Source organism: Osmerus mordax, chromosome 20, assembly GCF_038355195.1.
Source record: "Osmerus mordax isolate fOsmMor3 chromosome 20, fOsmMor3.pri, whole genome shotgun sequence".
NCBI classification, from domain to species: Eukaryota; Metazoa; Chordata; class Actinopteri; order Osmeriformes; family Osmeridae; genus Osmerus; species Osmerus mordax.
Genome location: NC_090069.1, coordinates 379582 through 487319, shown reverse-complemented (window position 1 = coordinate 487319; position 107738 = coordinate 379582). Strand labels below are relative to the sequence as shown.

Sequence of the window (107738 nt, the reverse complement as noted above, 5' to 3'; positions counted from 1 at the left end):
TGGTTGGGCCTGGTAATCCTGTTGATTCAGAGACGTGATTGGGCAGTGATCACCAAACTCTGCCTAGTGGCCACTCGATTGGTCGAATGGACCGAGATAGCTCAGCAGAGTATCCACCCTCATCCAATCACCAACCAGCCACACACACCCACCCACAGACACACACACTCACCCACAGACACATTCATACACACACACACATACACACACCTACACTCACATAAACACACCCACACACAGACCTCAGTGTTGGCGCCACGGCAACAGGCAGTTGCGTTTCCAGGCCTGTTGTTGACACAGTCACTGAGGTAGCCTAGACGACGGTGTCCGTGACAATGGCAGGTTCATGTTCCAGAGAGAGGGAGAGGGGGGGTTGGCGAGAGAGGGAGGGAGAGAGGGAGGGGAGAGAGAGGGGGATGGAGAGAGAGAAAGAGAGAGCTTTGCATTTATGTATCCCAATTAACAAGACTGGAAAAAGCTATTAAAACGCAAAGCTAGCATACATGTTTAGAGTGAATGCTCCCTCACTGTGAACATGCTCTGCTCCAGATGGTGTCCAGAAGGGATCATGTGACCACAAGATCCGCAGCTCAGGATGGTGATCAAGTGACCACAAGATGGTGCACTATCGGTCCTATGCTGCATCGGTCACATTTTACACTTGTGTCGTGTTGTGTGTAAAAAGAAAGTTGTGAAAAAAACGTTTCAAAAGGTTTCACAAAATATTTTTAAGAACGTTTTGAAAAAAGGTTTTGAAACGTTGAAAGTTTTTTCCAACAATTATGTCCCACCTTTCTTAACCCCCCTGCTAACTCTGACTAGGAAGGTGCCACATGCATGAAACTTACTCTGGTTACTCATACTAGTCCCCTCAGTGTACAGTAAGAATCATTTGATGCTGGGATATACAGAAACAGAAAATACATGGGGGGTGCATTTCAGGGCAGGGCTGTAGAAATGTAGCAACAGCAACAAAGAAATCACACTCAATCAAATTCCAGAACCCTGCTTTCTTGAGTTTTTCTAGATCTGTTTGTTTTATCACTAAAGGTTTAAAGCTATTTTTCTATGAGTGTGGGTTAGGGTTAGGGTTATGAGAGTGGGTTAGGGTTATGAGTGTACTAACCCTAACTCTATGAGTGTGTGTTAGGGTTATGTTAGGGTTATGAGTGTGAATGTGTTTCACATGCATCTGTGCCAGCGTTTCATATGTATGTAAATGTTCAGTAGTATGAATGTGTGTAAACATTTTACATGTGAATGCATTGCATATGTGTCTATGGTAGCATTTCACATAAGTGGATGTGAGTTTAGTAGTATGAATGCATGCAAATGTGAGTAGCCTATGTATTTCATATGTGTTTGTGTAAGGTCAGTCTGAATTATTCCTAAACGGCCCCTCATACCGGTCGGTGTGTCGCTCAACACTCAGGGATGTGCAGCGTGACCTTGTTTTGATGAGCGGTGAGTGTCTGCAAGAAATACAATTAAAAAGTCTAAATATACGAAGGTGTTTGCCGCCATGTTGAGCGCTGTGGAGACGAGGACCTCGCGACCTGGGTCCCTGCAACGGGGGGACATCCTGGGCTCTGTGGCACGGGCTGGATCCTCAGCGTGAACGACCTCTGGAAGAGATGTGGAATTTAAGTTTCTTTTAAGTCATGTTTGTATAACTCTGCCGGACAGACATAATTCGCAGTCAAATAAAGCCACATTGGTCATCAGATTCACATTGTCATTCTGGTATGGGGTTAAAATATCACCGGTGTAATATATTTATATTTGCATGTTATTATAATATATTATTACAAGTGGAATCTGAAGCACATGACACAACTCAGCTCACGCGAGCGGTTTGGCTGCTCCTCTCGCACTCTTTAATTAAACTCAGCAGTCTGTCCGTCTCGTGACACCGAAACAGTTGACAGACGCTGTTTGCTTTTTCAAACCGGGAGATTTGGCACCCATTGTTGTAGTTTTCTGGCATGTGGGCTGTCAACGCGGGAAGATGATGAAGACGGAATGGCAAAACAGTCAACAAACAAACAGACTGGTGTCTTTAATTCTGTCCTTGTCATTCAAGTGTTGTGATACAAGCGGATTGAATTAATCAATCTAATGTCCCGTCAGACCGAAGTAAATGGATCCACTGTTTAATTAGGCTAGGCTACTTAGGTACAACAACTCTTAATTCCCTCTGTCTCCCCATATTTGTCACAGAGTTTTGGATCATAATAGCCTACCGTCTCAGTCACATAGAACTGTTGAATAAAAACGTTATTTTTATGAAATGGACTTTAACAACTCAAGTATGTGAATAGTTTTCCTGCATATTAAAATGTTTTATAATATCGGGGGCCTTTCTTTAAAATGTTCTTCATAAGAATTTGATATTTTACATGTCAATTTCAGACCCTTTATTTGTTACACTTTTTGTGCACACTGCAAGATAGAATCGTAGCCTATACCCACTCCCCATCTGTAATAGCCGATAACCCGACCTGGATACCTTTTAAAATTAATGTGCCGTTTTAAAAGCTCTGTTTGACACTTACAACGGTGCGATGTCTTCCATCTCCGCGCGAGTCCACACTCATGGCCTCCTTGTATCCGAGGCTTTTTATTCAAGTACATTTCAAGTGCATTAGCATTAATACGGCTCGCGTGAGTTAACCCTCCAGCTTCACGCGGAGCCCAGCTGCGGCCAGACTATGCCGTCTCGTGCTGGGCCTGCCTCGTGCTTTCTTTCACGTATGGAACAGTTGCACAACATAATACTGGCCTAAAATACAGCTACACAAAATGATCTGACAGATGTCATGTGAAAGCTGGAAAGAGAAAGTCCCTCTCGCGCGTCCGCGCGCTGCACCTCAGTGTGACTCCGAGAAACGACAGATGAAGATGGATCGGTACTTCTGTGTGACGGTTCAGCTCCACGGAAAGATAACCAGGCAAGGCCTGGACATCCATCACTATCATACAGTCTGACCAGGGAGAGAGAGAGAGAGAGAGGGAGGGAGGGAGGGAGGGGGGGAGAGGGAGAGTTACATTTGTATTCATTTAGCAGACGCTTTTATCCAAACCGACATAAAAATAGAGTAGAAAGTCCGGCAGAAAATGAAGGATGAGAACCTCAGTTCGAACAGTGTTTCAGTGGTCAAGTGGTGGTCAAGGAACGGTCTGTATTTACCAGGAACAGAGTAACCACATCTCAGCTACCAGAGCAGAGTGACATCATCCCAGTGTAGGATGAGCGGTGACCAGAGACCAGGCAACACAGTTACACCTGTCTGAATACAGGGGTGTGTGTGTATGAGAGAGATATAGAGTGTGTGTGTGTTCATGTGTGTGTGGGTGTGTGTGTGTGTGTATTATCTCAAAACCGTTTCAGTGAGAGACTGGGGATCTTTGTAATCCTTGAAAATCCCAACATCATCAGTCTCTCTCAGTCTCCCTCAGACTCCCTCCCTCCTCCCTCTCCTGCAAAGACAAGAAGAGAAAAATGAATATTGTTGTTATCTGTGCTACAGTTGTGTTTGATGTGGCTGGGTTTGGTCCTGTCAGAGTGGAGAGAGGGAGGAGGAGTGGAGGGAGGAAGAGGGAATGTATTGGCAGTGGTGCCTGGTCAGTGTCACCTATCATTTAGACCCCCAGTAGCCCTTCATCCCTCTCCCTTCCTCCTCTCCAGGGAGCGACGGGTCTCTTGGCCCTGGCTGGAGCCGTCCAGCACACAGCTAACTCACAACAGACTCAGACCCCCCTTCCTCTCGCTCCCTGCTCTCTCTCTCCCCTCTCCCTGCTCTCTCCCTCCATCCCTCTCTCTCCCTGCTCCCCCCTCTCCCTGCTCTCCCCCTCCCTCTCTCTCCCTGCTCTAACCCCCCTCTCTCTTCATTCTCTGTCTTTGTTCTCTCTGCGGTCCACAGGCCCTAACTCATCTTGCCTCTCCAAACACACACACACAATCTCCCACACACACACGCACACTCTCCCACACACACGCCACTTGCATGATAGACAGTACTACATTGAATACATACATCAGACATGAAACAGAACTGATACATCTCTGGATAGAAGGTCCTCATGCTGCAGTCTGTCTCACTGGCTGACAGGAGCTTATATCAGTAGGCCAGGCTGTGTTCAGATCTACACACACACGCACACACACAGGCATGCAGTCACACACACATGTACAGGCAGGCCTCCTGCTGGTGTGTGGGTCATGTCCTACGACGTGTAGCAGGACGTCTAGAGGAGAATGTTCCTCACACACTCACCTCCTCATGAATAACTCAGGACTATCACCTGGAGCTGCCGGCCTTCTAGAAACACCACCAGCCCAGACAGCAGGGGGGGGAGGGGAGGAGGGGGGGAGGGAGGGGGGAGGGGAGAGGAGGAGGGGGGGAAGGTAGGGGAGGAGGAGGGGAGGAGGAGGGAGGGGGGAAGGAGGAGGGGGGGAAGGTAGGGGAGGAGGGGAGGAGGAGGGAGGGGAGGAGAGGAGGGGGGAGGAGAGGGCAGGAGGGGGGGGAGTAGTTTAAGTACTATTTAATGTATAATGTATGTATTCATACATTTAGTATTTATTTATGAATATGTATTATTCAATTAGCATGTGTGTGTTGTCACGGTGTTACCTGATCAGCTGTTGTCCTGAGAGCTGCACTCTTCTCCAACACACACATCAACTGCTCCTGGAAGGCTGCCCTGGGTATCTATCACTTTGCATTGTATTCATTTAGCAGACGCTTTTATCCAAATCGACATACAAACAGTGCATGTAGATAGTACAGCAGAAGATCAAGGATCAGAAGAGCAGAGTTATAACAGAGTTTTTCCAGGATCACAATGACTCTTATTGAGAGACTGGTTGCTCTTGTTGGTTAGTTGTAACTGTCTTAAAACTATTGTACTCGCTGTGAAATATATTTTTGTTGCTTGCTTTTTTCCACAGGTACACCCTTGCACTTTTGAGGTTGTTGTAGTTTAATTGTAACTTGTTTAACTACATGCTCTTATGGTTCTTCCCTTTGGGACTTATTTGGTTTTCACAATGTATGCTTCATGTTTTGGCTTCCTGCAATGTTTGGGGCTATCTCGTTTGTTATGATCAGTGACCTATGCACTTTTGTAAAGCTCTCTCTTGGAAGTCGCTTTGGATAAAAGCGTCTGCTAAATGCATAAATGTAATGTAATGTAACAGTATTTTGGTGTTCAGAGTCCAGGAACGTCTGTATTTAGCAGACTGTGATAATCTCAGCATGCAGAGAACCAAGATTCAACCAGATATTTGTGCCCAAAGCAGCAACAAACATGTTCCTTTATGAAGCAGCCTGACAGCAGCCTCGTGGAAGTCACTCCTGGCTGGACTGCCATGTCTGTATGGGTGTATTTATGTGTGTATACCAGACCTGAGTAGATGTCTGGATATAAACGGTATATTTCCCTCCTGTTACCCCCCTCCTGTCCCCTCCGCTTATCTCCAGCTCCACTTCACTTCAAGGGAGCTCTGACAGAGATGTTCATTAGCACCTCCAGCAACTTCCCAGACTGAGGTTGGAGTGGGAGTGAGGGAGAGAGAGAGAGAGAGGGAGAGAGAGAGAAAAAGAGAGAGAGAGAGAGAGAGAGAGAGAGAGAAAAAGAGAGAGAGAGAGAGAGAGAGAGAGAGAGAGAGAGAGAGAGAGAGAGAGAGAGAGAGAGAGAGAGAGAGAGAGAGAGAAAGAGAGAGACAGAGAGATGGGGAGAGAGAGACAGAGAGGGAGAGAGAGAGGGGAGGGAAAGAGAGGGAGGGAGAGAGAGGGAGAGAGAGTATCCATGTATGTTATCTCTCTCTCACTGCCTCGGTTTGTTGCCAGGCCGTGGTATCTTGCAGGGCTGAGCGGAGTTTTTGTTGGAGTGTCTGAAGGCTGGTCAGCTCGGCTGATCTCTGGAGAAGTGAGGCCCAGACCTGGAGATCACAGACGAGAACGTTTCAGATTGGTGCTGAAAGGCTTTTCTAAGGAGTGTTGAAAGCATTTAGGGGAGAAAAACAACTTCATAGAAAATGGAAGAAATAAAATGACTTGGTTTGAACCAGATAAGATGGAAACCTTCCCTGCGATGCTTCCTTCTAAGAAAAGCCTTCCACTTCACCCATCAAGAGGAACAGCAACATCACCACCACCAGCACAACAACAACACAACACAACAACACAACAGCAGCAGTCTGTCCAGGGTCGTACATCACAGGACCACAGAGGATGTCGTTAGAGCTTGACCTCCAACCCCTCACCGGAACCCACATCCTGACCTCATGGTCATCTGTCCAGCACCCTGCCAGCCTCACAACAGACCCCTGCCCTCCCCCCTCCCCCCCGCCCTTCCCTGTCCTCCCCCCGCCCTCTCCTCTGGACCTCCATTGAGAACAAGCTTCATTCTGAGCATCTGCTAGCAGAGCAGACTGAGTCATGTGACAACTCATATTTCCTCATAACAAGGCCACGCCCCCAGCTCTAATCTGGCTGTTTGAGGTGGTGGCTGGTGGGCGTGGCCGGGGGTGTTGATTGATGGCTCCTCCTCCTATAGGGGCGGCTGGACTTCCTCCTAACGGGTCATATCCTGTCTGGCCCCTCGTCCACTACACACTTCTACACCACGTCTGGGTCACTGGCCTCCACCCTCAGATACACCCCCCCCCACACACACACACACACCCCAGCCCCTGAGTACCATGCTGGGCTGGTGGTCAGGGAGCTGAGAGCCATCTGAGGAGAGGGGAAGCTACACCTCAGATATATCCTGGAGGTGGAGAATCCAAAAGCATACAACTTTATTGTCCATCCAGAACCTTCTCCATCAACTAAATACATTGTGCATTCATCCTAGACTCCAACCTTTAAATACATCCTAGACTGTAATGAACATGCACACACACACACACAAGCCTGCAAAGTGCTTGCAGAGCAGGGTAGTTGATGTTGACCAGCCGATGCTGAACAGCGTGTCTCTACAACCTTGACATCACGGGACCGTCCACTCTCTAACACACTGAAATGAACACAACGGACATGAGAGGGAAAGGTCATCACCAATCAACTTTCTCCAGACAGGAGAAGAGCATGGCTGTAGTGCCACCCTGTGGAGGCGAGGGGAACTGCAGGGCTGATCTGAGGGGGGCTGGGACTCTCACAGTGGGGGCTGATCTGATGGGGGCTGGGCTCCACAGTGGGGCTGATCTGAGGGGGGCTGGGCCTCCACAGTGGGGCTGATCTGAGGGGGGCTGATCTGAGGGGGGCTCCTCTGTGAGGTTCTGGTGTCCAGGCTCCTCTGATCCTGCTGGAGAAAGATGTAGTGAGAGGGGAGAGATAGAGGGGGGAGGGAGAGGGGGGACGGAGGGAGAGGGGGGGGATAGAGAGGGAAGAGGGAGAGGGGGGGAGGGAGAGGAGGGGGGGAGAGGGGGGGAGGAGGGAGAGGGGGAGAGCGGGGAGGGAGAGGGGGAGAGGGGGGGAGAGGTGGGGGAGGGAGAGGAGGGGGGAGAGGTGGGAGGGAGAGGGGGAGGGAGAGAGGAGGGGAGAGGAGGGGGAAGAGGGGGGGGGAGAGGAGGGGGGAAGAGGGGGGGAGGGAGAGAGAGGGGGGGAGGAGAGGGGGGAGGGAGAGGGAGAGGAGGGGGGGGGAGAGGGGGGAGGGAGAGGAGAGGGGGGGAGGGAGGGAGGAGGGGGAGAGGGGGGAGGGAGGGAGGGAGAGGGGGGAGGAAGGGAGAGGAGTACTTTCCCAGAGCGCTTGCTCCATCTGGGAAACGCTCCTCAGATCAACACGAGACAAGAGGAGAGGAAGGAGAAAGCCGTCATTATTTTAGTTTGATTGAAGTTTCAAGTTTTCTAGTTTTATTTGAAGTAAACTGTGCATTGAATGTAACTGTAACAGCCTGCTAGCCCCAGGGCAGAGCTCTGCTCTTCAGCCTGCTAGAGCGAGCCCCAGGGCAGACAGCTCTGCTCCACTTCAGCTGGAAACAACTAAGTCCAGTCAGCCTCGCATCAGCCTGCTACCAGCCCCCACCCCAGCCTCACCCTCCCATCCCCGCTTCACCCTCCCAGCCTCACATTACGCCTGCTACCAGCCCCCACCCCAGCCTCACCCTCCCATCCCCGCTTCACCTTCCCAGCCTCACATTACGCCTGCTACCAGCCCCCACCCCAGCCTCACCCTCCCAGCCTCACATTACGCCTGCTACCAGCCCCCACCCCAGCCTCACCCTCCCATCCCCGCTTCAACTTCCCAGCCTCACATTACGCCTGCTACCAGCCCCCACCCCAGCCTCACCCTCCCAGCCCAGCCTCACCCTCCCAGCCTCACATTACGCCTGCTACCAGCCCCCACCCCAGCCTCACCCTCCCAGCCCTTCAGAGGTACCCACCAGACACTCTCCCACCCCCTCCTGGCTCCCGGGACCAGAACTGGAAGACACAAATCTTCATGGAGTCAGAGAGGTACGACAGATAAGTCTGCCCAACGATAGCCTGTGATACACACACACACACACATCATCAAGCAGTCGGCCAGCAGTAACAAGCTCCAGATGCAGTCTGGACCTCAGAAGTGGCTCTTCTCTGGAGCCACCCACTAGGAACCTCTCCCTCCCGCTAGGAACCTCACGCTCCCACTAAGAACCTCTCGCTCCCTCTAGGAACCTCTCGCTCCCTCTAGGAACCTCACGCTTTCTTGCACAGCAACACGGATACGACTCCCTCTTCTGTTCTGAGGGACGAACCACAGACCGTCACAGGAGAAAGATGACTTGGATATTTACATGAGCAAGAGGTGAGTCATTGTGACTTTATGGAGTCTTTGTTGACAGAAATGTTCAGTGAAAACACCAACCAACTCCCATAACAATGTTGGTCCTGATTGAATCTTTTAACACCCTCTAATGAATTGTTGCATCGCACAGCACACTGGTACAAATATGTCGTCTTTAAAACCAGAGGAGCTGTAGAGAACAGAAGCGGTCTGGCTGAACACTGTCGAGGTGATAGCGCCCTCCTCTGGTCTGGCTGAACACTGTCGAGGTGATAGCGCCATCATCTGGGCAACTTCTGAATTAATTGATGTCAACTGATAAATTATATTTTAACCCTTGTGTTATCTTCGGGTCATTCTGACCCATCAGTCATTGTGACCCACCGTCGTATTGCGACAAATTTACCTCATACAAAAACAAAGTGAAGCATTTTCTTTTAACTGTCGGGCTGTCTCAGACCCCCCACATTGGAATGGTTAAAAGATAATTATTTTTATTTGTTTTTGTATTGGGTAAAATTGGGTAAACACAACGATGGTTCGTTATGAACCTTTGGGTCATGTGACCCGAAGGCAGCACGAGGGTTAAAAGGAGTGAAAAACTGTAGAAGATAATAACTCCTAAGGGTGTAACGATACACTAAGCTCACGATTCGATACGTATCACGATACTGGGTGTACGATACAATACGTATCAGGACATTTTTAACAACATTTTAAATTAAACTGAAATTCACTTAACAGATTTATTTCCAAAACATTAAACATTTTCAATCATTTTCTTTGTTGTACGTACCAAGTGATTTCTGTGAATGCAGTGAATGCACGCATGACGCAGGTGCAGAGTAGGTCGCGTGCTGGTAGCTCAACCAATAGGATCAAACGGACGTCATATTGTAAAAATATTGCCATAACTCTACGATACATATTGTAAACATTATGTATTGCGATATATAATTCCACCCCTAATAAATCCACATGCTTCCAAATTATTATTACGAAGAAGCCTTTTCTAAAGTGACTCTGGGGAGATTCCAACCTGAGATTGCTTGACCTCCACCAGACCAAGACTATACCCCCAAGCTACACGCATGTTCAAGCTACACGCATGTTCAAGCTACACGCATGTTCAAGCTACACGCATGTTCAAGCTACACGCATGTTCAAGCTACACGCATGTTCATGTTTTCATGTTGCATAAACACTGACCAGGACACAGTTGGTAGCACAATAACGTGTATTAATCATGACTTTAGAATATACAAACACACGGTTTGTTTTGAAGGAGTCTGTAAGTTCCAGCTTCAATGCTGCTCACGACGTCCACGATGACCATCTTCACCCTCCTCCTCTCACCCTCCTCCTCTCACCCTCTCCTCCTGCGTTTAAGCCCCCCTCCCCTCTCCTTCCCCCTTACATCTTCTTCTTCATCTTGCCCTTCTTGTGAACGCCTCGTCCGAAGCCTGATGACTTGACGTCGTTGAGCCTCTGCAGGCCACGCCCCTTGATCTTCTTCATCCCGCCGCTCTGCAGGAAGTTCTGCTTCTCCTTCCTCTTCCTCTCCTTCAGGATCTGGTCACGGCTCCGCAGCTCAGAGCGTGCCCGCTGGGGGGGGCCGGAGGAATCGGCGCCGCGCCTGCCTCGACCTGGAGGGCGAGAGGTGGATGAAAAAATAGTAGAAGGAGGGGTGAAGGGGTCATCGCTCTAAAGGATCTCTGAATAATACCATCATACTAAACACACTTCTGATTGGTTAGAGGAGCTAGAGGAAGAATAGACACATCTCTGAATTTCACTCTGGTTACAAGACAAGAATCACTTATTTTCATGATGCACAAGATGAAGTGAATTCCTACCTCCTCCTCTTCCTCCTCCTCCACTCCACTCTTCTCGTCCTCCACCCCATCCACCTCTTCCTCTTCCTCGTCCTCTTCCTCCTCCACTCCACTCTTCTCTTCCTCCACCCCATCCTCCTCCTCCTCTCCCTCCTCCTCCTCCTCTCCCTCTCCCTCCCCCTCGTCCTCTTCCCCCTCCTCTCCTCCCTCTTCCTCCAGTCTCTCCTCCTGAGTCAGCATCCTCGTCATCCACCTTGTACTTCTTCTTCCAGTCCTCATAGCTGAGACACATCGTCAAGGAAACACCACACACACAGACACACCTTCAAGGAAACACCACACACACAGACACACCTTCAAGGAAACACCACACACACACCTTCAAGGAAACACCACACACACAGACACACCTTCAAGGAAACACCACACACACAGACACACCTTCAAGGAAACACCACACACACAGACACACCTTCAAGGAAACACACACAGCTTCTGCTTTGACAGACGAGTAAGAGGATACAAGTTCTTTTTGTGGATCTTGCTGACCATCTGTCCCGTCTCCAGCTTCACCCTCTTCTTGGAGTCCTCCTTCCCTGTCTCCCTGACGAAACGCTTCCTCTTACGGTCCCTACGGAGGGAGGGAGAGGAGGAGGAGAGGGAGGAGGAGGAGAGAGAGGAGGGAGAGGAGGAGAGAGAGGAGGAGAGAGAGAGAGAGGAGGAGAGAGAGGAGATTTTGATGTTGCACACGGTGAACCTTGATGTGCTGTAAGTGTGTGTGTAGGTGTGTGTGTGTGTGTGCAAGTGTAGGTGTGTGTGTGTGTGTCTTTACCACTTCATCATGTGTTTGTGTTGGTTGAGGCGTCCCTCCTCATCTCCCATCAGGTCCAGCACTGCTGTGGAAGCCTGCTGCTCAAACGTGGTTCCTTCTCCTGTCATGCTGAGCCTGCGCGCACACACACACACAATAACTACTATATACTCCAACTACACCCTCACACCCTAATAGCATAGCTATGTTGTATCCATTGATAATATATAACATGATGTATCCATTGATAAGTGATGTCGTGGTATAGCCATTGCTAGCTGCTAGCATGCCCAGGCCTACCCTCGCTCTGTGTGCAGGTCCTGGGCTCTATAGGGGACGTAGTGCTCCTCGTCTCTCACAGCCTGTTTGCTTTTTTTGCTTTTTGGCCTCTCTGTGTCTCCGTCATCCTGCTTCCTCCTCTTCCCCCCCAGCACCTGGGAGAACACCCCCTGGTGGACACACAGTGCAGGCACACCTTCAGTACCTCACACTCCATTCAATACACCTCAAATATCTGCCCATTTAGAAAGCAAAAATTATGTGATGCACATGGCAGAATTCTAACCGGCAAACTCTTTATTTGCAAGATTATGCTCTACCACTAAGCTATACCTATCCCCAAAAGTAATATTACTATACATCGATATTAGTTTTTCACACACAGTACATATCTGTATTAACCAATTATTACTTACTATCGATGAACACATTTTTCACTGTAAACAAACTATAGTAAACATCTATTTTCAGAAGCCTGTCAGAGAGCATGCTGGGACCTGTAGTTCCTGGTCGTCTTCTCCCTGGGTGTCGTCCTGCTGCAGGCGGGGGGCGGGCGGGGCGGAGGGGTGCAGCTCGCTCTCGGCCGCCCGCTCCTGTCTCTTCCTGGAGAACTTGTCCACCAGGACAGCGTCTCTGCTGCGCTTCGCCCGCATCACCTCGCTGCCCTGGCAACGGCTGCTACAGTTGATCTCAAAGATCGTCTGAGGAGGGGGGGCAGGAGAGAGAGAGGGAGAGAGAGAGGGAGAGAGAGGCGTGTTGGGGTTAGAGGCAACTCTACACTATGGTAGTATTGAGTGTAGGGCTAGTTAGGGCAGTATTGAGACTTACAGCTTTCGATCTGTAGCTCTTGATGGAATCGACCATCTGTAGACGATCCAGCTCCAGTCTGTCCAGCCCGGATCCTGAAACAACCACACGTCATCTAGACACTCAGGACCGCAGGAAACAGGATCGGACGGTTCCACAGTATTTGGGCAGTCAGAGTCTGTGGTTACCAGGCGTCTGAGCTGCCAGGCACGGTGTACATGAAGAACACCTCCCAACACGCTGCCCCCCTCCCCCCCAGGCGTGTGTGGGGTACTAACCCAGCAGGGGGTGCACCGCCAGGCTGAAGAGGTCTGTGTTCTTCACCCTCTTGATGGACTCGGGCGAGGGCAGCGGCCGCGAGCGCAGGTATCCCTGGTAGGCGTTGGACGAGATTTGCTGGAGGTTCTGGAGATCCAGAGAGCTCTGGAGGGCAGAGGTCAGCAGGGACTCCTCGTCGTCAAGGATACTCTGGGGGACGCGGCCGAACGCCCCGTCAGTGTCTGGGGGGGGGGGACGGGGGACGGGACCAAAAGAGGTTAGCCTATCGAGCTGAAAGAAGAAAAAGTCCCTGTCAACGCCTCCTCCCTCCCTCCCTCCCTCCTCCTCCCCCTCCCTCCTCCCCCTCCCCCCCCCCCTCTCCGGTACCTTGAGGCATGTCAGCGGAGGCCAGGGTCACAGGTCGTCCCAGGAACAGGTGGAGGTCGTACACGTAGGGAACCTCGTCTGAACACACCAGGCTGTAGGCCACGCCCCCCCGGCCCGCACGCGCCACGCGACCTGGGACGCACACCAGGAGATCATGAGTTCATTTAACAGATGCTTTTTAGATATACCCATCCCCACGCTCTACCCATCCCCACGCTCTCTCCCCGAGCTATGACCCAGTGACCAAAGGAACTTGTGGTCCACCAACCGACTCTGTGCAGGAACAGCTTGGGCTTGGAGGGGAAGTTGTAATTGATGACGTTGTCGAGCAGGGGGATGTCTATGCCGCGAGCAGCCACATCGGTGACCAACAGCACCATGGCTTTGCGGTGGACAAACTTCCCGATGTTGATCTTCCTGGCCGTCTGGTCCAGAGCACTGTAGATGTACGCACACTCCACCCCCTCCGCACTCAGCAGCTGGGGGGCAGGAAAGGTTGGGGGACACACAGGAAGGGGGGACAGAGAGAAGATAACATTATCAGACCATCACATTGCATCACCTGTCAGAATGACAGAAACAGCAGCTGAACCTTTCACACACGTCCCACAGTTGAGGAAGGGTGTGTGTGTGTGTGTGTGTGTGTGTGTGTGTGTGTGTGTGTGTGTGTGTGCGCACCTCTCTCAGGAACTCGACGTGGTGCTTGGTGGCCACGAACACGACTGTCTGCTCCTGTGGTCGGGCCACGTTCCTGAGCAGGTGCAGCAGCAAGGCCGGCTTGTCCTCCAGACGCAGGTGGAAGAAGGACAGCTGGGGGAGAGGTCAGGGGTCAGACCAACAGAAACACCCATCCTCTAACACAGTCCAGAAAGAGTGTTTTGGTGTTTTACCTTCAGCTGCTCACTCAGCTTGCTGTCCACGTCCAGACGTATCAACACCGGCTCTGTCAACCCTACACACACACACACACACACACACACACACACACACACCCACACACACAGAAACACACTTTCAGAGAACAACTCACAACAGCCTTTCATAATGATCCAACCAAGAGGCCTGGTGTCCCAGCTCCGCTGCTCCGGGCCAGCCAGGCTGGGTTAGGGTTAGGGTTGTGCAGCCGGGCTGGGTTAGGGTTGTGCAGCCGGGCTGGGGTCACAGCTACCTGCTCGGGCGAACTCCACCAGCATCTTGGGCAGGGTGGCGGAGAACAGCAGCGTCTGCCTGGTGTCTGGGAGCCTGCGGATCACCTCCTGCAGCTGCTCCGCAAAGCCCATCTCAAACAGCCTGCAGGAAATGCTAGCCGTTAGCACAGGCTAGCAGCTAGCTTGATAGCACAGGCTAATGTACTAGCACAGGTATATGCTAGCTTTTTTAAACAGGCTAGCAGCTAGCTTGATAGCACAGGCTAACTATTGGCACAGGCATACAGATAGCCTACTAGCACATACAATTCATATTTATATACCCACACACACACTACAGGAAAATCTAAATGTATCTTTGAATAAAAACTGAGTGAGGATATAATCAGCCTGTCTCTGTGTGAGTGACTTGACTCACCTGTCTGCCTCGTCAAACACCACATACTCCACATTCTGGAGCTTCAGGTTCATCTCCACGACAACGTGCATCAAGCGACCAGGGGTTCCGATGATTCTGGAGAGCGAGGCGGAGGAGAGTTAGCACACAGAGACGTGCTGCTTGTCCTAGCTAACGAGGTTCAGCCCCAGGTGTGCGCTGCTCAGACAGGTGATCTTACATGTCTGGATTTTCATGAAGGGCAGCAAACTGGTCGTCCATCCGGTCTCCTCCCAGAATCAGAGCCGTCTTCAGCCCCGTGAACTTCCCCAACTGAAACACAGATCAACACGACTACTGCAACAGCCGCAACACCTAAAACATCTTTAAACATTCACAACAAAAATAATTCCCAGCCGTGTGTGTCTAGGCTGACCTCCTTGGTGAACTTCATGGTCTGCAGAGCCAGCTCCCTGGTGGGGGACAGGATGAGGGCACGGGCGCCGGTCTGGGCGCCGGTCTGGGCGCCGGTCTGGGCGCTGGGGGCCTTCAGCTTCTCAAACATGGGGATCAGGAACGCTGCGGTCTTCCCACTGCCCGTCCGCGCCATGGCAACCATGTCCTTGCCATCCAGGACGACTGGGATGGTCTGGAGGACAAGGGAAGGGCAACAAGCTCACGTGAAACCAGGTGAAAGCTTCTTCCACTAGTCTTCTGTTCATAGACTAGTTCTGCTTTCTAGACAGGGAACAGCAGCAGCAGCATACAGCAGCCAAATGCTGGTAAAATATGCAAGAGGCTGGTAGAATCACTTCACACACCAGTCCCCCCAAAAAACTATAATCATTCAATTAGTGGCTGATGTATTTATATAAAAAAAATAATAATAATATAGTTTTGGATAAAAGTGTCAGACAGACATTATTGTACATGACGTTGTTAAAAGGAACCAGGTGTTCATCAGTTGGAGGAGACTCACCCGGCGCTGGATGGGCGTAGGAACCTTGTAGCCCTTCCTCATGACTCCTTTGTAGACCGGGTAACTGAGACCTGAACACAGGGAGGACAGGAGCCTATTACTGGACTTTCCATATTCTTGCTGCCAGTGTTTTGAATTCACATGTAAATGCTAACCCTAACCCTAAATGCAGTCCATTCACATGCATTTCCTTTTCATGCCAGTATGTAGTCGTAGCTTGCCACGTCACAAAAATGTTGTTGTCCAGAAAGAGCTTGAGTTATACTGTGCACGCGATTATAAATCTCTGACTTTCACAGACAACATGGGAGCTAGTATACAGGCGCGAGGCCCCCTTCACAAACTCTTTATCACCAACCGTCATCTCGACCCATCCATCACATGACGTTGTTCTCACCCATGGACTGAAACCCTCCAGATTTCTTCTTCTTCTTGTTCTGCGCTCTGACCAGCTCCCTTGTGTCTGGCTCCACATCAGACAGGCACTCGGAGGAGGCGGGGAAGCGAGGTAACTTCCTCACGGTCTGAAACAGCAACAACAACATCTTATGAGAAGCACAGAATCAGAAAGGGGTTTAATCGCCATGAAAGTTTGCACAGACAAGGAATTTACTTTGGCAGGTAGGTGCATACATTCAACATATAGGGATCATAAATATTGAATAGTGATGTACAAGTCTAACTAGTACTAAGGGGCTGTAATAATTTAGGATAAAATATAAAAAATGAAGTAGCTATGTAATACAATATAAAAGATACAAACTCGTGTGCTCCCTAATGTTAGCTTTGTATCAATGTATTCAGCTTGCAAAATCGACTGATATTAATTTTCAGGACACTTTTTGTACAGTTTTGCAAGACATTACGATGAACTGCTTTGCCTAGTTAGCTGAGTTAGCCTAGGTAATCGCTAACACCCCTTGCTAGCTGTTAACAGTAAGTAAGCAGCGAATACAAAGACAACAGGAAAAGAAAGTCAGATTCCACAAATAAGTATATGTTGTACACTGATACATGAACTGGACAAGGACCAAGCACCATAAATGAATTATAGGATCTTCTTACGGTATCATCGTCCTTAATTTCAGTAGCGAGCTCCAAGTCCGAGTCCACTTCGGGATCTTTATGGCCAACATGTCTCTTTTTCTTCGTAAATTTCTTCTTTCTTTGGGCCATTGTCTCAAATCACCCTGAACTTTTAACACAAGGCTTGATTTTGTATTAATGAAAAAAGGCAGTGTTCAAAAATAAACCGAGACAGTTCAGCACACGATAATAACACAGTAGGCAGACATCTTGAAACACACGAGGCTCTAGTAGTACTCGTAGAATTTACGCGACGGCGCGTAGTGTGATGTCATACAGAAAATTGTAAGCCACGCCTTGTTGACGAGTCAGTAACAGTTACAGTTTTTCTCAATTGTTTACACACAAATACTGGTACTTGAGACACAATGACCACAACATGTAACTCATGCACCAACCCCATGAACCAATTCTGCTAAACTACAAGCACAATTCCTGCTTTACACTCAAATTGCAGTTCTAAAACACACTTTTTTCAAAACACTACACACAATTCTCTGCATTTGGAACAATTTTCATGAAGAAAATCTTTTGTTTTCACAAGGAACACACTGCCATTCAAATACGCACTCTGACTCATCGCAAGGACAAACACCTGTCACACAGTTTTACAATTAGCAATCAGAGCTTTAGCATAAAAGGGCAACAAGTGACCTCTTCTGTTTTTGAGCAATGGATGCCAACATTGGAAACAGAGGCAGAGGAGTGAGAGTAAGAGGAGGAGGACGGGGAGGACGAGGATGAGGAAGGCCAAGGACCATAATCTCTGATGAGATCCGAGCCGCTTTGGTTGACCATGTAGTCAACCATGGTCTAACAATGAAGGAGGTTGGGCAAAGAGTACAGCCAAATTTGAGCAGGTACACTGTAGCATCCATCATCCGGACTTTCCGAAATGAGAATAGGTAAGAAATCTACTCTCACTACAAAATTGCAGTAGGCCTACTGCATATCAATACAGTACTCAATGAGTACAGTAGTACAGTATTGCCTGTGGACTGTTCTGTAGGACTGTACAAATAAAGTATGTTTCAAGTATTTGGGAAATGTATTCCTACTTTGTATTCCTACACAGTATTTACAGTATTTTACTATTTGTTTGGCAGAACTGAAAGATTACCAACACAAGGTGGTCGGGAACATCTTCTGTCTCCTGAACAGAAAACTGAAATCATGAACATGGTCCTAGAAAATAACGCCATAACATTGCGGCAAATACAAAGAAAAATAATAATAATGTAACTGTGTACACTATACAGTAAATGATTATGTTGTTTTGTATGTAGAGCACTGTATGTGCAACTTTGTGTTGGTTGGGATGTACACTGCTTACATTGTTTTTCTGGGAAAAATACGTAAAATATATTTGTTACCGTGTATTTCTGTGATCTGAGTATAAAAACAATATTCTCAATATTTTATAACACACTGAACAAAAAAAGGCCTAAATCACTATGATGATAGTGTTTTACATTGAGCACATCAGTGTTCAAATGGTTCTTATAAATGTCGATTCATATGATGGGTTGTGTGTGTCATTTGAAGACAAAATACCATTTTGAGAAGAAATAACATTGTTTTGAATGTAAAGTTTAATTTTGCAGGAGAAGTGAGGGGTTTTGCCCATTGTGTGTGTGTTTTCTTGATTTGTGTGTAGAGTTCTGAGAGTATGAGATATGCATTCAGAAAATGTGTGTAACCAATCGAGAAAAACTGTAATACGTAGGCTACTCTATGAGGCTACTTCACAATTTAATGTAAATAAATAAATACAAATAATATTGTCTTTGTAAATTTAAACCATAAAGCCATGTTGGAAACGATGTAAGGGTTAGTGTGTCTGGATTTCAAGACTGTCATCCACATGTCTTAATAGTTTCAAATTCCCTGATTCAGAATTCCTGCCCACAGCACAGGACTAGACCCACATACATAAACAAGGTTATGTATGCCTTTTCTGGGAAAATGTTTTTTCAACCTTTCAAAACCTGTTTTTTGAAACTTTTAGGGGAAATATATATGTTTTAATATATACATACTTTCCCTGTTACGCATCCTCTGACCAGAAAGGCCTAGTAGCCTGTATCAGGGGGAAGTTGTGGCTAGTCGTAGTAGGTCCTATTCCTGTTCCTTTATTCCCCAGTAGATAAGCCTCCGTTATGATGACTCATATCGGATCAGCGGCAACCAAAGGGAGCAGTTTGAACAGACATATTTAGGTCATTCAATATTATACTCCGATATAATCTCACCGCTTTCTTGCAGCCGAGGAAAGATTATGAAACGGAATGTGCTCAGTGTGTCAGGGACCACGCTGACCCACAGCCCTCATCTGGACCACATTGACCCACAGCCCTCATCTGGACCACACTGACCCTCAGCCCTCATCTGGACCACACTGACCCACAGCCCTCATCTGGACCACACTGACCCACAGTCCTCATCTGGACCACACTGACCCACAGCCCTCATCTGGACCACACTGACCCTCAGCCCTCATCTGGACCACACTGACCCACAGCCCTCATCTGGACCACACTGACCCACAGCCCTCATCTGGACCACACTGACCCACAGCCCTCATCTGGACCACACTGACCCTCAGCCCTCATCTGGACCACACTGACCCTCAGCCCTCATCTGGACCACACTGACCCACAGCCCTCATCTGGACCACACTGACCCACAGCCCTCATCTGGACCACACTGACCCACAGCCCTCATCTGGACCACACTGACCCACAGCCCTCATCTGGACCACACTGACCCACAGCCCTCATCTGGACCACGCTGACCCACAGCCCTCATCTGGACCACGCTGACCCACAGCCCTCATCTGGACCACGCTGACCCACAGCCCTCATCTGGACCACACTGACCCTCAGGCCTCATCTGTAACTCCCGCTCTTTATCACAGGACATTAGATTACATTCAGATGTTATTACTCTTTCATATCCGCTCGAGAAAACCTCGGCGTGGATCCTTTGGTGCCCCGTGGCATCAGCGGAGACGATAACCCTAACCCTTTGGTGCCCCGTGGCATCAGCGGAGACGATAACCCTAACCCTTTGGTGCCCTGTGGCATCAGCGGAGACGATAACCCTAACCCTTTGGTGCCCCGTGGCATCAGCGGAGACGATAACCCTAACCCTTTGGTGCCCCGTGGCATCAGCGGAGACGATAACCCTAACCCTTTGGTGCCCCGTGGCATCAGCGGAGACGATAACCCTAACCCTTTGGTGCCCCGTGGCATCAGCGGAGACGATAACCCTAACCCTTTGGTGCCCCGTGGCATCAGCGGAGACGATAACCCTAACCCTTTGGTGCCCCGTGGCATCAGCGGAGACGATAACCCTAACCCTTTGGTGCCCCGTGGCATCAGCGGAGACGATAACCCTAACCCTTTGGTGCCCTGTGGCATCAGCGGAGACGATGACTGACCTGGACTGAGTGGTGCGTCTTTCTAAAACAACATTTACATTTGAGTCATTAAGCAGGTGCATTTATCCAGACCAATTGGCGATGTACGAAGCACAGCAAAGGATCTAAGATAGGAAATGAACAGCTCTAATAGTAGCCTCAGTAGTCAGAGTTTAGAGACGTCTGGACCTTCAGTATAAAGTAACAACGTCACAGCTAGGCCCAATAGGCACAGTGTATAGTAACCACATCTCAGCTACCAGACACGGTGCCATAAAAATATCTCAAGTGAGAGCTTTAGTTGGTAGTTTAGCATTAATATTTGAAGAGGGATTGTGAGGGTCCACTAGCTGGGTGCCACAAGCGGAAGCTAGAGGTCACTGCAAGCTCGTGGGTGTTTTTAGCCTGCGATGTTGCCATGGCGTCACGCGGCCTCTGCCGCTCAAGCAGAGGCCTCCTGAATACATATTTTCAAAGCCTCTAATCAAATTCTACCGACTGAAACATCACATATTTCCTGAGATTCATAGAGCCTATGCAGTGAGCTACCGCTGGCTTATCTTTCGCAATCTTATACTGAGGAGAAATTCATATCCTCCTCTCATGATTCACAGATAATAGCCTACATCTCTTCCGCCTCCAAAGAAAATGAATCTGAAATAGAAATCAATTCAAGCAGTACATGAATACTTGTTTAGTTGGAGCCATTTGAATAATAATCAGGGATTGAAATCTAACAACACACACTTCACTCTGGTGCATTTCATTCCTTTTCCACACTCAGCGACGAACCATTTTTTCTGTTTAATTTGAGGGATTAATCTGAAATTATCCATAAATTGTCTATGTCTTGCAGAAAACAGCGAGGTGTACAGCAGGAGTATTAGCTCAGGGGACATCAGAGCCTCCTCCCAGGGACCCTCACCAGAGCCCCCCTCCTCCCAGGGACCCTCACCAGAGCCCCTTGCCTCCCAGGGACCGTGACCAGGACAGGAAGAAGAGGTGGCCATGACAACCCCTCCATCTGCTGCTTCGTGTTTCCTCTGCTGAGGAGCAGCACTGATCTGAGCAACATGGAGTCTGTCAATCCACGGCGTCTCCACCAACCAGACAATCAGAGCGAAGCTGGGGGGTGTTTGAAGTCAACAGACAGATGTAAACACTAAATAAGTCATCACCATGGCAACAGCAGAGTAGATCTTGTTAATGTGGTGTTGAAGATCACCAGAAGGTGGGCGGGGCTAGCAGCTGTGTGTGGGAGGGGTGTTTACCTACTGATGTGTGTTGTGGATATAGTGAGGTGTGTGTTGTGGGTATAGTGAGGTGTGTGTTGTGGGTATAGTGAGGTGTGTGTTGTGGGTATAGTGAGGTGTGTGTTGTGGGTATAGTGAGGTGTGTGTTGTGGGTATAGTGAGGTGTGTGTTGTGGATATAGTGAGGTGTGTGTTGTGGGTATAGTGAGCTGTGTGTTGTGGGTATAGTGAGGTGTGTGTTGTGGGGCAGGTGAGGTGTGTTGTGGGGCAGGTGAGGTGTGTTGTGTGGGGCTGGTGAGAAGGTTTAGCTATTTTCCACCTCTATTGGATCAGCTTTAGTTCTTAGCGGTGGTTTAGGAGGTCAATCCTGAAGGGATTAGCACATGCAAGTGACAGAAGGACCAGGGGGGCCCTGCACACTGACACTGGCTGGGGGAGGGAGAGGGGGGGAGGGAGAGGGGGGGGGTGGTAACCAATGCTCCAGGTAATGTGGGAACCCAGAAGATCCATGTTCCTGGACCTCCAAACATGTTGTCCATCTCGCTGCCTCTGTGTTGCCAATCTTATTATGAAACTTATTTATAATTCATGATTGTTTTGATGTCCTTGTTTCAAAGAGGTCCCGTGTGTTTAATGTCACCTCGTTTCTGTGGGCGACAAGGCTGGTTTGCTAGCATCACTTACATTAACTACCACGTAACTAAGCACCTACAGGAACAACATAAGACATGTAATAGTAGTAATTACACTTTACATTTAGGTTATATTAACTACCATGTAACCAAATAGCAATACTCAAAGTCACAACATAGTGGGTGCATTGCAAGTGCTATGTGTTTACATGGTATAACATGTTTGCATGGGAGTTAATATAGCCTATCCCTAATATGAAATGATTGCCACAGTGCCTTGAAGACCAGATGATTAGGATGATTGACTTAACTTGATGGTGAGGAAGAAGAATAGGAGGAGAGAGGATGATGGTGATGATGAGGATGGGATAAATGACATGAACTATAGCTATATGAACAGAATTATCAGCGATTTCTGCTAATGATGCCGGAGGGGACTAGCGAGAGAGCTTTAAAACAGCAGTGATAATGAACGTGTCCTTTAAATCCCCCTTTAAGAAGCATTTTTTTTTACATTAGGGAGTTAGATGACTAAATATTGTGTAGGTTGTTGCTTCTGAAGCATTAGCGCAGCCACATGACATGAGCAGTCACTCAGAAATATCCGTTTAATGAAAGTCATTAAGACAGATCTGTCTTATGACATGTTTGTCGGTGGTCAGATTCCCGTAATGGTTCCGCACTGTGACAGTGGTGTATCTAGACGAGAGAGTTAAGCTGCAGAGATGGGCAGTGGAGGTTAAAAATAACAGATTATTTAACCAGTGGTACAACGAAGCTCTTAAATAGTGAACGGGTTAGACGTTCTTCGTCCGTATCTGTGTCAATTAAATTATTTATCTGCCGCTCTTGAAAGCCTGGCCTTGTGCCCAGCTAACCTTTCAAAAATAGGCTCCAACGCTGCGGGGTGCGCGTTGGAGCCTGGGGGACGGGCTCTGGCGCGTTTTCAGAGGCGGACTGTCATGGGCCTTCCAAGACAGGGGCTAGCCACCAAGGAGCACCACTTCCCAGACAACCTCTAGCGCCTTTACAGCTAATCCGAGATCGGTGTTCTCCTCAGAAGTGGTACATGTAAGAGTGAAATCCCGACCCAAGACACTGACAGACAACTTGTATTCCCATCCTGAAGTCAGGGTCAGGGTTCTGGAACGGTCTTTTCCTGGTTGAACTAGCGGTCCTATGAAACAGGAGACACATCCACTGAATACGTGTTTGTACTGATTTAGGACACCCTCAGGAGAAGGAGCAGGGGAGCAGGGGGTAAGATCCTCATCTTATCAGCATGTGAACCCCCCCCCACGACCCCCTCCCCCCTGACCCCCACAAGCAGCATCAACAGATGGTGTGAAGTCACCCCCCCCCCCCCCTTCCGGACAGCAAAATTGGCCATTTCGTCCCATGAGCCAGTAAAACGCTGGAAGGAGGCCTGATGGTCTGCTTCACAAGAAATGAATTATCTTTCCCCCCTCCAGACCCCCCCCCCCTTCAGCCTCGATGCAACTTGTCTCATTGTTTGACGGCAACTGAGCAAGTTTGATCTGCGTGATGTGCATGTTTCATTGGCTTAATCCATTCTTATTCCCCACGCTGTGAATCATTCAGAGTGCTTTAATGCAAACAGGAGAAGTGCTTGCGTCCCCACAAGAAGAGCTCAGCTCTCTGACAAGGCTGGTCTGCTGCATAAGGAGACTTTGGCTTTGCTGTCCCCTCAGAGCAAAACTGCAGAGGCACATGCACATACGGTCAAACTTTCAATTACTTGATATTCGTCCATTAAAAGGCAGTTTCCCTTCCAGCCCCAGGCTGTAATCCCACAGCCGGCGTTAAGACGATCATCGAGGCTCGTGTGACAGAAGCACTAAAAGCTCAACCCCTGGAGGAGCAGGGGGAGGGAGGGTCTCACCAGCCTGGAACAGCCCTACATCTACAGCATGTACTGTATATGGACACTGTAGTGTGGTGTACTGTATATGGACACTGGACTGTGGTGTACTGTATATGGACACTGTAGTGTGGTGTACTGTATATGGACACTGTAGTGTGGTGTACTGTATATGGACACTGGACTGTGGTGTACTGTATATGGACACTGTAGTGTGGTGTACTGTATATGGACACTGGAATGTGGTGTACTGGATATGGTGTATATGGTGTATATGGTGTATATGGTGTATATGGACGCTGGAGGATTACCAGTGATTAACACTGTGGATGTGCTCGACTAGGTTTAATACACGAGACTTAACGACCATTTCCTGTTCCTCTCCACTCTCTTCGCATCTCTCCGTTATGTGAGATGACAGATGACCAGAATTAAAGCCTTGGAGCAGAATTAACTTTTCATGCATTATGTTTTCCTCATCAACGCTCTTCTTTTTTCTTTTACATTTGTCTTTTTTTGGGTCGATGCTGCCGGCCCCTCTTCTTCTTCTTCTTCTTCTTCTTCTTGTCCTTAATTGCAGTTTCATCAGAAAGTCTCCATGGCCGCGCTGCTCTTTCTCTCCTCTCTCTCTCTCTCTCTCTCTCTCTCTCTCTCTGTCTCTCTCTCTCTGTTGTGTGTTCTGTGGAAATGAACACGCTGATCCACACCACTAGGACTGTGCTGACTCTGCACACTGGAGTGTTTTAGTGCCATGATCGTTCACATCCTTACTGGGTTGTTCCTGGTTAACGACAAACAGACAAGCCTCTGTTTCGGTGTACATACACACACATGCACACAGACACACACACATACAAATAGATATTTACACACACAGACACACAAATACAGTACATAAACACACACACACGCACACACTCAGCACCAAAACTAACAGATCAATATACACACACTCAGCACCAAAACTAACAGATCAATACACACACACACATCTGTCACACAGGAGAAATCTCTGGAAGCCCAGGTTTCATCTGATGGACTACACTCCCCTCACTAAAGTTATAACTTCCTTTTCCTGGGAGAATCTGTCGCCCACACTGTAGATTTGTGTCCTGTGAGGGACAGACATCCATCCAGCTGCACCATATGCTGCTCTGGGTGGAGGAGAGGCAGGCTAAGCCACAAAGCTGCCTCATCCCGAGGCATTAAAGCCTCTAAGAAAGGATTTCATCGTTAATTCTTGATTATAGAATTTCTCTCCAGAGCTAGCTGGGAAACACTGAACAGAGATAACCTGGATAAACACACACACACACCCACCCACACACACACACACACACACACACACACCCACACACACACACACACACACACACACACACACACACACCCTGATCACCTTCAGTGTGATGCCACCACGTGGTAACAATGTGTTGGACTATTATTAGAAAACAGGGATTATCAATCAGGAATTAATTCTGATTATTGTGTCTGGGTTAGGGTTACTGGCCCACTGAAGAGCCACCAGCGCCTGTCCCTCCCCCCTCCCCCTGCTCCTCCCCCCTCCGCTCCCCTCCCTCCCACTCTCCCCCTATCCCCCTCTCCCCTCCCTCCACTCCTCCCCCCTCCCCTCCCTCCCTCCCTCCCCTCCCTCCCCTCTCCCCCCCTCCAGTCCCTCCCCCCTCCTCCTTACCCCTCCACTCCCTCCCCCTCTCTCCCTCCTCCTCCCCCCTACCCCTCCACTCCCCCCTCCCCCTCTCTCCCTCCGTTAGTGAAATTGCGGAGGAAGCTGTCGTCTCTTCTGGAGGAAAGAGAGGAGGAGAAGGAGGAGTGTAGAGGATGGGAAGGAGCAACAAGCAGCTCACACAGTTATTGCCAGCCTGCCTGCCAGCCAGCCAGCCAGCCAGCCTGCCTGCCTTCCTGGCTGCCTGGGTAACTGGCTGACTTGCTGCCACTCCTCACAATAGACGCTTGCTCGTAGTGTGTGAGCGTGGCGTGTAAGTGTGGCATGTGAGCGTGGTGTGTGTGTGTGTGTGTGTGTGTGGAGCTCAGAGGGGATCACAGTGCAGACAAGAGAAGGCTGTGTCTGTGAGGACTGCTGGATGTTACCAGGGGTGTCCTGCCCTCTTCCCAGCCCCACCTGCGGACGTCTCACCTGGGCTGCACCCATGACTGGACATACCTGGCTGGCGCATGCGGTCGGATTTACCCTGCTGTCCACCCTCTGCATCCCACAAGGTGAGTGTGTGTGAACACTGTTTGTGTGTGCGTGCGGGTGCGTGCGGGTGGAGAGGGGGGGGAGATGTGTGTTTGTGAGGATGGGTATGTGTGTACTTGTGTATATGTGTTTACTAGTACGTATACACCTGTGTATGTGAGGCAGAGGATGGGGGGATATGTGTGTTTGTGTAGACCAGTCTCGTGAAGTGTCAACAGACTTCAATAAACAAAAAAACACTTACAAATAATGAACAAGCATGATTATGATCTTCAGGTATCGATAATGCTTCCTTTGTTTGGTAAACTACCGCCCTGGGATTAATGACCCACATGGGTGTACACCAGACATCAACCAAATGTGAAAAAACAAATTTCCCTGAGGTACGATCTCAATTGATTCCTCTACAACCTCTAACCTCTTTATGCACAAAGCTAAAGATGAAAAAACAGGGTCACCACACAGTCTGTGCTTTGCTCTGTCTTATGAAATCTCAAATTTCTACTGATGTTCGTCCTCATTTGTGATCTCATTGAGGCTCATACAGAGTGTGCGATAATCTCAGATTATTCATCAATACACACATGTCATGTCAGATGCTTAGAGATGGGGTGAATATGCTGAGCATGAATTTAATCTCAAAACATGATACGTTTATTCACGAAGGTTTTATTCTCAGAATAATGTTCTAGCGTGTGGTGTAATGTAATATGTACCCAGATGTAATATAAAGGCATCCCTGACGCCTTTATATTACATCTGTCTGTTTAGACGCCTTTATATTACATCTGTCTGTTTAGACGCCTTTATATTACATCTGTCTGTTTAGACGCCTTTATATAACATTTATATAACAATTGACATTTATTATTGTAATGTATCGTATTCATTTAGCAGACACCTTTATGTACAAGTATGTATGTATGCATGTGATGTACAAGTAGTGCCTATGTGAAGGACAGCAGATGTTCTAGGGTGAGAAGTGAATTTTTCTAACTGTATCTAACTGTGATCAGTCAAGGAACAGTCTGTATTTACCAGTACCCACATCTCAGGTATCATGCACAGAACAACATCTGAGGAACAGAGCAAAAACAACATCTCAAGTAGAATATTACAAAGTAACATTGTTAATTGTCGGTTGGACCAGAACACAGAAACCACCTTGTCAGAAATGATGCAAGTGAACGCTGCTCTTCCTAGCGTTGAACATTAATGAGATCGGACAGAGGGGGGAGTGGTGGGTCCATGAATAAAAAACAACTCTGTATCTGCCTGTCTGTCTGCCTGCTGGCTGCCTGTCTGCCTATCTGCCTGTGTGCCTGTCTGTCAGCCTGTGTGCCTGTCTGCCTATCTGCCTGCTGGCTGCCTGTCTGCCTATCTGCCTGTCAGCCTGTGTGCTTGTCTGTCTGCCTGTGTGCCTGTCTGTCTGCCTGTGTCTGATGTCCTCAGAGAGAAGGCTCCTTAATGTTTCATGAATCTGGTCAAAACAACAACACCATCTCAGCTCTCGGCTGCACATCAAGTCAGCTGCACCTCGGAAGCAAACTGCATTCTTTATCTACCCCCTCTCTTCCCCTCTCTCCCCCTTTCTATCTGTATCTCTCTCTCTTCCCCTCTCTCTCCCTTTCTATCTGTATCTCTCTCTCTGTGGAGATGTGTAGACTATACTTAATGCCCCTCTGTGTGTTTGTCTGATATGACACCCTTCCTGTCATCATGCCGGCCATCCTGGTTCTACCAGACTTGATTCCAGCAGATTTTCGAAATTATTTTTGTAAGAGCATTTGGCAGGATTAGTTTGCCTACTGAAAGCTGCATGAGTGCTTGCGGTTGGATATTTAACAGACGTGCTAGCGGTCAGCTATTAGCACACAGCCAAGGCTTGGCTGCAGGCACGCAGCACCAGGATGAGAGCAGGAGAGGATTGCTGTCAGGCTGATCTCCTACCTAGCTGGACGGATTGTTGAGTTCAGCCACAGGTGTGTGTGAGGTCCAGTCTCATGAACCATCTGTTTAAACCCTAAGAGGTTTATGTTCTTTAATCTGCTCCATACTGAAACACCTCGCTGGAGTAAACACACCTTGCTGAACTAGATACACCTGTCTGGACTAGACATACCTGGTTGGACTAGATACACCTGGCTGGACTAGACACACCTGGCTGGGCTAGACACACCTGGCTGGGTTAGACACACCTGGCTGGGCTAGATACACCTGGCTGGGCTAGACACACCTGGCTGGGTTAGACACACCTGGCTGGACTAGATACACCTGTCTGGACTAGACATACCTGGTTGGACTAGACACACCTGGCTGGACTAGACATGACTGGTTGGACTAGACACACCTGGCTGGACTAGACACACCTGGCTGGACTAGACATGACTGGCTGGACTAGACACACCTGGCTGGACTAGATACACCTCGCTGGACTAGATACACCTGGCTGGACTAGACATACCTGGTTGGACTAGAGACACCTCGCTGGACTAGAAAAACCTCGCTGGACTAGATACACCTGGCCTGTCTAGACACACCTTGCTGGACTAGAAATACCTCGCTGGACTAGATACACCTGTCTGGACTAGAGACACCTGTCTGGACTAGATACACCTGTCTGGACTAGAGACACCTGTCTGGACTAGATACACCTGTCTGGACTAGATACACCTGTCTGGACTAGAGACACCTGTCTGGACTAGATACACCTGTCTGGACTACATACACGTCTGGCATTAACACTACATTCATCCACACTAAAATGCTCTGTGTGTGTGTGTGTCCTGCAGTGCGAGGCCTGCAGTGTTATGGCTGCAACATCATCCAGGGCCAGAGGTATGTGGACGTGGGATGTTCCAACCCAGAGGTGCTCACCTGCAGCCACTCACACAAGGGCTTCAAGCATCGTTTCTGCATCAGGACTGAGAGTAGTGAGTCCATGAGCACTGCTACACCTCTCCTGTTACACTGCTACACCTGTCCTGTTACACTGCTACACCTCTCCTGTTACACTGCTACACCTCTCCTGTTACACCTCTCCTGTTACACTGCTAAACCTCTCCTGTTATACTGCTACACCTCTCCTGTTACACCTTTCCTGTTATACTGCTACACCTCTCCTGTTACACTGTTACACCTCTCCTGTTACACTGCTACACCTCTCCTGTTACACTGCTACACCATCATCATGTTGTTCTAAGACTGCCCAACAAGTCCTCAACTCAACCTTAGCCACACCACCGTGTTCAGCCACACCACCGTGTTCAGCCACACCACCGTGTACAGCCACACCACCGTGTACAGCCACACCACCGTGTACAGCCACACCACCATGTACAGCCACACCACCGTGTTCAGCCACACCACCGTGTTCAGCCACACCACCGTGTACAGCCACACCACCGTGTTCAGCCACACCACCGTGTTCAGCCACACCACCGTGTACAGCCACACCACCGTGTACAGCCACACCACCGTGTACAGCCACACCACCGTGTACAGCCACACCACCGTGTACAGCCACACCACCGTGTTCAGCCACACCACCGTGTACAGCCACACCACCGTGTTCAGCCACACCACCGTGTACAGCCACACCACCATGTACAGCCACACCACCGTGTACAGCCACACCACCGTGTTCAGCCACACCACCGTGTACAGCCACACCACCGTGTTCAGCCACACCACCGTGTTCAGCCACACCACCGTGTACAGCCACACCACCGTGTACAGCCACACCACCGTGTTCAGCCACACCACCGTGCCTTCAAGGGACAGCTGAAGTTGAATTACATAAATTCTAAATTACTACTGATATTAATTTATATTAAAAATGTTATGCCCCCTTGGGATGAGCTGTCAGTTGGAAAAGCTTTTTTACAGAACACAGTACTATTCTAAATTCAGACCTGAAAGATCCAACTGACTTTATAAATGTGTTACATTTACATTTAGTCATTTTAGCAGACGCTCTTAATGCCTCAGTTTATAAAACAGCCTCTTAGACATGAAGATGAGGACCTGCTGATGTAAGATCCAGCTGCTGCTTCCTGGACTGCTGAGACAGCCAGTCACGTTAAAGAGCTGATGTGGCGCCCTGTTTCTATTGGCTCAGGGGAAAGAATGGGGTCAGGGCAGCCTGATGACAGGCTGTCGGGTGTGACGGGGCGTGTCTAGGATGAGGACAGTCTTGAAGGGGCAGCACACCTGGTTTTCTCACTAATCCGATCAGGAGGGAGTTGAAAGTAGGCCAGATGTTGTCTTCATAACAGAGTCTGTGTCCTACTCTCACTCCAGGAAAGTACTCACCCAGTCCAGATGGGACAATAGATGGGCCCATACTACTGTTCATAATGATAGGGGCCTGGCCCTAGCCCCAGCCCTAACCCCAACCCAGCCCCAGCCATAACCCCAGCCGTAGCCCTAGCCCCAGTCCCAGCCTTAACCTAACCCCAGCCCTAGTCCCAGCCCCAGCCCTAGCACCAGCCCTAACCCCAGCCCCAGCCCTAACCCCAGCCATAGCTCCAGCCCTAGCCCCAGCCCTAACCCCAGCCCTAGCCCCAACCCTAACCAGTCCCAGCCAAGGCCCCAGCCCTAACCAGTCCCAGCCCTAGCCCCAGCCCTAACCAGTCCCAGCCCTAACCCCATCCCTAGCCCCAGCCCCAGCCCTAGCTCTAGCTACAGCCCTAGCCCTGCCCTAGCCCATCCACTCTGGCACCTTCTGCCACAGTGTGAACATTGGACAATGCAGCATCTGGTTCGCAATTCTTGTTGACTTCCAAAACCCTCTTCAGCACAGTCAAACATTGTGATCTGATCCTGTCATCCACCTGCTGACAGAACTGTCACCATGTCCTGCTTCTGCTCTGACTGACAGAACTGTCACCATTACCTGATTCTGCTCTGACTGACTGCTGTCTCTGTCTTCTTGTCTTCCAGCGGCTCTGGGCATTCTGCTGACGAGCGGGTGCGCCACCTCGAGACACTGCCAGCAGCAGGAGCTGCCAGGCGTGCGGATCCAGTGCTGCGACTCGGACCTGTGTAACAGCGCCACCTCCTGGCGGGCAGGAGCGCTGCACTACGTCTGCGCATTAGCGAGCCTACTTCTCCTACGGTTATGCCTGTGATGACCTGTCGCTCAGAGTAGGCCTATATGTCAAGGAACTCAACAAGGGTCCAATCCGCCGACCTGAATTTGGATTCACCCTTTATCAGTGACGTTCTGTGTCCGTGTCTTTCAGCTGTTTGTTAAGAGGCTAAAGGGAAGTTCAAGTAGAACGCTGTGCAAATAGCTTTGTCACTGTGGCTATCCGCTCAAGTCCATTTCCCAATGTCAAAAACAACAGCTGTTTCTGTTATACTTTAGCATTTATTATGCGTCTTTATGATCAGTTTTTTTTAGAATATGTCAGATGCTCAGAAATAAATAATTCAATGATTCGATCTGTGCTTATCGCAAGCGTAGACGTTGTATAGCCTATGCTTCAAATGAAAACTAAAAAATGCGTATCAACGCTTAGCGGTTCTGTATTAACATGATCATGAACATTTACCAATGAAGTTTTCTGTATTTTCTGATAAGAACTAGCTTACGTATGAGCTCGTGTTCTACAATCGGAGAGGAGTTGGTTGTGAAGCTGATATCATCCTGTGTGGGTCGTTTCTTTGCACTTCTACTATGTATCCGTTCTCCAGAAGCCATATTGTCCATATTGTTTTTTTTCTAATAGTTTCCTCAAGCTAAGCTTGGTTATGCACGCTGCATGAATTTATATTTGAGATTGGTCAAATGTACAATGAAAGCATGTACTGTTGTTAAATATTGTATTAAATAATTTAGTATATTTCAATATATTTTGTTTCAGATGATTTATGTGTCAAAATCCGAGGCAGAAACATCAGAAACGAATGTTCCTAGTTCCGCTGGAACTCTCCATAACCCCACTGAACTAGAACCCCGTAGTTTATTAGCACTGGCACAGTACCTCACAGTTTTAACCAACAAAATGAGAACCACATTAGAAATTAGGATATACAACATCATAAAGCGGGGAAATCATACGTTTAAGAGAGAAATGTGCGTCTCAGTGAAATAAATACAAATCTGTAGCAAGAGTGCTGTACAATGCAAAATACTTCCGCTCAGAATATTTTGCCTGTTTTTGCTTATTTGGCCAACCGTAATGATCACTTGCCAGAATACATTTAAGCCTTAGAAACTGCCAAAAAAAAAAAGGTTAGTGTTTTGATTAACATTCAGTATTATCTATGCATCGCCTATCATTCAGGCACACCTGTTCAGGTAAGTTCCTTTGAGGTCACTTCATTGCCCATCGCCAATTAGCGCAAAATGCGCAAATCGCCGCATATGCATTGCCCTTTGTCCCAGAAGCCCATTGTATACAACGGAGGAAACCCTGTTCACCGCAAGCAGCCATCTTGGATAGAGATACTTCTGCCAGGATAACCTGCAGATCCCTTCTGAAGAGCTCAAGACGATATAACATTTAAAAAAAATACACATAACCCGGTAAGATGCGAAACATGATTAGATAAACATGTACTCAAACCTGCCCGGTGTAGTTATTCAGAACAACATTGGCAATTGCATTATAATTGATAGAATGCTAAAGTTAGCTTTTTGCTAGCCTTCTTAGCTAACTGTTATTTCTAGGGATTGCAGCCACAAGCTAACGTCGGCTAGCTGTTTTTATCTGACTATAAATAAAACATGCCTAACTTGTTCGCAGTAGACACCGTTTTCTACATATGGAGGAGGGATACTAGTAACGTAACAGTGGAATAATTGTCACCTGTCTCTTAGTCTGTTCTGTGTTATTTGTTAGCAGTTGCTCCTGCTATCTTGTTAGCTCGCTAATCAGTTAGCGTATCGCGTCTGGGATTAGGTGAGTAGCAAGCTAAGTCTAGCTATACATGCTAGCAAATGATACGTTAGCATACAGCATAACTAGGTTGCAATAGGTGTGTCGGGTTGTCGTCAAGACAGGCTGGGTTTTGTCATCTAGAACTAGGTGGATAACCATCATCAAAGTAGTCCGTATTTATTATCTAACAAAGTAGGAAGGAGTTTGAGATGTTTGAAGAACACATCTCAAGATGACTAACTTGCTAACCAGGTCCTGTCTTGTTATCTGTCAAAATGGATTGCTGCTGGCTAACGTCGTTAGCCCGCTAGCGCGTCGTTGGCAGGAACCTATTTGGGCCTGATCTTGGTCAATCAAATATCCTCTCTGCAGTTGCTATTTTACTAGCTTCAGATGCGGTTCACTGCCAGAAAATAGTTTATCTGTATTTGTGTTGTATTAGCTTGACATTTTCCAAATCATCTTGCTTCAAGGCCAATAGCTGTCTAGTCAGGAAGCCGGCCTTTGCTATTTCGCTTTACACATGCAATCGGATATTGCCAAGCAAGGTGTTGCCTTTATCACATCAGACAGGCAGGTACAGGCTGATGGACTGTATGGCGGCTTTGTTGTTCGTAGTCTGAAGCGCTTGGAACAAGCTTGCTAGTTAACGTGTTTGGTTTTCAGCCAAAACATACATTACTTTTCCCATGAATTGTTATTACTCAGTGTAAACACTTAATTCACACGATATTATAGTTATGTTTCCTTCGGTAGAAATAAAAGAAGTCACTTCGATGTTTGTTGGACGGTTTTGTTCACTAAACACACTGATTAAACAGGAATGTCGGTAAGCTACACGCCTTACCTGACTTTCATCACACAAATATTTATAACTTGATATTGCGCTTTGATAAGCCAATGCGATAATGTTTGCTGATATGGTCCTATACACTCCCAGTATGGGCTTCAGAATCACATTACTTTATCATAATGTAGCCATAAAAACATATATTATTTGCCAAGGCATTCTTCACAAATTCATCAGTTCACATAGTTTTCTGGTGGTTTCTGTACATCCTGGTAACATCAGCATCATGAGGAATGATGAAGATCCCAGGCTTGTGGTGACTCGTACGCCTGTAGCAGGGTTCTCATGAGTCAAGAGATCTGGCCGTCCAGAATGACACGTGCCATCTCACTTCGACAACAAGAAGTCACTGTGGACGATGGCCTGAGCTCTGACACTGCTTTCTGTTTTATTCATTGTGTGTGTGTGTGTGAGAGACACACACACGGCAGGGAAGTGCTGAGGCTGCGATCTGGTCACATGCAGCCCAGACTCTCCTCAGCCCAAATCCCCAGAGCGACTCCAGACAGGAAATGCTCCTTCCTCTCTCCATCTCAGGAGAAGCGGCATGGCTGGCTGTAACTCAGCGTTGGGTGTTGAGCCCTAAAGCTTCAAGCTGCCCGGACACAGAAAACCCTCACATGTGACGTGTAGCAAGAGGCAGCACATGACCAGAGGGTCATGTGAGGGAAGTCAGCCAGGCCCTGTAGTTAAGGGGGGGAGGAGGAGGAGGGGGGCGGAGCGTTTAGGAGGAGTGGGAGGGTTGTAGAGAGGTTGCCAGCCAGCCAGACGTGGAAGGCTGGCTCCGTCATTATCATAGTTTGCATGTAAACACCACAGGCGTCAGCTTCCTGTACCCTGGGCGAGGCTGTGCCTGTACATCTCTCCTCCACCCCCCAGCCCTCCTCTCCTGTTCATCAGGACTGTCTCCTCCACCCCCCAGCCCTCCTCTCCTTTTCATCCCAGGACAGGTCAGCCTCTCTTCCTGGGGTTGTGTTTCCACACACACTGGCTCTGTCTCCAGGGCCACGCTTGAAATATTACACATGGTTAATATCATTTATTAATAAAGCATTGCACCTTTTCATCTTAAGGAAACAAATAATGGAGTCTTCAGCTGGGCTTTATGTTGCTCTGATAACTGTCATTTTCTCCAGTCAACCTGGGCTCCTGAACAGTCTGGGCTATTTATAGCATTCTGCTAAAGGTGTGTTTAAGTCTGTGTGTGTGTGTGCGTAGGATGGGGAAGTCTCTGTGTGCCTCAATCTTTTGACTAAATTACAATCCTCATGGATGTGTGTGTGTGTGTGTGGTGGCGGCGCACCAGCAGAGCAGATGGTCCACGAGGAGAGAGGAACACACAGGGATGAGCCGTCTAGGGAACAGGAGGAGGGAGAGGAGAGCAGGGAGGTCGTCTAGGGAACAGGAGGAGTGAGAGGAGAGCAGGGAGGTCGTCTAGGGAACAGGAGGAGTGAGAGGAGAGCAGGGAGGTCGTCTAGGGAACAGGAGGAGTGAGAGGAGAGCAGGGAGGTCGTCTAGGGAACAGGAGGAGGGAGAGGAGAGCAGGGAGGTCGTCTAGGGAACAGGAGGAGGGAGAGGAGAGCAGGGAGGTCGTCTAGGGAACAGGAGGAGTTAGAGGAGAGCAGGGAGGTCGTCTAGGGAACAGGAGGAGGGAGAGGAGAGCAGGGAGGTCGTCTAGGGAACAGGAGGAGTGAGAGGAGAGCAGGGAGGTCGTCTAGGGAACAGGAGGAGTGAGAGGAGAGCAGGGAGGTCGTCTAGGGAACAGGAGGAGTGAGAGGAGAGCAGGGAGGTCGTCTAGGGAACAGGAGGAGGGAGAGGAGAGCAGGGAGGTCGTCTAGGGAACAGGAGGAGCAGGAGGCGAGGTGGCATGCTTGTGTTGAGCAAAAGTGAGGCAAGTAAACAGGAACCAGAAAAATGGTTTCAGCCTGAACATCAGGCCCCTGGCCGTGTCACCTGACACCATCAGCAGTTAAGCAGTAAGCAATTCACTTCCTTGATATGATGTCAGAGTGTAATGTGATTGGTGCAGAGCTTAATGACCAGATGACTGTTGGAACAGTAATGTACGTTAGAGACACAAAGGCGTGCTCCTTCATTTGAAAATGTTTTGCTTTCGTTTTTTCCGTTTGCCAATTCACTCGACTGGTTTCCAGACCCAGCCTGTTTGTGGGGGTGGCAGGCCAGAGTGCCCAGCCTGTTTGTGGGGGTGGCAGGCCAGAGTGAAACAGTCAGGTGTCATGGCTGCCCTGGGGGTGTGACGTTTATCTGTTGCTCCTCCGAGCAGCCTGGTCCGGTTCCTCTAAGCCATTTTTATGACCATGACTGAGTTCATCCTCGCCTGGCTCCCCTGGGTTCAACACCCACCTGGGGGGTGTCTACAGCACAGGGAGGAAATGACGACAAATCATAAGGATGCAGGTTCCTGGTTGTCTGGTGTCTAGCTGGTAATGATGTGAGGGCTGTGGTAGAGGATGAACATATGTTTGGTGGACAGGAAGTGATGTGAGGGCTGTGGTAGAGGATGAACAGATGTTTGGTGGACAGGAAGTGATGTGAGGGCTGTGGTAGAGGATGAACAGATGTTTGGTGGACAGGAAGTGATGTGAGGGCTGTGGTAGAGGATGAACAGATGTTTTGGTGGACAGGAAGTGATGTGAGGGCTGTGGTAGAGGATGAACAGAAGTTTGGTGGACAGAGAGTGATGTGAGGGCTGTGGTAGAGGATGAACAGATGTTTGGTGGACAGGAAGTTGTGAGTGTGGAGGTTTTCCCGTAGTGCATCGTGGGTAAATGTGTGTGTGTGTGTGTGGGTGTGTGTGTGTTGTACTGCCTCATCTGGTTACAGGGAGCCTGGTCTCCGGAATATGATTAAGGCTGCTTGGAAATACTCTGGCCCTGACAGGCCCTGCGTGTGTGTGTGTGTGTGTTCATTTTTTCTCTCATAAGAAGAGAAAAAATTCCCACTGCTGACCAAGTTTAGTTTCTCACAATCTATTCATCATCAGTCGGCTTCCTCATATACTGACCAGAGTGATGTGTAGCAGAGAGGCTAACCCCCCTACTGAGACTAGCTAGCCCCACTACTGAGACTAGCAGATTACAGGGGTTAGCTTGCTTGCAGCTGGTTGACTGGGGAGCAAATGGCACCACCCTTTTCACCCAGCCTGTAATGGCTACATTGTCTCCCTCTGACGGGTTAGTGTGTCCTGATGTGTAGTGTGTGTGTAGATAGGGCCTGCAGCACTGTGTGTTTCTGTGTCTAATATCTTTCTCTGTCTCTCACGCAGAGCCAAGATGGCGACCGCACCATACAACTACTCCTACATTTTTAAGTACATCATTATCGGTAAGTGAGCCGTGCAAAGTGACTGCCGTGCGGCTGTGGAAGCTAGAGATGAGACCAGCTAGCTAGCTGAGATGGGGCCAACTAGCTAGCTGAGATGGGGCCAGCTAGCTAGCTGAGATGGGGCCAGCTAGCTAGCTGAGATGGGACCAGCTAGCTAGCTGAGATGGGACCAGCTAGCTAGCTGAGATGGGACCAGCTAGCTAGCTGAGATGGGACCAGCTAGCTAGCTGAGATGGGACCAGCTAGCTAGCTGAGATGGGACCAGCTAGCTAGCTGAGATGGGACCAGCTAGCTAGCTGAGATGGGGCCAGCTAGCTAGCTGAGATGGGACCAGCTAGTTAGCTGAGATGGGACCAGCTAGCTAGCTGAGATGGGGCCAGCTAGCTAGCTGAGATGGGACCAGCTAGCTAACTCAGTCTGAGGGGGCTGTGGCTCTGTCCTGAATGTGGGCCGTGCAGAGGCTGCTGATATACATTTACATTTTACATTTACATTTATTCATTTAGCAGATGCTTTTATCCAAAGCGACTTCCAAGAGAGAGCTTTACAAAGTGCATAGGTCACTGATCATAACAACAAGATAGCCAAAAAACATCGCGAGTTGCCAAAACATGAAGCACACATTGTGAACAACCAAAGTAAGTGCCAAAGGGAAGAACCATAAGAGCATGTAGTTAAACAAGTCACAACCAAACAACATGAACAGCTATAAGTGCAAGTGTACCTGTGGAAAAAAAGCAAGCAACAGTAACAATATAACAAACCTAATCTATCTAGACCTTGCTTCTGCCAACTCATAGCTACTGGTAACCTTCCACCCTAGTTAATAGGTCTTCATTCCCCCCCTCCTGTAGGAGACATGGGCGTAGGGTAGTCATGTTTGCTGCTGTGTGGTGACTGTGCTGTGTGTTCTGTCCTGTAGGAGACATGGGCGTAGGGAAGTCATGTTTGCTGCTGTGTGGTGACTGTGCTGTGTGTTCTGTCCTGTAGGAGACATGGGCGTAGGGAAGTCATGTTTGCTGCTGTGTGGTGACTGTGCTGTGTGTTCTGTCCTGTAGGAGACATGGGTGTAGGGAAGTCATGTTTGCTGCTGTGTGGTGACTGTGCTGTGTGTTCTGTCCTGTAGGAGACATGGGCGTAGGGAAGTCATGTTTGCTTCACCAGTTCACAGAGAAGAAATGTAAGTACAGCCAGGTGGCGCCTCTATTCAGATGTGTGTGTGTGTGTGTGTGTTCACACTTCCCAGCTGCAGCTCCTGGTGGTGTGAATCTCGGGCTTGTAAAGCCAGTGTGATCAAACCAGATTCTCTGCTTTCATTCATCTAGCTTCCTGCACAACACAATCACACACAGAATGAGGCACTGTCACACACACACACACACAGAGAATGAGGCACTGTCACACACACACACAATCTCTCGAATAAACACTGCACTGCATGGAGGCAGTTAAGAGACACACACAGCTGCTGCCTGCACAGACTGGATGTAGAGCTCTGGGTTTGTTCAAGTTGCAGATGAGGACTGAAGGATGTGTGTGTGTGTGTGTGTGGCTGTACCCCACCTGCTCTCCCTGTGGAGCGTGTGTGTGTGTGCACGTGCGTGCGTGTGTGTGTGTCTTAATTGCTTTTATGCAGAGCCGTAAAAGCCAAGTTTTAAACAAGTACATCAATATATGGCTGAGACACAAGCTTGTCTCGTTGGCATTTTGCCCAGAAATAATGTTGAGAGGGTGATGGAGGTGTATAACTGCCCCCTCTGCCCTACAGTCATGGCGGACTGTCCCCACACGATCGGGGTGGAGTTTGGGACGAGGATCATCGAGGTGAGCGGCCAGAAGATCAAGCTGCAGATCTGGGACACGGCCGGCCAGGAGCGCTTCAGAGCCGTCACACGCAGCTACTACCGGGGTGCCGCGGGGGCGCTGATGGTGTATGACATCACCAGGTAACTCAGACACACACCTGCACACATGTTAGCATGGCCTGCTGTGGTGTTGTGGAGCGTGGCTCACATGTTAGCATGTGGCTCCTGGGCCCAACAGAGATCAGCCTCTCACAGCTGTCAGGCTGGAGCACTCGGACATGCAGCTGGCTGGTGTGTGTTTGGCCTTTTTTGATCCAACCTGTAGCCCGTAGTCATGGTAACATCTCCTGCTCTCGTGTGTGTGTGTCACAGGAGAAGCACATATAACCACCTCAGTAGCTGGTTGACCGACGCCAGGAACCTCACAAACCCCAACACCGTGAGTTCTCTTCCTCTCTACTGACTGTGGTGACCGCTGGTGACCGCTGGTGAACAGTGGTGACTGCTGGTGACTGGTGGTGAACAGTGGTGACTGCTGGTGACCGCTGGTGACTGGTGGTGACTGCTGGTGACTGCTGGTGACTGCTGGTGACTGGTGGTGACTGCTGGTGACTGGTGGTGACTGCTGGTGACTGGTGGTGAACAGTGGTGACTGGTGGTGAACAGTGGTGACTGGTGGTGACTGGTGGTGACTGGTGGTGAACAGTGGTGACTGGTGGTGAACAGTGGTGACTGGTGGTGACTGGTGGTGACTGGTGGTGACTGGTGGTGAACAGTGGTGACTGGTGGTGACTGGTGGTGAACAGTGGTGACTGGTGGTGAACAGTGGTGTGTGTCTCCCAGGTGATCATCCTGATTGGGAACAAAGCTGACCTGGAGGCTCAGAGAGACGTGACGTACGAGGAGGCCAAGCAGTTTGCTGAGGAGAACGGTGAGAGGGGGAGGAGGGGAGGAGAACGGTGAGGAGGGGAGGAGAACGGTGAGAGGGGAAGGAGGGGAGGAGAACGGTGAGGAGGGGAGGAGAACGGTGAGAGGGGAAGGAGGGGAGGAGAACGGTGAGGAGGGGAGGAGAACGGTGAGAGGGGAAGGAGGGGAGGAGAACGGTGAGGAGGGGAGGAGAACGGTGAGAGGGGAAGGAGGGGAGGAGGGGAGGGAGGAGGGGAGGGAGGGGAGGGAGGGAGGATGGGAGGATGGGGGGGGGGGGGACAGGACAGAGAGCAGCAGTCTGATTCCATCTTGTATTTCTGTCCTGCAGGCCTGTTATTCCTGGAGGCCAGCGCTAAAACGTAAGTACACACACCCCTGCCCCCCCTCCTCCCCCAGGGTCCTCCCTCCATAACATGCCCCCTTCCTCCCCCAGGGGGGAGAATGTGGAGGATGCCTTCCTGGAGGCAGCTAAGAAGATCTACCAGAACATCCAGGACGGCAGCCTGGACCTGAACGCTGCAGAGTCAGGAGTGCAGCACAAGCCCTCAGCCCCCCAGGGCGGGAGGCTGACCAGCGAGCCCCAGCCCCAGAGAGAGGGCTGCGGCTGCTAGTGGACCACACTCCTCCTCTCCTCCTTCACTCTCCTCCTTCCCTCTCCTCTCCTCCTTCACTCCATCATTCTCTCTCTGTTCATCTCTACTCCATCACCTCCCTCCACAGCCCCTCCCTGCTCCACACCACAGACAGAGAGAGGGGATGGGGTGGATGTAGAAGGGTGGATGATGGAGGGAGGGAGAAATGTTTTTGACTTAGTGACTACATCCCTTTTCTGCTTCCTCTCTGTCTCCCCCCTCTCCCTCATTCTCTTCCTCCATTCACCAGTCAGCACAGGTTATCGGCTGTGAACCACACATACACAGCAGGTCATATTCATAACAAACTGAAACTACAAGCTTTTGTTTTTTAACGTTGCTTTTATAGCTGATAACAGACCCCCTCGGTTCCCCCAGAGGACTGAACTCAGCCTGTATAAAGACCCCTGGTAGATGCCCATCCCCCTCCTCCCCAGCATCACAGCTGCAGGTAGATCCACCATTGTTAGTTTGGATCAAGTTTGGTTTTGCTGGCCTGTGATTGGCTAAATGTGTCCAGTCCAGGGATTGGGATTGGACAGTAAAGGTGATGATGTAATTTATGACCCAGCAACACAGCTGGGATGTTGCTGGTTGTGTGTGAGAGACCTGTTGATGACATCAGATACAGGATTCCCCTCAAACTGCTTGTGCTCCAGCATCACAGGAGACCGTGTGTGTGCGTGCGTATGTGTGTGTGGGTGTGTGTTTAGAGGGTCGGGGACCGTTTTGACTAAGTTAATGACACTTTACAGATTTTAGGCATTTTTTTCTTTAGATCATTAGTTTCACCTCCCGCCCTTTCTCCTCCTCTCACCTCCTCTCCCTCTCTCTCCTCTCACCTCCTCTCCCTCTCTCTCCTCCTCCTCCCAGCCCCAATCACATCAGTAGAATCTGGCTGTCCTCACCAGCATTTTCCTTGTTGTCGTATGTTGCCTTATTGTTACGATTTAATGTTAATATTATTACTGTTAAATCTTATTTTCGCTGCGCTTGCTCTATATACCGCTGTTTAGACTCCTGTCCAAAAAGAATTAAAAAAAAACATTTTACAATATTGTGATATTTAGAGGAGACGGTATAAAGGGGTAAATCAAATGGGTTGGGGGAGAGGAGGAGCTAAGAGAGAGGAGGAGCTAAGAGAGAGGAGGAGCTAAGAGCTAGGAGAGAGGAGGGGCTAGGAGAGAGGAAGAGAGATCAGAGAGGCAGATACTCCCGCACACCTGTGATGCCAACAGAGCTGTCACCCATCAGGGCTGTTCCATCCTCACCCCCCCTCCTTCACCCTGTACAGTTACACCAATAGCATGCCCCCCCCCCCCCCCCCCTAACAGCCCTGACTGAGATGGGTTTGATAGAACACCAACTTCACATGTTCTTATTCCCGCTCCCCAGGCTAAATGTTCTGTACCATAAAGAGTGATTCCCAGAGGGGGCTGCTGTACATAGTGCTTCTCTAGCTGTGGCAGTGCTGAGGGGAGGGGGGCTTGTGCTTGTGATGGGGAAGTCTGTAACATAGTTTCTATTAATGTGTGTGTGTGTATAGACAGACCTTCCTCCTCCTCCGACCCCCTCACCTCCCTAGGGCTCTTCTGTTCTCCCTGTCTGGGGGCGGGGCGGGGCGGGGCTGTAGAGCTGGGGGGCGGGGCTGTAGAGCTGGGGGGCGGGGTGGGGCTGGGGGGGGGGGGGCTGTAGAGCTGGGGGGTGGGGCTGGGGGGCAGGGCTGCGGGACTGGGGGGCGGGGTTGTAGGGCTGGGGGGCGGGGCTGTAGAGCTGGGGGGTGGGGCGGGGCTGGGGGGCGGGGCTGTAGAGCTGGGGGGTGGGGCGGGGCTGGGGGGCAGGGCTGTAGAGCTGGGGGGTGGGGCGGGGCTGTAGAGCTGGGGGGGCGGGGCGGGGCTGGGGGGCAGGGCTGTAGAGCTGGGGGGAGGGGCTGTAGAGCTGGCGGGGCGGGGCTGGGGGGCAGGGCTGTAGAGCTGGGGGGTGGGGCGGGGCTGTAGAGCTGGGGGGCGGGGCTGTAGAGCTGGGGGGGCGGGGCTTCACTCTACACTTCCGTTTGTTTCAAGCTTTGTCAGTTGCTCTCTGATGAACCCTGGGAGGCAGTGTCACTTCTGTGTGTTTGAGTTGATATTTTTTATTCTACATGTTGTATTTCTTATTCAACCATGTCATAGCCCTTCTGTAGGGGAGGGGCCTGTCTTAATTCCGGGGAGCAGGGATTGGTTGTTTGGTTGGTGGGAGGGGCTTGAGATGTGTGCCGCCTCGTTATGGGTCATTTCCTGCTTGTCCATGAGTTAAAAAAAAAAAAAAAAACGTACATATGTATAAATTTTGAAGGAGCTGTGCTAACATTTAAATGCATTCTTGCGTGTATATGATTTTAAATTGTTTACATTTTGATTTTAATAATGATGACAATAAAATGCTCTAGACAGAAATCGTTTGTTCCGTCTTGACGTCTGTTTACAGGCTTCCATAAAGGCTCTTATTTAAAGGACATTGCTACAGTTCTAATTCTTTGATCCTTTATTCTTTGGCAGCCTAACCTTTCACCTTTAACATGTTATAGATTATAGAGGACCAGAGATGGGAATTAACAAAGTACAAATACTCCACCTTTAACTCACCTCTTATCAGGACCAGAGGTGGGTTGTAAATAAAAGGGTAGAAAGAAAAAGGTTCCAGCAAAAAATGATTCTCACTGCACGTTGAGAGGACTAATATGAGCAACCGGAGCCAGGTTCATGCATGTGGCACCTTCCTAGTCAGTTAGGGGGTGAACAGAGGTAGGGAAAAATGTTACACAGTGCAAGATGTGATACATTGAGACACAGTATAAGGTGTGTGTGTGTACGATACAGTCAGTCAGACACCAGTCAACAATCCATTTCAAGTAGCAAAATCGCTTTTTTTATTGCAACAATAAAATTGCACCAAGGTTACAATAAAGGAACAAAAAAAGAAAGTATGTATTTACAAAGGGAGCACTGAGGCGGCGGCTCTGACTGTCACCACGACGACGCCAAATAAATTCACGTAGGAGACGTCGTCAAGGAGACGTCGTCACGGAGATGTCGTCACGTACCGTGAAGGAAGGCAGCTGTGGTTCAGAACGCCCTCGCAGTCAGACAGGGTTAAGGTCAAGGATCAGAGTAATACTGAACACGTAGGTGAGGGGGGTCATTCTATGTGCCCTCTGATTGGCTGTGTCAGGGAATGTCTGGGTGGGTTCTGCAGTGTAGCGAAGGGAACCCATGGACATGAGACGTTCCTGTACGTGCACAAGGTTCTCCAGAGCGGTTGTCCAGAGCGGTGCAGCTCTGGAGGCTGTAAGTGGTTTAGAGGACAACAACAAAATGTCAGTTAAAACAAATAAAAGATGACAAGCAACGAGGGTTCGCTCATCAAGACATAAAAACAACATTCACATCCTGTTCCTGGTTCCTCCGGGTTGCCGTGGAGACAGTGTGTAACCAGGAAGTGGTGGGTGTGTGAGTGCTCAGGTGAGTCCATCCTGGAGGACTGGGCTGCTGCTGCTAGTGTTGCTGGGGGGGGGGGTCTTCCATACCTCCTTTACGGCACATGGGGAATACTGATACATGGATCCATCCACACAATACTGACGCAAGCACACACACACACCAAGTCAACAGAAGGGATGATGGAGAGAGCAGGTAGTAAGTGTGTTTGTGTGGTGTGTGTAAGCTTAATGTGTTCAGTCTCAGCAGAGCGGGCAGGAGTCCTCCAGGTGTTGCTGCACATCGTCAGCTGACAGGAAACAGAGAGACAGCTTCCTGTCTGTAAAACTAACCACATGATCAAGTTGACGACTGAACAGGTAGTGTCAGGACTGGGCCCTGGCCACAGAGAAACTTGCATTCATAGGTTTAAGGCTCTCGGCAAAAAAAAACAAAAAAACACTCAATAGTCTGTGTTTGTTGTTTGAGTCTGTCCAGTAACCACAGTAACCACAGTAACCACAGTAACCACAGTAACCACAGTAACCACAGTAACCACAGTAACCACAGTTACCACAGTTACCACAGTTACCACAGTTACCACAGTAACCACAGTAACCACAGTAACCACAGGCTGCAGGGTCCTGGGAAACAGCCAAGCCAGCTTCTCCAGAAGTGAGTTCTCCAGCTGTCCTGTAGCGTCCTGAACCCTCCGTCCTCCGAAACACGACCGGCAGGGTCTGCTGACGCACTCGGGCGCAGAAGAAGAGGAGGAGGGGAGGGGGGTCGAGAGAGGGGGGGGGGGAGAGGAGGGGGAGTTGTGTTTTCAGATCAGGTTAGCCTCCTGGTCAGATGTGTGTCCCGCTACCTCTGGACGATGTCACTGATCTCTTTGAGGGAGGACAGCAGCTTCCTGAAGTCCTGCTGCGCGCTGGCGCCCCCGGTGGCGGCCGGGCAGATCTGCAGCTCCCTCAGGTTGCTCTCCAGCTTGTTGATGGCCTCGCGGAACGCAAACTTGTTCCTCATCTGCTGGATGGACTCCACGAAACTCACGCAGCAGCGGGACAGGTTCTTCCCGGCCTCCAGCACGGCGCTGTGGCTGCCCATCTGCTCCGACACGCGGGCGATGGCGGTGCGCAGCTCCTCGCTGCCCTGCAGGACCATGTCGCGCGTCACGGCCGAGTGGGCTGTCCGCTCCGGGAGCTGCCGTGTCTTGCGCAGGGAGCGGCGGGTGTCCATGAGGGGGATGAAGGCCGGGGGAGAGGCGGGGTCCCCGGGGGAGCCCAGCGGGGAGCCCAAGGGGGAGAAGGAGGTCTGGCCGGGGGAAGAGGAGACAGAGCTGGAGGAGGAGGAGGTCTTTAACGGTTTGGAGGAGGAGACCAGCTTCTTGGGGAGGTCAGAAAGGAGGGGGCGAGGCGGGTCGCTGGAGGCGTGGTGGGGCTCCGGGCCGTGGCTCAGAGAGGAGGGGCCTCGGGGCTTGGGGTCCGTGGGGGAGGGGAGGTCGAGGCCCCGGGAAGGCTTGCCTGACTTGCTGCCGGAGGGCGGCGGAGGTGGCGCCGGCTTGGACTTCTGGAACTTTCCCTGGGGCGTGGTCGTGGCCGGGGAGGAGGGGTCCAGGGCAGGCCTGTGGCGACGGGCCTTGCACTCGTCGGCGGCGGCCCCCAGCGTGGGGAACACGTTGGGCTTGAGGAGTTCGGCCTGCAGGGCGCTGGTCCTGCAGCTCTCCAGCCTCCTGAGCCGAGCCGTGGGTGTCTCCACCTCCCCGAACACCTCGTCCGCCTCCTCCGTCCTCCTGGGGAGGCGAGGCGGGGGCGTGAGCGCGCCACGGCGAGGGCACGCCTCCCCCTTCTGCTCGCTGGCTTTCTTGCGCGGCAGCGCCGGCTTGCCCCCCAGGGTGCCCGAGTCAAAGTGCCGCTGGCCGAGCTCGCGGGGGAGCGTGACCGACCTCCACTCTGACCGGTCAGAGCCAGGCGGCGCACTGGAGGCGGACGAGGAACGCAGGAAGCGTTTGGAGTTGGACACCACGTCCTCCTCCCCCGGGGGGCCCATGCCCCCCCTGCCCCCCGCCACCGGCACGGCCGGGATGCCCTTCTTCTTGCCGTGGGGGGGGAACAGGGGGCTGGGGTAGGGAGGCGCTCCGTTGGTGACCCCGCCCACCCCGTTGTTGTTGGCGCCCGGGAACTTGCCGTGGTCGGGGGCGTCGCCGGGGGCGTCGTCACGGGGCTCCGGCGCGTGGCGGTCCAGGTGAGCGTCCGTCTCCCTGAAGGAGCTGCTCCTCTTGGGCGGAGCCGGAGCCGTCTTCTTCTTCTTCTTGATGCGGCTCAGGAAGCTGCTGCGACTCTTGTCCCGGGGCAGCAGGCGCTCCTCCTCCGCCACGTCCAGCGGGAGGCGCTCCTTCCTGGGCAGCAGGGGAGACACAGCCACCTCCAGCTCTGCTGGGTCTGGAGGGCACAGGAGGCAGGTCAACACACACAAACACACACACAGGCAGGCTACATGGCATCCAGGAGGTCTCACCAGGGCTGTCAGGGTCACGGGGGTCCTGGTTCCTGCGCAGGGTCCTGGTCTTGGTGGGCAGCTCTGGGGCCTTCTGACTGCAGCCCACACACTGCTGTTTCCCCAGCTCCATCTCCACCTCTGAACACACACATACACACACGCACAGTCAGCATCACCTGACCCCACATCAGATTCAGAATGAGCTAGCAGGGTGTGAGCTAGCAGGAGAACTAGCAGGTGAGCTAGCAGGGTATTAGCAGGTCAGCTAGCAGGAGAGCTAGCAGGGTATTAGCAGGTGAGCTAGCAGGAGAGCTAGCAGGGTATTAGCAGGTGAGCTAGCAGGAGAACTAGCAGGGTATTAGCAGGTGAGCTAGCAGGAGAAGTAGCAGGTAAGCTAGCAGGGTATTAGCAGGTGAGCTGACCGTCGGAGATGCTGGATTCCTGGAACATGTTCTCGAAGGCCTGGTGAGTTTCAGCGAAGGACGGGCGCTCGGCAGGGTTCCACTTCCAGCCTGGGGGGGAGGAGGGGGAGGGGGGGAGGAGAGAGGACACTTAATACCTGTATATACCCACAGAAACCGGTCCCTAATACCTGTAAATACCTGTTCATACTTGTATGTACCTGTCCGTGTGTAGGTGTAGGGTCCATGTGTTTGTGAAGGATCCGTGTGTGTGTGTGTGTGTGTGTGTATGTGTGTGTGTGTGTATGTGTGTATGTGTACGTACAGGCCCTCATCAGCTGGTACACTTTCTCCGGGCAGCCCTCAGGTCGATCCATGCGGTAGTCCTTCTCCAACAGCTCATACACCTGGGACAGGTCGATGCCCGGGTACGGAGACATCCCATAGGTGGCGATCTCCCATAGCAACACGCCGAACGCTGGAGCAGGGAGGGGGCGACATACCACATGACACCCAGTCCTAGCTAGCTCAGCTTCTGACGTTTAGAAGGGTTTTCCTGATCTCCCATACACACTTACTGAACGTGTCACTTCCTGTCTCTCCTCCTCAAACAGTCTTGAGCCCCCCTCCCCCCATGACTCCACCTCCTCCCCCCAGACTCACCCCAGACATCAGACTTGATGGAGAACTTGTTGTAGGCTAGGCTCTCGGGGGCGGTCCACTTGATGGGGAACTTGGCGCCGGCGTGGGCGGTGTAGGTGTCGCCCGTCATCAGCCGGCTCAGGCCGAAGTCTGCCACCTTCACCAGGTGGTTCTCCCCCACCAGGCAGTTCCTGGCAGCCAGGTCCCTGGAGGGGGGGGGGGGGTTAGTCCTTAGATCAGAGGAGGAGACCAGAGAGGAGAGAGGAGGAGATGGGGGAGACCAGAGAGGAGGAGATGGGGGAGACCAGAGAGGAGGAGATGGGGGAGACCAGAGAGGAGGAGATGGGGGAGACCAGAAAGGAGGAGATGGGGGAGACCAGAGAGGAGGAGATGGGGGAGATCAGAGAGGAGGAGATGGGGGAGACCAGAGAGGAGGAGATGGGGGAGACCAGGGTAGGAGAGGAGAGGAGGAGGAGATGGGGGAAAGGAGAAAGGAGGAGATGGGGGAGACCAGGGTAGGAGAGAGGAGAGGAGGAGGAGATAGGGGAGACCAGAGAGGAGATCACACAAGAGAGGACGACCCTGACCTGTGGATGAAGTTCTTCCTCTCCAGGTACTCCATGGCGGAGGAGATCTGCGTGGCCATGTAGAGCAGCACCACGGCGTTCACCTCCTCCCGGAGACAGTCCCTCAGGTAGTCCAGCAGGTTGCCGTGGGTCATGAACTCTGTGATGATGTAGAAAGGAGGCTCGCGCGTGCACACACCTGCGGAGGGCGGAGTCTTACTCACCTGACTCAGGTGTTCATACATATTCATATACACATATATATATACAGTCATTTAGCAGGTCAGATGTACGGTACAGGGAGCTTTGAGTGATTCATGTTCATGATGGTTCATGTGTTCATGATGATTCATATGTTCATGATGATTCATATGTTCATGATGATTCATATGTTCATGATGATTCATATGTTCATGATGATTCATATGTTCATGATGATTCATGTGTTCATGATGGTTCATGTGTTCATGATGGTTCATGTGTTCATGATGATTCATGTGCTCACCAAGCAGCTGCACCAGATTGGGGTGCTTGATCTCCTTCATGACGGCAGCTTCTTTCAGGAACTCCTCCACCTCCATCGTATCCTCCTGGGCACACACACACACGCTCAGTATACACACGCATGCTCAGAACACACACGCATGCTCAATACACACACACACACTACAGATACTACAGACACTGATTTAGCTTCAGAAGGAGGGTGCATGAGGTCTTAATGTCAGATGTCTGAGCGGTTAGGGAATCGGGCTATTAATTAGAAGATTGCCGGTTTGATTCCCGGCCGTGCAAATGACGTTGTGTCCTTGGGCAAGGCACTTCAGCCTACTTGCCGCGGGGGGAATGTCCCTGTACTTACTGTAAGTCGCTCTGGATAAGAGCGTCTGCTAAATGACTAAATGTAATCGTAATGTCTCCATTGGGGTACTAAATCACCTGCAGTTATTCCTCTGTAGCACCAGGTGGAGCTATACTGGACAGAGCTCAGCACATATACTTGTCTTAGGAGTGGGACACACACTAACTCACCTTCAGAGTCTTGACGGCCACGGTGAGGCTGTACTTCTTCCACACGCCCTCGTACACCTCCCCGTACTGCCCGCCGCCCAGCTTGTGCTTCATGGTGATGTCGGTGCGCTCCATCTCCCACTTGTCGTAGTTGGGCGACACGCCGTACACCGTGGGCTTGGTGCGCTTGGGCGCCGGGTAGTGCAGCGTGGTGATCAGCCCATCGGCCACCGTGGAGTGGTGGTGCACCAGCTCGGCCAGCGTGGTGAAACGACTCTCTGATGAAACGTACAGCTGGAGGGAGGAGGGGGAGGTGTTAGACTGAAGGATCCTGGGATCTTCTCTACCTGAAGGAAATAACGATCCTTAAGCCAGGACCAACTCATCATCCTCCTCATCACCACAGTCTCCTCCCAGCCCCCACCTTGCTGTCGGAGGCGGTGTTGATGCGGTAGTGATAGACCCGGCCCTCGTAGCGCAGAGAGATGGACCTCTGTCCTGGGCTGCTCTCGCTCTCCCGCACCAGGAAGCTGCCGTTGATCCCGGAGCTCAGCAGGTACTCTGCTGCGTTGCGCGACACCGGCCCGTGGTACCAGCTGTGCTTCTCCAGGCTGTTCACCGGCGTGATGTAGTTGCTAGGCACCCAGCCCTGGCCGTTCTTGGTCCGGGCCTCGCACCACTCGCCATTGTGGTTGTACCCCAGCACTCTGAGCTTCTCTCCTGCAGGGGGGCAGGGAGGCACACACACACACACACAGAGAGAGAGGTCAAAGGTTAGAGAGAGGTTAGAGAGAGGTCATAGGTCAGTGGACATTGTTACTGGTGTTGTCTGGTGTAGGTAACAGTTTCAGGGGACAGTAGTTATCTGTTGACCCCCCTCTCAGTGTCCGCGTCTTACCCTTGGTGATGCTGAGGGTGTTGTCCCCGCTGGCCACAAAGTCGTAAAGCGCCACAAACAGGTTGGGGTCGTTCTCACTGGGCCCAGCCAGCAGGCTCTCCTTGGAGTTCCAGCGGCCCGCCTCCGACAGACCTGGGGGGTCCAAGTCAGGCTTCTGCAGAGCTTCTGGAACACACACACACACACAGCTCAGACCAGGATGGAGGGGGTAAGGGTTTGAAGCTAAAGCGCTGGAGGGTTAGGTACATTGTTGTCAGACACACTGTGTGTCAACATCTGACTGTTTCTATGTTCTCCTGCATCAGCAAAGCACGCCTCCACCCAGCTACAGCCTCAGAGATGTCTCCACCCAGCTACAGCCTCAGAGAGGTCTCCACCCAGCTACAGCCTCAGAGAGATCTCCACCCAGCTACAGCCTCAGAGGTCTCCACCCAGCTACAGCCTCAGAGAGGTCTCCACCCAGCTACAGCCTCAGAGAGGTCTCCACCCAGCTACAGCCTCAGAGAGGTCTCCACCCAGCTACAGACTTGTTCCACCCAGCCCAGGTGTAACAAGTCTGCCTCCAGCCAGCTGTTTCTCAGCCAAGGTGTAACAAGTCTCCCTGTTTTAATAAAGGACCCGCAGTGTCCGGGTGGCGCGGGTCATTTCCTGACCCTAAGCCTAACCCTAACCCATTTCCTGAGGCATCAACACAGTTGTTTTCATTTCCAGGCTGAGAGATGAAGGCTGGATGGGAGCCCTGCAGGCTCATCAGGCTTAGGGTCAGGAAATGACCCGCGCAGGCAGGCAGGCAGGCAGGCAGGCAGGCAGGGAGACAGACAGGCAGACAGAAAGGCAGACAGAAAGGTAGACAGACAGGTAGAAAGGTGGGCAGGTAGACAGACAGGTAGAAACGGGGGGGGTTAGGGCCAAACACTGACTACATTCCACAGCTGTCACACCCGTTTCAGCACCTTCAGCTTCTCACACACACTCACTCACTCACTCACTGTCAGATGACAGGGCTGAGACAGTCTGCTGTTTAGAGCATCAGACAGCAGGACAGCAGCTTGTGATGTGGTAGTGGTTCAGGGGGGTTGGAGAGGCGGAGGTACAGATGGAGGCAGGGAGGCTGATCATGAGTGTACAAGCTGTAAAGAAGCCCTCTTAGGATGTGACTACAACCCTAACCTCATCCTGCCTCCTGACGGCTAAGACTCCCAAACAGATGTGTGCAACTCATGAATCTCTGTTACGACAGAGTTATGAGCACCAGTATGAAACCACAGCCAGGCTAGCAGAGCCCAGAGAGGCTGCTGAATCCGACCACACTGCTTCTCAGACACAAACACAGGAAGCTGCTCTATCAAACACACTCTACACCCCCGACCCCTCCAGGACACAGGACCAGGACACAGGACCAGGACACAGGACCAGGACACAGGACACAGGACCAGGACCAGGACACAGGACACAGGACACAGGACACAGGACCAGGACACAGGACACAGGACCAGGACACAGGACACAGGACACAGGACCAGGACACAGGACACAGGACCAGGACACAGGACACAGGACACAGGACCAGGACACAGGACACAGGACCAGGACACAGGACACAGGACACAGGACACAGGACCAGGACACAGGACCAGGACACAGGACCAGGACACAGGACACAGGACCAGGACCAGGACCAGGACACAGGACCAGGACACAGGACACAGGACACAGGACACAGGACCAGGACACAGGACACAGGACCAGGACACAGGACCAGGACACAGGACCAGGACACAGGACACAGGACACAGGACACAGGACACAGGACACAGGACACAGGACACAGGACACAGGACACAGGACACAGGACCAGGACACAGGACACAGGACCAGGACACAGGACACAGGACACAGGACCAGGACACAGGACCAGGACCAGGACCAGGACACAGGACCAGGACACAGGACCAGGACACAGGACCAGGACACAGGACCAGGACACAGGACCAGGACCAGGACACAGGACACAGGACCAGGACACAGGACACAGGACCAGGACACAGGACACAGGACACAGGAAAGATGTTGCTCTTGTGATCTTGTGGCCTGTCACCACCAGAAGGCAGGGTTAGGGTGGAGGTGGACAGACAGACAGCAGGGTTAGGGTGGAGGTGGACAGACAGACAGCAGGGTTAGGGTGGAGGTGGACAGACAGACAGCAGGGTTAGGGTGGAGGTGGACAGACAGACAGCAGGGTTAGGGTGGAGGTGGACAGACAGACAGCAGGGTGGAGACCCTGTCTCACCTCCCCTATGAGGTCTGCTGCTGTCAACAGTTCACACTAGACAACGATCCGGAGGAGTGTGAGGGTCAGATGGCCTGACACACACACACACACACACCCCACACACACCACATCCACACGCACACACACAGACTCAGGAACAGGTGTGAAAAGCTTAAATGTTTGAACACCATTCAGGACTGCTGGGGAGGAATTCCCCTTGCATCTGTTCCCTGAGAGGGATCTATCGAGAGGGATCTACCGAGAGGGATCTACCGAGAGGGATCTACCGAGAGGGATCTACCGAGAGGGATCTACCGAGAGGGATTTACCGAGAGGGATCTACAGAGAGGGATCTACAGAGAGGGATCTACCGAGAGGGATCTACAGAGAGGGATCTACTGAGAGGGATCTACCGAGAGGGATCTACCGAGAGGGATCTACAGAGAGGGATCTACTGAGAGTACTGAAGGCTGTGGAATCCTTGTTCCAACTTAACATAAGCTAAACAGACGAGCCAGGGGCAGCCAGAGGCCTCCTGACACAAACACCCTCAAACACACGCTGGTTACTAAGGAGCGCTGGTTACTAAGGAGCGCTGCACAGTTAATCCCTCAACATCGAAACACTGTCAGGCCCCCCCCCTCTGCTGCACGCTCTGCTCAGGTCCCTTTGAATGAACAACATGTTAAACTGTTACAGCGTGTGGGGGTGAGAGTGTGTGGGGGTGAGAGAGTGTGGAGGTGAGAGTGTGTGGAGGTGAGAGTGTGTGGAGGTGAGTGTTGAGGTGAGAGGGTGTGGGGGTGAGAGTGTGGGGGTGAGAGTGTGGGGGTGAGAGAGTGTGGGGGTGAGAGGGTGTGGGGGTGAGAGGGTGTGGGGGTGAGAGTGTGGGGGTGAGAGTGTGGGGGTGAGAGTGTGGGGGTGAGAGAGTGTGGAGGTGAGAGGGTGTGGGGGTGAGAGTGTGGGGGTGAGAGAGTGTGGAGTTGAGAGGGTGTGTGGGTGAGAGTGTGGGGGTGAGAGTGTGGGGGTGAGAGTGTGGGGGTGAGAGTGTGGGGGTGAGAGTGTGGGGGTGAGAGTGTGTGTGGGTGAGAGGGTGTGGGGGTGAGAGGGTGGAGGTGAGTGTTTAGGTGAGAGGGTGTGGGGGTGAGAGTGTGGGGGTGAGAGTGTGGGGGTGAGAGTGTGGGGGTGAGAGGGTGTGGGGGTGAGAGGGTGTGGGAATGAGTGTGGAAGTGAGAGTGTGGGGTGAGAGGGTGTGGGGGTTTGGGGGTGAGAGGGTGTAGGGGTGAGAGTGTGGAGGTGAGAGGGTGTGGGAGTGAGAGTGTGGGGGTGAGAGGGTGTAGGGGTGAGAGGGTGGAGGTGAGAGAGTGTGGGGGTGAGAGAGTGTGGAGGTGAGAGGGTGTGGGGGTGAGAGGGTGTGGGGGTGAGAGTGTGGAGGTGAGAGGGTGTGGGGGTGAGAGTGTGGAGGTGAGAGGGTGTGGGGGTGAGAGTGTGTGGAGGTGAGATTGTGGAGGTGAGAGTGTGGAGGTGAGAGGGTGTGGTTGTGAGAGGGTGTGGGGGTGAGAGAGTGTGGAGGTGAGAGGGTTTGGGGGTGAGAGGGTGTGGGGGTGAGAGGGTGTGGGGGTGAGAGGGTGTGGGGGTGAGAGTGTGGAGGTGAGAGTGTGGAGGTGAGAGGGTGTGGGGGTGAGAGTGTGGAGGTGAGAGGGTGTGGGGGTGAGAGAGCTTGTCTGAGTTTCTGATCAACATTCTCTTATCAACAGGCCGCTGGTCAACAGGCCGCTGGTCAACAGGCCGCTGGTCAACAGGCCGCTGGTCAACAGCCCGCTGGTCAACAGGCCGCTGGTCTATTCAATCACATGGTTGCACAATCCCTGGCACATGCTGAGTGTTCGGTTACAAATCAATGATCGTGTTGATGTTCAAACTCATGTACCCTCCCCTTCTCAGAACTGAATCAATCTTTCATTTGGGCTAACACAGTTAGCTTATCTTCATTTCAAGTAGAGGGAATAGGGAGTCATGGAAAATGAGTTAAGTGGGCTAATCTACAGAAAAGGCCTCTAACGCCACTCTGTAACTCAGTGTACTTTCACCTAACTTCCTTACGTAGACAAGCTGGGAGAAAACAGAACTGAAACAGAGTAAAAGCTGAAAACGGAGAATGAATATTTGAGATTAGATACCCTCTCCTCAGAAACACAGGCCAGGAATCAGATTTCCTTCCATTCTCTCCTCCCTGCCTCTTCTCCCCTCCTGTCTGCAGTGTGCCTCCCTGCCTCTCCTCCCTGCCTCTTCTCCCCTCCTGTCTGCAGTGAGCCTCCCTGCCTCTCCTCCCTGCCTCTCCTCCCTGCCTCTCCTCCCTGCCTCTCCTCCCTGCCTCTCCTCCCCTCCTGTCTGCAGTGAGCCAGTGTGTCTGGCTGTCCTCCCTCCCCTTTCCACAGCGTAGGAAATAGGCCTCACAGAGATAGCTCGCCTCTCTCTACCCTCTCAAACCCACTATGCAGTAATATCCCTCCATCTTTCCCTTTCCCTGAGTACCCCCCCACCCCCCCCCAGCCCCCTTCAGTCCCCCCCCCAGTCTTACCTTCCAGGTAGCAGCTGGAGGAGGACGAGAGTCCCTTCTTAGATTTGCACCCCACCAATTTCAGACAAATCTCCAACATTTTCATTTGCTTTTTTCCCCCCCACTTCCCACTTGAAAAATCCAGATTCTTCTGTGTGTCTGGGTGTCTCTCTCCCTAAAGTACTTTCCGCTCACGGAGGAAGAAAAAAGAGAAAGGGAAAAAAAAGAAGGAAAAAAAAAAAAGTTTGGAAAAAGTTCCTTCGACCGACGAGAAAAGGGGGCAGAAGATTGTTAAAAACAAAACTTTGAAGGTGAAAGAATCCGTTTTTTTTTCTCTCACTCTTCTCTCCCTCTACTCTCCAGCCCAGCTTGAACTCCTCCGGTCTGCCGACTACTCTAGCGGTCTGCAGCCTCCATCTTGGTTTCCCCCTCTCCTCTCCTCGACCCTCCTCTCCTCGACCCTCCTCTCCTCTCCTCCTCAGGAGCGCCGGGCGGTTGAAGACAGCGGTCGAGGCCAAAGCAGGACGAGCGGGCGAGTCAGGCGAGGCAGCAGGGCAGAGAGGAAACGGCCATTCTCCAGTCGCCCGTGAGTGTGTGAGAGAGAGGCGCTCGTGCTAAAGACTGCCAACAAAGGGTCTCTTTCAGCCTGCTGCCCTGAATGACATCAGCTGGTTAGTCCCTCCCACCTTCCCAACACACACACACACTCCAAAGGGAAAACCAACTCACACACACTTACAAACAGGAATACAAACAAAGTTGCGGCAGCGAACACTATGCCTAGCAAAGTGCAAAAAGCTCCAGCAACCAAACTTTGGAAGCGCTGTAGTCAGAGTGAAGCCTTTCCCTTTGTCTTTCTGTTAGTCACAAGACTGTTTGTGGGAAGCCCTTCCTCCACTACTTCCAACCCCCACCCCAGCTTCTCTCTCTATCCCTCTCCTTCTCTCTCTCTTTCTAGCCCTCTCATTCTCTTTCTCTCTCTCTCTCTCTCTCTCTCTCTCTCTCTCTCTCTCTCTCTCTCTCTCTAGCCCTCTCCTCCTCTCTCTTTCTCTAGCCCTCTCCCTCTCTCTCTCTCTCTCTGATATGTTTACAGGCTACAGAGTGGGGTCTGGAAGCAGAGCAGCATAGTTTCACCACACAGCTCCCCCCTCCCTCCTCACACAGCTCCCCCTCCCTCCTCACACAGCTCCCCCTCCCTCCTCACACAGCTCCCCCTCCCTCCTCACACAGCTCCCCCTCCCTCCTCACACAGCTCCCCCTCCCTCCTCACACAGCTCCCCCTCCCTCCTCACACAGCTCCCCCTCCCTCCTCACACACAGCTCCCCCTCCCTCCTCACACAGCTCCCCCTCCCTCCTCACACACAGCTCCCCCCTCCCTCCTCACACAGCTCCCCCTCCCTCCTCACACAGCTCCCCCTCCCTCCTCACACACAGCTCCCCCTCCCTCCTCACACAGCTCCCCCTCCCTCCTCACACACAGCTCCCCCTCCCTCCTCACACACAGCTCCCCCTCCCTCCTCACACAGCTCCCTCTCCCTCCTCACACACAGCTCCCTCTCCCTCCTCACACACAGCTCCCCCTCCCTCCTCACACACAGCTCCCCCTCCCTCCTCACACACAGCTCCCTCTCCCTCCTCACACAGCTCCCTCTCCCTCCTCCACAGGGGCACGGTCCAGGGTGTGCGCGGGGGCACGGTCCGGGGTGTGCGCGGGGGCACGGTCCGGGGTGTGTGCGGGTGGAGGGGGGGCATAGTGGAGACCATGAGGTTTGTATGTAGGGACCGAAGCGGGGACGTTGTGACAGACTTGGGGGGTGTAGTAATGTCCACGTCCCCATCACACAGAGCAGGAGAGGGGAGAGGGGAGAGGGGAGAGGAGAGGGGAGAGGGGAGAGGAGAGGGGAGAGGGAAGAGAGGAGAGCGGAGAGGAGAGGAGAGAAGGGGAGAGGGGAGAGGAGAGGAGAGGGGAGAGGGAAGAGAGGAGAGAAGAGAGCGGAGAGAGGAGAGGAGAGAAGAGGAGAGGGGAGAGGAGAGGAGAGGGGAGAGGGAAGAGAGGAGAGAAGAGAGCGGAGAGAGGAGAGGAGAGGAGAGAAGAGGAGAGATGAGAGAGGAGAGCAGAGCAGAAGAAGGTACACATGGTTTGGTGATGAGCTCATTGGAGAACAGCTCACTAGCGTTTTATATAATCTTCTCTCAGTATGTTAACAGTTAGATGACGTACACACACTTCCACAAGTACACACATCCATACCAAGTACATGGGTGCGCACACACACACGTCCCACACAAACACAAACACAGGAACACAATGCACTTCTGGTCCTTGATTCCCTGCTGAAATTTTCTATCTGTTCTACACTATTTGTATGTCGCTTTGGATAAAAGCGTCTGCTAGATTAATCATATGTGTTCATGGAGATCAGAGTGAAATGGACCTGCTGGTGTTGCTCTGGGAAGCAGAGCTGCTGGTGTTGCTCTGGGAAGCAGAGCTGCTGGTGTTGCTCTGGGAAGCAGAGCTGCTGGTGTTGCTCTGGGAAGCAGAGCTGCTGTTGCTCTGGGAAGCAGAGCTGCTGGTGTTGCTCTGGGAAGCAGAGCTGCTGGTGTTGCTCTGGGAAGGAGAGTAGGGCAGCAGAGGCAGGTTTCGTCTCCTGATCCCAGGGGTGCCTCGCTCTCTCTCAAACACACCTGCTAAAACCCCATCTTTCATGTGTGAGTGTGTGTGGTGTGTGTGTGTGTAGGGAGTGTGTGTGTAGTAAGTGTGTGTTGTGTGGGGTGTGTGTGTGTAGTAAGTGTGTGTTGTGTGTGTGTGTAGTAAGTGTATGTTGTGTGTGCGTACTGGGAGATGTGAACCGACACCGTCTAAAAATGTCAGAAATGCCATCCAGCTTGGCACCCGTTCTGCACATCTAAGTTAAAGAACGTGAGGTATTGGACTGTATACCCTGAGCATTATGTTACAGAGAGAGAGGGAGGGAGGGAAACTGGCTGTAGTTGACACCATACTAGGTTCGCCATTCTGTCATGGAGGGACCGCAGTATAGCAACCTAGATAGCTACCTTGGGCTGGGAGCAGGGCTGGGTCTGCAAGAGGGGTAAGGTTCCCTACATCACCTCCACACAGCTGGGGGCCCTCAGGGTGGGGTGTCTGGAGGTGTGAGGTTCGGGGTTCTGTAGAGCTGGTCGTAAATCAACATCACTCTGTAGGACAGAAGACTGGAGGACAGGTCTTCAGTGGGAAGAGCCTAATGTAGACACTGTTACACACACACACACAGCTGCTATAGTGAGAGACCCCCCCCCTCGCTTGTTTTCATGTTGTGGGGTTTTGCGAGAGGCCCAGCTTACCTCCGCCAGCTTTCATATCTGCTTTAGTACATGAGGTCACAGGTTCAAATCCCCCTGGACACTGCTCTGGATGACAGAGTGAAACCAGACGTAGAGAAACACAGAGGAGGAGAACAGCCACTGAAATAACGTTTGATCTGTTTTTCAAACAGATCAAGTCTCCAGGTTGAGTCGGAGAGCTGAGTTTATACTCCGGCATTTCTGAGGGTGCAGAACAGAGGAGCTAGGAGAGGGAACAACGAAAGACCAGTGTGTGTGTGTGTGTGTGTGTATGTGTGTGTGTGTGTGTGTGCGCGTGTGTGTGTATGTGTGTATGTGTGTATATATGTGTGTGTGTGTGTGTGTGTGTGTGTGCGCGTATGAGAAAGAGAAATAAAGAGAGAGAGAGACTTGGCCACGAGGCTATATGAGCTGCAGTGGAGTGGTTCGCTGGTTTTCTTTGTGTTTAAGTGGAACCAGATGCAGGGAGTGTAGCTAGCTAGCTAGCTGCCCCCTCCTATAGCTGACAGGGAGTGTAGCTAGCTAGCTAGCTGCCCCCTCCTATAGCTGACAGGGAGTGTAGCTACCTAGCTAGCTGTTCCCTCCTATAGCTGACAGGGAGTGTAGCTAGCTAGCTAGCTGCCCCCTCCTATAGCTGACAGGGAGTGTAGCTAGCTAGCTAGCTGTTCCCTCCTATAGCTGACAGGGAGTGTAGCTAGCTAGCTAGCTGCTCCCTCCTATAGCTGACAGGGAGTGTAGTATACTGTACTGTGTTGTCACCCCTAACCCCATCCCTCGCGTCCATGCGACGACCTCTTTGGGATGCTGTGCTATGCAGTCAGGGAGAGAGGGGAGAGATGGGAGGAGAGAGGGAGGGACCGAGGGGAGGGAGGGGAGAGAGAGGGAGGGACCGAGGGGAGGGAGGGGAGAGAGAGAGGGAAGGGGAGAGAGGGAGGGAGGGAGGGCAGAGAGAGAGGGAACACAGAGAGAGAAGGGAGGGAAGGGAGAGAGGGAGGGAGTGTTGTGGTCACAGCCCTCCAGGACTAACAGGCTGTGACAAGACGGCATTTCTATCACAAGATGGAATTTGCCAGGTAGGTAATTAACCCTTAAACACACACACACACAAACAGGTTCTCTGTCTGCCCAGAGAGAGAGCAGCAGCTGTGTGTGTTAGCAAGGGGACTCGCAACTCGTCTCTTTAAACTACCCCTCCTTGTCCCGCTGGACAGACAAGACAGAGGGGAACCTGTCTCCATGGTTACTGGCATTAGTGAACATGCGTGTGGACAGGAGACAAACAGGAAGTAGGAGGAACACAGAACGCAGAGAGAGAGACAGGGAGGGAGAGAGAGAGGGAGGGAGAGAGACAGGGAGGGAGAGAGACAGGGAGGGAGAGAGACAGGGAGGGAGAGAGAGAGGGAGGGAGGGAGAGAGACAGGGAGGGAGGGAGAGAGACAGGGAGGGAGAGAGACAGGGAGGGAGAGAGACAGGGAGGGAGAGAGACAGGGAGGGAGGGAGAGAGACAGGGAGGGAGAGAGACAGGGAGGGACAGAGAGACAGAGACAGAGAGAGACAGAGAGACAGAGAGAGAGAGGATTGCACCAGTTATTTGTCAGGAATGCACAAGAGGTCACATTCCTGACTTCACTGCTGTAGCTTGCCCTGTGTTCAACTCTCTCTCTGCAAAATAGGCAATATTACCTAACCCTGCCTGGGGAGACACACACACACACACACACACACAGTGTTCCCTGCACACACACACACAGTGTTCCCTGCACACACACAGGACCTGTAAGCAGTGACAAAGCCCAGCAAGCAGAAGGTCGTCAACTGAGATAAGACTGTTATTGAGGATGAGGACAGGAAGTTGGAAACACAACCCTGACTCACTTCCTGTATCTGGTCTCACTGTCCTGCTAACTAAACAGAAATTTCACACACACCTGCTTTAGCTAGTTATTATCTGCGGTACTGAATTGTCTTCACTGACAGCTCTTTTCCAGGTGGTCAAGTTTTCAAGAGAAGAGAGAGCCATACCACAGTCATCACAGGTCTTTCCACACATACAGCTAGGCTAACGCTACACTGTCCTGTATTGGCTAGGCTAACGCTACACTGTCCTGTAATGGCAAGGCTAACGCTACACTGTCCTGTAATGGCTAGGCTAACGCTACACTGTCCGGTAATGGCAAAGGCTAACGCTACACTGTCCGGTAATGGCAAAGGCTAACGCTACACTGTCCTGTAATGGCTAGGCTAATGCTACACTGTCCGGTAATGGCAAAGGCAAACGCTACACTGTACTGTAATGGCTAGGCTAACGCTACAATGTACTGTAATGGCTAGGCTAACGCTACACCCCAGAGAGAGAGAGGTCCTACCCCTCCAGCGTCTTCAGGACCCACAGGGATCATGAGGGAGCTTTGGTGTCTAGACTGAAAAGATTCCACAAGTTCCAGCCATAGGGGGGAGAGAGAGAGAGAGAGAGAGAGTGAAAGAGGGGGGAGCGAGAGAGGGGGAGAGAGGGAGCGAGAGAGGGGGGAGAGAGGGAGCGAGAGAGGGGAAGAGAGGAAGAGAGAGAGGGGAGAGAGAGAGGGAGAGAGAGGGGGGGAGAGGGAGAGAGAGTAACAGCGAGAAAAAGTACAATGACAACTGGAGAGGGTCAGTCAGACAAACAGACAGACAGACAGACAGACAGGTATGTAGGCAGACAGGTGCAGTTCGGGCCACCAGGAAGAGGTGGTGAGGTCACATCCTGCCTAACATGGAGGGGTCAGGGGTCATATACAGTAGGATATTGGAGGGTGTAGCTAGCAGTGTGTGTGTCCAGGCTACACCTGTGAGGAAAGGCATCACCCTCAACAAAAATAAACATTCCGTTCAGCAGCTCCATCAGACACACAGGAACATGTCCCCCTCAGCCCAGCCGCTGATGGGACATGTCCCCTCAGCCCAGCCGCTGATGGGACATGTCCCCCTCAGCCCAGCCGCTGATGGGACATGTCCCCCTCAGCCCAGCCGCTGATGGGACATGTTCCCCTCAGCCCAGCCGCTGATGGGACATGTTCCCCTCAGCCCAGCCGCTGATGGGACATGTCCCCCTCAGCCCAGCCGCTGATGGGACATGTTCCCCTCAGCCCAGCCGCTGATGGGACATGTTCCCCTCAGCCCAGCCGCTGATGGGACATGTCCCCCTCAGCCCAGCCGCTGATGGGACATGGACATGGAATGCACCAGAATGCACCAGTCCCCCAGAATGCAACAGCAGGGGGCAAAAGCAGGAAACTCCTCACACAAGGATCCTGCAGGACCCAGAGCTGCTGTAGGGGTTGTGTGGGTCTGGACCCTGCAGGAGTCCCCCTGGTCCTGGGTGGGCGAGCGGGTACAGAGCCATGTGGAAGCATGTCCTCTCTACAGTGCAGATACACTGGAGGGATGAACACGTCTCTGCTTGCCCTCCAACTTCCTTCTCCTCATTCTCCTGCCCTCTCTCTCTCTCACTCACTCACTACCTACCTGCCTCTCTCAGCCTCCTCCCCTCCCTATCTCCCTGCCCGGTGAACGCAGGGTCTGAACCTGCCTGGAGGGGAGATTGGTGTGGGCTAGCATGAGAGCTAAACTACCTCACCACAGCCTCACTGGGCTAGCATGAGAGCTAAACTACCTCACCACAGCCTCACTGGGATAGCATGAGAGCTAAACTACCTCACCACAGCCTCACTGGGCTAGCATGAGAGCTAAACTACCTCACCACAGCCTCACCGGGCTAGCATGAGAGCTAAACTATCTCACCACAGCCTCACTGGGCTAGCATGAGAGCTAAACTACCTCACCACAGCCTCACTGGGCACAACATGGAAGTGCGTGAACTGTAAGATTTCCCTTCAGGCCCTACATGAGTCACACACCACACGCTCCTAACCTGTCCACCTCACAACCCAGCAGGGGAGGAGCGGGGGAGCCGTGCCCAGATCGTCTCAGCGCTTGTGTTTCCCTTCCTGTCTGACTGCAGTCCACCTTCCTGTCTGACTGCAGTCCACCTTCCTGTCTGACTGCAGTCCACCTTCCTGTTGAGTGCAGTCCACCTTCCTGTCTGACTGCAGTCCACCTTCCTGTCTGACTGCAGTCCAGCTTCCTGTCTGACTGCAGTCCAGCTTCCTGTCTGACTGCAGTCCAGCTTCCTGTCTGACTGCAGTCCAGCTTCCTGTCTGACTGCAGTCCAGCTTCCTGTCTGACTGCAGTCCAGCTTCCTGTCTGACTGCAGTCCACCTTCCTGTCTGACTGCAGTCCACCTTCCTGTCTGACTGCAGTCCACCTTCCTGTCTGACTGCAGTCCACCTTCCTGTCTGACTGCAGTCCACCTTCCTGTCTGACTGCAGTCCAGCTTCCTGTCTGACTGCAGTCCAGCTTCCTGTCTGACTGCAGTCCACTTTCCTGTCTGACTGCAGTCCACCTTCCTGTCTGACTGCAGTCCAGCTTCCTGTCTGAATGCAGTCCAGCTTCCTGTCTGAGGAACATCTGAGGTTTTACACTTTCACACACACGTCACCCAGAATCCCCAACGCCATCCTAAACTGACTGTTTATCCTTGGGGATAGGGTTTGGGTCCAGGCGTGTCCCACTAGGTGTGGGCATCAGGTCTTTAATAGCATCTGAACATCTTAAGCATTTCATCATCCAGATGACGCTGTCACTCTGATCAACAAAAACACTGATATGTTTGTTGCTGTGGATAAAAGGGGTCTTTTCTGCAGTGTGAGTACGGAGGCCAGGGGCTCTTACCGTGCACAGCGAAGACGTTGCAGTGGAGGGGGCCATGCCGCGAGGCGTCCCTCCGGCCGGCCTTGATGAAGGGCAGCGCCGGAAGGCTTGGCCTCCTCTGGTCTCCAGACACCTTCCCTGGCTGCTGCCCCATAGGAGCAGGGGGCCAGGGCAGCAGGAGCACTGGGCTGGGTCACCCAGGGGCAGGAGGGTGTCCAAGAGTGAGGTGTGGAGGTGCGGTATTGGGGTGGGTAGAAATGTGGGCCAGACAGAGGGTGAGTTAGTGGGGAGAGGGGTGAGGTGAGGGGGAGAGGGCTGGGGTGAGGGGGAGAGGGCTGGGGTGAGGTGAGGGGGAGAGGGCTGGGGTGAGGTGAGGTGAGGGGGAGAGGGCTGGGGTGAGGTGAGGGGGAGAGGGCTGGGGTGAGGGGGAGAGGGCTGGGGTGAGGTGAGGGGGAGAGGGCTGGGGTGAGGGGGAGAGGGCTGGGGTGAGGGGGAGAGGGCTGGGGTGAGGTGAGGGGGAGAGGGCTGGGGTGAGGTGAGGAGGGCTGGGGTGAGGTGAGAGTCTGTCAGTCCCGCTGGAGTCTCCCTGGCTGGGCTGGAGAGAAGTGAGGAACCCTGCAGATCCTTCTGTCGCTGGTAAGTCTCTTGTGACCGTGCATCAAAGGCACGTGTGCATGTCCAGAATCAGAAGAGAGCAGTCACATTAGACAGGAAGTTCTTCTGTAACTCAGACCTGGACACCTGGCTGTGTCCAGGCTGCTCTGGGGAGAGTTACCAGCCAGCGCTGCACCGCTCGGACATGTTCAAGTCTTTAAACGTTGAGGTTCCACGATGGACACTTCCACAACAACAACACCGGCCAGCTCAAACATACAGGACACCAAGTCTGACTAGTAAAATGTTGCTTTCATGACATGCCTTTCACTGAACTGGGTGCACTAGCCTGTAAGCTCAGTTTGTGACAGACCAGTGTTTCTGACATACTGACATCTAGAAGCAGGTAACTACTTCCTGAGATCTATACGTGCCCCATTTTACATAGGTTCACAGTTTCGGTTAAATTATAATAGAAACCCACATGGGCATAGCTGTGGAAATAGGCACACAGGGTCTGAATGAACAAAGATTCTCAACCATGGTTTCTGGACGATAAATTAAAAAAAAACTATCCTGAGTTCGTAAAGCTTACTTTCAAGATTATATAGAAAGGTAGTTAGTATTCACAAGTGGACATCCGGCTCACCTCTCAACACACCCAGAAACCCACTCGCACTTTCGTGCATAAACCTTTCTCGGACTCTAGCATTCAACTGGTACGCAAAATATGTGATGAAAACTTTGCCGGAATGCTAACGATGGAGCTAACTTCGCTAGCTTGAGCTTGCTAGTAGTTAAATCTTGAAATCTGGTGATATGCAGCGTTAGAGACCCTTAAAATCCACATCGGTACAGTCAACAGTTGTCTCCCGCTAGTTTGCTTACAACAAAGTCTGCAATAGTCTCACCCCGGGTGCATGTTAACCATAACCAAGTCCATTTAATACACATAAAACGCTTTGGCACAATGTCCACCCAACTAAATATTTGGTCCTCTTTCAAACTTCCGTGTCCACTCTTCCAGTCTTGCCGATTCTCTCTACCGTTCACCCGGACCCAGGCACTTGAGACACGGCGTAGACTCCTGCTTCCTCGGGACACCCAGGAGCTGTCAAGCAGTTAACTCACAAATCCTTCAACGCACTTACAGTTTCCCTTCGTTACCGTCCGCTCAGGCCGCGTACTTATTTAAAACTCTCTCGTTGAAGTATGAGAAACAAACTTCGGTCGGATAGCCGTCGCCGAGGCCGCCATATTTCCGTACGCAAGGTGGGTTACTAAAATCTGGGGGTGGGGATACGTTTAACGTCAGAGCGTGCGTGCGTGGGCTAGTGCCTACACGGGACTCTTGAGCGTTTGGCTTGAGGGCCCCGGTTGTTCAGGTCCCTCCGTTAAGTGAAGAGACATGGCATACCAGCATGCAGATTCATATTCCAGGCAGCAACCATGTTGTCAAATACACAACCATGACATCAACATATACTTAACAAGGTTTTACACAAGAGAAGAGCATAATGTGAATAGTAATTTTTATTACTCCAATGCAGTTAATGACTTGCAAGTATTTATTTCCCCCCCCCCCCCCCCAAAAAGGGAGTTTTCAACCATTATCACCTCTTTAGTTCTGTATAAAACATGTACAAAAAAGGTACACCTGCTTAAACAGAATAACAAAGGCCACTCCATCCTGAAACAGTCATATTTCCATACACAAGTTGTGTATGGAAATACACAACTTTCCCTTATACAAGTATAAGGGAAAGGTTTCCAGGTGTGTTGGAAACATGTTCTGGTCAGTCATCAGACAAGTGCATCAACAGGTTACATGCAAGTTTCACAAAATGTCCTGTATAAAAAGTCCTCGAAGCTCCTGGCCTCCTCAAGACAAGTTTTCGGTGCTCGAGTTTGGAATTTGGGATCCAGACAAGACTAGACTTCGGTGGTGTCCGGTCCAGTTGTGTTCCCTCCCTCCTGTTCCCTCTCTCCTTCCTCCTCTCCTTCCTCCCCTCTATCCTCCTGTTCTCTCTCCTCCTGTTCCCTCTCTCCTTTCTGTCTCCTCCTGTTCCTTCTCTCCTTCCTCTCCACCTGTTCCCTCTCTCCTCCTGTCTCCTCTATCCTTCCTGTTCCACCAGTTTCTGACGCGTCACCATCACAATCTCCTCCATAACCTCCGGTTTCAAGATGTCCTTGATCTAGAGACAGGAAACAGGAAACCACATCTCACATTAAGAAGACTAGCTCTGATGGTGGGTTGTAGACATCCTGAAAGAGCACCTTCGGATGCATATTTGGGGTCATTGGAGCATTTGAGTGCAGATCTAGAGCTAAATGAACATGATAGCTGTTACCTGATGAGGCAACGAGGACTCGTAGCAGTACAGCACACTGGTGTCATACAGGAGCACCATGTGAGCGCCCAGAGCCAGCAGGCAGTTCCTCAGCCTGGAGATGACCTCCCGGTCTGACAGAGACACAGGCTGAGCAGGACGAGGAGGAGGAGAGATGAATGATGTTTAAAACGTACACAAGACATAATACAAAAGCAGTTAAGACCTCTCAACAATCAAACCTTTTGGAATCAGACCACCTCCTCCTCCTCCTCCTTCTCCTCACCTCCAGGCTGGTGTGGTACCCCCCGGCCTCCTCCGCCTGCTGTCCTGGGGTGGGGTACAGCCACACAAAGCCGTTGTTCCCCAGGATGAGCGATGCTCCGCAGGGGAGGTTGTGGAAGTGAGTCTTCTGCCTCTTAATCAGGGAGGGCGACAGCTGCACCAGAACCCCCTGGCCCAGCTGCACAGCACAAGGGAAACGTCAGTCTGACTACCAGCTAGGTTTAGATCATTTACATTTAGTCATTTAGCAGACGCTCTTATCCAGAGCGACTTACAGTAAGTACAGGGACATTCCCCCGAGGCAAGTAGGGTGAAGTGCCTTGCCCAAGGACACAACGTCAGTGCATGACCGGGAATCGAACTGGCAACCTTCGGATTACTAGCCCGATTCCTTCACCGCTCAGCCAACTGACTCCCATCAAGAGCTAGCAGGTTCCAATCCCCTGTGATATACAGTACGTCTATGTTACACCACATACAGGAAGTGTACGCACTCCGTTACCTTTCCGTATTTCAGACTGCGTGTGTGCAGAGACAGCGCTCCATCTGAGAACACAGACTGCACTTCAGCCTGACACACAGTCAAGGATGACAAGAATTTCTTGAACGATGGTTGAACTGACAGCTGAAAACTGTTTGGGCCTCACTGATACTTTCAGCCACAGCAATAATGTAGACAGACTAAGAAAGTACAGCAGATCATGGATCAGAAGTGCCCAGTTCTAACAAGATTTCGGTGGTTCGTGCCAAAGAATAATGGAGAGTGGGTTTGTCATTTGTACTACGCTTATACAGACAGTTCCTTGACTTTCAAAACGATGCACTTCTGATACTTGATCTTCTGTTGTACTTCCTATATACTCGATCTGCAGGATTAGTCACTACATTAATAACAGGGCTATTGTGTAGCTACAGGGATAACAGGGCTATCGTGTTGCTAGGATACACTGATGAGGTCTCCCTCCTGCAGATAGTCCCGCATGGTCAGTTCGTCCTCAGCTGACCTCCTCCTCTGAACACACAGGAAGGAAAACATCAACAACAATATCAACATCTTCTAGAAGTTAGCTACCTGTTACACTAGTTAATCTGAATATAAGAGAAAGGAACTTAGTCCATCCAGGGTGGCATACATTCTACATTCACTACAACCTTAACTGGACCAGTAGTCCAACAGCACAGACTAGACTAGACTGAAGACATGATAGAGGGTTGCACTGACCAGCTCTCCTCCAGGCAGGTTGACAGAAGATAGGAGCAGAACAGAGTCTAGCCTAGAGTTGGTCTCCACCTTCCATCTCTTTTGCTGCACCTGCACAAGACACACATGCTCTCAGAAGTCATGTACTTTCCGTTTAATAATGCATTAATTTAGCTTTTAATAATGCATTCATTCATTCATTTAGCTTTCATTCAAAGCAATCCACAAGGGGGGATTTGAATGCGTGAAATCTGGATCAGCAGTCTGGCTTTAAAACTGAGCTAGAGGTCCCCATCGCACTCATAAGGCGTTCCCCTACTAGTAAGGGTGTGAGCCGTTCCCCTACTAGTGACGGTATGAAAGCTCAAGCCATACCTCGGTGATTCTGCCCACCACTACGTCTCCGACCTCTCCATTGAACCTGGAACCAAAGCAGACCGTGAGAGGGACATTTGATGCCTTATCTATTAGCATCACGTTTCCAAGAGCTCTCTGCGTCAGCCCTCTCTGATAACTCACCTTGTCTTAAGAGGACGCACACAGATCAGTTTGTTGACCCTCTCCACCTCTCCTGCTACAGAGGCTGTTAATTTGTCATCATCCATGTACGTGCCATGGCCCCTACGGAGGAAAATAAATCGCTGTTAAAAAGTATCCGTTCAAACAATACTACGAGTAAGGTCTAGACGTGAAAGCTATGCTGGCGAGTACCCCTTAATACTTAAGTTAATGGGATGCTACCAGATCCAACTGTTTGCAATACTGTACTAGCTAGCTAACTAGCTACGACACTTCCAGTCCTCGTGTCCACTGCTTGAAGCACATAATTACCTCATAAATCCGGAATCTGAAGTAAGCACATCACCGGGAACTACAAGGTCTTTTCCATCCAAAACAGACGAAGAGATTGATAACGACACTTGTTTACGAATAGTTGGTAATCTCATGTCAACAGCCATGCTTTCTGATTATTCCGCAATCCGTCGGCGCTTATAAATGACGTCATGAAGTCATTTAAACTCATTGTTCTACATAAACATTTCATTTATATTACACAATTGTAATAGCTTACTTCACATTCAACTAATACGTATACATGGCTACACACTTTGATACTGATTAAAAGTGAACACTGCCAGTCTACAAATTCGGTAAAGGCGTTTGGTACTATAGGTTGCTACTACAGTTGCCTGGTAACTAACGCCATCCTGTGGAATTTAAGATGAACTCGTCACCACCCGATATGCCACACTTTTTCAATTTGCCTGATGGGAGTTGTAGTTCAACAAGACTGAGGGAGCAGAGGATGATGGGAGTGTTAGTTCAGCCATGCCAGTTTGGACTATGTAGAACTTCATGGCCTACTGCAGTCTGATAGAGTTATTATGTCAATGTGACAGGTGCTATATTTAGGTAGTGTGATAAGGTGGTAATTTATTTGATCATGATTGGACATATTTGAGTATTGTCATTTATTTAGAATATAAAGAAAGGACATTTATTTACATTCACATTTATATACAGTTTACAAATTACACAAAGTTTTACAGGAATGTACAGAGATAAAGTGACAATTTAGTTTTGTGGACTTCAGACAGCAGATTGAAGCCTGCTTGACTTCATCTGGTACTTCAGATTTCTCTTTTTACTGTTGGCTTCTTGGTAGAGCTACAGGTGAACAACACCTGGAATGGTGTTGGTTGACATTTTTTAATGAAGTGAACAAGTAAAATAACAGGACTAGACTCAATGTAATCCCCATGTCCTCCCACAATGCTGTGTGGTATAAATGGGATAGGAATCCCATTAGAAATTCTGAAAAAAATAGGAATAAGCAAGTATAGACATTGGTCCTACAAACTGTAATTTTCGGGTAATTCATTCACACTCAGGCTCTATAAACAAGAGTAGATCTTCCTTTGGAACAGGGTGGTGACAATCACATACGACCATCATAAACATGATGCCACAGCTGGAAATAAGGCCACATCTAAAACGTATTGGAGAACAAAGTGTTCAGGCCATTTATACACACAGGCTCATTTAACAGTCTATAATATATCAGTCTAAACTTCCCTTTGTCATGAACCTGCTTGCCAGTGAAGACCATCTCACAAGTGTGGTCAGGAGTTTATCCTGAGCGAACCAAAACAACTCTGGTCTCCTGTTCCAGGCTGAACCAAAGCAAACTAGCGCCCTCCAGAGCATGTCAAGCTAAAGTGCAACATTGTTCAAGTCTCTCCCTCCCTCTACCCCCTCCCTCCCCCCTCAGAGCACCATGGTGGGGATGTGGTGCACCATCTGATGCTGAGACAGACTGGGTATCTGCGTGGGCGCAGGAGGAGGAGGAGGGGGGGGCTGGGAGGGGGTGTCCGAGCCGGCCGCGCCAGGACGATGCCGGGCGCTCTTCTGGTGCGCCCTCAGTCCCGCCAGCTGGGAGTAGGCGCTCTGGCAGACGTGACACTTGTACGGGCGCTCCCCGGTGTGCAGCCTCACGTGGTTACGCAGCGTGGACGACTGGCTGAAGCGGCGGTTGCAGAAGCGGCAGACGAAGGGCTTGTCCAGCGTGTGGATGCGCATGTGCGAGCGCAGGTTGCTGCGGGAGTTGAAGCCGCGGTGGCAGATCACACAGCGCATGCGGCTGGTGGAGGAAGAGGAGGAGGAAGAGGAAGAAGAAGAGGAGGAGGGGGAGCAGGAGGAAGAGCCATCGCAGGAGTGGGAATCTTCTGTGAGGAGAAAGAGAAGGGTGTGAGTTAAGGAGATCAGGAACTTTGAAGCGGAATGAACTTTCTGGTGGAATGCAACAGTCAGTGAGAAAACAATGTTTCACCACATTCAGGTAATTTCACAGATGTGAGACACTGAAAGCTCCTTGAGTAACGTAACACCATCTCAGACTGAGGTAGTCATGCGAGCTGAGAGGAGGGTGCTGCAGCTTAGTCAGATAGCGATCTGGGCTGAGGTTTAGCCACAATGGCCACAGACACATTAAACAGGCCTGAGGAGGTAATGGCTGGCCTACTGACCTCATTGTCTGTTTAATGGCTCTGATAGTGATCAGCTAAAGACGCTCTTTCCCCCCTCTCTTAACCTCTGCCCTCTCCTCTCCCTCCCTCCTGCACCCCCTGGCCCCCTCCCTCCCTCCTCCAGTCTCTGGCCCCCTCCCTCCCTCCTGCACCCCCCTGGCCCCCTCCCTCCCTCCTCCCAGTCTCTGGCCCCCTCCCTCCCTCCTGCACCCCCTGGCCCCCTCCCTCCCTCCTCCAGTCTCTGGCCCCCTCCCTACCTCCTCCAGTCTCTGGCCCCCTCCCTCCCTCCTGCACCCCCCTGGCCCCCTCCCTCCCTCCTCCAGTCTCTGGCCCCCTCCCTCCCTCCTCCAGTCTCTGGCCATCTCACCATTCCTGTTCTTCTTCTGCTGTTCCTCTTCCAGCCCGGGGACTCCTGGAATCCCCAGAAAAGTGTTCTGGGAGTTTCCGTACCACACCAGCAGCTCCTGGTCCGGGGGGATGGTCTGGAAGGGGGTCAAAGGTCAAGTAAGGAAGAGGACTAGTAGGTCGAGTGTTTGAGCGCTTCAGCTGTTCCGTCTGTGAACATCTTTCTAGCCAGCAGGTGGTGCTGTAGAGGAGCACTTATTGGTTTGCTTCAATATTCTGCTGTCCTAACCTGAGAAATATCGGCAGGTTTTGGAGCAGATTGTGTCTTTATATGATCTGCTAAGCAATAGGCTACCCTCTTCCCATCTCAGTTGCTCTACACCTGAGATCATTTCCCTATCTCAGTGCTAGACTCGAAGGCCCAGAGTGAGTGGTGGGGGACGTGGTCCTCACCTCCACAGCCTTGTAGAAGATGCTGCCTCCCAGCTGCATCACCTCCAAGTTCTGCTCCTGCTCGTTGCGAGCGCACTTGATGTACGTCATCCAGCTGCGCTGGTCCTCCTGGCTGGCGTCGATGAAGTAGCGCACCGAGCCATCCTTGTTGAACACCTGCAGGACACCAGGGGTCAGGGGTATAGCACAGTTTAGGGTGGAAGTATATCATAGCGGTAGTGTGTTTGCATGCAAATTAAGGTCACAGGTTCAAATTCCCCTCTGTCCATGGTTTAGGATGAAACAATCTGCTTAATTAGCATGTTATTGTTAGCACGTTATGAATAATATAATTTTATGAATGTATGTTTAGTGCAACAACTTACTCCCTCCTTGTAAAAGTTTGAAGTTCAGACAGCCATAAGCCTTTATTAACTAATATCTAGCAACTAGATAATGAGTGGGTCTAACTGGCATTTTACAAAGTCTCCGGCCCAAATTCCCCTTGGATGAAACCGTCTGCTGAACAAGCAGGTACAGGCCGTCTAAGAGGGTGTGTTTACCTCCCACATCAGGTTGTTGTTTCTCAGCTGGTCCACGGTGTCCGGGGGCACCACACGCCCGCTGAACGGGCCCATCTCAGTCCCCGCCTTGATCCACGTCTTGGAGAAGATGCCCAGGCCCTCACCGGGGACGGAGCTCTGGGCGATGATCACCTCGCTGGGGAGAACGAGGCTGGACAGCTTCTGCACCTCTGCAGACAGACGGGAGGAATGGGGGTCAGTCTGACGGAGGACTCCAGAAATACGCAATGAATACTGCGTTTCAAAGCCACATCTTTTTTAAACTTTAAATAGTAAGACAATGTTTTTTAAATCTGACATAGCCTATTAAACAAAATTATAAAGGATACATATTAGTCTATACGTATTTTGATTTATTTTAAATTCAGTAACATTGTCATGTTGCTCGCGGGGAGAGTTGGAACGTTTTGGAATTTCCCGGGAATTAGTCTGCATTTTGGTCACGAAATATTAAGCCAGATCTTATCCACCGTTTAATTCGATTAAATGAATGAATTGAAAGTTATTGTTGTAAAGAAAGCTCCTCGGAAAGCATTTTCATCCTCATTCAATTTATAAAAAAGAAAACTCTTGCGTTCCTTTAATGTCAGAATCAAAGAAAATGGTATTTGAGGCAGCGAAAAGACGTCCCGAATAATGGTCTTCTACTGCACAGGGTCCAGCAATCTGTCATGCTTCAGATGTGATATTCATTAAACCGTACTGGAAAGAAACGGCTAATTCCAAATTCATTATCCTTTTAAGAACTTTGTAGCAATAAATTTTCGCTGAAAGAAACGAAGACTTGTTTAAAAGACCCAGGAATTTCTCAAACAAAAAAATGGAAAGGCGATTAGATGGTTGACATGCAATGAATGGCAATAGAATTAGCCTTCACGGCGCATTATCTGAGGAACAGCAATCTTTTAAGGCAAGAGAATAAGAGGGTCTCGGAGCCCATAGCTGCCAGGGGAGGGGGGTAGGGCTGTCCGGAGATTGATGAATGCGGGATAAACCCTCAAAGAAAGGGAACCTTTCTCTCCTCTCGGTTTAAGTGGAAACTTTCTCAGGTCAAGCACAAAGTTAACCAAATGAATTTAATACCGTACGTCTTTCAGTCAGCAGCGGTTACACGCCTAACAAGCTTCTAAATGCGAGGTCTCAAAGCACCAAACGGGTTAATGCGTTAAATGGGTGAAAATAAAAGGGGTAAAGAGGGAAAATATAGAGAACAGTAATGAGAAAGTCACAGAAACCTTGGGAAGAAATCTAGAACAGAGGAGGGAAAGTTTCTTGGTTCATTCTGAACGGCAGCGTGTCGCTCGAGCAGACCTCACCGAGGTTTTCAATGTTGAATGCGTTTGGACTAAAGGCCCATTTCACGGTTTTATGTCAATTATTGTCAACATAGCAAGTGGGAAATTGTCATGCTTAGAAGGGCTGGATAGAGTTAATTAAATATAAAAATATATTTAAGGCTACGTATTAGTAATAGGCTATAATATATAGAACACACTTGACCCCAATATTTCATAAAACAGCTGTCATCTGAAATAAAATCATCTCAAAATAACCTATATTAAAATACAAATTACATCAAATAAAAACTATCAAGCCAATTTATATTTTTGGCCTACAACCACATTGCTTCATCATGAGCTTCATCATGAGCACATACACAGCAAACACAGACTCGGTTTAATGGTTGAGGTAAGTATCTGAATCCACAGGTAAATAAATGTGGCCTTCCAAACTCACCACCGGCGAAGGACTGAGCGAGGACCTCGGCGGTGAAGGCTGTCCGGGGGCTCGCGGCGCTCTGCCTCTCCTCCATCAGGTGGTCTCCCAGCACGTTCCTCCAGCGGCCGTACAGGAAGCTGTGTAGGATGTCTGAGGTGATGATATCTGACAAGGAGCGACTCTGACATTTAAATCCAGACTTCAGCACCACAGCGTCTGAAGGTAAGACCGAGCCCATGTTGGTGATGTGGCAGAGTGCTGATGTTTTTAGTCTGGTGAAGCGCTCAGGATGCAGAGAGGGTGTGTAAACTAGTCCTGCTCCCCTGACGGTTGGTGGAAAGTGTTCCACTGTCTCTGCGCGCGGCTGCTCTTTATAACAGTCTGGGCTGACCCCTGTCTAATTAGTTATTAATGACACTCCCCTTCTGGTGCGGACCTGTTTCTCGACAAGAAAATAATCATCTATTAGCAGGTCCTGCCCCTTTCATAAAGAGAAAGCGAGTGTGCGTGTGTGATAGAGTAAGAAGATGGAAAGAATCAGCAAGTGAGACAATTTGAAAGCAATTATTTAATGGTAGGCCGAGTAGCCAACTATTTTTTACACAAAATATTATTAAATGAGAACTACTGTTATCAAAAACTAAATAAGATATTTAGAATAAACACTAATTGGTTTAGAGATAGCGTGAACTTGATCAAAACAAAAGCTTTCCAAACGAGAAAATTCTATTGATTTTCTTTAAATCGAAATCATTATCCAAACCACTATCTTTAGAAGGCTATAAGAAAAATCAGATTTCACAATTCAGAAATCCAAACCGATGTAACATTTGGAAATATGAAATAGCCAAGCTAAATAACGTCTAATTTTGAGACAAATATTTGAACAAAGTAGACTAGGCTAGGTGTCTATGTAACCAATAAAAAATAAAAATCCCTTTAAGATGAAGTATTAACCTGTTCGTTTAGGGCCTTCGATAATATTTTTAATGTATATTATCAGAATGAGGTCATTGGGTCTGGGAGTTGCTTGAACATTTTTTTCTCAGACATTTCCTATTCATGCGGATGGAAATATTAATTTTTTTGTGTGAAGTTAGCGCGCGAATAGTAAGAATAGGAACAAGCTCACCGTCCTGCACATTGTTCCCGTGCGAAACATGCAAAACATGCAAAGCTGCTTTGACGTGGTTCACTTCTCTAGCTCTTGTTGAAGAAAGCGGTTTAATATTCATGGCAGCTCATAGCACCCCAGTATATTGTGACAGCGTTTAGATGAGTATATACACCCCTTTCTTCTCTCTCGCCACAGTTCTCCGTTTCCTTCTCTTCTTCGGGTTTGATGGACTGGGGTAAATGTTCAGTCCTCCTCTCCAGCGGATAGGACATCTTTATTCCACCCTGGCTAGCGGGGCCTCTATTCAGTTGCTCTTTAAGTAATGTCAAGGGGCTGAAAAGTGCTGCAAATCAATCTTTCATGGTGTTTTGAGGACAATTTGACATCCATGCACTCCCTATTCTCTCCCACAACTACAAGGGGATGGTCAGAAAATGCGGGCAAGTTGAGTTCTCTGCCGAATGCGGACTGTGTGGCAGTCTGCTGGGAAAACGAGTAGGCCTGTATGGATCCCAAAAAGACGGTAGAGCGAGTCTGGCTTTGAACGCAGAGATAGTGAAAAGGAAAAGGTGAGTGACAGGGCACGAAAAAAGATTACCGGGAAACAGCTGCTTTTTATGAACGCGCAGCCCCTCCTACATGTGGTCCCATTCCCAGATGATTCCTCCGCGCGCTGAATAGGATCCGTTCTCAAAGATTGATTTACATTTATTGCATTTCAGCATTCATTGGTCTTAAGAGGCTTCAAATCCGAACTAAAAGGCGAGGCCAGTGGGGTGGGACTGCTCCTAATAAAGAGGACTTAAATGAATTGAAATGGGGTAACGCATGAATTTGATTTGCTTATTTATGCATTAACCTGCATTATTAGAGGCTGCTAAAGACATGGCATGTCAGGATCTGTTCAACTGTTCTATTGAAAACTATTTAGACCATTATTTTCGCAATTTAAAGCTTATGAGTTACAATGGTGTGATTGACAGTCATTAAACACAATCAAGTTTTAAAAACGTCAATGTGAAAAAGAGTTTGAAAAAGGTTATTAAAAAAAAAATTCTAGCAGTTGTTAACATGTAAATGTCTGCCTTTGGCTCATGTTTCATAAAAACGAATTTTTCTTTTTAGGTGGATTAGGGTTCAATAAAACAGTTTCACGCTTTTCTAGGAAAATAACACAAAAAGTATCATGAATATACTAGAGATACATTTCCTATAATGTTAAAATTTTTATTACTATTATATTTTATACAAATATTAAAAAATAACATTATGAAGACCACTTATATTTCCAGAACATTAATTGGTATGTCATAAGATATTTAGTTAAAAAATAGTTTTGATAATAAAACATACATTTTACATCTTGAGATTATAATTTACTGCAATTATATAAATAAAATAATCCTCTAATCCCCAGCACCTTGTAAAGGAGGCAGCCGTCAGACTGGGGGCTGAGCAGAGACGACCAGAGAGACATTTTCCTGCAGCTCATATCCCCAGAGCTGCCCGGCCGGCTGTCTGAAGAGCATACCTGAGCGCAGCGACAGACTGGAGAGCGGCACCCAGGGGTCCTCCTGCGGGCGATTATAAAGAGATTAAGGTGTGAGCCCCCGTGGTGGGGCCGGCCAGGGCTTATCTCCAGGAGGGGAGAGAGGTGCACCGGGGGTGGGAAGGGGGGGAGAACACCTGCTTACAGAAACTGGAGCTCTTGTGAAGGGGAGGGGTCAAGGAACAAAAATGTGTGTGTGACGGTGTGTATCTACATTTCCCATCAGCAGCAAAGTGCTGAGATTTACTCTCAAATTTCAAAGCAAGTTCCACTGTTTAAAATGTAACACTGAAAGAGACGATACACCCACACACACAGAGAATCTGTCAAGGCCACTTGAGACTGTCACAAATACACGTATGAAACTAAAAATAAAGTTCAGCTACTTAGATCTGATTTTCTGACTCATTACTTTAGTTACCCGTTGTCATGGCAGCAGTGAAACTAGCAGTGTCAGCTTCCTGCTGTAGAGGTCTGCGTGTGTTGCATACTGGGAGATCAGGGCTCAACATGCTAGTAAACCCATCACACTGACAACCACCTTAAACTTAAAGAAATCATTTCGCTGACATATTTCTTTATCCCAAACTCCCAGTGAGCTATGCCTTTTCCTGGTCTTCCAGGCCTGCTCAGCATGCTGTCAGTTACAAGCCATGCTGTCCCATCATCCCTCAGGAACATGCGTGGTGGTCCAGAGGCTCGAAAGCTGAGAGAATCTTACTGAATGAGCACCGCCAGGGCTAGGTTCACCTGGGAAGAAGGTCATATTGTGACATCAGCATCCGTCCACATAGTTCCTTACGCTTGGGCGATCTGCCCACCAGGCCTGGACCCCCAGAGCAGCCCGTTACAGGACAGCAGGCTGGGGTACAGGACAGCGGGCTGGGGTACAGGACAGCAGGCTGGGGTACAGGACAGCGGGCTGGGGTACAGGACAGCAGGCTGGGGTACAGGACAGCAGGCTGGGGTACAGGACAGCAGGCTGGGGTACAGGACAGGACAGCAGGCTGGGGTACAGGGCAGCGGGCTGGGGTACAGGACAGGACAGCAGGCTGGGGTACAGGGCAGCGGGCTGGGGTACAGGACAGCAGGCTGGGGTACAGGACAGCGGGCTGGGGTACAGGACAGCAGGCTGGGGTACAGGACAGCAGGCTGGGGTACAGGACAGCAGGCTGGGGTACAGGACAGCAGGCTGGGGTACAGGACAGCAGGCTGGGGTACAGGACAGCAGGCTGGGGTACAGGACAGGACAGCAGGCTGGGGTACAGGGCAGCGGGCTGGGGTACAGGACAGGACAGCAGGCTGGGGTACAGGACAGGACAGGGCAGCGGGCTGGGGTACAGGACAGCAGGCTGGGGTACAGGACAGGACAGCAGGCTGGGGTACAGGACAGGACAGGGCAGCGGGCTGGGGTACAGGACAGCAGGCTGGGGTACAGGACAGGACAGCAGGCTGGGGTACAGGACAGGACAGGGCAGCGGGCTGGGGTACAGGACAGGACAGCAGGCTGGGGTACAGGACAGGGCAGCGGGCTGGGGTACAGGACAGGGCAGCGGGCTGGGGTACAGGACAGGGCAGCGGGCTGGGGTACAGGACAGGGCAGCGGGCTGGGGTACAGGACAGGGCAGCGGGCTGGGGTACAGGACAGGGCAGCGGGCTGGGGTACAGGACAGGGCAGCGGGCTGGGGTACAGGACAGGGCAGCGGGCTGGGGTACAGGACAGGGCAGCGGGCTGGGGGGTTCAGGATTTGAAAACAGCTGCACAGAATCATAGGGTAAGGTCCTCTATGGGGCTGGACCCCCACAGAGAGTAGTGAGGACAAGGAGAGTAGTGAGGACAGCCCAGCCTGTAGCGGCCAACAGGCTGGGCTGGACCAGGGATGGGTCTGGGCTAGGGACAATTAGAGCCAGAGACAAAAGAGCAAAGCACTGAAGATGGTGTATAAATAACAATGATCCTGACTACCTTTCAGTAGTTTCTGTTAAACGACAAATCTGGCAACATGAGCCCTTGTCAAGAGGATCCATGTTCTCAACTAGCGAATACAGCTGCCAAAACACTCATTCCCCCCCCCCTCCCACACACCAGCAGCAGGACAAGAATATCAGTTCAGATGCTTTAAATCACCTCCTGTACCTCCTCCCTCATCAGCAACAAGCCTGGACACCTGATGAAGACCAATGAATGTTTGTGTTTTAATGCAGTATTTACGATCTAAATAGTTATCATGTCACCAGCAGCATGTCACCTACAGTGCTCGTGTGTGTGTGCGCGTGTGCATGCGTGTGTGCGTGTGGGGGGGCTGAGATGAGCTGGAGGAAGGAAGCCATCATGTGTTCTCACCACATGACTCACCCAACCACAAGAGGGGCTTGTGGATCGTTTATTAGAGTTTGTGAACTGGCAAAGTAATGTGCTGTAGAAAATATAGATTTTCAGTTTATAAGACATACGTAACGTACAGTTGACTTCTATACATTTATATATTAGACTGTTAGGCTTGCAACCTCAGCAAACGTTTCAGATGTGAAACCGAATAATCATAATGCCGCACTAACGGAATTGTGACAAAAGAAAATCTAAATTCATAAATGGCAAAAAAATATTATTTTAACAGAATACAATAAAGGTAGTCTTTTGACGTTTTTAATACACGGTTACCTGTACACGAGGAAAAAAACACTAAAATTAAACATTTCAAAATTATAATATCCCTTTTCATTAAGCAATGAAGTTAATACTAGATTCATTTAACTAATCAATCATACATATATTAGATCACACAAAGTAGAAAGAAAAATAATGAATTAAAAAGTTAGCTGGACTGTACACGTCGCCCCAGTGTGTACGGGTGGGGCGGTGGGGTGGTACCAAATAAGACAGTTTTGATCGTAATACTTAGAATATAAAAAACTACAATTAATTATTACACAGGTAGAATCCCGAGGCTTAGCAGTCTTGAATGATTCAGTTACAGAACATACATAAAACACATCTCATCGTTGTCCATAGCAAGATGCAACATCAAATTTCAAATGACACATTCACGATCTTTGAATATTTTCATTATGAAAACAGAACAAAAAACATGGGACAGTATTCCTGCAATAATGACTCCATGGAAGAAAAAAAAGTCTTTGATTTAATTATATATATATATTTTTAAATAAAGTATTTAGTCAAGTATCTGAGCATACATACATAGTTTTACAAGATAGCAAAGGCAAATAACTCACAATATGCAACATCCCTAACCCCATCAGATCATTGTAATAAAAAAAGTATCCATTACATTTTCAAATGCCTAAAAAAAATTATCTAAGAACTACAAGTTATGTCAAAATATTACAGAATCCATCTTTGTTTCAAAAATGAAATAAGATATTGCACCTTTTTTTAAACCAGAGTACAATAACATGACAATGGAAAACAAAATACAAACAACAGGAATTAAATTAGGAATTAACTGCCATTTGCCAACACACCTTGTATTTTGTAACAAAATAATAATTTTTTCTGTAACAAAACATCACAGTTTCATCTCACTGAATTAAAATGCTTTATGTAAAAGTAAAGAAAGACATTTTTTACACATTCTTAAAACATCATGACAAAACAAAACATAACAGTATTCAAGACTGCTAAGCCCATAATTACGTTTTTATTGCAACAGAACTAGAAAAAATAGATTATATTGCGTTTGCTGAAATGTTACAACTCCGGGGTTCGTTTTGGCGGTTTAATTTGAATCAAAAAGTAAAATATAGAAAACAAAACGGCTCTCATATGTCCAAAAGGGATCCCGGAAATTGTCCATTCAAAATAATGGTGTACACAAGTATTTAGTAACAATTAAATGTTCCTGATTTAGAAATATTCTTTTTTTTTTTATTGTATAAGTCATTCTACAGCTAGTGTTTCTCACTAAGAAAAAAGTAAAAGTCTTCAAGGCGTTGCAAATCTAGAAACCTCTGTTACAAAAGGTTCGTTTTCCTCCCCAGTGATTCAAAACTCTTCAACTAAAGGTCCTCTCTAATTATCCTGCAAAACACAGAGCTGACGTCAGGAGACAGCACAGTCACACACGCATGCAGCTCAAAGCAGGCAGTCATGACAGTTCAGTTCAAAATCTGGTACAGGCAGGAGAGGGCGTGTGTGTGTGTGTGTGTGTGTGTGTGTGAGCGTGAGGCAGGAGGGCGTGTGTTTGTGTGTGTGTGTGAGCGTGAGGCAGGAGAGGGCGTGTGTGTGTGTGTGTGTGAGCGTGAGGCAGGAGAGGGCGTGTGTGTGTGTGTGTGTGAGCGTGAGGCAGGAGAGGGCGTGTGTGTGTGTGTGTGAGCGTGAGGCAGGAGTGTGTCACCTGTAGTCCGGGGGCCTGTGTCTGCTGGGCTCCCTGGCCGTAGTACGCCCCCTGCTGCCGGTAGTACTCCACCCAGGCAGCGCTGTAGTCCGGGGGGGAGCTCTGCTGGGAGCCCGGCCCTGCTGCTGCCTGGTCTGGAGGAGACGTGGAGGGGATGAGAGGTGGTGGTGGAGGTGATGGTGCAGGTGCTAGTGATAGTGGAGGGGATGAGAGGTGGTGGTGGAGGTGATGGTGCAGGTGCTAGTGATAGTGGAGGGGATGAGAGGTGGTGGTGGAGGTGATAGTGGAGGGGATGAGAGGTGGTGGTGGAGGAGGTGATGGTGCAGGTGCTAGTGATAGTGGAGGGGATGAGAGGTGGTGGTGGAGGTGATGGTGCAGGTGCTAGTGATAGTGGAGGGGATGAGAGGTGGTGGTGGAGGTGATGGTGCAGGTGCTAGTGATAGTGGAGGGGATGAGAGGTGGTGGTGGAGGTGATAGTGGAGGGGATGAGAGGTGGTGGTGGAGGAGGTGATGGTGCAGGTGCTAGTGATAGTGGAGGGGATGAGAGGTGGTGGTGGAGGTGATGGTGCAGGTGCTAGTGATAGTGGAGGGGATGAGAGGTGGTGGTGGAGGTGATAGTGGAGGGGATGGTGCAGGTGCTAGTGATAGTGGAGGGGATGAGAGGTGGTGGTGGAGGAGGTGATGGTGCAGGTGCTAGTGATAGTGGAGGGGATGAGAGGTGGTGGTGGAGGTGATGGTGCAGGTGCTAGTGATAGTGGAGGGGATGAGAGGTGGTGGTGGAGGTGATGGTGCAGGTGCTAGTGATAGTGGATGGGATGAGAGGTGGTGGTGGAGGTGATGGTGCAGGTGCTAGTGATAGTGGAGGGGATGAGAGGTGGTGGTGGAGGTGATGGTGCAGGTGCTAGTGATAGTGGAGGGGATGAGAGGTGGTGGTGGAGGTGATGGTGCAGATGCTAGTGATAGTGGAGGGGATGAGAGGTGGTGGTGGAGGTGATGGTGCTAGTGATAGTGGAGGGGATGAGAGGTGGTGGTGGAGGTGATGGTGCAGGTGCTAGTGGAGGTGATAGTGGAGAGTCTTACTCTGTTTCTTGTAGTACTCCTCCCACGCCTTGCTGTAGTCTGGCCCACTGCTCTGGGTTTGGCTCTGCTGACCTGCACACACACACAAACACACGGTCAAAAATGCTTCCATGCCCCCACCCTGAGGGGGTATACCTCTCCCCAGACTACCCCCCCACCTGCCCCCAGTAGGGTTACCTGGGTCCTGCTGGGCCTGGGGTTGCCAGGTCTGATATGTGGTTCCCCATCCTCCAGTCATGAAGGTCTGAGGTCCGCTGCAGCCAGACAGAGGGATTCGTGTTCAATTCTGTCACCATACTTTAGTATTTATATAGTTTATTACAAAGGCTTAAAAGATAGCAGACAGCTTCCAGCATGTTACTCGTGTTTCCCAGAGCAAGTCTCAGATAGACGGTCAGTAGATGTGTGTGTGCTAGACAGGGTCAGTAGATGTGTGTGTGCTAGACAGGGTCAGTAGATGTGTGTGTGCTAGACAGGGTCAGTAGATGTGTGTGTGCTAGGTTATGGTTTCTACTCACTTCTGATGAGGAGTAGCTGCGGCCTGGGAGAAGGGGTTCAGACCAAAACTACTGTTACCTCCCATTCCTGACGCCTGGAGAGAAGAGGAGAGACAGGGAGGGGAGAGAGGATGGGGGAGAGAAAGGAGAGGGAGAATGGGGGAGAGAAAGGAGAGGGAGAATGGGGGAGAGAAAGGAGGAGAGAGAGAGAGAAAGGAGGAGAGAGAGAGAGGATGGGGGAGAGAAAGGAGAGGGAGAGGGGGGGAAGGGAGAGGGGGGGAAGGGAGAGGGGGGGAAGGGAGAGAGGATGGGGGAGAGAAAGGAGAGGGATAAAGAGGATGGGGGAGAGAAAGGAGGAGAGAGAGAGAGGATGGGGGAGAGAAAGGAGAGGGAGAGGGGGGGAAGGGAGAGAGAGGATGGGGGAGAGAAAGGAGAGGGAGACCACACTTGTAGTTAAAAGACCCAACAGGCCAGGTCAGGGAGCAGAGCCTCTGTTCACACCATGCTGGATCCTTCATGTTTAACCCTAACCATTCTGCTGGATTGGGTCAGCCTCAGTAGCCTCCCCCCCCACCAGCACATTGACATGTGCCCTCATGAATGTGTAGCCTGACAATAGAGGACGGCTGGTGGAGGGACCACCTACCCCAATCTTCTCATCGATCAGCTGGCGAGCCAGCTCCATCTGCTGCGGGGTTCCCCGGACAGAGAACACCCTGACGCTGGGGTCTGTGCTGGGCGGGGGGTTCCTCTGCAGCTCCACGTGGGCCCCGGACTGCTGGTTGATGTTCTTGATGGTCTCTCCACCTGGGGGTCAGGGAGAGAGAGTGAGTTGTGGTGATGTGTGACATTACAATGTGCTGTGATGTCACATCCTGTCAGTTTTAGCGTAGTGCCATTACAATGTGCTGTGATGTCACATCCTGTCAGTTTTAGCGTAGTGCCATATCCTCCCCTGCCCCACTAACACCAGCGCTACCCAGAGCCAGAAGCCCTGCTCCCTCTCCTCCCCTCCAAGACTCCTGCTGCTGAGGTCAGGGGGAAGGAGGGGGTGATTATACCAGCAGGATGAAATAAAACATTTCTGGAGAAAAAGACTAAATTAAAGCGTATCCTCTTTCTGGGATATCGTTTGTCTCCCTCTTTAGCCTTTCACTCCAGGCTGCATGTTGTGCTCTGTGGAGAACGCAGGGAGTGAGGGGGAGACACCACCCGGCCCCCCTCACTCCTCCTCCTCCGGATCACAGCCTAGGGCTCTTCCCAACATCAATTACACGTCTGTCCGCTGGTGGCTGACACCACGGCGACCCAGGATGACCCCATGATGACAACGCTCTCCCCCCTGTCACCAGACCTCACACGGGCCGGTGAGCTTTGTCAGGCAAATGAACCTTCTGCTTAATGAAGCCATTATGAGGTGCTCTGGTAGAACAGCACAGAGAAATGAAGACCTGACTATTCACTTCATGGACTGAGGCCTTGGAGCACTCACATAATATAGGCCCATTAATGAGCCTGGTTTAGTGAGGGGGGGCAGAGTGAGGGACTGATGTGGGTTAGGGCTAGGCCCAGCAGCAGAACAGAAGACCTCCACGATGCTCTCAGTGTTTTATCTCCAGAGCAGGTTGCCTGCTAGCTAGGACGTTCTTCCCCACGTTATATACTACACACTACACTACGTTATATACTACACTACGCTATACACTACGCTATACACTACGCTGTACACTACGCTGTACACTACACTACGTTATACACTACACTACGCTACGCTATACACTACACTACGCTATACACTACACTACGCTATACACCCGCATGGGCATGAGAGTGAGTGATGGTGAGAGTGTGTGTGTGATGGTGAGAGTGTGCGTGTGTGTGAGGGTGAGAGTGTGTGAGGGTGAGTGTGTGTGTGAGGGTGAGAGTGTGTGTGTGAGGGTGAGAGTGTGTGTGTGAGGGTGAGAGTGTGTGTGTGTGAGAGTGTGTGTGTGAGGGTGAGAGTGTGTGTGTGAGGGTGAGAGTGTGTGGGTGAGAGTGTGTGAGGGTGAGAGTGTGTGAGGGTGAGAGTGTGTGAGGGTGAGAGAGTGCGTGTGTGAGGGTGAGTGTGTGTGAGAGTGTGTGTGTGAGGGTGAGAGTGTGTGTGTGAGGGTGAGAGTGTGTGTGTGAGGGTGAGAGTGTGTGTGTGAGGGTGAGAGTGTGTGTGTGAGGGTGAGAGTGTGTGTGTGTGAGGGTGAGAGTGTGTGTGTGTGAGTGTCCTCAGTGCTGGGGCAGCAGGCTGGTCCTGGCATGGTAAAGATATTAATCACCGTCCTGTAAGACAGGCTGACACCCAGCCCCGCCCACCCAGCCCAGCCCCGCCCACCCAGCCCAGCCCCGCCCACCCAGGACACTTCATATGCTAATGCTGGGGGGGCGGGGCCGGGATATTAGTTTCCCCGCGCCCCACACGCACAAAAGGCACTTGACATTTCTATTGCTGTGTTTTCACCATAGGTAGAGGGGCCCTATCTGATCACGCCCCACCACACACACAGACACACAGGACGGCCCACACAGACACACACACACACAGGACGGCCCACACAGACACACACACAGGACACACACACTGGCCTTCCAATGCAGTGGTCAATGACTTTTAAATAGCTGGCAATAGAGTGGGTATGAATAGCCAATAAGCTAATTCCTTTCATTCAACCAGCGTCTGCACTCTATCTATGTGAATGCTGCCCATTAGCTGCAGCCTGCCTTCTCATGATGGAGGGCCTCTATTATGCTGCCGCAACAATTAATGTCACATTACACACATTATCCCCGTCATTAAGCCTTTAAGAGGAGCCTGAATGCTGCTGGTGCTGTATGCATGAGGCTAGGGGGGCGGGGGGGCAGGGGGGCCACCTTGTGCTTCCCTCATCACTTTCTCCCCCCCCACCCCCCCTCTCTCCGGGACAACCATGAGAAACAGCCCTGATGAAGAGGGCAGTAGAGCTGACCACCACCAGAACTAAATAAACATCTTGTTAGTAACTCGGGCTAGACTGAACAGTAGTAAATGCTGGCTTGCTTGTTAGTAACTCAGGCTAGACTGAACAGTAGTAAATGCTGGCTTGCTTGTTAGTAACTCGGGCTAGACTGAACAGTAGTAAATGCTGGCTTGCTTGTTAGTAACTCAGGCTAGACTGAACAGTAGTACATGCTGGCTTGCTTGTTAGTAACTCAGGCTAGACTGAACAGTAGTACATGCTGGCTTGCTTGTTAGTAACTCGGGCTAGACTGAACAGTAGTAAATGCTGGCTTGCTTGTTAGTAACTCGGGCTAGACTGAACAGTAGTAAATGCTGGCTTGCTTGTTAGTAACTCAGGCTAGACTGAACAGTAGTACATGCTGGCTTGCTTGTTAGTAACTCGGGCTAGACTGAACAGTAGTAAATGCTGGCTTGCTTGTTAGTAACTCAGGCTAGACTGAACAGTAGTACATGCTGGCTTGCTTGTTAGTAACTCAGGCTAGACTGAACAGTAGTACATGCTGGCTTGCTTGTTAGTAACTCGGGCTAGACTGAACAGTAGTACATGCTGGCTTGCTTGTTAGTAACTCGGGCTAGACTGAACAGTAGTACATGCTGGCTTGCTTGTTAGTAACTCGGGCTAGACTGAACAGTAGTACATGCTGGCTTGCTTGTTAGTAACTCGGGCTAGACTGAACAGTAGTACATGCTGGCTTGCTTGTTAGTAACTCGGGCTAGACTGAACAGTAGTACATGCTGGCTTGCTTGTTAGTAACTCAGGCTAGACTGAACAGTAGTACATGCTGGCTTGCTTGTTAGTAACTCGGGCTAGACTGAACAGTAGTACATGCTGGCTTGCTTGTTAGTAACTCAGGCTAGACTGAACAGTAGTACATGCTGGCTTGCTTGTTAGTAACTCAGGCTAGACTGAACAGTAGTACATGCTGGCTTGCTTGTTAGTAACTCGGGCTAGACTGAACAGTAGTACATGCTGGCTTGCTTGTTAGTAACTCGGGCTAGACTGAACAGTAGTACATGCTGGCTTGCTTGTTAGTAACTCAGGCTAGACTGAACAGTAGTACATGCTGGCTTGCTTGTTAGTAACTCGGGCTAGACTGAACAGTAGTACATGCTGGCTTGCTTGTTAGTAACTCAGGCTAGACTGAACAGTAGTACATGCTGGCTTGCTTGTTAGTAACTCAGGCTAGACTGAACAGTAGTACATGCTGGCTTGCTTGTTAGTAACTCGGGCTAGACTGAACAGTAGTACATGCTGGCTTGCTTGTTAGTAACTCGGGCTAGACTGAACAGTAGTACATGCTGGCTTGCTTGTTAGTAACTCAGGCTAGACTGAACAGTAGTACATGCTGGCTTGCTTGTTAGTAACTCAGGCTAGACTGAACAGTAGTACATGCTGGCTTGCTTGTTAGTAACTCAGGCTAGACTGAACAGTAGTACATGCTGGCTTGCTTGTTAGTAACTCGGGCTAGACTGAACAGTAGTACATGCTGGCTTGCTTGTTAGTAACTCGGGCTAGACTGAACAGTAGTACATGCTGGCTTGCTTGTTAGTAACTCAGGCTAGACTGAACAGTAGTACATGCTGGCTTGCTTGTTAGTAACTCGGGCTAGACTGAACAGTAGTACATGCTGGCTTGCTTGTTAGTAACTCAGGCTAGACTGAACAGTAGTACATGCTGGCTTGCTTGTTAGTAACTCAGGCTAGACTGAACAGTAGTACATGCTGGCTTGCTTGTTAGTAACTCGGGCTAGACTGAACAGTAGTAAATGCTGGCTTGCTTGTTAGTAACTCGGGCTAGACTGAACAGTAGTAAATGCTGGCTTGCTTGTTAGTAACTCGGGCTAGACTGAACAGTAGTAAATGCTGGCTTGCTTGTTAGTAACTCGGGCTAGACTGAACAGTAGTACATGCTGGCTTGCTTGTTAGTAACTCGGGCTAGACTGAACAGTAGTACATGCTGGCTTGCTTGTTAGTAACTCGGGCTAGACTGAACAGTAGTACATGCTGGCTTGCGGGCTGTGTCCTGCCCTCAAGCCACTCAGGGCCCAACAGCTAGAATATTCTCTTGAGGAAAATAGGTAACTTGGCTAAAGACAAATCAGAAGTATGTGTGTCTGTTTGAGGCAGTCTGGGGGTCTAAGAGCTGCAGGCTGGACACAGAATACTGCATATATTAGAGGAGGACCAACTTCAAAACTACCCTACAGATGTGTGTGTGGTGGGGTGTCTACTATATGAGCTGAAGTGCCAGAGGGCTTTGCTATCAGTTACCATGCAGAGGAAATATTAGCAGTCGTTTTTGTGGGATTTAGAATGAAAGTGCTGACAAAACCATACCCAGCGCCCCCAGATCCAGCCCCCCAGACCCAGCCCCCCCTGCTGAAGACCGGGCCCCCCCAGATCCAGCCCCCCAGACCCAGTCCCCCCTGTTGAAGACCGGGCCCCCCCAGATCCAGCCCCCCAGACCCAGCCCCCCCTGTTGAAGACCGGGCCCCCCCAGATCCAGCCCCCCAGACCAAGCCCCCCCTGTTGAAGAAAGGGCCCCCCCAGACCCAGCCCCCCTGCTGAAGACCCGGCCCCCCAGACCAAGCCCCCCCTCACCTTTTCCGATCACCAGGCCACACTTGTCGGCAGGTATCGTGTAGGTGCCCTCCTGCAGGCCTCCGGGTGCCGCCATGCTCCAGTCGCCACGGCCTCTCCCCCGGCCCCGTGGCCCCATGGGGCCTCCGAACCCATCACGCTCCTGGGGGGAGAGAGAGAGGGGGGGGGGGGAGAGAGGGGAGACACACCAGAGGCTCAGACAGCAGAACATGTCACCCTCCGGAGGCACAGCCAGCATCGTCACGTGTTTATTCATTTAGCTTTAATCCAGACTGACATTCAGAACCCGTAACACCCGCTGTGTCTACTGAACATGGTCTACAGGACGTCTGGGCTCACCACCCTGTTCCTCCTGTGAGACCGTGACCACCTGTGGACCACCAGCCCTGTGGGACCCCCAACATCTATAGGTGTGGGGTGAGTGGGCCCCAGGGGGTTGTGTGGATGAGGGGGGCTTAGGGGGTTATGTGAGGGGGCCCAGGGGGTTGTATGGGTGAGGGGGGCCCAGGAGGGCCCAGCAGCCAGTGGTCTGAGGTGAGACCTGGTTACCTGAGAGAGAAGCCCCCCCCCAGCCAGGCCCAGCCAGAGGGAAAGGGGGTCCTGGGGGGGCAGAGGGGGCCCCACACTGGCCCTGTCTGGCAGCCATGCAGAGAGAGACTGGGCAGGGGAGGGCTGGGGGAGGAGGGGGGTTAGGCGGGTCATGGCTCATTAAAGTGAAGGATCAAAGCAGTTTAACTATTGGCTCAACATTCATAACTGACTAAATATGCATTACCAACCAGAACAGGCATGATTAACAATAACAAACTTGGGTGTCTGGGGTTACCTGGTCAGGTAGGGGTCAGAGAGGGTTACCTGGTCAGGTAGGGGTCAGAGAGGGTTACCTGGGCTGTGTGTGTGGTCAGAGGGTTACCTGGGGTGTGTGTTGTCAGGTAGGGGTCAGAGAGGGTTACCTGGGGTGTGTGTTGTCAGGTAGGGGTCAGAGAGGGTTACCTGGGCTGTGTGTTGTCAGGTAGGGGTCAGAGAGGGTTACCTGGGCTGTGTGTGGGGTCAGAGGGTTACCTGGGCTGTGTGTTGTCAGGTAGGGGTCAGACAGGGTTACCTGGGCTGTGTGGACCAGCTCGTTGATGAGGTGGACTGCGTGCTGGCAGCGGTCTGGCTGACCCATCACCTGGGCGACCCTGTCTGGACTGATCCCATCATCTGGAGGGAGAAACATGTGACTAGTGGCACACACACACACCTCTCACTACCAGTACCACAGATACCCCCCAGCCCAGCCAGGTGAGAGGGGGGGTAGAGGAGAAGTGTCCCAGCCGGTCCCAGCAGAGCACCCAGAGGGGGTCTGGGAGAGACAGGCGGGGGGGGTGGGTCGCTGTAGCAGAGCTCAAATGGCACCAGATCATGGTCCTCTCAGACTACTGGCACAGAGTGTAGCCTGCACACACACACTCACAGTGTAGGACACACACACACACACACACAGTATTATCCTCACCTGGTTTGAACTGGATCCGGACCCCAGCATCGTTCTGGATCTTCTTGATCATCTCTCCGTTCCTGCCGATGACGATGCCCACTGCAAACCTGGGCACTGCCACCTGGGGGGGAGGAGGCACTGAGCACACTGCAGCGTCCTGATCTCTGAGAGACGACTGATGCAGGTGTGTTACAGGTGAGGAGTGATGCAGGTGTGTTACAGGTGAGGAGTGATGCAGGTGTGTTACAGGTGAGGAGTGATGCAGGTGTGTTACAGGTGAGGAGTGATGCAGGTGTGTTACAGGTGAGGAGTGATGCAGGTGTGTTACAGGTGAGGAGTGATGCAGGTGTGTTACAGGTGAGGAGTGATGCAGGTGTGTTACAGGTGAGGAGTGATGCAGGTGTGTTACAGGTGAGGAGTGATCCAGGTGTGTTACAGGTGAGGAGTGATCCAGGTGTGTTACAGGTGAGGAGTGATGCAGGTGTGTTACAGGTGAGGAGTGATCCAGGTGTGTTACAGGTGAGGAGTGATGCAGGTGTGTTACAGGTGAGGAGTGATGCAGGTCTTACATCTAGACTGCTGCCTCCCAGTCTGGCTCCAAAGTCCCCCCTGCCAGCCCTGAAGTCTCCCTGGTCCTTGTCTCTGATAATCTCCACCACCAGCTCCCGGGCTTGCTGCACGCGCACACACACACACACACACACAGAAGTGAGTGTCTAGGTTGTGTGTGTTTGTGTATTCAAGGAGTATGTGTGTGTGTGTGGTGACCTACCTGAACCTTGTAGGGGTCACCAGTGATTCTCAGAGGCTTGTCAGCTCCGGTGGGCATGGGACCATCCTGGATCATGATCATCTTCACCCCTGTTCTCTCCTGCAGGACACACACACACACACACATTTCTATATGACTGAAGAACACCATCTATTCCAGCTGATTTAAAGAGCTTGTTCCCGAGGCTGCACACCTGCAGCTGCTTGATGGTGTCTCCTCCCTTGCCGATCACCAGCCCCACCTTGCTGGCCGGGATAAGGAGCTCCTGAATGGCGCTGTTGCCGTCCATGTCGCTATGGAAACCCGGACCGTTCCGACACCGGTCCACAATCTGGCTGAGGAGACGCTTGGCCTGCCTGTTCACACACACACACAGTTACACACACACAGTTACACACACACCCTCTCCTAGTGTCAACAAGTGGAACTATTGCCTGGTAGCTGAGATGGTACTTTACACTGTGTCTGGTAGCTGAGATGGTACTTTACACTGTGTCTGGTAGCTGAGATGGTACTTTACACTGTGACTGGTAGCTGAGATGGTACTTTACACTGTGACTGGTAGCTGAGATGGTACTTTACACTGTGACTGGTAGCTGAGATGGTACTTTACACTGTGTCTGGTAGCTGAGATGGTACTTTACACTGTGACTGGTAGCTGAGATGGTACTTTACACTGTGACTGGTAGCTGAGATGGTACTTTACACTGTGACTGGTAGCTGAGATGGTACTTTACACTGTGTCTGGTAGCTGAGATGGTACTTTACACTGTGACTGGTAGCTGAGATGGTACTTTACACTGTGACTGGTAGCTGAGATGGATACTTTACACTGTGTCTGGTAGCTGAGATGGTACTTTACACTGTGACTGGTAGCTGAGATGGTACTTTACACTGTGACTGGTAGCTGAGATGGTACTTTACACTGTGTCTGGTAGCTGAGATGGTACTTTACACTGTGACTGGTAGCTGAGATGGTACTTTACACTGTGACTGGTAGCTGAGATGGTACTTTACACTGTGTCTGGTAGCTGAGATGGTACTTTACACTGTGTCTGGTAGCTGAGATGGATACTTACTCAATGCTCTCTGGGCTCCCTGTCAAGGTGCAGGGCCGGTCCATCATGCCTCCACTGTCTGTTGACACACACAGACACACGGTCAGAACTCCCTGACAGCTGGGCCAGAGCCTGCTGGTCTGGCCTCAGATTCAGAGATGACTAGGAATCTACTGTGGTCTGCTGGTATCTACACAGATGACTAGGAATCTACTGTGGTCTGCTGGTATCTACACAGATGACTAGGAATCTACTGTGGTCTGCTGGTATCTACACAGATGACTAGGAATCTACTGTGGTCTGCTGGTATCTACACAGATGACTAGGAATCTACTGTGGTCTGCTGGTATCTACACTTGAACACTAGCTGTGGATAATGGGCCTCTGCTCTCAGTCAGAACGTACCGGCAGCAATCTGGATCTTACAGCCGGACTCCAGCTGGATTCTCGTTATCTGTTCTCCTCCTCGTCCAATGACTGACCAGCGGAGGGAGGGGAGAGGAGAAGAGGGGAGATTGGAAAAGGTCAAGCTTGTGGCAGTTTGAAACGAGCTCAGGTCAACAGCTGTAGGTAGGGTGAGATTGAGTCAATCGTTCAAATTGAGTTGACAGAACTAAAGGTGGACTTACTGAATCCAACCATCTTATCAGGCACTTTGAAGTCTTCTGTCATAATAGCCCTGAGCAGAAGGAGAGAAAGGAGAGAAAGAGAAGAGGAGGGATAGAGGGGGAGAGGGAGGGAGAAAAAAAATCAATGTGGTGACCCTGACATTCAGAAAGACCGCTCTGATGGTTGTGCAGGTGATGAGAACATGCTACTTGACTGAGACAGACATGCCGATACGCAGCCAGACTCATAATGTCCCACAGATCATCGCTGGCAGAAGGCATGCAAGGCTCACCTTTGATGTACCATTCCACCAAGCTGGTTACCTACTGGAAAACAGAGAAATCAGAATGTGGTCAATCAAGCTGAAACAGAGGGAGGTAGGCCTGGCTACACCAGGCTGGGGGGGCGGAAGGAGTCAGGCTGAGAGGAGAGGGAGGGAGGTAGGGGGGAGAGGGGAGCAGATGGAGATGACTGACTGCACTGTGTCAGTGTCTGACCCACAGCGGGGTGCCACACTGCTATGGAAATTAGATGCGTGTGTGTGTGTGTGTGTGAGAGAGTCATTCTGAGAGGTGCTGGTCGGGTCACTGATTTCTGGTAGTGACTTGACTGCTGCCAGACGTCCAGGGGGCCTGCTGGGTCAGTGGGGAGGATGCTCACACCAGACCTGATGTCTACAGACGCCTCACGCAATTTTATGGTCGTTTGCACTTATTTTCACTGCTAGAAATGAATTGAGGTAAAGACCTGGAATGGGATTGCTGTTGCTATGAATATAAAGGGCTATAGGGTACCCAATGTGACTCCAGTTGCAGGCCAAGCACTGAGGTGGAATAAATCCCGGAGGAAAACAAAACGAAAAACCTCTAAAATCTGCAGAACGGAAGATAGGGTTGATACAGGCCCTGCCCCCTCACCCTCCTGACAGCACAACAGTGAAAACAGCAAAGCACATTTAAATGTGTCACATGTTACAAAGAGTTACATCATAAATATCATGCAGACAGAGAAGAATCTTGTGGGTGTGAAAATTTTGCACGTATCTGTGAGAATGTCTCAGATTGAATCTCTGGCAGATATGGTGGTATGATTAAACAACCTGTCCAGGAATTTCCAACATTCTATAATCTGCTGATTATGTCAGACAACGCCAGCACACACACCTCTGAGAGCAGCTCAGCATCTTGCAGGCAGGGGTAGAGCATGTGACTGCAGATTGGGAGGTTGCAGGTTCAAATCCCCCTGTACATCTTTTGCTGATTCCATCATTGTTCCTACTATACACCTCTGAACGGACGGCTGGCTCATGCCGGACAAGGTCGTAAATGAGCGCGCCCGCTAATGCTCTCCTGACCTCGATGCAGGCCCAGGTCACCTGACCACAGTATGCTGCCACATGGAGCCCAGGTCACCTGACCACAGTATGCTGCCACATGGAGCCCAGGTCACCTGACCACAGTATACTTCCACATGGAGGGGGCTAATTGGCTGAAGGAGGCCATCGAGTTATGTAATTAGGTTAGCTGCAGCTCTCCTGACACAAGGTCTCTGTTAACCTAGCCTGCTAGCTATCTGATAATCTGCTAGCTAGCTGTAAACCTTGCCAGCCTAATAACATGCTAGCCAGCCTGTTAGCCAGTTAGCCCGTCAGCCCGTCAGCCCGCATGTTGGCCATCCAGCAGCAGCTCGAGGTGGGCAGCAGGAGGAGGATGGCGCAGGTAGGGTGGTTTCCTCACCAGCAGGCCTACCCCCAGCAGGCCTACCCCCAGCAGGCCTACCCCCAGCAGGCCTACCCCCAGCAGGCCTACCCCCAGCAGGCCTACCCCCAGCAGGCCTACCCCCAGCAGGCCTACCCCCAGCAGGCCTACCCCCAGCAGGCCTACCCCCAGCAGGCCTACCCCCAGCAGGCCTACCCCCAGCAGGCCTACCCCCAGCAGGCCTACCCCCAGCAGGCCTACCCCCAGCAGGCCTACCCCCAGCAGGACAGGTCTGTTCTTCAGTTAGTGTGTGAAGTTGGAAGTGTCAGTGCACTTGACAAAGTGTGCAAACTCGGCAGTGTGTGTGTGTTCTTGAGAGTGTGTGTGTGCTTTAGAGAATGTGTGACTAAAAGCTTGGGTATGTGTGCACTTGGAAGTGGGTGTGAACCTGAAAGAATGTTGTAGTTTATTTTTATCTAATTCCATTGCTAGTTATGTACCCTTAGTTTGCTAGTGATGTACCCTTAGTATAGTTAGTCCTCATATTTAAATTTTAGATTCCTATATGTTTAATGTTTGCACCTTCCTGCCAAAGCAAATTCCTTGTCTGTGCAAACTTTCATGGCGAATAAAACCCATTCTGATTCTGATTTGTGTATGTGCGTGTGTGCGTGTGCAGCACCTTGCGGGGCAGCTTACCTCCGTCGTCCATGGAGCGTTTCTGTGCTGCGTAACCATAGAGACTGGGATCAACTACTGAGTTGTTGTTCATGTGGGGCATCTGCTCTCCTCCCATTTTAGCTGCAATCTGGGAGAGAGAGAACATCATGACATGACAACATCAAACTAGTTACAAACAACATGACTATGGAACCATTTTACCTGGGCGGAGCCAAGGCACACCAGCCAGTCTGAGTACTCAACTCTAAATTAGCCACCTGTCCATTCTAATTATCTCCGTGTTCTCCAGAGACGAACACTGAAACCTCGACACACAAAGCACCAAGCTCTCCCCCTAATCTCCCTCGTCCCTTTGAGAAGTATACAGTTTCACTCAAATTACACTCAATTGAGATCTCAGTCTGGTAAGAAATTGATGTAATTTTGTTGTAAAGATACAGTAACGCCAATTACAGGCAGCCAATTAGAGACATCAGTCACCTGCAGCACCATCATCCTCCACTCTTGAGCTGCTGGTGAGGGAGGAGGGGCGGGTTACCCTAACCCTTCGAAATACGCTGGGGGGGGGGGGGACTGGACACACACACACCCACAGACTGTTCGTACAACATAACCATCTTTCCTGGTAATGTTGAGGGGCCTAACCCTGTAAAGGCAGGGGAGGGCCTAACCCTGTAAAGGCAGGCCTAACCCTGTAAAGGCAGGCCTAACCCTGTAAAGGCAGGCCTAACCCTGTAAAGGCAGGCCTAACCCTGTAAAGCCAGGCCTAACCCTGTAAAGGCAGGCCTAACCCTGTAAAGCCAGGCCTAACCCTGTAAAGGCAGGCCTAACCCTGTAAAGGCAGGCCTAACCCTGTAAAGGCAGGCCTAACCCTGTAAAGGCAGGCCTAACCCTGTAAAGCCAGGCCTAACCCTGTAAAGGCAGGCCTAACCCTGTAAAGCCAGGCCTAACCCTGTAAAGCCAGGCCTAACCCTGTAAAGCCAGGCCTAACCCTATGCCAGCTATGCACACTGCACATCACCACCCAGAGGCTGTAAAGTACAACAAGGTTAACACACACATGGGAGTCAGACCAGACAACCAGCCACTTGTTAGAGCTGGTCTGGGAGGAGAGGAGGAGATGGTCTGGGAGGAGCTGGAGGTGAGGGGGGTTACTCTGGGGGAGTCTAGAAGCTGGCGTAATTTCCCCCTGAGGAACCCTAACCAGGGGAGGGGCTGAGAGATTTCAACCAAACCCTGGGAGAAACTGAGTCTGACTAAGACACCGTCCTTGGAATCCACATTCCACATCTTAAATAACCAGAAAAAAACATACAGAATTTCACCCTTCAAAATAGGTGGGTGTGTATTTAATTGTATCCTTAATTTGTAATATATCACAACCATAGTAGTTTTGTTAAAGTACATTAGTCACAGAGAAGCTGTAGGCTTGCAGGAAGGACTTGCTGGGCTCATAAAAAAGGAGCTGATAAATGTCTGGAGTACTTGGTGTACTACAACCAGATAGAAGAATCTCCAGAGAGATTATGCAACATACAGGCTGTGTTCTAGCACAGACCAGTACTACTACATCAGAGGAAATTAGAATCAATAAACATTGTGCTGCCTTCGGATCATTGTGACACCGTCGTGGCAGCACAAGGGTTAAAGACAATTTCTAGAATCCATAACTGGGAGGGGGGGGTCTATTTTAAGGTCAAAGCCCCCCCTTTAATAATGCAGCTGCACATGCAGCCTGGAGCTGTCCCTGCAGCCAGGGGTGGGGGTCTTTACCACCAGGACACACATGCTGCCCTTCTCAGGCCCTGGTCACACTGGTCTGGAAGCAACATCTACTACTAGCTACCAGACACAGTGTAAAGTACCATCTCAGCTACCAGGCACAGTGTAAAGTACCATCTCAGCTACCAGGCACAGTGTAAAGTACCATCTCAGCTACCAGGCACAGTGTAAAGTACCATCTCAGCTACCAGACACAGTGTAAAGTATCCATCTCAGCTACCAGACACAGTGTAAAGTACCATCTCAGGTACCAGACACAGTGTAAAGTACCATCTCAGGTACCAGGCACAGTGTAAAGTAACTTCTCAGCTACCAGACCCAGTGTAAAGTAACATCTCAGCTACCAGACAGTGTAAAAGGGCAACCAGGAGGGACAGCTGAACATGCTGTATTGGGGTGGGTCAGCTGCAGCCTGGGTGCCAGTCCAGAGGTTAGCTCAGCTGAGGACGAGGCTGGTGGGCACCCCGGGAGGAGGTTGAATCCCATGTGCCATATGCTCATCCTGTTCAGAAGAATGTGTTTTAGTGGGGCCTGCAGCCTGTCTAGGGAGACACGAGACACAAGGCTTTACAGACGGCCTCAGGGTTGTATTAGTGTCCTGTTGCAAGTCTGGTTTATCGTTTCCATGATGTGCAACTCAGGAGTACAGGACAAGGCGGGGGACGTGTGTGAGACATGACTCTGCAAACAGGTGTGTTTAAGCACTGTGAAAAACACACCTGCATCACAGACACGTACATTGTTAGGCACTGACAAGTGTGAGAGGCTGTGCTGTGTAATGTACGATTCTCTGCATTCAAAACCTGCTACAATGTTCATAAACAAGGCTCTGGGGCCACCGGAACCTGTGTTTCAGTCCACTGGTCATGTCACTGAAAGCTCCAGAGACAGGAAGCTGAGAGCTACACTTGCTGCGAGGGCACATGGTCTTAAAACCACACATTATGGAGAGGTGAAAATTGTGCAAGAACTGAAAGATAAGATTGGGTATGGGGCATAGACACAGGATATTGTGACAAATGTCCGTGGTTTAGAAATGGCTCCATTTTACACTGCGCACACTAGTTGCTTCGTGCCCACTGCCTGCCTTAAATCCATATGGACATTTTACGTCGACTTTAAAAAGTTGAGCTCGTTATCCAGCTAAATGCATAACTGGCTAACGTTTTAGGACAGCGAGTAAGACTGACCAGCTGTCAATGAACCCGTTATTTTGGTACAAGGAATTTGTTGTAACAACGCGGGTATACTAGAGTTGCATAAAGATATTGCCATCTTTGCTCTGACTATGTTCCACTCAAGTCCTTCCGCAAAACGAAGAATTAGCTAGCTACAAAAGCTAACGTCTGTCTACTGTAAGCAAGACTTGTTGCTAATGTAAACGAAATGGAAAGTTGAATTTGAATACGTAACAAATCAAGCTAGCTATCTTTGTAAACAATGTTATAAATTGCTAATACAACCTACTATTATAATAAACTAATTTAAAACGCCAGCAACGTTCGACAGCTTGCTAAAAGTCAAAGATGCCAACCCACACTAGCTCTGGTAGCTAGCTAGCTTGCAGCAGGATTCATGGGATTAGCACAGTAGCTATGCTACCTAGCTAGTGCTACCTAGCAGCCAAGTGAGTAGGCAGTAACACTTATCCTGGGTGACCGACATTACTTTACTCAGAATGTTCTTTTTTCCCTGGCAAACAAAATAACAGGTACAAGTTAAATAGCCGGATTTGGTTGACAGCTAGCTAGCTAACTAACTTTTGACAGCGTGGTTGAAATCAGCTGATAGACTGGCTTCGCCACGAACTAGGCCACAACCACAACTGGTCATCCTAGCTGGATGCATCAGCTCGTGCTGGCTAGCGAGCTACAGCTAACTAGCTAGCTTTAACTTCTGAGGCTTTACAACAGGTTGCAGTTTGTTGCTGTGCCTAGTTTTTTAAAAGTTTCCTTCACTTCTATATCACGCAAGTTACGCTTCAGTTACGTCAGTATTGTTTTGCCTAATTGTTGACTTGTTCTTGGGACTGTTTATGAAGTGTTATTGGCCCGCATTCTCTAATCTGCTCGCACAGCAATGCTGGGAGTCTTAGCACTGGGACCGTATGGCTTGTTCGCTAGCCTGCTAGCTGTGCTTACAGGAGGACTGTGTTTTTTTCGAGTGAGGGGGGGGGGGGGGGGTATGGGTGTACGCTGGTTAAAAAAGTGCACTCCGCCACCACGCCGAAATGTCTTGCTCGTTTGTCGTCTGAAATATATCAGTGACTCATCGGTGAAATGTATTACCTGTCGAGCCCGGTGTAAAGCGTCAGCGAAGCCATCCGCTTTCGTTCCAGGCTGAGCCACCGCGGCCTGTCCCTGCACCAGCTCCGCCATCATCATCATCCCTACTACGGCAGCTCTCAGAAACACCGAAAAAAGCACTGGCGAGCAGACAGAGCGACACACGCGCCGACCCCAGGAAGAGGAAGCTGTTTGTGCAGAAGTTAAATCTCGCGAGTGCCGCGTCAAGCATCCGTTGACAGAGAGCGCTCTCTTCTGAAGACACGCGTTACTTGGCGTAGAAGATTAGCGTTTCACCGGAAGAAGATTCCAGTTTGTGATTGTGTAATTGTGCTCAAGTAAATCCTAGCTATTTGATAATGATAATTTTCAGACTTGTTGAAATAATACATTACGTGAAGCATTTTTTATGAACATGTGAAGTGTCTGGCAATGCGCTGGGATGCTGTTTGTTATAATTTGAGCCTCCATGCATGATTAAACCAGACAATATCTTTGAGCACAACCTTATTAGGTTACATACAAGAAAGAGTCAACAACGTAAACGATCAACTAATCTTTCGTTTTGTTACAATGAAACTATTTTAAATCCACACAATAAAATCACACATTCAAAACATTCGTGACCACTTTATTATCACCTGTGCATTTCTCTTTGCTCAATATATAATTCATGTCCCATCCTGAAAAGTTTCGTTCTATCCTATTGACCTGACTCTAATGGGGATACAATAGGGGAACCAACGTGGTCAGACTAAAACAGTTGCAGATTGGAAAGACAAAAATATTGAAATATTGAATTTCATCCTCAGCACATGTGGAAGCATCTATTGTTACACATCTGGCAAACGTTCTGGACAGAGGAGAGTAAAATTGCTGCAAATTTCTAGACTGTTTATGCAAAACAGTTTCCTTCCTCTAAAATTGCACCCAAGCCATGAGAAAATGACAAACCACGATTTAAACAAAATAGGGTTAATAAAAAAAAAACACATGAAAAAAGAAACATTCAATTTGAAATATATAAATATTCAGGACCTGGCTTCACACCTTGCAATTCAAACAAAGTGTCTGTTTCTTTCAAATGTGAACAGTGTGTTGTGTTCTCTACTGTGAACAGTGTGTTGTGTTCTCTACTGTGAACAGTGTGTTGTGTTCTCTACTGTGAACAGTGTGTTGTGTTCTCTACTGTGAACAGTGTGTTGTGTTCTCTACTGTGAACAGTGTGTTGTGTTCTCTACTGTGAACAGTGTGTTGTGTTCTCTACTGTGAACAGTGTGTTGTGTTCTCTACTGTGAACAGTGTGTTGTGTTCTCTACTGTGAACAGTGTGTTGTGTTCTCTACTGTGAACAGTGTGTTGTGTTCTCTACTGTGAACAGTGTGTTGTGTTCTCTACTGTGAACAGTGTGTTGTGTTCTCTACTGTGAACAGTGTGTTGTGTTCTCTACAGGCCTGTGTGTTTAACCTCCTGGAGGCACAGGCATGAACACACACACATTCTCACTCACACTCTCTCACACTCTCACTCACTCTCTCACACACTCTCACACACACTCTCACACACTCTCACACACAAGGTCTGGTGGGCAGACAGACTGCAGCTCACATATCTATTTTCCTGCCCGTCAGCCAGTCAGCCCGAGAGCGTTTTATCACCTTCAAAAAAGAAAAGAGAGAAATTAAGTACGGGGGAAGAAGAGGAGGTCTTCATTACCATATCCTCAGACTGAATGACACTTCTAAATGAAAATCTCCAACGTAGCATGAGTGAAGTTTGATCCCTCTGTGCTATTGCTACCATGTGCTGCCAAAGCACACTCAGAGGGCGGGAAACCCTGGTAAAATTCTGGCATCAAAGAGTCAGTCAGGCATTCACACTGTCATTAAAGTAGTTTCCCTTTCCCCCTCTCTATACCCTGCAGCACCGCGGCATGGCCCAGCCAGACCAGGAGGAGCACAGACAGCCACACAGCAGGATGAGAGAGGGATGAGTGTGAAGGGATGAGAGAGAGGGGATGAGAGTGGGGGAATGAGAGAGAGGGGTGAGTGAGAGGGGATGATAGAGGGGTGATAGAGGGGTGAGTAAGAGGGGATGATAGAGGGGTGAGTGAGAGGGGGTGATAGAGGGGTGAGTGAGAGGGGATGATAGAGGGGGGAGTGAGAGAGGATGATAGAGGGGTGAGTGAGAGGGGATGATAGAGGGGCGAGTGAGAGGGGATGATAGAGGGGTGAGTGAGAGGGGATGATAGAGGGGTAATAGAGGGGTGAGTGAGAGGGGTGATAGAAGGGTGAGTGAGAGGGGTGATAGAGGGGTGATAGAGGGGTGAGTGAGAGGGGATGATAGAGGGGTGATAGAGGGGTGAGTGAGAGGGGATGATAGAGGGATGATGGAGGGGTGAGTGAGAGGGGATGATAGAGGGGTGATAGAAGGGTGAGTGAGAGGGGTGATAGAGGGGTGATTGAGACGGGATGATAGAAGGGTGAGTGAGAGGGGATGATAGAGGGGTGATAGAGGGGTGAGTGAGAGAGGATGAGAGAGGGGTGAGTGAGACGGGATGATAGAAGGGTGAGTGAGAGGGGATGATAGAGGGGTGAGTGAGAGAGGATGAGAGAGGGGTGATTGAGACGGGATGATAGAAGGGTGAGTGAGAGGGGATGATAGAGGGGTGATAGAAGGGTGAGTGAGAGGGGATGATAGAGGGGTGATAGAAAGGTGAGTGAGAGGGGTGATAGAAGGGTGAGTGAGAGGGGTGATAGAAGGGTGAGTGAGAGGGGATGATAGAGGGGCGAGTGAGACGGGATGATAGAGGGGCGAGTGAGACGGGATGATAGAGGGGTGAGTGAGGGGGGAGTGAGAGAGGATGAGAGAAGGATGAGTGAGAGGGGACCTGTGTTTGTCTGAAACTGTTCAACTACACTGTACTGTGTGTGTGTGAGAGTAAGGGGGGGTTAACGAAGAGGTTTAACAAGTATATGAAGTCTTGTCCATTTTTAGGATATTGTTTATGTCAGATTTGTAAAAAAAATTATGAACATTTTATTTTGTCAATTTCCAGTGAGGGTGCGTGTGTGTGTGTGTGTGGTGTGTGTGTGTGGTGTGTACAGAAGTGCGCAGCTTCATCATCCTGGGAGGTGTGTAAACCAGACCTGAGCAGATGGTGGAGAGGACAACAGATGGGCAGGACTCAAGCACCTCTCCATTAGAGAACATACATGTCACCATGAACCATACGTATTCTAGAACACATACATGTGACCATGAACCATGTGTTCTAGAACACATATATGTGACCATGAACCATATGTGTTACATTAACATTTTTACATTTAGTCAGTGTTCTAGTTACTGTGCAGGAGACATCCCAGATGTCAGGCTGGTCCAGTAGACACCTGTAAAGACACACACACACTTGAGAGTTAGTGTATTTCACAATAGTCAGTCAATCTCTTTTATAGGAAACGTGGCATTCATACAGCTTGAATTGTGTGTAATTAAATGCCAAAGTTAAACACAATCATGAGAAAGAATATTCATCCATTTAACCACTCCTCCCGCAGAGTGGGCTGTATGAAACTGTAATTGCTTTATAACTGCAGCAGCTCCTGCAGGTATCGATGTGACATTCTCATAGCAGGATTCATACGAGGGTATGGTTTCATTCAGGGCCCTCTCAAGGGCCCTATCTCACATAGGCTTTCATTCAAACAGAAACAATTGTCAATGGAGAGAGCCAGTGACTCAAGGAGTCTATGTCATAGAACCTCAAAGCCAGATGAAAATACCTTTCCCTGTGTTTGTAGAGCAACCATCAGAGATCTCCAGACAATGGCAAACACAAGAGAAACGAGGAGAGGAGGAAGAAAGCGTCTGCAAAGAGTAGCGCTTTGATGGAAGACAGAAACAGACTTGCTGCCGTATCATGTCTGAGGAAACACCACGAGGAGAGACAAAGAGCCCTGGCAGGCCACTTCCTGTCGCGGGACAAGAGATTGACAGATGAAAAGAAAATGACAGACGGTCTTTCTCCAGTAGCAGGAGACCCACACTCTTACCTCCAGCTTTTATTCCATGCTTTTTTCTTTTCAGCCACCTCTGCCCCCCCCCTCTTCTCCCGGCTCTTTGCTTTGATTCAGCTCTGTATCTGTATTTTAAATGACTCAATTACACGGAGTCCTGCGGTGAAAATTACGGATGTTTTCCACTATTTTTCTCTATCCGCTGGGACCAGTGTGACCCTTCCCTGCTTCCAATCACCCCCCACCAACCCACTCCATCCCTCTCTCCATCCCTCTCTCCCCACCTGTCCCTCTCTCCTCCTCTCTCTCTCTGAGACCCTTTTTTCTTGAGAAATGCTCACTTTTATTGTGTGTGTCTATTTGCGACTGAGAGGACATAATCGCTAAATGGGCTGTTTGTGAGCTCTTTGCGCTATGAGCTGACAAAGAGAGTGTTTTCCATGTCTGAAATCTTCTGCTGTCACCATTTGAGCTCTTCCAGTGTGTACTTTCAGTTGAACGGAGTCTGCGACGCTTAAAGCAATTCAGATCCCAACAGATATAACAGGAAGAGACTGACAGAGAGTTTTAATCTTTCAAACGCCACACATACTTTAAGAATGCCATGTTTGCTTCATTTGAACGTTTCAGGATTGCTTCGACTAACCTCTGTTAATGTTTAGAGTCTGTTAGATATAAAACTCACTCTCTTGTATTATTTCAGTCTGCCCTTAAAATGCAAAAATAGATAAAACAACTTCAAAAGGTGCAGGAGCCAACCTCGACCTCCACCAGGCGAGGGTGGATGAACAGCGTCACACGGATGTGAACACATATTGTACTTAGTTCTCCCAGAGCTGGGACATCACTAAAACAAGCACACACACAGGGCCTGTTCTTGCCCTCTAGTGGTGAGCTAACCCTATCAACCACACAATCACCTAACCTGGAGTACTCACACTACTGGAGCAGTAGTCAGGAGTGGCCCAAACACCCTTCTCTAGTACAGACACAGATCGAAGGACATAATGAGTTCTGCTTGCAAACACCCCCGGCCCAGAGGGAGGAGGGCCTGCCAGGGATGTGAACCTATTGATCTGAGATAAGCACACTACATTACTGGGAGCCCTGGGGGAGCCTGGGGGGCGGAGGGGGGGGGGGGGGGGGCAGGGGGGCTGGTTGGGAGACACAGGACAGCTAGTTATAGAAGGGCAGCTAGTTTAGCAGGGCAGCTGGTATGGCAGGGCAGCTAGTTACAGACTCTGGAGGAGACTAGGAGAGGAGAGCACCCCTGTCAGACACTTCCTGCTTCGGGCCTTCAGGCAGGGAGGTTGTTCTGTGTTGACGTCTGAATGGGACCCACATGGTGAGTGGGAAGACAAACGATGACCAGGCTTCAGACACATTAGAAACCCAGACAGAGGCAAGGCTGGCAGCCCAGACAGAGGCAAGGCTGGCAGCCCAGACAGAGGCAAGGCTGGCAGCCCAGACAGAGGCAAGGCTGGCAGCCCAGACAGAGGCAAGGCTGGCAGCCCAGACAGAGGCAAGGCTGGCAGCCCAGACAGAGGCAAGGCTGGCAGCCCAGACAGAGGCAAGGCTGGCAGCCCAGACAGAGGCAAGGCTGGCAGGAAACCTGGAGAGGAACCTAATCATGAATGATATAAATACAAGGAGGCATAAGAGGAACGTGGATACAACACCAGGAGAAGCAAACCCATGGTTGTACTACTTTAAAAACAGGAGCACCTCTGAAAACGTAAATCTTCAACTTGACTCAACCTCGCCGCAAAGTACTCCTGTATTGACAGTTGGCGTAACTCAATCCAGCGTTGTAAATGGCTATTGATCTGCTTCAGCCTGCAGGGTTGAGACGAGTCTGTCTGTGGGGGTCAGGACAGCTCCAGGACACGGCCACCCCAGACTGCTGAAACTGGAGATGGGGAAGTAGCAACACTCATTAAACCTTTTAGATGGCCAACATTCAGCAGGAGGCTAAATATTTCTATTTCTCCATCAATATTTGAACACTCTCTCAGCCCAAACAAAGACAGGCTCCATCTGACCCCGGATCCAGTGCCCCCTGTCGGGATTCAGACCAGGGCCGGGGTCAGACCAGGCTAGGAGATCACAGAGGGTCCTGAACAGCCAGGATCAAAGACCACAGCAGATCAATCTGTCCCTTATAATGCCTCTTTAGTGGTTCAGGACACGAAAGGACTGTCAGGGTTATTTGATATCATTAAATGTCAGCAATGCAGACGTCAAATAAGAAAACCTGCCCTTCCTACTGGTGTAGAAAACCTGCCCTTCCTACTGGGGTAGAAAACCTGCCCTTCCTACTGGGGTAGACATTAGGACATACTTCCATGTAGCACGATGGACCAAATAATGGGGAAAGATGTATCTAATTTATGTATAACATGCTATATACCATGGTCTGCTATATATAAATCCTGCTGTGGCCCAGGCTGATACGAACCTGTCTGCTCTCTGATTGGGGAGTGACAGAGTTTAGTACACGTGGTGAGTGTCACGTCCCTGCCATGCCCTCATATCTGTTTCCAGATAGTCCCCTACACCAGACCTGTAGGACCAGACCTGTATGACCAGATAGTCCCCTACACCAGACCTGTAGGACCAGACCTGTATGACCAGATAGTCCCCTACACCAGACCTGTAGGACCAGATAGTCCCCTACACCAGACCTGTAGGACCAGAACAGACCTGTAGGACCAGACCTGTAGGACCAGACCAGACCTGTAGGATCAGACCAGACCTGTAGGTTCAGACCTGTAGGACCAGACCTGTAGGACCAGACCTGTAGGACCAGACCTGTAGGAACAGACCAGACCTGTAGGAACAGACCTGTAGGATCAGACCGACCTGTAGGACCAGACCAGAACTGTAGGACCAGACCTGTAGGACCAGACCTGTAGGATCAGACCAGACCTGTAGGATCAGACCAGACCTGTAGGACCAGACCTGTAGGATCAGACCAGACCTGTAGGACCAGACCAGACCTGTAGGACCAGACCTGTAGGATCAGACCTGTAGGACCAGACCTGTAGGACCAGACCTGTAGGATCAGACTTGTAGATGTGTCAGAGTCTGCCGTGTCTGGGCCTTCCTGCTCTCCCAGGATGACCTCACCGTGTTTCAGACCCATTAGCTGCTGCATCCCCGGGGGACGGGAGCATTAGATGAAATCCCAACCAGGTGGAACTAACTGGAGTATTGCAGAATATCGACAGCATATTGAAATATTGACATGGCCTCAGGATGGTCTTTGGCAAGGCAGGCTGTCATGGATTAAAGTAAAACATCTAATCTTGGATGGATTTGAGTTGTTTAGTCAAGCCATTGTTTAATAAATCAAAGCAACGAACAGAGGAGGATTTGAACCTGGGACCTCCTTGCAGTCTAACCCTCTTCAACTGAACTGTACGCACTCGCAGTGTCCTGTATCACACTCCACAGAAGAAACAGGAACTGAAGGATACCAAAAAAAATCATATTTATAGAGCCCTTTGTAACAGCTGTCACAGAGTGATTCACAGATCAGCATTTATAACCAGTCTTAACTCTGAGAGGAGAGGTCCAGGAGACAGAGTGCCTGGAGGGAGAGGTTGGAGGGTCCAGTCCCAGGGCGGAGGGAGAAGGTCCAGTCCCAGGGTGGAGGGACAGGGTGGAGGGAGAGGGTCCAGTCCCAGGGTGGATGGAGGAGGGAGAGGGTGGAGGGAGAGGGTCCAGTCCCAGGGTGGAGGGAGAGGGTGGAGGGAGAGGGTCCAGTCCCAGGTTGGAGGGACAGGGTGGAGGGAAAACAGCAGATAATAGAGGAACCGTATGGTTCTGCGGTTTTGAGTTACAGGCTGGCTATAATGGGGGTACCTGCCTCCTAATTGTTGGTAATTGACCCCCCTGCCGTCATTGTTGCTGGTGTATTGTGCTGCTTGAGGGTTTAGGAGTGGAGGTCAGTGAACCATGGTCCCCAGCCTCTCGACAGGTGGACAAAGACTGAAAGACTCACAGGAAACTGATGAAACTAACCCTAACCCTAAACTGATGTTTGAGAATAAGGGACGGACTCGCCCTCAAGTTATTTGTTGTTGTTTGGGAGAAGACTCTGAAGTGTTTCCCTTCCAGTGGTTTTATATTTCATGACTTCATGACTGTTCTATTTGTAAGCTCGATTTGTATGCCGTTTAGGATCAAAAGTGTTTGCTAAATGAAAACAATTTAAACTTATGTTATCACTGCTAGCACAGAACGTACGATTACTGTGTAGAAGCCTCGGTTCCAGAATGTAACTGTTGACAATATCACACAGTGGAGTGTCCTGAAGACAGCTAGCGATCGAATCATTCAAGCGAGAGGAAAAGAGAAGAACTCAGGGAAAAACATCAACAAGTTTTTCCACACCTAACCCTAACCACCTATCCTTCAGCCTCTCTCCACACACCAGTCACCAATCAGCTGCTCCGGCGCTCCTCTCTTCCACCACCTTGAGAGGCCAGAGCGACTCCAGACAACGGCAGCCATTGTGTGTCCGAGTGACGGGAGGCAGGCTGGCTCCAGAGACAAGAGCGGCCATTAGAGACTCAGACATCGTGGTGGATCGTGTGGTGCCATTGTGCCGCAGCCCCCAGGGGAGGGAAGGGTAATGAGGGGTAATAGGTGCAGGGTCAAGGATGATTAATTCCCTTGTTCAGGTGTCTCCGTCACACAGCTTCGTACCTGGGAGAAACCACAGGTACCTCAGGGGAGGAGGAAGAGGAGGAAACCACAGGTACCTCAGGGGAGGAGGAAGAAACCACAGGTACCTCAGGGGAGGAGGAGGAAGAGGAGCAGGAGGAAGAGGAGGAAACCACAGGTACCTCAGGGGAGGAGGAAGAGGAGCAGGAGGAAACCACAGGTACCTCAGGGGAGGAGGAAGAGGAGCAGGAGGAAGAGGAAACCACAGGTACCTCAGGGGAGGAGCAGGAGGAAGAGGAAACAGCAGGTACCTCAGGGGAGGAGGAAGAGGAGCAGGAGGAAGAGGAGGAAACCACAGGTACCTCAGGGGAGGAGGAGCAGGAGGAAGAAGAGGAAACAGCAGGTACCTCAGGGGAGGAGCAGGAGGAAGAAGATGAGGGGTGTTGGAGGTGGAATGATTGACTGGGCGGATGAGACTAGGCAGGCTGGGATTCTTTGACGCATGCAAGCACGCACACACACACACACACAGGTAAAAACATTCACTTGCCTGTCCTCATGATGTCATCCTTTAGTGTTCTTTTCAGCCGACACACACGTTACTCAACTTCTTCCCAGGCACATCCACAAGGTCAAAGGTCATCTCATCTTCTCCATCCAACCCTAGATGAAAAGTGATAGTCGTGCCCCCCTCCTCCCTCCCCCTCATCTCCTTCAGCCTGGCTGGCTGATCTGAATCCATCATTCAGGGTAATTTCTGTGCGATGATTACGGGCCGCTACATGCACAGTGTCTAAATGCAGGGCTGGCTGTTAATTGGCTGAACGGGCAGACACTCCTGTGGTGTAATTGGTGGAGAGGGAGAGGACTGAAAGGGTCCGGCGTCCGCACAACCATTAGACCCAGCGGGGTGCTCCTCCTGGGGCCACAGGCCCATCCCCCATCCCCTAACCATCT

General features: G+C 50.4%; 6 protein-coding genes across 8 annotated transcripts; 1 reads left to right on the top strand and 5 right to left on the bottom strand.

Moving 5' to 3' along the window:
* Positions 1-9995: 9995 nt before the first annotated feature.
* On the bottom strand, positions 9996-16954 carry ddx54 (DEAD (Asp-Glu-Ala-Asp) box polypeptide 54). The gene is made up of 19 exons (XM_067258568.1): positions 16718-16954; positions 16050-16176; positions 15653-15723; positions 15110-15322; positions 14915-15006; positions 14716-14811; positions 14318-14439; positions 14040-14101; positions 13828-13959; positions 13418-13628; positions 13150-13281; positions 12783-13004; positions 12526-12599; positions 12195-12398; positions 11719-11867; positions 11440-11553; positions 11131-11238; positions 10629-10888; positions 9996-10418 (listed from the first exon to the last, which is right to left on the bottom strand). Exons 1-19 carry the CDS (start codon positions 16826-16828, stop codon positions 10186-10188), a joined length of 2733 nt encoding a protein of 910 aa, XP_067114669.1. The 5' UTR covers positions 16829-16954; the 3' UTR covers positions 9996-10185.
* A 15627-nt stretch (positions 16955-32581) lies between these two features.
* Positions 32582-42208, top strand: rab14l (RAB14, member RAS oncogene family, like). The gene is made up of 8 exons (XM_067258585.1): positions 32582-32678; positions 37170-37228; positions 38355-38408; positions 38997-39174; positions 39406-39472; positions 39877-39964; positions 40289-40319; positions 40394-42208. The coding sequence occupies exons 2-8, from the start codon at positions 37177-37179 to the stop codon at positions 40569-40571; spliced, it is 648 nt and encodes a 215-aa protein (XP_067114686.1). The 5' UTR covers positions 32582-32678; positions 37170-37176; the 3' UTR covers positions 40572-42208.
* Positions 42209-43478: 1270 nt separating this feature from the next.
* abl1 (c-abl oncogene 1, non-receptor tyrosine kinase) lies at positions 43479-63254 on the bottom strand. Of its 2 annotated transcripts, none has more exons than XM_067258566.1 (11): positions 63007-63254; positions 50065-50229; positions 49591-49886; positions 49188-49460; positions 48661-48745; positions 48177-48354; positions 47611-47795; positions 47273-47425; positions 46969-47058; positions 46565-46684; positions 43479-46488 (listed from the first exon to the last, which is right to left on the bottom strand). In XM_067258566.1, the coding sequence occupies exons 1-11, from the start codon at positions 63137-63139 to the stop codon at positions 44912-44914; spliced, it is 3255 nt and encodes a 1084-aa protein (XP_067114667.1). In that variant the 5' UTR covers positions 63140-63254; the 3' UTR covers positions 43479-44911. The 2 variants fall into 2 exon arrangements, with proteins under 2 accessions (XP_067114667.1, XP_067114668.1); XM_067258567.1 differs by lacking the exon at positions 63007-63254 and adding an exon at positions 54915-55146.
* A 1913-nt stretch (positions 63255-65167) lies between these two features.
* Positions 65168-68372, bottom strand: exosc2 (exosome component 2). The gene is made up of 9 exons (XM_067258583.1): positions 68227-68372; positions 67915-68016; positions 67771-67816; positions 67417-67506; positions 67141-67206; positions 66697-66765; positions 66196-66372; positions 65931-66059; positions 65168-65774 (listed from the first exon to the last, which is right to left on the bottom strand). The coding sequence occupies exons 1-9, from the start codon at positions 68352-68354 to the stop codon at positions 65694-65696; spliced, it is 888 nt and encodes a 295-aa protein (XP_067114684.1). The 5' UTR covers positions 68355-68372; the 3' UTR covers positions 65168-65693.
* Positions 68373-69663: 1291 nt separating this feature from the next.
* Positions 69664-73739, bottom strand: LOC136964453 (PR domain zinc finger protein 12-like). Its single transcript, XM_067258581.1, has 5 exons — positions 73520-73739; positions 71762-71952; positions 71220-71375; positions 70789-70903; positions 69664-70121 (listed from the first exon to the last, which is right to left on the bottom strand). The coding sequence occupies exons 1-5, from the start codon at positions 73737-73739 to the stop codon at positions 69664-69666; spliced, it is 1140 nt and encodes a 379-aa protein (XP_067114682.1).
* Positions 73740-78800: 5061 nt separating this feature from the next.
* fubp3 (far upstream element (FUSE) binding protein 3) lies at positions 78801-98260 on the bottom strand. Of its 2 annotated transcripts, XM_067258572.1 has the most exons (18): positions 98096-98260; positions 94044-94152; positions 91940-91973; positions 91668-91717; positions 91444-91515; positions 91060-91117; positions 90174-90336; positions 89981-90079; positions 89778-89882; positions 89227-89329; positions 88831-88931; positions 87729-87870; positions 82749-82909; positions 82124-82197; positions 81783-81859; positions 81606-81677; positions 80526-80659; positions 78801-80209 (listed from the first exon to the last, which is right to left on the bottom strand). In XM_067258572.1, the coding sequence occupies exons 1-18, from the start codon at positions 98192-98194 to the stop codon at positions 80201-80203; spliced, it is 1662 nt and encodes a 553-aa protein (XP_067114673.1). In that variant the 5' UTR covers positions 98195-98260; the 3' UTR covers positions 78801-80200. The 2 variants fall into 2 exon arrangements, with proteins under 2 accessions (XP_067114673.1, XP_067114672.1); XM_067258571.1 differs by having other exon boundaries at positions 81606-81859.
* Positions 98261-107738: the final 9478 nt, after the last annotated feature.

Bases quoted from the DNA above. Each gene is read 5' to 3' on its own strand.
- abl1 (XM_067258566.1), bottom strand. From the start codon at position 63,139: ATGGGGCAGCAGCCAGGGAAGGTGTCTGGAGACCAGAGGAGGCCAAGC. The intron at 49,461-49,590 runs GTGGGGGCTGGG...TCCTCCCTCCAG, and splicing joins ACACCGCCTCCGACAGCAAG to CTGTACGTTTCATCAGAGAG. The intron at 48,746-49,187 runs GTGAGTTAGTGT...GTGTGTGCCCAG, and splicing joins TGGCCGTCAAGACTCTGAAG to GAGGATACGATGGAGGTGGA.
- rab14l (XM_067258585.1), top strand. From the start codon at position 37,177: ATGGCGACCGCACCATACAACTACTCCTACATTTTTAAGTACATCATT. The intron at 39,965-40,288 runs GTGAGAGGGGGA...TCTGTCCTGCAG, and splicing joins GCAGTTTGCTGAGGAGAACG to GCCTGTTATTCCTGGAGGCC. The intron at 40,320-40,393 runs GTAAGTACACAC...TTCCTCCCCCAG, and splicing joins CTGGAGGCCAGCGCTAAAAC to GGGGGAGAATGTGGAGGATG.
- ddx54 (XM_067258568.1), bottom strand. From the start codon at position 16,828: ATGGCCCAAAGAAAGAAGAAATTTACGAAGAAAAAGAGACATGTTGGC. The intron at 13,960-14,039 runs GTAAAACACCAA...CCTCTCCCCCAG, and splicing joins AGCTGAGTGAGCAGCTGAAG to CTGTCCTTCTTCCACCTGCG. The intron at 11,239-11,439 runs GTAAAGACACAC...CTCCCTCCGTAG, and splicing joins CACAAACACATGATGAAGTG to GGACCGTAAGAGGAAGCGTT.
- fubp3 (XM_067258571.1), bottom strand. From the start codon at position 98,194: ATGATGATGATGGCGGAGCTGGTGCAGGGACAGGCCGCGGTGGCTCAG. The intron at 91,118-91,443 runs GTACGTTCTGAC...GTGTGTCAACAG, and splicing joins TAAGATCCAGATTGCTGCCG to ACAGTGGAGGCATGATGGAC. The intron at 82,198-82,748 runs GTAGGTGGTCCC...TCTTCTCTCCAG, and splicing joins TGATCGATGAGAAGATTGGG to GCGTCAGGAATGGGAGGTAA.
- LOC136964453 (XM_067258581.1), bottom strand. From the start codon at position 73,739: ATGGGCTCGGTCTTACCTTCAGACGCTGTGGTGCTGAAGTCTGGATTT. The intron at 71,953-73,519 runs GTGAGTTTGGAA...GTCTGTCTGCAG, and splicing joins CGCTCAGTCCTTCGCCGGTG to AGGTGCAGAAGCTGTCCAGC. The intron at 71,376-71,761 runs GTAAACACACCC...GGTGTCCTGCAG, and splicing joins ACAACAACCTGATGTGGGAG to GTGTTCAACAAGGATGGCTC.
- exosc2 (XM_067258583.1), bottom strand. From the start codon at position 68,354: ATGGCTGTTGACATGAGATTACCAACTATTCGTAAACAAGTGTCGTTA. The intron at 67,507-67,770 runs GTATGGCTTGAG...TGTCTTGTGCAG, and splicing joins TGGTGGGCAGAATCACCGAG to GTGCAGCAAAAGAGATGGAA. The intron at 65,775-65,930 runs GTAACAGCTATC...TCCTGTCTCTAG, and splicing joins AGTCCTCGTTGCCTCATCAG to ATCAAGGACATCTTGAAACC.